The sequence below is a fragment of the Petromyzon marinus genome, chromosome 68 (assembly GCF_048934315.1).
Source record: "Petromyzon marinus isolate PM22_M1 ecotype Great Lakes invasive population chromosome 68, UKy_Petmar_22M1.pri1.0, whole genome shotgun sequence".
Taxonomy (NCBI): domain Eukaryota; kingdom Metazoa; phylum Chordata; class Hyperoartia; order Petromyzontiformes; family Petromyzontidae; genus Petromyzon; species Petromyzon marinus.
Window position 1 is genome coordinate 4,211,613 of NC_133734.1, and position 116,430 is coordinate 4,328,042.

Here is a 116,430-nt window from a genome sequence, read left to right on the forward strand (position 1 = left end):
GCGGTCATTGCCATCACTGTAGCGGTTCGTGATGGCGATGGACGTGGGGATGGACGGTGATGTTGGCTATTGGTGAATGAATGAAGCTGATAGTGGTGGTGGCGGTGGTGATGGCGTTGATGATGCTGGTGATGTTAACAATGCCGACGTCCTCATCGTCCTCATCATCCTCATCGTGCCCCTGGAGTTGGCGGTCCTTCGGCATCGCATCACGGTTCTTTTTTTAAAAAACCAACATTTGCGGTATCACCCACGTCCTCCCTCGATAAGTTGCATTGCAACATCGCTGACATGTTAATGGCATTACTCAGGGGGCAAAGACAATGATCCCCCTATAGCCTGTAACAGACTCTTGGGGTAAGTGGTGTTAGTTGGCGGTGTCTATGAAGGTGGCACACGAGGGGGTGTTTGGCCAGCACCACGCCCGGCCGCCTTTGTCTCCCTGAGTGGCGATGATTTTTACCCACCGTGCCAGCTACTAATTTGAGGACTACTCGACATAGAGGAGGCCCAGCAGGACCGGTTCATGATAATCGTTACTTCGGTTGTCTCGGTGGCCGTGAGCGGGAATCGAACTCGGGTCGCCAGGCTCGTCAGCGCAGCGTGGCGCTAAACTGCAACACTACCGCTCCCCAGGTGGGGGCCATCGATGGTACCAGGCACAGCGTACTCATCAGAGCAGAAGGTGGAGATAGGCAAGTGGAGGTAGGGTGGTGGAGGTGGTTGGCGAGGTCATTGCCATTCTGGGTTCAGACATTTAAGACCTTTTCTAAGGTTTTAGGAATGGACCCCCACCCGATCTACGTGCTGTGTCATTCTTCCTCGTCTCTAGAGCCTATAGCTTGGACACTCCTGCACTGAGATTACAGGGCCCTAATGCATACAGGACATTGAGTATGGGAGAGGTCGGGGAGGTTCGCGAATCTTCCACATGCTCGCTATGCTTCACCTGGCTGCTGCGTTGACGTCTCCTCTTAACCGAGATTCGTTCTGTTCTCGAGTCAGTCCCAGTTCTACTTAGGCCCCCACGGGGATAACTTTTTCTCACCCTTATGTTTTTTACAGATGTATCGTTAATCTTATTGAATACCCCCCCCCCTCCCCCATTATATGTGTAGTGACATGAATGGAGTCACTATGGCATTTAGCGCCAGCTAACATCACAAGAGTGGAGCTGTGTGTCTTGGGCATCTCTCTGGCACCAGAGTAGGAATGCCATGGAAGCGGGCCCTAGGGGGCATAGTCCTGGTGACAGTGAGAGAGAGGTCGAGTGAGGACGTGGCATTCTGGGTGCCCACGAGAGGGTGCGGGACCGGACGAGGTGGCAAGGGGGGGCCTAAAATGAGGGTACTAGGACACGTGATGTAGGGGCCAGAGTCTTCGGCAAGGATCTGAAAAGAGGCGTGGCCAAGAGCAGAGCCCGGGCCATGCCATGGCCCATGAAGGCCGAGTCCTGAGCCCGGATCCGGGCTGTTCTCTGGAATCAACCCTCGGCGCCAAGTCTCTCTTCGATCTTCGGTCTCTGCTCGGCATCGTTGGTCAGTCAGGATGTTACTGATTGACCCGGTTATGTAGTTACCCTGTTGGGGGTCTAGTTAACGTGTGTACGTTCATGTAGTTAGCCCTGTTGGGGCTGTGTAATTAACGTGTTGCCTCCAAGTCAAGTGTCTGCCTCCGTGAAGAACACTAAAAATTGTGTTGACGGCCAAAATAATGAAGCACACACCAGAAGCCAATGTGCAGCCAAAGGGACTTGCAGGCAGCAGGCCGAGACCTCCTATCGACGTAGAGTGGCCCTACAGAACGACTGGTTGGGGGTGAGGTAGCAGTTTGAAGGCATTGGAGGAGAGGTTCAAACGGGTGGAAAAGGGCGCCAAGTGAAAGCAGAACCCAGAGGCGACTGTGGAGAACCGTGGGGGGAGAACAGCGGGGATTGTCTGGAGGGAAGTCAGTGGCACACAGAGAAGGTTCGAGAGAGAAAGGGGTTTCAAGAGGTGGTAACAGGGGGAGAGCACAGTGGGTAGTGGTAGTGGCGGCGACGTTCGGGGGGAAGATTTGCGAGGCTTCAAGCGGCAAGACGACGAAGCCGTGCCACGAGTTGGTGCTGTCTGACGCGACAGAGACGACTCCCAAGGGCAACTCGTGTGGGTGTCGTTTCTGATGTTTGTAGAAGTCGGCCAATGGTCGGACGTGACCAGAAAGGATGTTCGTGATCGTGGACGACACCCGGAGGGGGGCGACGGGAATGGCACCTCGGGCAGTCTGGAGTTGAGGCAGCACCAAACTTGGCACTCCTCTGATTGGTCATGCAGGCCCCCATCGTGGAAACATTTCAATTGGTAACTACCTTGCGTGGTACGCAGAAGGTCGTGGGTTCGATCCCGACCCTGATGATGCCTGTTGCTGCTGTTTATTTGGAGTCTGCATCTCTCTCTCATCATCATCATGGTGGCTGAGAGATGTTAACTACCTCGCCTGGTGAGCAGGAGGTCGTGGGTTCGATCCCGTTACCCTGACGATGCTTGCTGCTGCTGTATATTTGGAGTCAGCGTCTCTCTCCCTCTCTCTCATCACCAGGGTGGCTATGTGTCCTGACTTTCGGGCGACCATCTATAACAACAACAACAACAACCCCTATGTGCCCTGACTTCCAAGCCACACTTGGCGGTCATTGCCATCACTGTAGCGGTTCGTGATGGCGATGGACGTGGGGATGGACGGTGATGTTGGCTATTGGTGAATGAATGAAGCTGATAGTGGTGGTGGCGGTGGTGATGGCGTTGATGATGCTGGTGATGTTAACAATGCCGACGTCCTCATCGTCCTCATCATCCTCATCGTGCCCCTGGAGTTGGCGGTCCTTCGGCATCGCATCACGGTTCTTTTTTTTAAAAACCAACATTTGCGGTATCACCCACGTCCTCCCTCGATAAGTTGCATTGCAACATCGCTGACATGTTAATGGCATTACTCAGGGGGCAAAGACAATGATCCCCCTATAGCCTGTAACAGACTCTTGGGGTAAGTGGTGTTAGTTGGCAGTGTCTATGAAGGTGGCACACGAGGGGGTGTTTGGCCAGCACCACGCCCGGCCGCCTTTGTCTCCCTGAGTGGCGATGATTTTTACCCACCGTGCCAGCTACTAATTTGAGGACTACTCGACATAGAGGAGGCCCAGCAGGACCGGTTCATGATAATCGTTACTTCGGTTGTCTCGGTGGCCGTGAGCGGGAATCGAACTCGGGTCACCAGGCTCGTCAGCGCAGCGTGACGCTAAACTGCAACACTACCGCTCCCCAGGTGGGGGCCATCGATGGTACCAGGCACAGCGTACTCATCAGAGCAGAAGGTGGAGATAGGCAAGTGGAGGTAGGGTGGTGGAGGTGGTTGGCGAGGTCATTGCCATTCTGGGTTCAGACATTTAAGACCTTTTCTAAGGTTTTAGGAATGGACCCCCACCCGATCTACGTGCTGTGTCATTCTTCCTCGTCTCTAGAGCCTATAGCTTGGACACTCCTGCACTGAGATTACAGGGCCCTAATGCATACAGGACATTGAGTATGGGAGAGGTCGGGGAGGTTCGCGAATCTTCCATGTGCTCGCTATGCTTCACCTGGCTGCTGCGTTGACGTCTCCTCTTAACCTAGATTCGTTCTGTTCTCGAGTCAGTCCCACTTCTACTTAGGCCCCCACGGGGATAGTTTTTCTCACCCTCATGTTTTTTTCCAGATGTATCGTTAATCTTATTGAATACCCCCCCCCCCCCCCCCCATTATATGTGTAGTGACATGAATGGAGTCACTATGGCATTTAGCGCCAGCTCCCATCACAAGAGTGGAGCTGTGTGTCTTGGGCATCTCTCTGACACCAGAGTGGGAATGCAATGGAAGCAGGCCCTAGGGGGCATAGTCCTGGTGACAGTGAGAGAGAGGTCGAGTGAGGACGTAGCATTCTGGGTGACCACGAGAGGGTGCGGGACCGGACGAGGTGGCAAGAGGGGGCCCAAAATGTGGGTACAGGGACACGTGATATAGGGGCCAGAGTCTTCGGGAAGGATCTGAAAAGAGGCGTGGCCAAGAGCAGAGCCCGGGCCATGCAGCAGCCCATGAAGGCCGAGTCCTGAGCCCCGATCCGGGCTGTTCTCTGGAATCAACCCTCGGCGCCAAGTCTCTCTCCGATCTTCGGTCTCCGCTCGGCATCGTTGGTCAGTCAGGATGTTACTGATTGACCCGGTTATGTAGTTACCCTGTTGGCGGTCTAGTTAACGTGTGTACGTTCATGTAGTTAGCCCTGTTGGGGCTGTGTAATTAACGTGTTGCCTCCAAGTCAAGTGTCTGCCTCTGTGAAGAACACTAAAAATTGTGTTGACGGCCAAAATAATGAAGCACACACCAGAAGCCAATGTGCAGCCAAAGGGACTTGCAGGCAGCAGGCCGAGACCTCCTATCGACGTAGAGTGGCCCTACAGAACGACTGGTTGGGGGTGAGGTAGCAGTTTGAAGGCATTGGAGGAGAGGTTCAAACGGGTGGAAAAGGGCGCCAAGTGAAAGCAGAACCCAGAGGCGACTGTGGAGAACCGTGGGGGGAGAACAGCGGGGATTGTCTGGAGGGAAGTCAGTGGCACACAGAGAAGGTTCGAGAGAGAAAGGGGTTTCAAGAGGTGGTAACAGGGGGAGAGCACAGTGGGTAGTGGTAGTGGCGGCGACGTTCGGGGGGAAGATTTGCGAGGCTTCAAGCGGCAAGACGACGAAGCCGTGCCACGAGTTGGTGCTGTCTGACGCGACAGAGAAGACTCCCAAGGGCAACTCGTGTGGGTGTCGTTTCTGATGTTTGTAGAAGTCGGCCAATGGTCGGACGTGACCAGAAAGGATGTTCGTGATCGTGGACGACACCCGGAGGGGGGCGACGGGAATGGCACCTCGGGCAGTCTGGAGTTGAGGCAGCACCAAACTTGGCACTCCTCTGATTGGTCATGCAGGCCCCCATCGTGGAAACATTTCAATTGGTAACTACCTTGCGTGGTACGCAGAAGGTCGTGGGTTCGATCCCGACCCTGATGATGCCTGTTGCTGCTGTTTATTTGGAGTCTGCATCTCTCTCTCATCATCATCATGGTGGCTGAGAGATGTTAACTACCTCGCCTGGTGAGCAGGAGGTCGTGGGTTCGATCCCGTTACCCTGACGATGCTTGCTGCTGCTGTATATTTGGAGTCAGCGTCTCTCTCCCTCTCTCTCATCACCAGGGTGGCTATGTGTCCTGACTTTCGGGCCACCATCTATAACAACAACAACAACAACCCCTATGTGCCCTGACTTTCAAGCCACACTTGGCGGTCATTGCCATCACTGTAGCGGTTCGTGATGGCGATGGACGTGGGGATGGACGGTGATGTTGGCTATTGGTGAATGAATGAAGCTGATAGTGGTGGTGGTGGCGGTGGTGATGGCGTTGATGATGCTGGTGATGTTAACAATGCCGACGTCCTCATCGTCCTCATCGTCCTCATCGTGCCCCTGGAGTTGGCGGTCCTTCGGCATCGCATCACGGTTCTTTTTTTAAAAACCAACATTTGCGGTATCACCCACGTCCTCCCTCGATAAGTTGCATTGCAACATCGCTGACATGTTAATGGCATTACTCAGGGGGCAAAGACAATGATCCCCCTATAGCCTGTAACAGACTCTTGGGGTAAGTGGTGTTAGTTGGCGGTGTCTATGAAGGTGGCACACGAGGGGGTGTTTGGCCAGCACCACGCCCGGCCGCCTTTGTCTCCCTGAGTGGCGATGATTTTTACCCACCGTGCCAGCTACTCATTTGAGGACTACTCGACATAGAGGAGGCCCAGCAGGACCGGTTCATGATAATCGTTACTTCGGTTGTCTCGGTGGCCGTGAGCGGGAATCGAACTCGGGTCGCCAGACTCGTCAGCACAGCGTGGCGCTAAACTGCAACACTACCGCTCCCCAGGTGGGGGCCATCGATGGTACCATGCACAGCGTACTCATCAGAGCAGAAGGTGGAGATAGGCAAGTGGATGTAGGGTGGTGGAGGTGGTTGGCGAGGTCATTGCCATTCTGGGTTCAGACATTTAAGACCTTTTCTAAGGTTTTAGGAATGGACCCCCACCCGATCTACGTGCTGTGTCATTCTTCTTCGTCTCTAGAGCCTATAGCTTGGACACTCCTGCACTGAGATTACAGGGCCCTAATGCATACAGGACATTGAGTATGGGAGAGGTCGGGGAGGTTCGCGAATCTTCCATGTGCTCGCTATGCTTCACCTGGCTGCTGCGTTGACGTCTCCTCTTAACCTAGATTCGTTCTGTTCTCGAGTCAGTCCCAGTTCTACTTAGGCCCCCACGGGGATAACTTTTTCTCACCCTTATGTTTTTTACAGATGTATCGTTAATCTTATTGAATACCCCCCCTCCCCCATTATATGTGTAGTGACATGAATAGAGTCACTATGGCATTTAGCGCCAGCTAACATCACAAGAGTGGAGCTGTGTGTCTTGGGCATCTCTCTGGCACCAGAGTAGGAATGCCATGGAAGCGGGCCCTAGGGGGCATAGTCCTGGTGACAGTGAGAGAGAGGTCGAGTGAGGACGTGGCATTCTGGGTGACCACGAGAGGGTGCGGGACCGGACGAGGTGGCAAGGGGGCGCTTAAAATGAGGGTACTAGGACACGTGATGTAGGGGCCAGAGTCTTCGGCAAGGATCTGAAAAGAGGCGTGGCCAAGAGCAGAGCCCGGGCCATGCCACGGCCCATGAAGGCCGAGTCCTGAGCCCCGATCCGGGCTGTTCTCTGGAATCAACCCTCGGCGCCAAGTCTCTCTCCGATCTTCGGTCTCCGCTCGGCATCGTTGGTCAGTCAGGATGTTACTGATTGACCCGGTTATGTAGTTACCCTGTTGGGGGTCTAGTTAACGTGTGTACATTCATGTAGTTAGCCCTGTTGGGGCTGTGTAATTAACGTGTTGCCTCCAAGTCAAGTGTCTGCTCCGTGAAGAACACTAAAAATTGTGTTGACGGCCAAAATAATGAAGCACACACCAGAAGCCAATGTGCAGCAAAAGGGACTTGCAGGCAGCAGGCCGAGACCTCCTATCGACGTAGAGTGGCCCTACAGAACGACTGGTTGGGGGTGAGGTAGCAGTTTGAAGGCATTGGAGGAGAGGTTCAAATGGGGGGAAAAGTGCGCCAAGTCAAAGCAGAACCCAGAGGCGACTGTGGAGAACCGTGGGGGGAGAATAGCGCGGATTGTCTGGAGGGAAGTCAGTGACACACAGAGAAGGTTCGAGAGAGAAAGGGGCTCAAGAGGTGGTAACAGGGGGAGAGCACAGTGGTTAGTGGTAGTGACGGTGACGTTCGGGGGGAAGATTTGCGAGGCTTCAAGCGGCAAGATGACGAAGCCGTGCCACGAGTTGGTGCTGTCTGACGTGACAGAGAAGACTCCCAAGGGCAACTCGTGTGGGTGTCGTTTCTGATGTTTGTAGAAGTCGGTCAATGGTCGGACGTGACCAGAAAGGATGTTCGTGATCGTGGACGACACCTGGAGGGGGGCGACGGGAATGGCACCTCGGGCAGTCTGGAGTTGAGGCAGCACCAAACTTGGCACTCCTCTGATTGGTCATCCAGTCCCCTGTCGTGGAAACATTTCAATTTTTAACTACCTTGCGTGGTACGCAGGAGGTCGTGGGTTCGATCCCGACCCTGATGATGCCTGCTGCTGCTGTTTATTTGGAGTCTGCATCCCTCTCTCATCATCATCATGGTGGCTGAGAGATGTTAACTACCTCGCCTTCTATGCAGGACGTCGTGGGTTCGATCCCGACCGTGACGATGCCTGCTGCTGCTGTATATTTGGAGTCTCCCTCTCTCTCTCGCTCATCATCATCATGGTGGCTAAGAGATGTTAACTACCTCGCCTTGTACGCAGAAGGTCGTTGGTTCGATCCCGTGACCCTGTCGAAGCCTGCTGCTGTTGTATATTTAATGGCAGGGTGACACCTGCTGGCCTGGAATGGTAATCACGGGTATGGGCAAGGTGATGTAACATCCATTCAGAAGGGGGGGGGCGTATCTGGGTTAAAGGTGGGAGCTAGTCAGGAACCTCTGGGAACCTGCTGGAAGGTTCTGGAAGGGGGCGTGGCCAGAGGTCAGAGCCCGGCCCCTCCTGGAGGGATACAAGGGGGAGCGGACCCAAGGTTCATGGTTGTTACGGTGGGGCCCCGGGTCCTCACTGCGTCGCTGCTCGGCGTCATCCCTCTCCGTCGTCCGGCCGCACGGAAAGATTCTTCCGCACGGCTCCCGGCGCCGTCATCGTCACGCCAGTCAGCCAGCTGTGTAGTTGTATGTAGGCAATGGGACTGTGTATGAGGTCGGCTGTGTGTAGCTAAGTATATATATGTTACCCAGTGTTGTGCCCAGTTGAGGAGACGTTGTATGTACGGCCTGTGGTGTGTGCCCAGTGTGAGAAGTAAATGAGAAGAAGCCCTCTACACGACGTGTCTCGGCAAGTCGCTCGTTACATTCGGAGTCAGACGTTTGCTGGAAAGAAAAGTAGATTTTTATTTTTTTACTAATCTTACGAAAGAGGAAGGATGTCAAAGTACCAGAAGAAGCGGAGCCCACCTGTGACGTCGCCTGACGACGATGAACACGAGACCCAGGACCTCCTGACAGCTGCGGGAACCGAGGAAGAGGGGCGGCGCATGGTGGCGGATCAACTTGAGCTCCTTGCGGGCGACGGTCCCGCAGTTGGCGGCGCTCCTTGCGGCGACAACGACGGCGTGGAGGACTGCGCGGACCTCGCCGGGGCGGAGCGACCAGGCGCAGGGGGCTCGGTGCCCTGGCGGGAACGTCCGCTGGCGTGACGACCGCCGTTACGCGTGGCGCGTAGTAGGCTTCCGTGACCAATACGCCTTTTGGTCCAACACCAGTGGAGACTAGGCTCTAAGAAAAGCTGTCTCGGGTGTGGACCAATCAAATTCAAGGAGAGTGCATATTATTATCAGAGTTGTCTCTTTTGTTTGCATTTTGACTGCTTGTGTTGTGGTTATTGCAAACATGATGCCTTGAATAAAGGTGTCAGTTTTTGTGCCAGTTAAAAGGGTAAAACTTATTACTATAGGTTTTTTTTAGTTAGATCGCGTGAATATATGAATGTTGTGTCGGTAAAACCCGCTACCGCCTGACAGCCAATTAGTAAGGGTTGTCACGTAAACAGAACGTGCCAATTGATCACTAAATGTTGTGACGTTAACAACATTTGGAAACTGAGTACGATGCTTCGCCAATTACCTCCTGTTAAAGAAATTGTCGCGGCAGGGGGGCAATTGGAGCGCCTTCACCTGGCCGTTTGAAGCGGCCTTCCGGTCAGTGAATCGGACCGAGGAGGAGGCGCTGAAAGCTCTGCCGGTGGCTTTGGATGACGACGCTCTCGCTGTCTTCAGGGCCATTCCCGTTGCAATGAAGACTACACTTCACGGTGCTTATGCTGAAATGGTGGAGGTGTACAAGCCACCTTCCGACTCGCGCAAAGAAGTTTCTGCAGCGGAGGCGAGGGGATGCCAAGACGCGTCTCGCCTACCACAGCGCGTTGTTGTGCTCCCTGAGAGTTGGCCAATCTTGTATATGGGCCTTTTTCCACAATTGATATTAATAATAATATTTACCAATATTTTTTTTAAATAATAATCGGTAAATAAATAAATTAACACCCTCACACCGACAAGAACTAACACCCAGAATGAGCAGCTGGAGGTCGTAAAAGGCCATTAAAAAAAAATTCCGGGCGAAGAGGGGGGAGATGGACAACCCCCTCCCCTCACACACCACAGGCCCAGCAGATGAACAATAAAGTAATAAAACCCCAAAATCAATGAGGGAAAGGGGAGGGGGAATTACTAATAAAGCCCGAGGGGGAATTCCAGGCTTCAGGGACCCCCCCCCCCCCTCCGGGAGCTCGCAGACAATGAGATGCCACGCACAGGAGAGGTTTAAACAATCTTACCCTTAGTTTGCTATTAATACAACGGTTAAAGTTCAGAACTTAGCGACAAATTAGTCGACATCATAAAGAATCCACACACTCACTAAGAAAAACCAAACCACAATCTACATAGCGGGTTATTACTTCACATACATAATATTAACACCAACGTTATTCACCTTAAATTACATTACAGCTTGCCATTACACGACCTTGCAAAAACCAAGGGATATGAATTCCAACAATCAAGAAACTGACCTCTTAAACTCAGGACATCAAAAATTAAATAAAATAAATAATAACTCAAGCATAACAGCACGGATCCCTGGATTCAGACGGAGGTAACGAAAATGAATGAAACCTAGGAAGTGCGTCGTGATGACGGTGTTAAATCACAAATCTTGGGAAACATAAAACCAAATAATATTTGTGCAGTGTTAAACCGAGGGCCAGCCAGAGAGGAAGAGAAACTCCTGGCCGCCTTTGTCTTCCCGCAGCACGTGATAAGAATTTGCATACACTCGAAAGAGCATCTCCTCTTGGAAATAAAAATCAAACACCACGATGGAAACACTACTACAACATACCTTGAGTCGCATGCAGAATCATAACTGCAGGTGGTACTGTGCCAAACTATGATAAAATAAATATTAACTTTAAAAGCCTCAACACACCCTTTGTGCGTCGGAAAAATGTCACACCGGGCGTGGAAGAGCAAGGGGGGGAGGGCTCGACCCGGAGGAGGCTCGCCCCTCCTTCCAGACTAATTAATGCAGAGAGTGAGACAGAGGACACACTCGGAGCATCTGTTTCCTTTTGATGGTTTATGGCTTGAGGAAGGCGACGGGAGACCAGGCCCTGATGAAACTAATATTACCTCAATAAATGACACACTCACACAAGGACACGCACACTCCAACCCCCACAACACAGAGTGAGATCAAAGGGAGATCCGCCCCTTGTAAGAAGGCGGAGCCAAAGGGATAAATTTTGACATAAAAGAGAGACGCGCCAGCATTGAATCATCAAGCATCAACGACCAGCGGCAGAAGACGGCGACCATCAGAAGATATCAGCCACCACCGACGCAGAAGAAGACTCAACAACTCGCCCAGAATGGCGGGGCTCGCTGTTTAGCGACATGCTACGCTGTGCTAATTCAGCACAGCGTAGCATGCGGGATGCTTTTCGAGTGAAGTATCGCTCGAAAAGCATTCCACTCTGAACCTCGACCCACAAGAGTCACTGCAGTTCTAGCCAAGCTGACGAGAATTCCAGCATCAGCCATCAGAGAGGGCGGAAAGAGTCAAACGTTGACCAAATCTGCCATCAACGAACGGAACCATCGTTCATCGCCAGAGAGCGCGCCGCCAAGCGCCACCAAGCGACACCAAACAAGCGCGCCAACTGCCAGCTGACGAGCTGCGAGCGCCATCTGCCGACGGATCATCGCGCCAACGGCGAACACGCGTCAACTCGTCAACCAGTTGTGGGCCGAACCCCGGCTGCCATGAAAGAAGGAATCCAGCTATACGTATGATACTCACACTGCCACCGCATCACCTGGCGTCTTCTTGACGCAAATAACTGATCCAGAACACACCCCCACTCAACCCAATTCACAACACTCAACACATACACGAATCATTAATAAGAAGCCTAATTCATATTCTTAGCTCTTTCGGTAAAGTCACGTTGAAGGGAAGCAATAAAATAATAAAATATATATAAAAACTATAAAAATCTCACGATATTTCGACCATAACACAAACGGTCATCATCAGGTGTGAAAACCAACGGCAAGAAACATTTGAAAGAAGTGGCCATTTGTATTTATTTATTTTTAAACGGTGGTTGTATTTATTTATTTTTTAGTAAACGTTAGCTCCACGGGCAGCGATTTGGCAGTTTGTTTAGAAGGACGAGTCCATCTATGTTCTGACAAGAGGAGGGGGGAGACGAAAAATGTATGTATGCTGTCGGAAAGCCACCATAAGCGTGAACAATCAATTAAGACCTGAAATGGTTTATCAAATTCTTCCAATGATTGCTAAGCCAGAATCCATCTTCTCAGTTGAAATTGTCTCTGTGCTTGTATATGTGGATAGCCTCATGAACGAATCTCTCATGGTAGCCAGATGGCGTACAAAAGACCTCTGTCTTGGAGAAGTCAATGTAATGTGAGCCTACTGAATTATAACAATGATCTGCCACAGCCGAGGTGTTGGTCCTACCGTGTTTAAGGTCTGCTTTGTGTTCACGAATGCGGTCCGAGACATGGCGTTTGGTTTCTCCAATGTAACTACTACCACAGAGGCAACTTAGTTTGTAGACACCAGGGTACTGTATGTTCGGAATCACATCCTTTACAGACAGAACCAGATCACGATTTTATGTAATGTGTTGAAACGGACCTGGATCTTGTGTTAATTCAAGATTTTGGAGATCTTTTTTGTGATTCCCGAAATGTAGGGTAAAGTGATGGTTTTGAAAGGCTCCTCAAGAGGGTCCTTCTTTATGGTTTGAGTGATAGCTTTGCGGATTGTATAGTAGGAGTAACCATTAGCTTTAAGAGCTTGGTCTACGTGCTTGAGTTCACTGCCTATGTGTTCCTGGTCGGATATGCATTGGCCTCTATGGTACAGAGTCTTGATGAGATAATTCTTCTGTGATAGATGGTGGTGGGAATCCGGTTTCAGATAAGCATCCGTATGGGTAGCTTTCCTGTAGACAGAGTGGCTCATTGAACCATCAGGTTTCTTTTTTATTAGGACATCCAAAAAAGGTAGCTTGCCATCTTTTTCGATGTCCATGATAAATCTGATGGCTGGGTGTATGGAATTGATGTGGTCGAAGAATTGGTCTAGAGCAAGCCGGCCATGTGGCCAGATGACAAAAGTGTCATCCACGTACCTCTTCCATAAGGTTGAGCGCATAGTGGCAGTCTGGATGGCGTCAGTCTCAAATTTCTCCATGAAAATGTTAGCTATAATCGGAGATAGGGGGGAACCCATTGGGGTACCCTCAGTTTGTTTGCAGAAAGTTCCATTCCAAGTGAAATATGTATTGGTTAAGCAGTGTCTCACCAGGGGGGGTACCTCAGTGTTTAGTCCTTGATGAACCAAGTCTTCAATGATTGCAATGGTGTCAGGTACAGGAACTTTGGTGAATAAGGAAACTACATCAAACCGACAAGCAGGTCGTCTGGGGACAGGGAAATACCCTTGATTGTCGATACCTGGTGAGTAGAATTTTTTACCGCAGAGGTAGTTTTTCCAGTGAAAGGACGCAGGATTTCAAACAAAAAACGAGCCAGTTTGTAGGTGGGGGAGTTGATACTAGAGACGATGGGACGAAGGGGTGTATCTACTTTATGTATTTTTGATAAGCCATATAATCTTGGTGGCCTGGCAGCAGAAGTTTCGACGAAAACTGTTTAGATTGATCAATTAATGCGGTTGAATCAGAAATTATTTTGTTGGTTCGTGTGACGAGGCTGTTGGTGGGATCTCTTTTTTATTTTTGTATAGCTACCATCGTTGAGTAATTCTTTAATTTTGTTGTTATATTCTATTTTATCCATGATGACAGTAGCATTGCCCTTGTCAGCTGAGAGGACTACAATGTCATCCCTCTTTTTTAATTTATATAATTCAAAACGCTCATCTTTGCTGAGGTTGCTAGCTGGCATCTTAGCGTTTTTGAGGGTTGCAGCGATTTCAGATCTTGCTACGTCTGCAGCGATGTGACCCAGGACCCTGAGAGCAACGTCTACTTGGGCAATTATATCATTAACTGGTATGTGTTTAGGTGTGACTTCAAAGTTTAGACCTTTAGCTAAAACGGATTTCAGACCATCGGAAATAGAACTGTTACTGCGATTAATTACGACGTTGTTAACGTCGAGCTTTTTGGTGTGTGGGTCTGGTCTTTTGTTGAAGAGGAGGTTAAATTTGGAAATCATGTTGTCCTTACATTTGGTCGACATAGTAGCAGCTGAAGAGGCAGTCATATTGTCTACATGTTCCCAATCCGATGTGGACATTGTTGCCGTCAATGATAAGTGTGATTTGTAGAGTGTCTTGTCTTACTGATCTAGTTCGGAGCGTATAAGTCTGATTTTCTCTGAGAAAAAAGCTAAGCTAGTTTTGAAAAGAATTCGTTTCGCATTAGAAGAAGTTACAGCATCAGAGGTCAGTGTAAATACGATTGGTATTACCCCAGAGTCGCGGCATCTCTTCAGAAAGGTGAGAGACTCGATGAGCTGAGCCTTCTTATCCCGGAGTTTGTTGAAGGATCTTAAAGTTATGTGGAAACCCTCCCCGTAGAGGCGGTTAAATTTTTATTTAAAGCTTTCGTGACTGCAGTATATCATATTCTTAGCTCTTTCGGTAAAGTCACGTTGAAGGGAAACAATAAAATAATAATATATAAAAAACAATAAAATTATCACGACGTTTCGACCATAACACAAACGGTCATCATCAGGTGTGAAAACCAACGGCAATAAACATTTGAAAGAAGTGGCGGTTTGTTTTTATTTATTTTTAAATGGTGGCAGTATAAATTTATTTATTTATTTAAAATTACAAAAACGTTAGCACCACGGGCAGCGATTTGGCAGTTTGTTTAGAAGGACGAGTCCATCTATGTTCCGAAAAGAGGAGGGGGGAGACGAAAAATTAATGTGTGCTGTCTTTAAGCCTCCGTAAGCATGAACAATCAATTAAGACCTGAAATGGTTTATCAAATTCTTCCAATGATTGCTCAGCCAGAATCCATCTTCTCGGTTGAAATTGTCTCTGTGCTTGTATATGTGGATAGCCTCATGAACGAATCTCTCATGGTAGCCAGATGGCTTACAAAGAACCTCTGTCTTGGAGAAGTGAATGTCATGTGAGCCTACTGAATAATAATAATGATCTGCCACGGCCGAGGTGTTGGTCCTACCGTGTTTAAGGTCTGCTTTGTGTTCACGAATGCGGTCCGAGACATGGCGTTTGGTTTCTCCAATGTAAGTACTACCACAGAGGCAACTTAGTTTGTAGACACCAGGGTGCTGTATGTCCGGAATCACATCTTTTACAGATGGAACCAGATCACGGATTTTATGTAATGTCTTGAAACGGACCTGGATCTTGTGTTTATTCAAGATTTTGGAGATCTTTTTTGTGATCCCCGCAATGTAGGGTAAAGTGATTGTTTTGAAAGGCTCCTAAACAGGGTCCTTCTTCATGGTTTGAGTGATAGCTTTGCGGATTGTATAGTCGGAGTAACCATTAACCTTAAGAGCTTGGTGTACGTGCTTGAGTTCACTGCCTATGTGTTCCTGGTCGGATGTGCATTGGGCTCTATGGTACAGAGTCTTGATGAGATAATTCTTCTGTGATGGAAGGTGGTGGGAATCCGGTTTCAGATAAGCATCCGTATGGGTAGCTTTCCTGTAGACAGAGTGGCTCATTGAACCATCAGGTCTCTTTTTTATTAGGACATCCAAAAAAGGTAGTTTGCCATCTTTTTCGACTTCCATGGTAAATCTGATGGCTGGGTGTATGGAATTGATGTGGTCGAAGAATTGGTTTAGAGCAAGCCGGCCATGTGGCCAGATGACAAAAGTGTCATCCACGTACCTCTTCCATAATGTTGGGCGCAGAGTGGCAGTCTGGATGGCGTCAGTTACAAATTTCTCCATGAAAATGTTAGCTATAACCGGAGATAGGGGGGAGCCCATTGGGGTGCCCTCAGTTTGTTTGTAGTAAGTTCCATTCCAAGTGAAGTATGTATTGGTTAAGCAGTGTCTCACCAGGGGGGTACCTCAGTGTTTAGTCCTTGATGAACCAAGTCTTCAATGATTGCGATGGTGTCAGGTACAGGAACTTTGGTGAATAAGGAAACTACATCAGAACTGACAAGCAGGTCGTCTGGGGACAGGGAAATACCCTTGATTGTCGATACCAGGTGAATAGAATTTTGTACCGCAGAGGTGGTTTTTCCAGTAAAAGGACGCAGGATTTCAGAAAACAAAAAAAAATATGGCGTTATCTGGTCGAGTACCGATTGGGTCGAGGCTCAAAAGAAAGCCGTCCCTTGGTGTGGACCAGTCAGTTTCAAGGACAATGCATATATTATCATAGTGTTTGTTTTGTTTGAATTTTGACTGCAGGTATTGTGGTTAATGCAGACATGAATCCTTGTTAAAAGGTTTCAGGTTTTTTTTGCTGGAAAAAAGGGGAAAAACCCTATTATTAAGCTCGTGTTCACGGTAGAATTAATCACATGTGCAGTGGTCAAAGTGAAACAACGCAATCCTTGATGGTTAAATGTGCTGCGACCTGAGGGAATTCCCCGATGATACTGTGTTGATAATTCCAAGTCTGAGAGTTCACATAGTACAGAGTTAAGGTTTCGTTTAGAATGAAGTTGCTGAACACAGAAGTGGTTGCGTGTTTCTTTCCTGAGTTCATGCATAATAATCTTACTTATAAGGACCGTATTCTGCGTTGAGATTTAAATTTGGAGACCTGACATAAAACACGAATACATAATCATTAAATGTTAAAGCGAGAATAAGAGTATTAGACCGATCGATAATACGAACCTAGGCAACGAAGCCGAGTTTAATCTGGCGTACTTACATCACACCTGCATAACTTCATACGATCAATTGTATTATCCCGATTGATGATACCCTTGTCAGCGAGGCAGGGCCGAATTATCATAACGGCTCACATTAGCACAATCGAACACACTCGCATAAATTAATATGATTATCTCCCAAATTAGCATAATTTATGTGGATAGTTTCGCCTTTTTCCAAATTTCATTTAATTTTTATTATTTTCATCATATTTTCATAACCAAAATATAAAACAGTAGTGTATAATGTAGTGTGTAGTAGTGTAGTGTATAGTAGTGTAGTACATAGTGTAGTGTATAGTAGTGTAGTGTATAGTAGTGTAGTGTATAGTAGTGTACTGTATAGTATGTAGTGTATAGTGTAGTGTATAGTAGTGTAGTATATCGTAGTGTAGTGTATAGTAGTGTAGTGTATAGTAGTGTAGTGTAGAGTAGTGTATAATAGTAAATAGTATATTATAGTGTGTAGTGTATAGTGTAGTTTATAGTGTGTAGTGTACAGTGTAGTTTATAGTGTGTAGTGTATAGTGTAGTGTAGTATAGTGTAGTGTATAGTGGTGTAGTGTATAGTGTAGTGTATAGCAGTGTAGTGTATAGTGTAGTGTATAGTGTAGTGTATAGTAGTGTAGTGTATAGTAGTGTAGTGTATAGTAGTGTAGTATATAGTAGTGTAGTGTATAGTAGTGTAGTGTATAGTGTATAGTAGTGTAGTGTATAGTGTAGTGTATGGTAGTGTAGTGTATACTGTAGTGTATGGTAGTGTAGTGTATAGTGTAGTGTATAGTAGTGTAGTGTATGGTAGTGTAGTGTATAGTGTAGTGTATGGTAGTGTAGTGTATAGTAGTGTAGTGTATAGTGTAGTGTATGTAGTGTAGTGTATAGTGTAGTGTATGGTAGTGTAGTGTACAGTGTAGTGTATAGTAGTGTAGTGTATGGTAGTGTTGTGTATAGTGTAGTGTATAGTAGTGTAGTGTATGGTAGTGTAGTGTATAGTAGTGTAGTGTATGGTAGTGTAGTGTATAGTAGTGGTAGTGTAGTGTATAGTGTAGTGTATGGTAGTGTAGTGTATAGTAGTGTAGTGTATAGTGTAGTGTATGTAGTGTAGTGTATAGTGTAGTGTATGGTAGTGTAGTGTACAGTGTAGTGTATAGTAGTGTAGTGTATGGTAGTGTTGTGTATAGTGTAGTGTATAGTAGTGTAGTGTATGGTAGTGTAGTGTATAGTAGTGTAGTGTATGGTAGTGTAGTGTATAGTAGTGTAGTGTATAGTAGGGTATAGTGTAGTGTATAGTCGTGTAGTGTATAGTGTAGTGTATAGTAGTGTAGTGTATAGTAGTGTAGTGTATAGTAGTGTAGTGTATAGTAGTGTAGTGTATAGTGTAGTGTATGGTAGTGTAGTGTATAGTGTAGTGTATGGTAGTGTAGTGTACAGTGTAGTGTATAGTAGTGTAGTGTATGGTAGTGTAGTGTTTAGTGTAGTGTATGGTAGTGTAGTGTATAGTGTAGTGTATAGTAGTGTAGTGTATGGTAGTGTAGAATAAGGGGCCGTCCATAAATTACGTCACGCACCTGGGGGGGGGGGGGTGGTCAGACATTTGTGACGATGTGTGACGAGAGGGGGGGGGTTGAGAAATGTGACGTCACATCAAAATGTGCAACTTTAAATAAATATAGACAACACGTTCTACTTAATTAAATAGACTTTTTAATAAATGTTTTCTCCTACAACATCAGAGTGCAGCGCTACATTAAACACGCACTACAATGACAATAGTTCAACTTATTTTTATACACTTTATTTTCATCCACATTTTTTTTAGTCACCTTATTTTTATTCATTTTATTTTTATTCACATTATTTTTATTCACTTTCTTTTTATTCACTTTACTTTTATTTGCTTTTTTATTAACTTTATTTTTATTCATTTAATTTTGATTCAATTTATTTTTTCCCTTTATTTTTTCACTTTATTTTTATTCACTTTTTTATTCACTTAATTTTTATTCACTTTATGATTCGTCTATCTACGTGTCTTAATTACCGAAAGAACCAAAGAAAACGTCCCAGTCACAAGCAAAACAACCAAGCTGCGTTTCCAACGCGGTGACGTCATACGACGGATGTGCGAGGGGGAGACGCGTGCGCGGTGACGTCGCCACACTGGGGGGAGGGGGATAAGCGTGCGCGGTGACGTCACCACACCGGGGGGGAGGGGGATAAGCCTGCGCGGTGACGTCACCACGCTGGGGGAAACACGTGCCCGATGACGTCGTCATGCAGTGACGTCATCGCGCGCGCTCGCGATCCCCACCCCCTTCTGGCGCGGTGACGTCACCACGTATTCTCACCGCTTCGTCTCGAAGGTTCGAAGTCGTGACGTCATAACCCCGTTGCGTTGTCGGCGCCTATGACGTCATCGCTCAACCCTCTCCCTTCATCCATGGTGGTGACGTCATTGTATGGCTGCAGGGTCGGCGCTGTTGACGTCATCGCGCAACCCTCCCTTCATCGATGGTGGTGACGTCATGGCATTACTGCGCAGTGCGTATATGACGTCACCGACTCTCCCCCTCCACTTTCTCCGCGGTGGTGACGTCACCGCTCACTGCGAACAACAAAAACAACGCGCAGTGCGCTCGTCCACCTTAGAGCTCCCGCTCCCTCCGTCTCTCTCAAGTCTCTACGTCAACCTCAGCGTCTCTCTCCGTCTCTCTCTCTCAAGTCTCTCTCTCTCAAGTCTCTACGTCAACCTCTCAGCGTCTCTCTCCGTCTCTCTCTCTCAAGTCTCTACGCCTCTCTCTCTCTCAGGTCTCTCTCAGCGTCTCTCTAGTCTCTGTCTCTCAGCGTCTCTCCCCACGTCTCTCTAGTCTCTGTCTCTCTCCACGTCTCTGTCTCCACGTCTCTCCCCACGTCTCTCTAGTCTCTGTCTCTCCCCACGTCTCTCTAGTCTCTGTCTCTCTCTCAGCGTCTCTCCACGTCTCTCCCCACGTCTCTCTAGTCTCTGTCTCTCTCTCTCTCAGCGTCTCTCCCCACGTCTCTGTCTCCACGTCTCTCTAGTCTCTGTCTCTCTCTCAGCGTCTCTCCCCACGTCTCTCCCCACGTCTCTCTAGTCTCTGTCTCTCTCTCTCCACGTCTCTGTCTCCACGTCTCTCTAGTCTCTGTCTCTCTCCACGTCTCTGTCTCCACGTCTCTGTCTCTCTCCACGTCTCTGTCTCCACGTCTCTCAACCATGGCCAGGATCCTGCTGCTGCTGCCCGTGCTGCTGCTGCTGTGCGTCTCGCTGCCTGGTGAGAGAGGCAGAGAACGGCACGCACACACGGGGAAGAGTGGGGGGGGAGGGGAAGAGTGGGGGGGGAGGGGAAGAGTGGGGGGGGAGGGGAAGAGTGGGGGGGGAGGGGAAGAGTGGGGGGGGGAGGGGAAGAGTGGGGGGGGAGGGGAAGAGTGGGGGGGGGAGGGGAAGAGTGGGGGGAGGGGAAGAGTGGGGGGGGGAGGGGAAGAGTGGGGGAAGAGTGGGGGGGGGAGGGGAAGAGTGGGGGGGGAGGGGAAGAGTGGGGGGGGGAGGGGAAGAGTGGGGGGGGGAGGGGAAGAGTGGGGGGGGGGAGGGGAAGAGTGGGGGGAGGGGAAGAGTGGGGGGGGGAGGGGAAGAGTGGGGGAAGAGTGGGGGGGGAGGGGAAGAGTGGGGGGGGAGGGGAAGAGTGGGGGAAGAGTGGGGGGGGGAGGGGAAGAGTGGGGGGGGGAGGGGAAGAGTGGGGGGGAGGGGAAGAGTGGGGGGAGAGTGGGGGGAAGAGTGGGGGGGAGGGGAAGAGTGCGGGGGGAGGGGAAGAGTGGGGAGAGAGTGGGGGTGGGGAGAGAGTGGGGGAGAGAGTGGGGGGGGGAGAGAGTGGGGGGGGGAGAGAGTGGGGGGGGGAGAGAGTGGGGGGGGGGAGAGTAGGGGGGGGGAGAGAGTGGGGGGGGGAGAGAGTAGGGGGGGAGTGATGGAGTGAGTGAGTCATTCCCTGTTCACCTTGGGGATTGTGTGAGGAGCTCACAAATCCTTGAAAGATCTGGGCAAGGTCCCATCGGTGAGCTCCTCCGGCAGGCAAGGCTGCGATGGCTGGGTCATGTAGTCCGCATGCCCAGCCACCGCATGCCGAAACAGCTTTTGTTCGGCCGGATCGAGGGGGCTAAGCGGGCGCGGCACGGGCTAGAGAAGAGATGGAGTGATGTGGTACAGGAGGACGTGGAGCTGAGTGGACTTGCCGATGACTGGTACCAGCGGTGTCAAGATCGGCCTCTGTGGTAGAGGCTCGTGAAGGATGCTACTGGGCAGTTGGAGGCAGTCGCCCTCCAACAACAACGGAGGGCGGAGGAGCGACGCTCACAACAACGAGCGGAGCGCCGGGTGGCTAAAGCACAGCAGGTTGGCACAGTAGGGGGCACAGGTGGTGCATCAGCCACTCATCTCAGTCAGTCGACCCGTGGCACCTGGGTCTGCCCCGTGACCACCTGCCAGCGGGCGTTCGACACTTCACGTGGCCTCAAGGTGCACATGGCCTGGCACAAGCGTCGTGATGACGTCACCGCCACTTAGTGGCGAATTGCGGTTGTTGTTGTACACACATGGGGAGCGGTAGTGTAGCGGTTAGCGCTCCGCTGCGCTATGAACCCGGCGACCCGGGTTCGATTCCCGCTCACGGCCAACACCAGTGACGATTATCTGAACCGGTCCCGGGCCTCCCCTAGGTCGACTCAGCCTCAAATTAGTACCTGGTGCGGTGTGTAAACATCGCCACTGGGGAGACAAAGGCGGTCGGGCGTGGTGCTGGCCACCCACCCCCTCGTGTACCGTTCCGGCCTTCATAGGTGCTCGCTAACAGCACTTGCCCCTACAGTCTGTTAAGGCTATATGGGGGATCTTTGTTTTTTTTTTGTACACCTCAACAAGGCACTCATTTGAGGACGAGTCGACCTAGGAGGTGCTAGGCCCAGGAACCTCCTTGAGTGAATCAGCACAGGGCCTCCTGTCGACACCACTATGTCAGTGCCTAGGAGATGTTGACTACCTCTCCTGGTACGCAGGAGGTCGTGGTTTCGATCCCGTTGCGCATGACGATGCCTGCTGCTGCTGTTTATTTGGAGTCTGCGTCTCTCTCTCTCTCTCTGATCATCGTCACGGTGGCTAGGGAGATGTTAACTACCTTGGTTGGTATGCAGGAGGTCGTGGGTTTGGGCCACCCTCTATAATAACAACGCCTGTGTCCTGACTTGTGGGCCACCCTCTATAACAACAAGAACAACCCCTATAGCAACAACCTCAAAACAACAACAACCCCTATAACAACAACAACCCCTATAACAACAACCTCTATAACAACAACAACCTCTATAACAACAACAGCCCCTTTGTGTCCTGACTTGTGGGCCACCCTCTATAACAACAACAACCCCTATAGCAACAACAACCTCTATAATAACATCAACAACGCCTATGTGTCCTGACTTGTGGGCCACCCTCTACAACAATAACAACCCCTATAACAACCCCTATAACAACAACGCCTATGTGTCCTGACTTGTGGGCCACCCTCTACAACAATAACAACCCCTATAACAACCCCTATAACAACCCCTATAACAACAACAACGCCTACGTGTCCTGACTTGTGGGCCACCCTCTACAACAATAACAACCCCTATAACAACCCCTATAACAACCCCTATAACAACAACAACGCCTACGTGTCCTGACTTGTGGGCCACCCTCTACAACAATAACAACCCCTATAACAACCCCTATAACAACCCCTATAACAACAGCCCCTTTGTGTCCTGATTTGTGGGCCACCCCACGAAGGTGAGGAATGAATGAGGAAGGAACTGTGAGGTGAGAATGAAACCCGCGAAGGAATGAGGAAGCGGGGGGATGGGGGAGTTCCCGTTGTGGTGGTGGTGATGATGATGGTGGATGGGTGGTGATGGTGGTGATGATGGTGGTGATGGTGGATGGGTGGTGATGATGGCGGTGGTGATGATGAGCCCTGTTAGAGACTCCACCATCATCCCTGCTAGAGACTCCACCATCAGCCCTGTTAGAGGCTTCACCATCATCCCTGCTAGAGACTCCACCATCAGCCCTGTTAGAGGCTCCACCATCATCCCTGTTAGAGACTCCACCATCAGCCCTGTTAGAGACTCCGCCATCAGCCCTGCTAGAGACTCCACCATCATCCCTGCTAGCGACTCCACCATCAGCTCTCTTAGAGACTCCACCATCAGCCCTGTTGAGTCTCCACCATCATCCCTGCTAGAGACTCCACCATCAGCCCTGTTAGAGGCTTCACCATCAGCCCTGTTAGAGGCTTCACCATTAGCCCTGTTAGAGGCTTCACCATCAGCCCTGATAGAGACTCCACCATCAGCCCTGCTAGAGACTCCACCATCAGCCCTGCTAGAGACTCCACCATCACCCCTGTTAGAGACTCCACCATCAGCCCTGCTAGAGACTCCACCATCAGCCCTGCTAGAGACTCCACCATCAACCCTGTTAGAGACTCCACCATCAGCCCTGTTAGAGACTCCACCATCAGCCCTGTTAGAGGCTCCACCATCAGCCTTGTTAGAGACTCCACCATCAGCCCTGTTAGAGACTCCACCATCAGCCTTGTTAGAGACTCCACCATCATCCCTGTTAGAGACTCCACCATCAGCCCTGTTAGAGGCTCCACCATCAGCCCTGCTAGAGACTCCACCATCAGCCCTGTTAGAGACTCCACCATCAGCCCTGTTAGAGACTCCACCATCAGCCCTGTTAGAGGCTCCACCATCAGCCCTGTTAGAGACTCCACCATCAGCCCTGTTAGAGACTCCACCATCAGCCCTGCTAGAGACTCCACCATCAGCCCTGTTAGTGACTCCACCATCAGCCCTGTTAGAGACTCCACCATCAGCCCTGTTAGAGACTCCACCATCAGCCCTGCTAGAGACTCCACCATCAGCCCTGCTAGAGACTCCACCATCATCCCTGCTAGAGACTCCGCCATCAGCCCTGCTAGAGACTCCACCATCATCCCTGCTAGCGACTCCACCATCAGCCCTCTTAGAGACTCCACCATCAGCCCTGTTGAGTCTCCACCATCATCCCTGCTAGAGACTCCACCATCAGCCCTGTTAGAGGCTTCACCATCAGCCCTGTTAGAGACTTCACCATTAGCCCTGTTAGAGGCTTCACCATCAGCCCTGATAGAGACTCCACCATCAGCCCTGCTAGAGACTCCACCATCAGCCTTGCTAGAGACTCCACCATCACCCCTGTTAGAGACTCCACCATCACCCCTGTTAGAGACTCCACCATCAGCCCTGTTAGAGACTCCACCATCAGCCCTGCTAGAGACTCCACCATCAGCCCTGCTAGAGACTCGACCATCAGCCCTGCTAGAGACTCCACCATCACCCCTGTTAGAGACTCCACCATCCCCCCTGTTAGAGACACCACCATCAGCCCTGTTAGAGACTCCACCATCAGCCCTGCTAGAGACTCCACCATCATTCCTGTTAGAGACTCCACCATCAGCCCTGCTAGAGACTCCACCATCAGCCCTGCTAGAGACTCCACCATCAGCCCTGCTAGAGACTCCACCATCAACCCTGTTAGAGACTCCACCATCAGCCCTGTTAGAGACTCCACCATCAGCCCTGTTAGAGGCTCCACCATCAGCCTTGTTAGAGACTCCACCATCAGCCCTGTTAGAGACTCCACCATCAGCCTTGTTAGAGACTCCACCATCATCCCTGTTAGAGACTCCACCATCAGCCCTGTTAGAGGCTCCACCATCAGCCCTGCTAGAGACTCCACCATCAGCCCTGTTAGAGACTCCACCATCAGCCCTGTTAGAGACTCCACCATCGGCCCTGCTAGAGACTCCACCATCAACCCTGCTAGAGACTCCACCATCATCCCTGCTAGAGACTCCACCATCAGCCCTGCTAGAGACTCCACCATCATCCCTGCTAGCGACTCCACCATCAGCCCTCTTAGAGACTCCACCATCAGCCCTGTTAGAGTCTCCACAATCATCCCTGCTAGAGACTCCACCATCAGCCCTGTTAGAGGCTTCACCATCAGCCCTGTTAGAGGCTCCACCATCAGCCCTGTTAGAGACTCCACCATCAGCCCTGCTAGAGACTCCACCATCAGCCCTGCTAGAGACTCCACCATCATCCCTGCTAGAGACTCCACCATCAGCCCTGCTAGAGACTCCATCATCATCCCTGCTAGCGACTCCACCATCAGCCCTCTTAGAGGCTTCACCATTAGCCCTGTTAGAGGCTTCACCATCAGCCCTGCTAGAGACTCCACCATCACCCCTGTTAGAGACTCCACCATCACCTCTGTTAGAGACTCCACCATCATCCCTGTTAGAGGCTTCACCATCAGCCCTGTTAGAGACTCCACCATCAGCCCTGCTAGAGACTCCACCATCATCCCTGTTAGAGACTCCACCATCAGCCCTGCTAGAGACTCCACCATCAGCCCTGCTAGAGACTCCACCATCAGCCCTGCTAGAGACTCCACCATCAACCCTGTTAGAGACTCCACCATCAGCCATGTTAGAGACTCCACCATCAGCCCTGTTAGAGGCTCCACCATCAGCCTTGTTAGAGACTCCACCATCAGCCCTGTTAGAGACTCCACCATCAGCCTTTTAGAGACTCCACCATCATCCCTGTTAGAGACTCCACCATCAGCCCTGTTAGAGGCTCCACCATCAGCCCTGCTAGAGACTCCACCATCAGCCCTGTTAGAGACTCCACCATAAGCCCTGTTAGAGACTCCACCATCAGCCCTGTTAGAGGCTCCACCATCAGCCCTGTTAGAGACTCCACCATCAGCCCTGTTAGAGACTCCACCATCAGCCCTGCTAGAGACTCCACCATCAGCCCTGTTAGAGACTCCACCATCAGCCCTGTTAGAGACTCCACTATCAGCCCTGTTAGAGACTCCACCATCAGCCCTGCTAGAGACTCCACCATCAGCCCTGCTAGAGACTCCACCATCATCCCTGCTAGAGACTCCGCCATCAGCCCTGCTAGAGACTCCACCATCATCCCTGCTAGCGACTCCACCATCAGCCCTCTTAGAGACTCCACCATCAGCCCTGTTGAGTCTCCACCATCATCCCTGCTAGAGACTCCACCATCAGCCCTGTTAGAGGCTTCACCATCAGCCCTGTTAGAGGCTTCACCATTAGCCCTGTTAGAGGCTTCACCATCACCCCTGATAGAGACTCCACCATCAGCCCTGCTAGAGACTCCACCATCAGCCCTGCTAGAGACTCCACCATCACCCCTGTTAGAGACTCCACCATCAGCCCTGCTAGAGACTCCACCATCAGCCCTGCTAGAGACTCCACCATCAACCCTGTTAGAGACTCCACCATCAGCCCTGTTAGAGACTCCACCATCAGCCCTGTTAGAGGCTCCACCATCAGCCTTGTTAGAGACTCCACCATCAGCCCTGTTAGAGACTCCACCATCAGCCTTGTTAGAGACTCCACCATCATCCCTGTTAGAGACTCCACCATCAGCCCTGTTAGAGGCTCCACCATCAGCCCTGCTAGAGACTCCACCATCAGCCCTGTTAGAGACTCCACCATCAGCCCTGTTAGAGACTCCACCATCAGCCCTGTTAGAGGCTCCACCATCAGCCCTGTTAGAGACTCCACCATCAGCCCTGTTAGAGACTCCACCATCAGCCCTGCTAGAGACTCCACCATCAGCCCTGTTAGAGACTCCACCATCAGCCCTGTTAGAGACTCCACCATCAGCCCTGTTAGAGACTCCACCATCAGCCCTGCTAGAGACTCCAACATCAGCCCTGCTAGAGACTCCACCATCAGCCCTGCTAGAGACTCCACCATCAGCCCTGTTAGAGACTCCACCATCAGCCCTGTTAGAGACTCCACCATCAGCCCTGCTAGAGACTCCACCATCAGCCCTGCTAGAGACTCCACCATCATCCCTGCTAGAGACTCCACCATCAGCCCTGCTAGAGACTCCATCATCATCCCTGCTAGCGACTCCACCATCAGCCCTCTTAGAGGCTTCACCATTAGCCCTGTTAGAGGCTTCACCATCAGCCCTGCTAGAGACTCCACCATCACCCCTGTTAGAGACTCCACCATCACCTCTGTTAGAGACTCCACCATCATCCCTGTTAGAGGCTTCACCATCAGCCCTGTTAGAGACTCCACCATCAGCCCTGCTAGAGACTCCACCATCATCCCTGTTAGAGACTCCACCATCAGCCCTGCTAGAGACTCCACCATCAGCCCTGCTAGAGACTCCACCATCAGCCCTGCTAGAGACTCCACCATCAACCCTGTTAGAGACTCCACCATCAGCCATGTTAGAGACTCCACCATCAGCCCTGTTAGAGGCTCCACCATCAGCCTTGTTAGAGACTCCACCATCAGCCCTGTTAGAGACTCCACCATCAGCCTTTTAGAGACTCCACCATCATCCCTGTTAGAGACTCCACCATCAGCCCTGTTAGAGGCTCCACCATCAGCCCTGCTAGAGACTCCACCATCAGCCCTGTTAGAGACTCCACCATAAGCCCTGTTAGAGACTCCACCATCAGCCCTGTTAGAGGCTCCACCATCAGCCCTGTTAGAGACTCCACCATCAGCCCTGTTAGAGACTCCACCATCAGCCCTGCTAGAGACTCCACCATCAGCCCTGTTAGAGACTCCACCATCAGCCCTGTTAGAGACTCCACTATCAGCCCTGTTAGAGACTCCACCATCAGCCCTGCTAGAGACTCCACCATCAGCCCTGCTAGAGACTCCACCATCATCCCTGCTAGAGACTCCGCCATCAGCCCTGCTAGAGACTCCACCATCATCCCTGCTAGCGACTCCACCATCAGCCCTCTTAGAGACTCCACCATCAGCCCTGTTGAGTCTCCACCATCATCCCTGCTAGAGACTCCACCATCAGCCCTGTTAGAGGCTTCACCATCAGCCCTGTTAGAGGCTTCACCATTAGCCCTGTTAGAGGCTTCACCATCACCCCTGATAGAGACTCCACCATCAGCCCTGCTAGAGACTCCACCATCAGCCCTGCTAGAGACTCCACCATCACCCCTGTTAGAGACTCCACCATCAGCCCTGCTAGAGACTCCACCATCAGCCCTGCTAGAGACTCCACCATCAACCCTGTTAGAGACTCCACCATCAGCCCTGTTAGAGACTCCACCATCAGCCCTGTTAGAGGCTCCACCATCAGCCTTGTTAGAGACTCCACCATCAGCCCTGTTAGAGACTCCACCATCAGCCTTGTTAGAGACTCCACCATCATCCCTGTTAGAGACTCCACCATCAGCCCTGTTAGAGGCTCCACCATCAGCCCTGCTAGAGACTCCACCATCAGCCCTGTTAGAGACTCCACCATCAGCCCTGTTAGAGACTCCACCATCAGCCCTGTTAGAGGCTCCACCATCAGCCCTGTTAGAGACTCCACCATCAGCCCTGTTAGAGACTCCACCATCAGCCCTGCTAGAGACTCCACCATCAGCCCTGTTAGAGACTCCACCATCAGCCCTGTTAGAGACTCCACCATCAGCCCTGTTAGAGACTCCACCATCAGCCCTGCTAGAGACTCCACCATCAGCCCTGCTAGAGACTCCACCATCATCCCTGCTAGAGACTCCGCCATCAGCCCTGCTAGAGACTCCACCATCATCCCTGCTAGCGACTCCACCATCAGCCCTCTTAGAGACTCCACCATCAGCCCTGTTGAGTCTCCACCATCATCCCTGCTAGAGACTCCACCATCAGCCCTGTTAGAGGCTTCACCATCAGCCCTGTTAGAGGCTTCACCATTAGCCCTGTTAGAGGCTTCACCATCAGCCCTGATAGAGACTCCACCATCAGCCCTGCTAGAGACTCCACCATCAGCCTTGCTAGAGATTCCACCATCACCCCTGTTAGAGACTCCACCATCACCCCTGTTAGAGACTCCACCATCAGCCCTGTTAGAGACTCCACCATCACCCCTGTTAGAGACTCCACCATCAGCCCTGTTAGAGGCTCCACCATCAGCCTTGTTAGAGACTCCACCATCAGCCCTGTTAGAGACTCCACCATCGGCCCTGCTAGAGACTCCACCATCAACCCTGCTAGAGACTCCACCATCATCCCTGCTAGAGACTCCACCATCAGCCCTGCTAGAGACTCCACCATCATCCCTGCTAGCGACTCCACCATCAGCCCTCTTAGAGACTCCACCATCAGCCCTGTTAGAGTCTCCACAATCATCCCTGCTAGAGACTCCACCATCAGCCCTGTTAGAGGCTTCACCATCAGCCCTGTTAGAGGCTCCACCATCAGCCCTGTTAGAGACTCCACCATCAGCCCTGCTAGAGACTCCACCATCAGCCCTGCTAGAGACTCCACCATCATCCCTGCTAGAGACTCCACCATCAGCCCTGCTAGAGACTCCATCATCATCCCTGCTAGCGACTCCACCATCAGCCCTCTTAGAGGCTTCACCATTAGCCCTGTTAGAGGCTTCACCATCAGCCCTGCTAGAGACTCCACCATCACCCCTGTTAGAGACTCCACCATCACCTCTGTTAGAGACTCCACCATCATCCCTGTTAGAGGCTTCACCATCAGCCCTGTTAGAGACTCCACCATCAGCCCTGCTAGAGACTCCACCATCATCCCTGTTAGAGACTCCACCATCAGCCCTGCTAGAGACTCCACCATCAGCCCTGCTAGAGACTCCACCATCAGCCCTGCTAGAGACTCCACCATCAACCCTGTTAGAGACTCCACCATCAGCCATGTTAGAGACTCCACCATCAGCCCTGTTAGAGGCTCCACCATCAGCCTTGTTAGAGACTCCACCATCAGCCCTGTTAGAGACTCCACCATCAGCCTTTTAGAGACTCCACCATCATCCCTGTTAGAGACTCCACCATCAGCCCTGTTAGAGGCTCCACCATCAGCCCTGCTAGAGACTCCACCATCAGCCCTGTTAGAGACTCCACCATAAGCCCTGTTAGAGACTCCACCATCAGCCCTGTTAGAGGCTCCACCATCAGCCCTGTTAGAGACTCCACCATCAGCCCTGTTAGAGACTCCACCATCAGCTCTGCTAGAGACTCCACCATCAGCCCTGTTAGAGACTCCACCATCAGCCCTGTTAGAGACTCCACTATCAGCCCTGTTAGAGACTCCACCATCAGCCCTGCTAGAGACTCCACCATCAGCCCTGCTAGAGACTCCACCATCATCCCTGCTAGAGACTCCGCCATCAGCCCTGCTAGAGACTCCACCATCATCCCTGCTAGCGACTCCACCATCAGCCCTCTTAGAGACTCCACCATCAGCCCTGTTGAGTCTCCACCATCATCCCTGCTAGAGACTCCACCATCAGCCCTGTTAGAGGCTTCACCATCAGCCCTGTTAGAGGCTTCACCATTAGCCCTGTTAGAGGCTTCACCATCACCCCTGATAGAGACTCCACCATCAGCCCTGCTAGAGACTCCACCATCAGCCCTGCTAGAGACTCCACCATCACCCCTGTTAGAGACTCCACCATCAGCCCTGCTAGAGACTCCACCATCAGCCCTGCTAGAGACTCCACCATCAACCCTGTTAGAGACTCCACCATCAGCCCTGTTAGAGACTCCACCATCAGCCCTGTTAGAGGCTCCACCATCAGCCTTGTTAGAGACTCCACCATCAGCCCTGTTAGAGACTCCACCATCAGCCTTGTTAGAGACTCCACCATCATCCCTGTTAGAGACTCCACCATCAGCCCTGTTAGAGGCTCCACCATCAGCCCTGCTAGAGACTCCACCATCAGCCCTGTTAGAGACTCCACCATCAGCCCTGTTAGAGACTCCACCATCAGCCCTGTTAGAGGCTCCACCATCAGCCCTGTTAGAGACTCCACCATCAGCCCTGTTAGAGACTCCACCATCAGCCCTGCTAGAGACTCCACCATCAGCCCTGTTAGAGACTCCACCATCAGCCCTGTTAGAGACTCCACCATCAGCCCTGTTAGAGACTCCACCATCAGCCCTGCTAGAGACTCCACCATCAGCCCTGCTAGAGACTCCACCATCATCCCTGCTAGAGACTCCGCCATCAGCCCTGCTAGAGACTCCACCATCATCCCTGCTAGCGACTCCACCATCAGCCCTCTTAGAGACTCCACCATCAGCCCTGTTGAGTCTCCACCATCATCCCTGCTAGAGACTCCACCATCAGCCCTGTTAGAGGCTTCACCATCAGCCCTGTTAGAGGCTTCACCATTAGCCCTGTTAGAGGCTTCACCATCAGCCCTGATAGAGACTCCACCATCAGCCCTGCTAGAGACTCCACCATCAGCCTTGCTAGAGATTCCACCATCACCCCTGTTAGAGACTCCACCATCACCCCTGTTAGAGACTCCACCATCAGCCCTGTTAGAGACTCCACCATCACCCCTGTTAGAGACTCCACCATCAGCCCTGTTAGAGGCTCCACCATCAGCCTTGTTAGAGACTCCACCATCAGCCCTGTTAGAGACTCCACCATCAGCCTTGTTAGAGACTCCACCATCATCCCTGTTAGAGACTCCACCATCAGCCCTGTTAGAGGCTCCACCATCAGCCCTGCTAGAGACTCCACCATCAGCCCTGTTAGAGACTCCACCATCAGCCCTGTTAGAGACTCCACCATCGGCCCTGCTAGAGACTCCACCATCAACCCTGCTAGAGACTCCACCATCATCCCTGCTAGAGACTCCACCATCAGCCCTGCTAGAGACTCCACCATCATCCCTGCTAGCGACTCCACCATCAGCCCTCTTAGAGACTCCACCATCAGCCCTGTTAGAGTCTCCACAATCATCCCTGCTAGAGACTCCACCATCAGCCCTGTTAGAGGCTTCACCATCAGCCCTGTTAGAGGCTCCACCATCAGCCCTGTTAGAGACTCCACCATCAGCCCTGCTAGAGACTCCACCATCAGCCCTGCTAGAGACTCCACCATCATCCCTGCTAGAGACTCCACCATCAGCCCTGCTAGAGACTCCATCATCATCCCTGCTAGCGACTCCACCATCAGCCCTCTTAGAGGCTTCACCATTAGCCCTGTTAGAGGCTTCACCATCAGCCCTGCTAGAGACTCCACCATCAGCCCTGCTAGAGACTCCACCATCAACCCTGTTAGAGGCTCCACCATCAGCCCTGCTAGAGACTCCACCATCATCCCTGCTAGAGACTCCACCCTCAGCCCTGTTAGAGACTCCACCATCAGCCCTGTTAGAGACTCCACCATCAGCCCTGCTAGAGGCTCCACCATCAGCCCTGTTAGAGGCTCCACCATCATCCCTGTTAGAGGCTCCACCATCAGCCCTGTTAGAGGCTTCACCATCAACCCTGTTAGAGACTCCACCATCAGCCCTGTTAGAGACTCCACCATCAGCCCTGTTAGAAACTCCACCATCACCCCTGTTAGAGACTCCACCATCATCCCTGTTAGAGACTCCACCATCAGCCCTGTTAGAGACTCCACCATCAGCCCTGCTAGAGGCTCCACCATCAGCCCTGTTAGAGGCTCCACCATCATCCCTGTTAGAGGCTCCACCATCAGCCCTGTTAGAGGCTTCACCATCAGCCCTGTTAGAGACTCCACCATCAGCCCTGTTAGAGACTCCACCATCATCCCTGCTAGAGACTCCACCATCAGCCCTGTTAGAGACTCCACCATCAGCCCTGTTAGAGACACCACCATCAGCCCTGTTCGAGACTTCACCATCAGCCCTGTTAGAGACTCCACCATCAGCCCTGCTAGAGACTCCACCATCAGCCCTGTTAGAGACTCCACCATCAGCCCTGCTAGAGACTCCACCATCAGCCCTGTTAGAGGCTCCACCATCAGCCCTGCTAGAGACTCCACCATCAGCCCTGTTAGAGACTCCACCATCAGCCCTGCTAGAGACTCCACCATCAGCCCTGTTAGAGACTCCACCATCAGCCCTGCTAGAGACTCCACCATCAGCCCTGCTAGAGACTCCACCATCAGCCCTGTTAGAGACTCCACCATTAGCCCTGTTAGAGACTCCACCATCAGCCCTGTTAGAGGCTCCACCATCAGCCCTGTTAGATTCTCCACCACCAGCCCTGCTAGAGACTCCACCATCATCCCTCTTAGAGGCTTCACCATTAGCCCTGTTAGAGGCTTCACCATCAGCCCTGCTAGAGACTCCACCATCACCCCTGTTAGAGACTCCACCATCACCTCTGTTAGAGACTCCACCATCATCCCTGTTAGAGGCTTCACCATCAGCCCTGTTAGAGACTCCACCATCAGCCCTGCTAGAGACTCCACCATCATCCCTGTTAGAGACTCCACCATCAGCCCTGCTAGAGACTCCACCATCAGCCCTGCTAGAGACTCCACCATCAGCCCTGCTAGAGACTCCACCATCAACCCTGTTAGAGACTCCACCATCAGCCATGTTAGAGACTCCACCATCAGCCCTGTTAGAGGCTCCACCATCAGCCTTGTTAGAGACTCCACCATCAGCCCTGTTAGAGACTCCACCATCAGCCTTTTAGAGACTCCACCATCATCCCTGTTAGAGACTCCACCATCAGCCCTGTTAGAGGCTCCACCATCAGCCCTGCTAGAGACTCCACCATCAGCCCTGTTAGAGACTCCACCATAAGCCCTGTTAGAGACTCCACCATCAGCCCTGTTAGAGGCTCCACCATCAGCCCTGTTAGAGACTCCACCATCAGCCCTGTTAGAGACTCCACCATCAGCCCTGCTAGAGACTCCACCATCAGCCCTGTTAGAGACTCCACCATCAGCCCTGTTAGAGACTCCACTATCAGCCCTGTTAGAGACTCCACCATCAGCCCTGCTAGAGACTCCACCATCAGCCCTGCTAGAGACTCCACCATCATCCCTGCTAGAGACTCCGCCATCAGCCCTGCTAGAGACTCCACCATCATCCCTGCTAGCGACTCCACCATCAGCCCTCTTAGAGACTCCACCATCAGCCCTGTTGAGTCTCCACCATCATCCCTGCTAGAGACTCCACCATCAGCCCTGTTAGAGGCTTCACCATCAGCCCTGTTAGAGGCTTCACCATTAGCCCTGTTAGAGGCTTCACCATCACCCCTGATAGAGACTCCACCATCAGCCCTGCTAGAGACTCCACCATCAGCCCTGCTAGAGACTCCACCATCACCCCTGTTAGAGACTCCACCATCAGCCCTGCTAGAGACTCCACCATCAGCCCTGCTAGAGACTCCACCATCAACCCTGTTAGAGACTCCACCATCAGCCCTGTTAGAGACTCCACCATCAGCCCTGTTAGAGGCTCCACCATCAGCCTTGTTAGAGACTCCACCATCAGCCCTGTTAGAGACTCCACCATCAGCCTTGTTAGAGACTCCACCATCATCCCTGTTAGAGACTCCACCATCAGCCCTGTTAGAGGCTCCACCATCAGCCCTGCTAGAGACTCCACCATCAGCCCTGTTAGAGACTCCATCATCAGCCCTGTTAGAGACTCCACCATCAGCCCTGTTAGAGGCTCCACCATCAGCCCTGTTAGAGACTCCACCATCAGCCCTGTTAGAGACTCCACCATCAGCCCTGCTAGAGACTCCACCATCAGCCCTGTTAGAGACTCCACCATCAGCCCTGTTAGAGACTCCACCATCAGCCCTGTTAGAGACTCCACCATCAGCCCTGCTAGAGACTCCACCATCAGCCCTGCTAGAGACTCCACCATCATCCCTGCTAGAGACTCCGCCATCAGCCCTGCTAGAGACTCCACCATCATCCCTGCTAGCGACTCCACCATCAGCCCTCTTAGAGACTCCACCATCAGCCCTGTTGAGTCTCCACCATCATCCCTGCTAGAGACTCCACCATCAGCCCTGTTAGAGGCTTCACCATCAGCCCTGTTAGAGGCTTCACCATTAGCCCTGTTAGAGGCTTCCCCATCAGCCCTGATAGAGACTCCACCATCAGCCCTGCTAGAGACTCCACCATCAGCCTTGCTAGAGATTCCACCATCACCCCTGTTAGAGACTCCACCATCACCCCTGTTAGAGACTCCACCATCAGCCCTGTTAGAGACTCCACCATCACCCCTGTTAGAGACTCCACCATCAGCCCTGTTAGAGGCTCCACCATCAGCCTTGTTAGAGACTCCACCATCAGCCCTGTTAGAGACTCCACCATCGGCCCTGCTAGAGACTCCACCATCAACCCTGCTAGAGACTCCACCATCATCCCTGCTAGAGACTCCACCATCAGCCCTGCTAGAGACTCCACCATCATCCCTGCTAGCGACTCCACCATCAGCCCTCTTAGAGACTCCACCATCAGCCCTGTTAGAGTCTCCACAATCATCCCTGCTAGAGACTCCACCATCAGCCCTGTTAGAGGCTTCACCATCAGCCCTGTTAGAGGCTCCACCATCAGCCCTGTTAGAGACTCCACCATCAGCCCTGCTAGAGACTCCACCATCAGCCCTGCTAGAGACTCCACCATCATCCCTGCTAGAGACTCCACCATCAGCCCTGCTAGAGACTCCATCATCATCCCTGCTAGCGACTCCACCATCAGCCCTCTTAGAGGCTTCACCATTAGCCCTGTTAGAGGCTTCACCATCAGCCCTGCTAGAGACTCCACCATCACCCCTGTTAGAGACTCCACCATCACCTCTGTTAGAGACTCCACCATCATCCCTGTTAGAGGCTTCACCATCAGCCCTGTTAGAGACTCCACCATCAGCCCTGCTAGAGACTCCACCATCATCCCTGTTAGAGACTCCACCATCAGCCCTGCTAGAGACTCCACCATCAGCCCTGCTAGAGACTCCACCATCAGCCCTGCTAGAGACTCCACCATCAACCCTGTTAGAGACTCCACCATCAGCCATGTTAGAGACTCCACCATCAGCCCTGTTAGAGGCTCCACCATCAGCCTTGTTAGAGACTCCACCATCAGCCCTGTTAGAGACTCCACCATCAGCCTTTTAGAGACTCCACCATCATCCCTGTTAGAGACTCCACCATCAGCCCTGTTAGAGGCTCCACCATCAGCCCTGCTAGAGACTCCACCATCAGCCCTGTTAGAGACTCCACCATAAGCCCTGTTAGAGACTCCACCATCAGCCCTGTTAGAGGCTCCACCATCAGCCCTGTTAGAGACTCCACCATCAGCCCTGTTAGAGACTCCACCATCAGCCCTGCTAGAGACTCCACCATCAGCCCTGTTAGAGACTCCACCATCAGCCCTGTTAGAGACTCCACTATCAGCCCTGTTAGAGACTCCACCATCAGCCCTGCTAGAGACTCCACCATCAGCCCTGCTAGAGACTCCACCATCATCCCTGCTAGAGACTCCGCCATCAGCCCTGCTAGAGACTCCACCATCATCCCTGCTAGCGACTCCACCATCAGCCCTCTTAGAGACTCCACCATCAGCCCTGTTGAGTCTCCACCATCATCCCTGCTAGAGACTCCACCATCAGCCCTGTTAGAGGCTTCACCATCAGCCCTGTTAGAGGCTTCACCATTAGCCCTGTTAGAGGCTTCACCATCACCCCTGATAGAGACTCCACCATCAGCCCTGCTAGAGACTCCACCATCAGCCCTGCTAGAGACTCCACCATCACCCCTGTTAGAGACTCCACCATCAGCCCTGCTAGAGACTCCACCATCAGCCCTGCTAGAGACTCCACCATCAACCCTGTTAGAGACTCCACCATCAGCCCTGTTAGAGACTCCACCATCAGCCCTGTTAGAGGCTCCACCATCAGCCTTGTTAGAGACTCCACCATCAGCCCTGTTAGAGACTCCACCATCAGCCTTGTTAGAGACTCCACCATCATCCCTGTTAGAGACTCCACCATCAGCCCTGTTAGAGGCTCCACCATCAGCCCTGCTAGAGACTCCACCATCAGCCCTGTTAGAGACTCCACCATCAGCCCTGTTAGAGACTCCACCATCAGCCCTGTTAGAGGCTCCACCATCAGCCCTGTTAGAGACTCCACCATCAGCCCTGTTAGAGACTCCACCATCAGCCCTGCTAGAGACTCCACCATCAGCCCTGTTAGAGACTCCACCATCAGCCCTGTTAGAGACTCCACCATCAGCCCTGTTAGAGACTCCACCATCAGCCCTGCTAGAGACTCCACCATCAGCCCTGCTAGAGACTCCACCATCATCCCTGCTAGAGACTCCGCCATCAGCCCTGCTAGAGACTCCACCATCATCCCTGCTAGCGACTCCACCATCAGCCCTCTTAGAGACTCCACCATCAGCCCTGTTGAGTCTCCACCATCATCCCTGCTAGAGACTCCACCATCAGCCCTGTTAGAGGCTTCACCATCAGCCCTGTTAGAGGCTTCACCATTAGCCCTGTTAGAGGCTTCACCATCAGCCCTGATAGAGACTCCACCATCAGCCCTGCTAGAGACTCCACCATCAGCCTTGCTAGAGATTCCACCATCACCCCTGTTAGAGACTCCACCATCACCCCTGTTAGAGACTCCACCATCAGCCCTGTTAGAGACTCCACCATCACCCCTGTTAGAGACTCCACCATCAGCCCTGTTAGAGGCTCCACCATCAGCCTTGTTAGAGACTCCACCATCAGCCCTGTTAGAGACTCCACCATCAGCCTTGTTAGAGACTCCACCATCATCCCTGTTAGAGACTCCACCATCAGCCCTGTTAGAGGCTCCACCATCAGCCCTGCTAGAGACTCCACCATCAGCCCTGTTAGAGACTCCACCATCAGCCCTGTTAGAGACTCCACCATCGGCCCTGCTAGAGACTCCACCATCAACCCTGCTAGAGACTCCACCATCATCCCTGCTAGAGACTCCACCATCAGCCCTGCTAGAGACTCCACCATCATCCCTGCTAGCGACTCCACCATCAGCCCTCTTAGAGACTCCACCATCAGCCCTGTTAGAGTCTCCACAATCATCCCTGCTAGAGACTCCACCATCAGCCCTGTTAGAGGCTTCACCATCAGCCCTGTTAGAGGCTCCACCATCAGCCCTGTTAGAGACTCCACCATCAGCCCTGCTAGAGACTCCACCATCAGCCCTGCTAGAGACTCCACCATCATCCCTGCTAGAGACTCCACCATCAGCCCTGCTAGAGACTCCATCATCATCCCTGCTAGCGACTCCACCATCAGCCCTCTTAGAGGCTTCACCATTAGCCCTGTTAGAGGCTTCACCATCAGCCCTGCTAGAGACTCCACCATCAGCCCTGCTAGAGACTCCACCATCAACCCTGTTAGAGGCTCCACCATCAGCCCTGCTAGAGACTCCACCATCATCCCTGCTAGAGACTCCACCCTCAGCCCTGTTAGAGACTCCACCATCAGCCCTGTTAGAGACTCCACCATCAGCCCTGCTAGAGGCTCCACCATCAGCCCTGTTAGAGGCTCCACCATCATCCCTGTTAGAGGCTCCACCATCAGCCCTGTTAGAGGCTTCACCATCAACCCTGTTAGAGACTCCACCATCAGCCCTGTTAGAGACTCCACCATCAGCCCTGTTAGAAACTCCACCATCACCCCTGTTAGAGACTCCACCATCATCCCTGTTAGAGACTCCACCATCAGCCCTGTTAGAGACTCCACCATCAGCCCTGCTAGAGGCTCCACCATCAGCCCTGTTAGAGGCTCCACCATCATCCCTGTTAGAGGCTCCACCATCAGCCCTGTTAGAGGCTTCACCATCAGCCCTGTTAGAGACTCCACCATCAGCCCTGTTAGAGACTCCACCATCATCCCTGCTAGAGACTCCACCATCAGCCCTGTTAGAGACTCCACCATCAGCCCTGTTAGAGACACCACCATCAGCCCTGTTCGAGACTTCACCATCAGCCCTGTTAGAGACTCCACCATCAGCCCTGCTAGAGACTCCACCATCAGCCCTGTTAGAGACTCCACCATCAGCCCTGCTAGAGACTCCACCATCAGCCCTGTTAGAGGCTCCACCATCAGCCCTGCTAGAGACTCCACCATCAGCCCTGTTAGAGACTCCACCATCAGCCCTGCTAGAGACTCCACCATCAGCCCTGTTAGAGACTCCACCATCAGCCCTGCTAGAGACTCCACCATCAGCCCTGCTAGAGACTCCACCATCAGCCCTGTTAGAGACTCCACCATTAGCCCTGTTAGAGACTCCACCATCAGCCCTGTTAGAGGCTCCACCATCAGCCCTGTTAGATTCTCCACCACCAGCCCTGCTAGAGACTCCACCATCAGCCCTGTTAGAGGCTCCACCATCAGCCCTGTTAAAGACTCCACCATCAGCCCTGCTAGAGGCTCCAACATCAGCCCTGCTAGAGACTCCACCATCAGCCCTGCTAGAGGCTCCAACATCAGCCCTGCTAGAGACTGCACCATCAGCCCTGTTAGAGGCTCCACCATCAGCCCTGTTAGATTCTCCACCACCAGCCCTGCTAGAGACTGCACCATCAGTCCTGTGAGAGACTCCACCATCAGCCCTGTTAGAGACTCCACCATCAGTCCTGTGAGAGACTTCACCATCAGCCCTGTTAGAGGCTCCACCATCAGCCCTGCTAGAGACTCCACCATCAGCCCTGCTAGAGACTCCACCATCAGCCCTGTTAGAGGCTTCACCATCAGCCCTGTTAGAGACTCCACCATCAGCCCTGCTAGAGACTCCACCATCAGCCCTGTTAGAGGCTTCACCATCAGCCCTGTTAGAGACTCCACCATCAGCCCTCTTAGAGACTCCACCATCAGCCCTGTTAGAGACTCCACCATCAGCCCTGTTAGAGACTCCACCATCAGCCCTGTTAGACCAATATCCCTGCTGCTGCTCGCTTACTGACAGCACTTGACCCCCGACCCCCCCGCCCTCCGAATGGTCGAGGCTACCACGCTTCGCTTTTTGTGACACGCGGGCGACCCCGCCTCTTCTTTGCGTCTTTCCAGCGAGCGGCAGCCCCCTGCTGGGCGCCGACGTCTGCTCGCGAGGGCCCGGATTCTGGTGCAAGAACGCCGGCACGGCCTCGCGGTGCCGGGCTCTCGAGCAGTGCTCGAGCGTCTACTGGGCCCAGCCCACAGCGGTGAGCTCCTCCCCCGACGCACAACCGCGCAACCACAGCCCAGAGTGCAGCGGCGTTAGACCGGAGGGCAACGTCAAAAACGGCGCGAACAGCGCAAAGGGGCGATGCCACCGTCAGGACATTGAGAGCTCGGCAGCTGGCAGCTACATGATGGTGACCTCCCTTGCCGCTCTCAATGTACGAGCGTCGGTGCTCGACACTTCCTGTGCAGCAGTGGCACAGGGCGGTTGCGTGTTAAGGCGTTTAGAAGCACCAAACGGAAACGTTTTGCGAGGCGTCCACCTCGCTGCATCAACCACATACGCTCGTGATGAACTTGCACGCAGGCAACAATTGCTGCGGTTGCCTACGGCGGCGTTGTCTCTCGCAATAATGACGCGACCGTTGTTTATATGGCGTCGTCTTTGAGTCCGATCGGTCCACACCACAGACGGCTTTCGTTGGGGCCCGGTCTAAAGGACAATGCACCGTGAGGGCATTTATGGGTCGGGGTTCGGCAGCTGCATCATGGTGACCGCCCTTGCCAGCATCCAAAACATGAGAATCGGTGTTTGAGCCGTTCTATGCAGCAGTGAAACAGAAGGTTGTTGCGTGCTAAGACGCTTAAAACACCAGACGGAAACTTGTTCTTTCTTGCGAGGATTAGCCCCCACTGCATTAACCACGTATACTTTGTGGTGAACACGCAAACAAGACAAGCATGCTCTGGTAGTATTTAATGGAATTGTCTTCATATGCAGAATGTAGAGATATCATCACCAGTTTACAGAGATGACATCATCACCAGTATACAGAGATGACATCATCACCAGTATACAGAGATGACATCATCACCAGTATACAGAGATGACATCATCACCAGTATACAGGGATGACATCTTCACCAGTTTACAGAGATGACATCATCACCAGTATAGAGATAACATCACCAGTATACAGAGATGACATCATCACCAGTTTACAGAGATGACATCATCACCAGTATAGAGATAACATCACCAGTATACAGAGATGACATCATCACCAGTTTACAGAGATGACATCATCACCAGTTTACAGAGATGACATCATCACCAGTATAGAGATAACATCATCACCAGTATACAGAGATGACATTATCACCAGTTTACAGAGATGATATCATCATCACCAGTTTACAGAGATGACATCATCACCAGTATAGAGATAACATCATCACCAGTACACACAGATGACATCATCAACAGTATACAGAGATGTCGTCTTCATCATGGTAACCATGGTCATCGTCATGGTAACCATCATCGTAACCATGGTAATCATCGTAACCACGGTAACTGTCGTGATAACCATGGTAACCGTCGCTGTAATCATGGTAACCGCCGCTCCGCCAGGGTGACCTGCCCTGTGACGTCTGCAAGGAGTCGGTGGGCGCCGTGGACGAGCTCCTGAAGAGCAACGCCACGGAGGTGAGGGCACCCACACACACCGGGTGTGTCACGGGGTGTGTCACGGGGGGGTGTGTCACGGGGTGTGTCAGGGGTGTGTCACGGGGGGGTGTGTCACGGGGGGGTGTGTCACGGGGGGGTGTGTCACGGGGGGGTGTGTCACGGGGGGGTGTGTCACGGGGTGTGTCACGGGGGTGTGTCACGGGGTGTGTCACGGGGTGTGTGTCACGGGGTGTGTGTCACGGGGTGTGTGTCAGGGGGTGTGTCAGGGGGTGTGTCACGGGGTGTGTCACGGGGTGTGTCAGGGGTGTGTCACGGGGTGTGTCACGGGGTGTGTCAGGGGGTGTGTCACGGGGTGTGTCACGGGGTGTGTGTCAGGGGGTGTGTCACGGGGTGTGTCACGGGGTGTCTGTCACGGGGTGTCTGTCACGGGGTGTGTCACGGGGTGTGTGTCACGGGGTGTGTGTCACGGGGTGTGTGTCACGGGGTGTGTCACGGGGTGTGTCAGGGGGTGTGTGTCAGGGGGTGTGTCACGGGGTGTGTCACGGGGTGTGTCAGGGGTGTGTCACGGGGTGTGTCACGGGGTGTGTCACGGGGTGTGTCACGGGGTGTGTCACGGGGTGTGTGTCAGGGGGTGTGTCACGGGGTGTGTCACGGGGTGTCTGTCACGGGGTGTGTCACGGGGTGTGTCACGGGGTGTGTGTCACGGGGTGTGTGTCACGGGGTGTGTCACGGGGTGTGTCAGGGGGTGTGTCACAGGGTGTGTCATGGGGTGTGTCACGGGGGGGGGTGTGTCACGGGGTGTGTCACGGGGTGTGTGTCACGGGGTGTGTCACGGGGTGTGTCAGGGGGTGTGTCACGGGGTGTGTCAGGGGGGTGTGTCAGGGGGGTGTGTCAGGGGTGTGTCAGGGGGGGTGTATCAGGGGGGGTGTGTCACGGTGTGTGTCACGGGGTGTGTCACGGGGTGTGTCAGGGGTGTGTCAGGGGGTGTGTCAGGGGGGGTGTGTCAGGGGGGGTGTGTCACGGGGGGTGTGTCACGGGGTGTGTTACGGGGTGTGTCGGGGGGGTGTGTCACGGGGTGTGTCAGAGGGGTGTGTCACAGGGGTGTGTCACGGGGGGTGTGTCAGGGGGGGTGTGTCAGGGGGGGTGTGTCAGGAGGGGTGTGTCAGGGGGGGTGTGTCAGGGGGGGTGTGTCACGGGGTGTGTCAGGGGTGTGTCAGGGGGGGTGTGTCACGGGGTGTGTCACGGGGTGTGTCACGGGGTGTGTCACGGGGGGTGTCACGGGGGGTGTGTCAGGGGTGTGTCAGGGGTGTGTCAGGGGTGTGTCACTGGGTGTGTCACGGGGTGTGTCACAGGGGGTGTGTCAGGGGTGTGTCAGGGGGGTGTGTCACGGGGGGTGTGGCAGAAGGTGAGGGCACCCACCACCATCAACAACAACCGCCATTCGCCACTAAGTGGCGGTGATGTCACCAAGACGCTTGTGCCAGGCTATGTGCACCTTGAGGCCACGTGAAGTGTCGAACGCCCGCTGGCAGGAGGTCACGGGGTAGACCCAGCAGGTGCCACGGGTCGACTGACTGAGAAGACAGAGATGACTGGCTGATGCACCACCTGTGCCCCCTACTGTGCCAACTTGCTGTGCTTTAGCCACCCGTTGCTCCGCTCCTTGTTGTGAGCGTTGCTCCTCCACCCTCTGTTGTTGTTGGAGGGTGACTGCCTCCAACTGTCCAGTAGCAGCGTCCTTCACGAGCCTCCTCCAAAGAGGCCGATCTTGACACCGCTGGTACCAGTCATCGGCAAGTCCACTCAGCTCCACATCCTCCTGTACCACATCACTCCATCTGTTCTCTAGCCCATGCCGCGCCCGTTTAACCCCCTCGATCCGGCCGAACAAAAGCTGTTTCGGCATGCGGTGACTGGGCATTCGGGCTACATGACCCAGCCAACGCAGCCTTGCCTCCCGGAGCTCACCGATAGGACTTTGTCCAGATCTTTCAAGGATTTGTGAGCTCTTCACACAATCCAGCCTGGTTAAACCGAGGATGGATCATAGGCAGGCCAGCCTAAATGTTTCTCACCGGTGAAGATCTTCCATTGGGGGGGGGGGTCCACGTTTCGCAAGGATAGAGAATGGAGGGAATGACCCTGGCCGAGAAGACCTGAAGCGTTACACAACCGATGAAAAGATAATGCCGCTCGACTGATTCGGAGTGAGACCTCTGCTGTTAAACCAGAGCCGGTCATGAGCACACTGCCCAGGTATGGGAAACTCTTCAATCTCTCCACAACTGCCCCATCACCAATTGGGAGTTGTGGGGGTGGATTGTTCAGTGGTACAAAATACCCAAGCAGGTGCTTAGTTTTGGTGGTTCTGATGGTAAGGCCCCACCTCTTAGTGGCATGCTCCAGGTTCAGCAGCAGCGCCTCCAACTCCTCCTCTGAGTGAGCGGCAATTACCAGATCATCGGTCAACATGGTTGACCAATAGGGAGCCATCCCTTGACCGCACTCGGGCATCGATCAGCCTCCCATTGTATCTGTGCCAGATGGAAATTCCACCGGCACAGCCATCAAAGGCTTCACGAACTACGTGGTCGAAAAAAATGTGAAATAATGTGGGAGCCAGAGGACATCCCTGTCGCACCCCAAGGTGAACAGGTAATGGCTCCGACTCCCGGCCACGTAGTTTTACCCGGGCCCGCTCACCATCATGAATGTCCTTAATGATCATGAGTAGAGGGTCAGAGACTCCGAAAGCACGAAGAATAACCCAGAGCCCAGGCCTACTGATGGTATCATAGGCCTTGACCAGGTCAATAAAGCAGAGATGTAGGTCTTGTTGGAATTCCCTACACCTCTGCTGTAGCAGACGGACAGAAAATATGGCATCTGTGCAGGATCGCCCTTTCCTAAAACCGCATTGGAGCTCCACAAGCCTCTCCTCAGCGTGCCTGGCAAGGCGATATTGAATAATCCTTGCCCAGGACCTTTCCCGGCAGACTGAGAAGTGAGATGCCCCTGTAGTTGTTACAGTCTGTGTGGCCCCCTTCTTAAAGAGGGCGACCACCAGGGCATCCTTCCAATCCTGCGGAACCCATCTGGTGGTCCAGATTGTTGTTATGATGTCATGTAGGACAGTTTGTGTACAAACGCCACCCTCCCTCAGCATTTCGCTTGGGAGCTCATCTCTGCCTGGTGCCTTTCCTGGTCTCAGACTCTGGATCACCTTTAGTACTTCCTCAACAAATGGCACCTCAGCCAGCCACTCACAGGGGGTGACTTTTTCTTCCAATATTTGAGACACCGCAGCCTCAGCAGGGTCATCCCCACTTTGCCCCACGATGTTTTCTATGCCGAGGGATTCCCCCTCCCCCACGACTTCACAGAAAAGCTCAGCAAATCTGCAAACCTGTTCCTGGGGGTCGGTGATTGGATCACTGTTTTTTCCCCTAATGATGGTAATAGGTGTGGTGCTGCAGGATGCTTTTTTGATGGAGTTAAAAAAGTGATTTGTGATCATGGGCCATTGAGGCAGACTCCATCTCCTCAGCAACTCGCGACCACCACCAATCCTTGCAGGGCCTCACGGCTCTCCGAACCTCCAAACGAAGGCTGCGGTAAGCCTCCTCATTCTCTGACATGGGATGCTGTATACGATGAGAGTGGGCCTGTCGCTTTTTCTCAGCCAGCCTGAACACCTCCTCCGTCAGCCAGGGTCTTAAACCTCGCCTATTTCCCCTCGACATCTGGAGGAGAGGGGGACGATGCCAACCCCAGCTGCAAGTGATGATTAAATTCTCGCTTGTAGCTTTCATCAGCTAGCTGAGACCAGGCCATCTTGGGTTTGAATGGGGTCCTTGGTGTACACCAACCACCGGAGTGGAAGAATGGCAGGCACATCTTACAGATGACAAGTCGATGGTCAGTGGGCAGATCAGCTCCACGGTAGGTCCTGATGTCAAGGACATGGGCCCACATCCGCTGTTCCGTCACTACGTAGTCCAGCAGATGTTCTTGCTTGGACCCAGCATGCATCCATGATGTTGTGTGGATGTGCCAATGGCGGAACAGCGTGTTGGTAATTACAAGCCCTATGGGCTGCACAAAAATCTAGCAGCCTCCTAGCATTGTTATTGAGCTGATCTGGCCCATGCCTTCCAATCACTCCAGACCAGGTGCCAGCATCATGACCAACTCGGGCATTGCAGTCTCCCAACAGGATGACTCTATCCCGAGGGGCCACTTTAGCCAGCACCTGTGACAGGAGGTCATAGAAGGCATCTGACTCATCGGCCTTGCCTGCATCTCTCCACGGATGTTCATTTTCGGTGGGGGCATAAGTAACCACGACCACCACTCCTCGCCTCTGGTTGATGGGAAGGCGTGCCCAAAGTAGTCTGCGGCTTACCGCTTCCTACACCTCACCGCCACGCTTCCACGCCCCCTTCATTCTTTTGTTCAGAAGAAGAGCCACTCCCTGTTGTTTGACAGTCTCCTGTCCTGAGTAGAGGACTGTCCACCCTTTATGGTGGCAGGAGCCAGAGCTAGTCCACCGGACCTCCTGAATGCCACAGAGATCCAGGCGGTACCGGTCCAGCTCCCAACAGAGGAGTGGCAGCCTCTCCTCCGCAGTGAGCGTTCGAACATTCCACGTGGCCATCCGAAGTGGCTTTATGTTGTTTCTGGAGGAGCCCCGAGGGTAAAGATTCAGTCTTCTGGCTCTGCCATATGGGGTTTGGCCAGGAGACGTTATAGATGCCTGTCCCCCCAGGGCCTCCGGCACAAACTCATGAAGTAGATATTTTATACTTAGTTTTGTGGTAATTAATTGAAGGTGTAGGGGTTACTGGCCCCTCGCACCCGTCCATAATCCCCCATTTGGCCGTTGTGGTGGTTGCAAACGCCCTGAAGGGAAAGGCCACTCGGAATTGGCCCTCCCCCCACGGCACTGCCCACCACAGCGTTGCCGTCCGGCGCCACGGGGAGGTTGTTTTTGCCGCTCACCACCATCATCACCATCATCACCATCACCACCATCACCACCATCACCACCACGACCATCACCACCATCACCACCACGACCATCACCACCACACCACCACTACCACACCACTCCACCACCACACCACCACTACCACCATCACCACCATCACCACCATCACCACCACGACCATCACCACCATCACCACCACCACCACACCACCACCACACCACCACTACCACACCACTCCACCACCACACCACCACCACACCACCACTACCACCATCGCAACCCCCCCCCCCTCCCCCCATGTGCCACTTCTACAGCAGGAGGTGGCCGCGCTGCTGCTCCGCTTGTGTGAGGCGGTGTCCGACGAGGCGCTCCGCACCCAGTGCCAGGAGATGGTGAAGACAGAGCTACCGGCACTGCTCGCCACGCTGGAGAGGGCCCTTGTGAGTCTCTGTGTGAGTGTGAGTCTGTGTGTGTGTGTGAATCTGTGTGTGTGAATCTGTGTGTGTGTGTGTGAGTCTGTATGTGTGTGTGAGTCTGTATGTATGTATGTGTGTGTCTGTCTGTATGTGTCTCTGTGTGAGTCTGTGTGTGTGTGTGAATCTCTGCGTGAGTCTCTGTGTGAGTCTCCCTGTAAGTTTGTATGTGTGAGTCTCTGTGTGAGTCTCCCTGTAAGTCTGTATGTGTGAGTCTCTGTGTGAGTCTCCCTGTAAGTTTGTATGTGTGAGTCTCTGTGTGAGTCTCCCTGTAAGTCTGTATGTGTGAGTCTCTGTGCGAGTCTCCCTGTAAGTCTGTATGTGTGAGTTTCTGTGTGAGTCTCCCTGTAAGTCTGTATTTGTGAGTCTCTGTGTGAGTCTCTGTGTGAGTCTCCCTGTAAGTCTGTATGTGTCAGTCTATGTGTGAGTCTGTGTGAGTCTCCCTGTAAGTCTGTATGTGTGAGTCTGTGTGAGTCTCTGTGTGAGTCTCCCTGTAAGTCTGTATGTGTGAGTCTCTGTGTGTCTGTGTGTGAGTTTCTATGTGAGTCTGTGTGTGTGTGTGGATCTCTGCGTGAATCTCTGTGTGAGTCTCTGTGTAAGTCTCCCTGTAAGTCTGTATGTGTGAGTCTCTGTGTGAGTCTGTGTGTGTGAATCTCTGCGTGAAATCTCTGCGTGAGTCTCTGTGTTCGTCTGTGTTTGTGTGAATCTCTGCGTGAATCTCTGTGTGTGAAGCTGGATGGGGGGAAGTGTGCGGGGCTGGAAGTGGGAGGCTGAGAGAGGTGGGGATGCGGGGGGGGGGAGGAGGCAAGAACAAAGCAGCAACAATGCCAATGAAACAAAAAATGCGAATGCAGCAGCAATGCCAAATGCTGGGGATGCAATTAACTTGGCAAAATAGACTAGTGCCGGGCACTATTCTATTTTGAGAGAGAGACAGAGAGTCGAAATATGGCTTCATGAAGCCATCCAGATATATAAACACAGACAACACAACTTCAACCGAGAGGATGGGTACACACTGAGCAGTCATTGAAAGGACATTATTAACCAGGTAAAGTCTTAACTGACTATGATATTTCCATCCAACCTGCATATGTCAGCTGTTATTTCTGACTCTCTGTGTCTCTCGCTCTATGCCTTTCTCTGCTCACATGTCCTTTGCATTGCACTCTCATGCCTTCGGATTGCACGCTCATGCTCACATGTCCTTTGGATTGCACTCTCATGCTCACATGTCTTTTGGATTGCACTCTCATGCTCACATGCCCTTTGGATTGTACTCTCTTGCTCAAATGAATACATTAACTAACAACAAAACTAAACTAACAAAAAAACTAAACTCAAAAAGAACAAGTTTACAAAAAATTCAACAAAACAAAAACTAAACTAACTAAAACTAATAAATTAATTCACAACAAAACTAAATTAACAAAAACTAACAAAAAATTTACAAAAACTATCAAAGAAACTAAACTTAAAATGAATACATTTCCGAAAAACTAAACTAACTAAAATGACGTAGAAGGGAAACAATAAATTAATAAAAAATATAAAACAATAATGATTGCTTGTGTTGCAATCGAAAAGGTCGTGAGAATTTTATTGTTTTATATTTTTATTATTTTATTGTTTCCCTTCTACGTGGTGGTGACTTTACCGAAAGAACCAAGAATATGAATCCCTGCAGTCACGAAAGCTTTAAATCAAAATTTAACTAAAATGAATACATTCATTAACAACTAAAATAAACTAACGTAAAAACTAAATGTCAGCAAACCCACTGTTGATTGCCAGTGGGTTTGCTGACATTTGGGCTACGCCCACTACAAACCTCTATAAACAGTTTGCCTTTAGAAGCTAAACCACCTCCCGTGATGTCTCTCCCCCCCCCCCCCCACTGCTACCTCCGTCAGAACCCCGGCGTGGTCTGCTCCTCGCTGGGTCTGTGCCGCTCCGCGCTGATGAGTCGTCACGGCTCTGACTCCGCCTCCTCTGACTCCGCCTCCTCTGACGCCGGTGACTCCGTCGTGCCGCGCGGCTCCCTGGTGGACGTCATGAGCCCCTTCATCAACAACGTCCCCCTGCTGCTCTACCCGCAGCAGGCGCGGCAGAACGAGGTGCCGCGACGTAGCGGTGTACATGCACAGTGGTGTACATACATAGTGTACATAGTGTACATACATACTGTAGAGTGTACATAGTGTACATACATAGTGGTGTACATACATAGTGGTGTACATACATAGTGTACATACATAGTGGTGTATACATAGTGTACATGCAACAGTAGTGTACATACATAGTAGTGTACCTACATAGTGTACATACATAGTGTACATACATAGTGGTGTACATACATAGTGTACATACATAGTGGTGTACATAGTGTACATGCAACAGAAGTGTACATACATAGTAGTGTACATAGTGTACATGCACAGTAGTGTACATACATAGTAGTGTACATAGTGTACATGCACAGTAGTGTACATAGTGTACATGCACAGTAGTGTACATACATAGTGGTGTACATAGTGTACATGCACAGTAGTGTACATACATACTGTAGAGTGTACATAGTGTACATGCACAGTAGTGTACATGCATAGTGGTGTACATAGTGTACATGCACAGTAGTGTACATACACAGTAGTGTACATAGTGTACATGCACAGTAGTGTACATAGTGTACATGCACAGTAGTGTACATACATAGTGTACATACATACTGTAGAGTGTGCATAGTGTACATACATAGTGGTGTACATACATAGTGGTGTACATAGTGTACATGCAACAGTAGTGTACATACATACTGTAGAGTGTACATAGTGTACATGCAACAGTAGTGTACATACATAGTAGTGTACATAGTGTACATGCACAGTAGTGTACATACATAGTAGTGTACATACATAGTGGTGTACATAGTGTACATGCACAGTAGTGTACATACATAGTGTACATACATAGTGTACATGCACAGTGGTGTACATACACAGTAGTGTACATACATAGTGGTGTACATACATAGTGGTGTACATAGTGTACATGCACAGTAGTGTACATACATAGTAGTGTACATACATAGTGTACATACATAGTGTACATGCGCAGTAGTGTACATACATAGTGTACATACATAGTGTACATACATACTGTAGAGCGTACATAGTGTACATACATAGTGTACATACATAGTAGTGTACATACATAGTGTACATACATAGTGGTGTACATACATAGTGTACATACATAGTGGTGTACATACATAGTGTACATACATAGTGGTGTACATACTTAGTGGTGTACATACATAGTGGTGTACATAGTGTACATGCACAGTAGTGTACATACATAGTAGTGTACATACATAGTGTACATACATAGTGTACATACATAGTGTACATGCACAGTAGTGTACATACATAGTGTACATACATAGTGTACATACATACTGTAGAGTGTACATACATAGTGTACATACATAGTAGTGTACATACATAGTGTACATACATAGTGGTGTACATACATAGTGTACATACATAGTGTACATACATAGTGGTGTACATACATAGTGGTGTACATACATAGTGGTGTACATACATAGTGGTGTACATACATTGTGTACATACATAGTGGTGTACATACATAGTGGTGTATATACATAGCTGTGTACATACATAGTGTACATACATAGTGGTGTACATACATAGTGGTGTACATACGTAGTGTACATACATAGTGGTGTACATACATAGTGGTGTACATACATAGTGTACATACATAGTGTGCATGCACAGTAGTGTACGTACATAGTGTACATACATAGTGTACATGCACAGTAGTGGACATACATAGTGGTGTACATACATAGCGGTGTACATACATAGTGTACAAACATAGTGTACATACATAGCGGTGTACATACATAGTGGTGTACATACATAGTGGTGTACATAGTGGTGTACATACGTAGTGGTGTACATACATAGTGGTGTACATAGTGTAGATACATAGTGGTGTACATACATAGTGGTGTACATACATAGTGGTGTACATACGTAGTGTACATACATAGTGGTGTACATACATAGTGGTGTACATACATAGTGGTGTACATACATAGTGTACATACATAGTGTGCATGCACAGTAGTGTACGTACATAGTGTACATACATAGTGTACATGCACAGTAGTGTACATACATAGTGTACATGCACAGTAGTGGACATACATAGTGGTGTACATACATAGCGGTGTACATACATAGTGTACAAACATAGTGTACATACATAGCAGTGTACATACATAGTGGTGTACATAGTGTACATACATAGTTGGTGTACATACATAGTGGTGTACATACATAGTGGTGGACATACATACTGTACATGCACAGTGTACATACATAGTGTACATACATAGTGTACATACATAGTGTACATGCACAGTAGTGTACATACATAGTGTACATACATAGTGTACAGGCATAGTGGTGTACATACATAGTAGTGTACATAGTGTACATACATTGGTGTATATAGTGTACATACATAGTGTATATAGTGTACATGCATAGTAGTGTACATGGTGTACATACATAGTGTATATAGTGTACATGCATAGTAGTGTACATAGTGAACATGCATAGTATAAGTATTTACACTAGGTCTCTCACCGTCCCTCTATCTCTGTCTCTCTATCTGTTACGCACCATAACTCTCTCTCTCCATCTCTCTCTCTCCATCTCTCTCTATCTCTCTGTCTCTGTCTCTCCGTCTCTATCTCGCTCTCCATCTGTCTCTCTCCAACTCTCTATCTCTCTCTCTCCATCTCTCTCTCTCCATCTCTATCTCTCTCCGTCTCTATCTCTCTCCGTCTCTATCTCTCTCTCCATCTCTCCGTCTCTATCTCTCTCTCTCCATCTCTATCTCTCTCCGTCTCTATCTCTCTCCGTCTCTATCTCTCTCTCTCCATCTCTCTCTCTCCATCTCTATCTCTCTCCGTCTTTCTCTCTCCATCTCTATCTCTCTCCGTCTCTCTCTCTCCATCTCTATCTCTCTCTCTCTCCATCTCTATCTCTCTCTCCATCTCTATCTCTCTCTCCATCTCTATCTCTATCCATCTCTATCTCTCTCCGTCTCTCTCTCTCTCCGTCTCTCTCTCTCTCTCTCCGTCTCTCTATCTCTCTCTCTCCGTCTATCTCTCTCTCTCTCCGTCTCTCTCTCTCTCCATCTCTCTCTCTCCGTCTCTGTCTCTCTCTCCGTCTCTATCTCTCTCTCCATCTCTCTCTCTCTCCGTCTCTATCTCTCTCTCTCTCCGTATCTCTATCTCTCTCTCTCTCCGTCTCTCTATCTCTCTCTCCGTCTCTCTGTCTCTCTCTCTCTCCGTCTCTCTCTCTCTCTCCACAGGGAGACTCCGCATCGTCTCGCGAGCCGTGCGAGGAGTGCGTGCGCTTCATGAGCTCCGCTCACGACCAGACCCCGCAGGGCGGCTACGACCCCTTCACACGACACCTGGTGCTGCAGTGCCAGCGCCTGCAGCCCGGAGCACGCGAATTGGTGGGCGGTGGTGGTGGGGGTGGGTCTGGAGGCTAGCAGCTCTGACCCTGAGACCCGGTCTCTACTCTAGACACTGAGACCCTGAGACCCGCTCTATACTCTAGACACTGAGACCCGGTCTCTACTCTAGACACTGACCCTGAGACCCGGTCTCAACTCTAGACACTGACCCTGAGACCCACTCTCTACTCTAGACACTGACCCTGAGACCCGGTCTCTACTCTAGACACTGAGACCCTGAGACCCGGTCTCTACTCTAGACACTGACCCTGAGACCTGGTCTCAACTCTAGACACTGAGACCCTGAGACCCGGTCTCTACTCTAGACACTGACCCTGAGACCCGGTCTCTACTCTAGACACTGAGACCCTGAGACCTGGTCTCTACTCTAGACACTGACCCTGAGACCCGCTCTCTACTCTAGACACTGAGACCCTAAGACCTGGTCTCTACTCTAGACTCTGACCCTGAGACCCGGTCTCAGCTCTAGACACTGACCCTGAGACCCGCTCTCTACTCTAGACACTGACCCTGAGACCCGGTATCTACTCTAGACACTGAGACCCTGAGAACCGGTCTCTACTCTAGACACTGACCCTGAGACCTGGTCTCAACTCTAGACACTGACACGCTGAGACCCGGTCTCTACTCTAGACACTGAGACCCTGAGACCCGGTCTCTACTCTAGACACTGACCCTGAGACCCGGTCTCTACTCTAGACACTGACCCTGAGACCCGCTCTCTACTCTAGACACTGAGACCCTGAGACCCGGTCCCTACCCTACTCTAGACACTGACCCTGAGACCCGGTCTCTACTATAGACTGACCCTGAGACCCGGTCTCTACTCTAGACACTGACCCTGAGACCCGGTCTCTACTCTAGACACTGACCCTGAGACCCGGTCTCTACTCTAGACACTGAGACCCTGAGACTCGCTCTCTACTCTAGACACTGACCCTGAGACCCGGTCTCTACTCTAGACACTGACCCTGAGACCCGGTCTCTACTCTAGACACTGAGACCCTAAGACCCGCTCTTTACTCTAGACTCTGACCCTGAGACCCGCTCTCTACTCTAGACACTGAGACCCTGAGACCCGGTCTCTACTCTAGACACTGAGACCCGCTCTCTACTCTAGACACTGAGACCCGGTCTCTACTCTAGACACTGACCCTGAGACCCAGTCTCTACTCTAGACACTGACCCTGAGACCCGCTCTCTTCTCTAGACACTGACCCTGAGACCTGGTCTTTACTCTAGACACTGAGACCCTGAGACCCCCTCTCTACTCTAGACACTGAGAGCCTGAGACCTGGTCTCTACTCTAGACACTGAGACCCTGAGACCCGGTCTCTACTCTAGACACTGACCCTGAGACCCGCTCTCTACTCTAGACACTGACCCTGAGACCCGGTCTTTACTCTAGACACTGAGACCCTGAGACCCGGTCTCTACTCTAGACACTGACCCTGAGACCCGCTCTCTACTCTAGACACTGACCCTGAGACCCGCTCTCTACTATAGACACTGAGACCCTGAGACCCGGTCTCTACTCTAGACACTGACCCTGAGACCCGCTCTTTACTCTAGACACTGACCCTGAGACCCGGTCTTTACTCTAGACACTGAGACCCTGAGACCCGCTCTCTACTCTAGACTCTGACCCTGAGACCCGCTCTCACCAAGCGGCGCTAGGTGATTCCTAGCGCCGCTTGGCCCCCCTTCCAAATCAACAACTTTACCGTTCATTCTCCTCCCCCCATCTCCCCCCCTCCCCCATCTCCTCCCCACCTCTCCCCCCGCGTCCCCTTGCCGTGCAGTGCAAGAGCTATGCTGTGGCCTATGCGGGGCAAGTGGCGGACACCGTGATGAACATGGTGAGATTCGAGCCCAGAACATGCGCGTGTGTATGTGTGTGTGCGTGTGTGTGTGGGTGTGTGTGCGTGTGTGTATGTGCGTGTGTGTATGTGCGTGTGTGTATGTTTGTGGATGTGTGTGTGTGGGTGTGTGTGGGTGGGTGTGTTTGTGTATGTGTGTGTGTAGATATTCAATCTCCAATTGGCGGAGCCAGGAGATTGAATATCTACCCTCGGGGCTCCTCCAGAAACAACGAAAAGCCACTACGGGTGGCCACGTGGAATGTTCGAACGCTCACTGCGGAGAAGAGGCTGCCACTCCTCTGTCGGGAGCTGGACCGGTACCGCCTGCATATGTGTGGCATTCAGGAGGTCCGGTGGACCGGCTCTGGCTTCTGCCACCATGAGGGGTGGACAGTCCTCTACTCGGGGCAGCAGACTGCCAAACAACAGGGTGTGGCTCTTCTTTTGAACAAAAGAATGAACGGGTTCCGCAGGATTGGAAGGATGCCCTGGTGGTCCCCCTCTTTAAGAAGGGGAACCGCACAGACTGTAACAACTACAGGGGCATCTCACTCCTCAGTGTGCCAGGAAAGGTCCTGGCAAGGATTATTCAACATCGCCTCACCAGGCACGCTGAGGAGAGGCTTGCAGAGCCCCAATGCGGTTTCAGGAAAGGGCGGTCCTGCACAGATGCCATATTTTCTGTCCGTCTGCTACAGCAGAGGTGTAGGGAATTTCAACAAGACCTACAGCTCTGCTTTATTGACCTGGTCAAGGCCTATGATACCATCAATAGGCCTGGGCTCTGGGTTGTTCTTCATGCTTTTGGAGTCCCTGACCCTCTGCTCACCATCATTAAGGACCTTAATGATGGTGAGCGGGCCCGGGTAAAACTACGTGGCCGGGAGTCAGAGCCATTCCCTGTACACCTTGGGGTGCGACAGGGATGTCCTCTGGCTATTTTGACCACGTAGTTCGTGAAGCATTCAATAGCTGTACCAGGGGAATGTCCATTTGGTACAGATATAATGGGAGGCTGATCGATGCCCAGGTGCAGTCAAGGGATGGCTCCCCATTGCTTAACCACGTTATGTATGCCGATGATTTGGTAATAGCTTCTCATTCAGAGGAGGAGTTGGAGACGCTGCTGCTGAGACTGGAGCGTGCCACTAAGAGATGGGGCCTTACCATCAGCCCCACCAAAACTAAGCACCTGCCTGGGTATTTTGTACCATCTGACACTCCACCCCCACAACTCCCAATCGGTGATGGGGCAGTTGTGGAGAGAGTGGAGAGTTTCCCATACCTGGGCAGTGTGCTTATGACCGGCTCCAGTTTAACAGCAGAGGCCTCACTCCGAATCAGTCGAGTGGCAATATCTTTTCATCGGTTGCGTAACGCTGTGTGGAAGCTACCTGGCCTGTCACTCCGCACTAAGCTTCAGGTCTTCTCGGCCACAGTCATTCCCTCCCTTCTCTCCGCTTGCGAAACGTGGACCCCCTTAATGGAGCATCTTCGCCGGTTGGAAACATTTAGGCTGGCCTGCCTACGATCCATCCTGTTTTTATCCAGGCTGGATTGTGTGAGGAGCTCAAAAATCCTTGAAAGATCTGGGCAAGGTCCAATCGGTGAGCTCCTCCAGCAGGCAAGGCTGCGTTGGCTAGGTCATGTAGCCCGCATGCCCAGCCACCGCATGCCGAAACAGCTTTTGTTTGACCGGATCGAGGGGGCTAAACGGGCGCGGCACGGGCTAGAGAAGAGATGGAATGATGTGATACAGGAGGACGTGGAGCTGAGTGGACTTGCCGATGACTGGTACCAGCGGTGTCAAGATCGGCCTCTGTGGAGGAGGCTCGTGAAGGACGCTATTGGGCAGTTAGAGGCAGTCGCCCTCCAACAACAACGCAGGGCGGAGGAGCGACGCTCACAAAAACGAGCGGAGCGCCGGGTGGCTAAAGCACAGCAGGTTGGCACAGTAGGGGGCACAGGTGGTGCATCAGCCAGTCATCTCAGTCTGTCGACCCGTGGCACCTGGGTCTGCCCCGTGACCTCCTGCCCACGGGCGTTCGACGCTTCACGTGACCTCAAGGTGCACATGGCCTGGCACAAGCGTCGTGGTGACTTCACCGCCACTTAGTGGCGAATGGCGGTTGTTATTGTTGTATGTGGAGGGGGACAGGCGTCCATGACGTCTCCTGGCACAAAACCCCATTTGGCGGAGCCAGGAGACTGAATCCCGGTACCCTCGGGGCTCCTCCAGAAGCAGCAAAATGCCACTGCGTGTGGCCACGTGGAATGTTCGAATGCTCGCTGCAGAGGAGGGGCTGCCACTCCTCTGTCGGGAGCTGGACCGGTACCGCCTGGACCTCTGCGGCATTCAGGAGGTCCGGTGGACCGGCTCTGACTCCTGCCACCATGCGGGGTGGACAGTCCTCTACTCGGGGCAGGAGACTTCCAAACAACAGAGTGTGGCTCTTCTTCTGAACAAAAAGAATGAAGGGGGCGTGGGAGCGTGGCAGTGAGGTGTGGGAAGCTGTAAGCCCCAGACTACTTTGGGCTCGCCTTCCCATCAACCGGAGGTGAGGAGTGGCTGTCGTAGTTACTCAGGAGGGTATTGGTATTGGTGTGGGTATGGGTACCTGTGTCTATGTGTGTGTCTGTATGTGGCGTGGTGCTGGCTACCCACCCCCTCGTGTGCCGTTCTGGCCTTCATAGGTGCTCGCTAACAGCACTTGCCCCAACAGTCTGTTCAGGCTATAGGGGGGGATCTTTGTCTTTTTTTTGTCTGTGTGTGTTCGTGGTGGGTGTATATGTATATATGGGTGAGTGCATGTGTGGGTGTATACGTGTGTCTGGGTGTGAATGTGTGTGTGGATGCGTGCTGTTGTGTGTGTCTTTGTGTGTGTGTGTCTCTGTGTGTGTCTGTGTGTGGGTGCGTGCATGCGCTTGTATGTGTTTTGTGTGTGTGTGTGTGTGCGCGCGCGCGTCTGTCGAGGCTGCACGGGGTGGGTGGGGTGGTGGGGGTGGGTTATGACCTGCGCCCGTGCGCTCTGCTAGACCCCCGAGGAGGCGTGTGCCCACAGCGGCTTTTGCCCCAAGGGCCCGACCCTCGGCACGTCCAAGGTGACCCGGCTACAGCTCAAGGCGCTCGGGGTAAGCGGAGGAGCGGGAAAAAGGTCGCGCCCAGCCACGCCCACAATTCCGCCCAGGAGCCACGCCCACAATTCTGCGCAGGAGCCACGCCCACAATTCTGCACGGGAGCCACGCCCACAATTCCACTCGGAAGCCACGCCCACAATTCCTTCACCTTCCCCCCCGGGTGTCGCCCATAGACTCAACACTACCCATAGACTCAACACTACCCATAGACTCAACATTGCCCATAGACTCAACGCTGCCCATAAACTCAACACTGCCCATAGACTCAACACTGCTCAGATAGACTCAACACTGCCCATAGACTCAACACTGCTCATAGACTCAACACTGCCCATAGACTCAACACTGCCCATAGACTCAACACTACCCATAGACTCAACACTGCCCATAGACTGAACACTGCCAATAGAGTCAACACTACCCATAGACTCAACACTGCCCATAGACTCAAGACTGCCCATATACTCAACATTGCTCATAGACTCAACACTGCCCATAGACTCAACACTACACCATAGACTCAACACTGCCCATAGACTCAACACTGCCCATAGACTCAACACTATCCATAGACTCAACACTGCCCATAGACTCAACACTGCACCATAGACTCAACACTACCCATAGACTCAACACTGCCCATATACTCAACACTACACCATAGACTCAACACTGCCCATAGACTCAACACTGCACCATAGACTCAACACTACACCATAGACTCAACACTGCCCATAGACTCAACACTGCCCATAGACTCAACACTACACCATAGACTCAACACTGCACCATAGACTCAGCATTACTCAGATAGACTCAACACTGTACCATCGACTCAATACTGCACCATAGACTCAACACTGCACCATAGACTCAACACTCCCCAGATAGACTCAACATTGCAGAATAGACCCAACACTACCCAGATAGACTCAGCACTACCCATAGACTCAACACTACACCATAGACTCAACACTGCCCATAGACTCAACACTACCCATAGACTCAACACTACCCGTAGACTCAACACTGCACCATAGACTCAACACTGCACTATAGACTCAACATTTCCAAGCATAGACTCATCACTGCCCATAGACTCAACACTGCACCATAGACTCAACACTGCACTATAGACTCAACATTTCCACGCATAGACTCATCACTGCCCATAGACTCAACACTGTACCATAGACTCAACACTGCACCATAGACTCAACACTGCACCATAGACTCAACACTGCACCATAGACTCAGCATTACTCAGATAGACTCAACACTGCACCATCGACTCAATACTGCACCATAGACTCAACACTGCACCATAGACTCAGCATTACCCAGATAGACTCAACACTGCACCATAGACTCAACACTGCACCATAGATTCAACACAACCCATACTGCCCATAGACTCAACACTGCACCATAGACTCAACACTACCCAGATAGACTCAACATTGCACCATAGACTCAACACTACCCATAGAATCAACACTACCCATAGACTCAACACTACCCATAGACTCAACACTGCCCATAGACTCAACACTACACCATAGACTCAACACTACACCATAGACTCAACACTGCACCATAGACTCAACACTACACCATAGACTCAACACTACACCATAGACTCAACACTACACCATAGACTCAACACTGCACCATAGACTCAACACTGCCCATAGACTCAACACTACCCATAGACTCAACACTGCACCATAGACTCAACACTACCCATAGACTCAACACTACCCATAGACTCAACACTGCCCATATACTCAACACTACACCATAGACTCAACACTGCCCATAGACTCAACACTGCACCATAGACTCAACACTCCCCAGATAGACTCAACATTGCAGAATAGACCCAACACTACCCAGATAGACTCAGCACTACCCATAGACTCAACACTACACCATAGACTCAACACTGCCCATAGACTCAACACTACCCATAGACTCAACACTACCCGTAGACTCAACACTACCCATAGACTCAACACTGCCCATAGACTCAACACTGCACCATATACTCAACACTACCCATAGACTCAACACTACCCATAGACTCAACACTGCCCATAGACTCAACACTACACCATAGACTCAACACTGCACCATAGACTCAGCATTACTCAGATAGACTCAACACTGTACCATCGACTCAATACTGCACCATAGACTCAACACTGCACCATAGACTCAACACTGCACCATAGACTCAGCATTACTCAGATAGACTCAACACTGCACCATCGACTCAATACTGCACCATAGACTCAACACTGCACCATAGACTCAGCATTACCCAGATAGACTCAACATTGCACCATAGACTCAACACTACCCATAGACTCAACACTACCCATAGACTCAACACTACCCATAGACTCAACACTGCCCATAGACTCAACACTACACCATAGACTCAACACTACACCATAGACTCAACACTGCACCATAGACTCAACACTACACCATAGACTCAACACTACACCATAGACTCAACACTACACCATAGACTCAACACTGCACCATAGACTCAACACTGCCCATAGACTCAACACTACCCATAGACTCAACACTGCACCATAGACTCAACACTACCCATAAAGGCAACACTACCCATAGACTCAACACTTCCCATAGACTCAACACTGCACCATAGACTCAACACTACCCATAGACTCAACACTGCCCATATACTCAACACTACACCATAGACTCAACACTGCCCATAGACTCAACACTGCACCATAGACTCAACACTCCCCAGATAGACTCAACATTGCAGAATAGACCCAACACTACCCAGATAGACTCAGCACTACCCATAGACTCAACACTACACCATAGACTCAACACTGCCCATAGACTCAACACTACCCATAGACTCAACACTACCCGTAGACTCAACACTACCCATAGACTCAACACTGCCCATAGACTCAACACTGCACCATAGACTCAACACTACCCATAGACTCAACACTACCCATAGACTCAACACTGCCCATAGACTCAACACTACACCATAGACTCAACACTGCACCATAGACTCAGCATTACTCAGATAGACTCAACACTGTACCATCGACTCAATACTGCACCATAGACTCAACACTGCACCATAGACTCAGCATTACCCAGATAGACTCAACATTGCACCATAGACTCAACACAACCCTAAGACTCAACACTGTGCATAGACTCAACATTTCCACGCATAGACTCATCACTGCCCATAGACTCAACACTGCACCATAGACTCAACACTGCACCATAGACTCAACATTTCCACGCATAGACTCAGCACTGCCCATAGACTCAACGCTGCACCATAGACTCAACACTGCACCATAGACTCAACACTGCACCATATACTCAACACTGCACCATAGACTCAACATTTCCAAGCATAGACTCAACACTGCACCATAGACTCAACACTGCACCATAGACTCAACACTGCACCATAGACTCAACATTTCCAAGCATAGACTCATCACTGCCCATAGACTCAACACTGCATCATAGACTCAACACTGCACTATAGACTCAACACTGCTCCATAGACTCAACACTGCACCATAGACTCAACACTGCACCATAGACTCAGCATTACTCAGATAGACTCAACACTGCACCATCGACTCAATACTGCACCATAGACTCAACACTGCACCATAGACTCAGCATTACCCAGATAGACTCAACACTGCACCATAGACTCAACACTGCACCATAGACTCAACACAACCCATACTGCCCATAGACTCAACACTGCACCATAGACTCAACACTACCCAGATAGACTCAACATTGCACCATAGACTCAACACTACCCATAGACTCAACACTACCCATAGACTCAACACTACCCATAGACTCAACACTGCCCATAGACTCAACACTACACCATAGACTCAACACTACACCATAGACTCAACACTGCACCATAGACTCAACACTACACCATAGACTCAACACTACACCATAGACTCAACACTACACCATAGACTCAACACTGCACCATAGACTCAACACTGCCCATAGACTCAACACTACCCATAGACTCAACACTGCACCATAGACTCAACACTACCCATAAACGCAACACTACCCATAGACTCAACACTTCCCATAGACTCAACACTGCACCATAGACTCAACACTACCCATAGACTCAACACTGCCCATATACTCAACACTACACCATAGACTCAACACTGCCCATAGACTCAACACTGCACCATAGACTCAACACTCCCCAGATAGACTCAACATTGCAGAATAGACCCAACACTACCCAGATAGACTCAGCACTACCCATAGACTCAACACTACACCATAGACTCAACACTGCCCATAGACTCAACACTACCCATAGACTCAACACTACCCGTAGACTCAACACTACCCATAGATTCAACACTGCCCATAGACTCAACACTGCACCATAGACTCAACACTACCCATAGACTCAACACTACCCAGATAGACTCAACACTGCCCATAGACTCAACACTACACCATAGACTCAACACTGCACCATAGACTCAGCATTACTCAGATAGACTCAACACTGTACCATCGACTCAATACTGCACCATAGACTCAACACAGCACCATAGACTCAGCATTACACAGATAGACTCAACATTGCACCATAGACTCAACACTACCCATAGACTCAACACTGCCCATAGACTCAACACTGCACCATAGACTCAACACTACCCATAGACTCAACACTACCCATAGACTCAACACTGCCCATAGACTCAACACTACACCATAGACTCAACACTACACCATAAACTCAACACTGCACCATAGACTCAACACTGCACCATAGACTCAAAACTGCACCATAGACTCAACACTGCCCATAGACTCAGCACTGCCCATAGACTCAACACTGCACCATAGACTCAACACTGCACCATAGACTCAGCATTACCCAGATAGACTCAACATTGCACCATAGACTCAACACAACCCTAAGACTCAACACTGTGCATAGACTCAACATTTCCACGCATAGACTCATCACTGCCCATAGACTCAACACTGCACCATAGACTCAACACTGCACCATAGACTCAACATTTCCACGCATAGACTCAGCACTGCCCATAGACTCAACGCTGCACCATAGACTCAACACTGCACCATAGACTCAACACTGCACCATATACTCAACACTGCACCATAGACTCAACATTTCCAAGCATAGACTCAACACTGCACCATAGACTCAACACTGCACCATAGACTCAACACTGCACCATAGACTCAACATTTCCAAGCATAGACTCATCACTGCCCATAGACTCAACACTGCACCATAGACTCAACACTGCACTATAGACTCAACATTTCCACGTATAGACTCATCACTGCCCATAGACTCAACACTGTACCATAGACTCAACACTGCACCATAGACTCAACACTGCACCATAGACTCAACACTGCACCATAGACTCAACACTACACCATAGACTCAACACTGCACCATAGACTCAACACTACACCATAGACTCAACACTACACCATAGACTCAACACTACACCATAGACTCAACACTGCACCATAGACTCAACACTGCCCATAGACTCAACACTACCCATAGACTCAACACTGCACCATAGACTCAACACTACCCATAAACGCAACACTACCCATAGACTCAACACTTCCCATAGACTCAACACTGCACCATAGACTCAACACTACCCATAGACTCAACACTGCCCATATACTCAACACTACACCATAGACTCAACACTGCCCATAGACTCAACACTGCACCATAGACTCAACACTCCCCAGATAGACTCAACATTGCAGAATAGACCCAACACTACCCAGATAGACTCAGCACTACCCATAGACTCAGCACTACCCATAGACTCAACACTACACCATAGACTCAACACTGCCCATAGACTCAACACTACCCATAGACTCAACACTACCCGTAGACTCAACACTACCCATAGATTCAACACTGCCCATAGACTCAACACTGCACCATAGACTCAACACTACCCATAGACTCAACACTACCCAGATAGACTCAACACTGCCCATAGACTCAACACTACACCATAGACTCAACACTGCACCATAGACTCAGCATTACTCAGATAGACTCAACACTGTACCATCGACTCAATACTGCACCATAGACTCAACACAGCACCATAGACTCAGCATTACACAGATAGACTCAACATTGCACCATAGACTCAACACTACCCATAGACTCAACACTGCCCATAGACTCAACACTGCACCATAGACTCAACACTACCCATAGACTCAACACTACCCATAGACTCAACACTGCCCATAGACTCAACACTACACCATAGACTCAACACTACACCATAAACTCAACACTGCACCATAGACTCAACACTGCACCATAGACTCAAAACTGCACCATAGACTCAACACTGCCCATAGACTCAGCACTGCCCATAGACTCAACACTGCACCATAGACTCAACACTGCACCATAGACTCAGCATTACCCAGATAGACTCAACATTGCACCATAGACTCAACACAACCCTAAGACTCAACACTGTGCATAGACTCAACATTTCCACGCATAGACTCATCACTGCCCATAGACTCAACACTGCACCATAGACTCAACACTGCACCATAGACTCAACATTTCCACGCATAGACTCAGCACTGCCCATAGACTCAACGCTGCACCATAGACTCAACACTGCACCATAGACTCAACACTGCACCATATACTCAACACTGCACCATAGACTCAACATTTCCAAGCATAGACTCAACACTGCACCATAGACTCAACACTGCACCATAGACTCAACACTGCACCATAGACTCAACATTTCCAAGCATAGACTCATCACTGCCCATAGACTCAACACTGCACCATAGACTCAACACTGCACTATAGACTCAACATTTCCACGTATAGACTCATCACTGCCCATAGACTCAACACTGTACCATAGACTCAACACTGCACCATAGACTCAACACTGCACCATAGACTCAACACTGCACCATAGACTCAACATTTCCACGCATAGACTCAGCACTGCCCATAGACTCAACGCTGCACCATAGACTCAACACTGCACCATAGACTCAACACTGCACCATATACTCAACACTGCACCATAGACTCAACATTTCCAAGCATAGACTCAACACTGCACCATAGACTCAACACTGCACCATAGACTCAACACTGCACCATAGACTCAACATTTCCAAGCATAGACTCATCACTGCCCATAGACTCAACACTGCACCATAGACTCAACACTGCACTATAGACTCAACATTTCCACGCATAGACTCATCACTGCCCATAGACTCAACACTGTACCATAGACTCAACACTGCACCATAGACTCAACACTGCACCATAGACTCAACACTACACCATAGACTCATCACTGCCCATAGACTCAACACTGCACCATAGACTCAACACTGCACCATATACTCAACATTTCCAAGCATAGACTCATCACTGCCCATAGACTCAACACTGCACCATAGACTCAACACTGCACCATAGACTCAACACTGCTCCATAGACTCAACACTGCCAATAGACTCAATACTGCCCATGGACTCAACACTGCCCATAGACTCAACACTGCACCATAGACTGAACACTCCACCATAGACTCAACACTGCACCATAGACTCAACACTGCCCATAGACTCAACACTGCACCATAGACTCAACACTGCACCATAGGCTCAACACTGCCCATAGACTCAACACTGCACCATAGACTCAACACTGCACCATAGACTCAACACTGCCACATAGACTCAGCATTACTCAGATCGACTCAACACTGCACCATCGACTCAACACAGCACCATAGACTCAACGCTGCCCATAGACTCAGCATTACCCAGATAGACTCAACACTGCACCGTAGGCTCAACACTGCACCGTAGACTCAACACTGCACCATAGACTCAGCACTGCACCATAGACTTAACACTGCACATAGACTCAACACTACACCATAGACTCAACACTACACCATAGACTCAACACTACACCATAGACTCAACACTGCACCATAGACTCAACACTGCCCATAGACTCAACACTACCCATAGACTCAACACTGCACCATAGACTCAACACTACCCATAAACGCAACACTACCCATAGACTCAACACTTCCCATAGACTCAACACTGCACCATAGACTCAACACTACCCATAGACTCAACACTGCCCATATACTCAACACTACACCATAGACTCAACACTGCCCATAGACTCAACACTGCACCATAGACTCAACACTCCCCAGATAGACTCAACATTGCAGAATAGACCCAACACTACCCAGATAGACTCAGCACTACCCATAGACTCAACACTACACCATAGACTCAACACTGCCCATAGACTCAACACTACCCATAGACTCAACACTACCCGTAGACTCAACACTACCCATAGATTCAACACTGCCCATAGACTCAACACTGCACCATAGACTCAACACTACCCATAGACTCAACACTACCCAGATAGACTCAACACTGCCCATAGACTCAACACTACACCATAGACTCAACACTGCACCATAGACTCAGCATTACTCAGATAGACTCAACACTGTACCATCGACTCAATACTGCACCATAGACTCAACACAGCACCATAGACTCAGCATTACACAGATAGACTCAACATTGCACCATAGACTCAACACTACCCATAGACTCAACACTGCCCATAGACTCAACACTGCACCATAGACTCAACACTACCCATAGACTCAACACTACCCATAGACTCAACACTGCCCATAGACTCAACACTACACCATAGACTCAACACTACACCATAAACTCAACACTGCACCATAGACTCAACACTGCACCATAGACTCAAAACTGCACCATAGACTCAACACTGCCCATAGACTCAGCACTGCCCATAGACTCAACACTGCACCATAGACTCAACACTGCACCATAGACTCAGCATTACCCAGATAGACTCAACATTGCACCATAGACTCAACACAACCCTAAGACTCAACACTGTGCATAGACTCAACATTTCCACGCATAGACTCATCACTGCCCATAGACTCAACACTGCACCATAGACTCAACACTGCACCATAGACTCAACATTTCCACGCATAGACTCAGCACTGCCCATAGACTCAACGCTGCACCATAGACTCAACACTGCACCATAGACTCAACACTGCACCATATACTCAACACTGCACCATAGACTCAACATTTCCAAGCATAGACTCAACACTGCACCATAGACTCAACACTGCACCATAGACTCAACACTGCACCATAGACTCAACATTTCCAAGCATAGACTCATCACTGCCCATAGACTCAACACTGCACCATAGACTCAACACTGCACTATAGACTCAACATTTCCACGTATAGACTCATCACTGCCCATAGACTCAACACTGTACCATAGACTCAACACTGCACCATAGACTCAACACTGCACCATAGACTCAACACTGCACCATAGACTCAACATTTCCACGCATAGACTCAGCACTGCCCATAGACTCAACGCTGCACCATAGACTCAACACTGCACCATAGACTCAACACTGCACCATATACTCAACACTGCACCATAGACTCAACATTTCCAAGCATAGACTCAACACTGCACCATAGACTCAACACTGCACCATAGACTCAACACTGCACCATAGACTCAACATTTCCAAGCATAGACTCATCACTGCCCATAGACTCAACACTGCACCATAGACTCAACACTGCACTATAGACTCAACATTTCCACGCATAGACTCATCACTGCCCATAGACTCAACACTGTACCATAGACTCAACACTGCACCATAGACTCAACACTGCACCATAGACTCAACACTACACCATAGACTCATCACTGCCCATAGACTCAACACTGCACCATAGACTCAACACTGCACCATATACTCAACATTTCCAAGCATAGACTCATCACTGCCCATAGACTCAACACTGCACCATAGACTCAACACTGCACCATAGACTCAACACTGCTCCATAGACTCAACACTGCCAATAGACTCAATACTGCCCATGGACTCAACACTGCCCATAGACTCAACACTGCACCATAGACTGAACACTCCACCATAGACTCAACACTGCACCATAGACTCAACACTGCCCATAGACTCAACACTGCACCATAGACTCAACACTGCACCATAGGCTCAACACTGCCCATAGACTCAACACTGCACCATAGACTCAACACTGCACCATAGACTCAACACTGCCACATAGACTCAGCATTACTCAGATCGACTCAACACTGCACCATCGACTCAACACAGCACCATAGACTCAACGCTGCCCATAGACTCAGCATTACCCAGATAGACTCAACACTGCACCGTAGGCTCAACACTGCACCGTAGACTCAACACTGCACCATAGACTCAGCACTGCACCATAGACTTAACACTGCACATAGACTCAACACTACACCATAGACTCAACACTACACCATAGACTCAACACTACACCATAGACTCAACACTGCACCATAGACTCAACACTGCCCATAGACTCAACACTACCCATAGACTCAACACTGCACCATAGACTCAACACTACCCATAAACGCAACACTACCCATAGACTCAACACTTCCCATAGACTCAACACTGCACCATAGACTCAACACTACCCATAGACTCAACACTGCCCATATACTCAACACTACACCATAGACTCAACACTGCCCATAGACTCAACACTGCACCATAGACTCAACACTCCCCAGATAGACTCAACATTGCAGAATAGACCCAACACTACCCAGATAGACTCAGCACTACCCATAGACTCAACACTACACCATAGACTCAACACTGCCCATAGACTCAACACTACCCATAGACTCAACACTACCCGTAGACTCAACACTACCCATAGATTCAACACTGCCCATAGACTCAACACTGCACCATAGACTCAACACTACCCATAGACTCAACACTACCCAGATAGACTCAACACTGCCCATAGACTCAACACTACACCATAGACTCAACACTGCACCATAGACTCAGCATTACTCAGATAGACTCAACACTGTACCATCGACTCAATACTGCACCATAGACTCAACACAGCACCATAGACTCAGCATTACACAGATAGACTCAACATTGCACCATAGACTCAACACTACCCATAGACTCAACACTGCCCATAGACTCAACACTGCACCATAGACTCAACACTACCCATAGACTCAACACTACCCATAGACTCAACACTGCCCATAGACTCAACACTACACCATAGACTCAACACTACACCATAAACTCAACACTGCACCATAGACTCAACACTGCACCATAGACTCAAAACTGCACCATAGACTCAACACTGCCCATAGACTCAGCACTGCCCATAGACTCAACACTGCACCATAGACTCAACACTGCACCATAGACTCAGCATTACCCAGATAGACTCAACATTGCACCATAGACTCAACACAACCCTAAGACTCAACACTGTGCATAGACTCAACATTTCCACGCATAGACTCATCACTGCCCATAGACTCAACACTGCACCATAGACTCAACACTGCACCATAGACTCAACATTTCCACGCATAGACTCAGCACTGCCCATAGACTCAACGCTGCACCATAGACTCAACACTGCACCATAGACTCAACACTGCACCATATACTCAACACTGCACCATAGACTCAACATTTCCAAGCATAGACTCAACACTGCACCATAGACTCAACACTGCACCATAGACTCAACACTGCACCATAGACTCAACATTTCCAAGCATAGACTCATCACTGCCCATAGACTCAACACTGCACCATAGACTCAACACTGCACTATAGACTCAACATTTCCACGTATAGACTCATCACTGCCCATAGACTCAACACTGTACCATAGACTCAACACTGCACCATAGACTCAACACTGCACCATAGACTCAACACTGCACCATAGACTCAACATTTCCACGCATAGACTCAGCACTGCCCATAGACTCAACGCTGCACCATAGACTCAACACTGCACCATAGACTCAACACTGCACCATATACTCAACACTGCACCATAGACTCAACATTTCCAAGCATAGACTCAACACTGCACCATAGACTCAACACTGCACCATAGACTCAACACTGCACCATAGACTCAACATTTCCAAGCATAGACTCATCACTGCCCATAGACTCAACACTGCACCATAGACTCAACACTGCACTATAGACTCAACATTTCCACGCATAGACTCATCACTGCCCATAGACTCAACACTGTACCATAGACTCAACACTGCACCATAGACTCAACACTGCACCATAGACTCAACACTACACCATAGACTCATCACTGCCCATAGACTCAACACTGCACCATAGACTCAACACTGCACCATATACTCAACATTTCCAAGCATAGACTCATCACTGCCCATAGACTCAACACTGCACCATAGACTCAACACTGCACCATAGACTCAACACTGCTCCATAGACTCAACACTGCCAATAGACTCAATACTGCCCATGGACTCAACACTGCCCATAGACTCAACACTGCACCATAGACTGAACACTCCACCATAGACTCAACACTGCACCATAGACTCAACACTCCCCAGATAGACTCAACATTGCAGAATAGACCCAACACTACCCAGATAGACTCAGCACTACCCATAGACTCAGCACTACCCATAGACTCAACACTACACCATAGACTCAACACTGCCCATAGACTCAACACTACCCATAGACTCAACACTACCCGTAGACTCAACACTACCCATAGATTCAACACTGCCCATAGACTCAACACTGCACCATAGACTCAACACTACCCATAGACTCAACACTACCCAGATAGACTCAACACTGCCCATAGACTCAACACTACACCATAGACTCAACACTGCACCATAGACTCAGCATTACTCAGATAGACTCAACACTGTACCATCGACTCAATACTGCACCATAGACTCAACACAGCACCATAGACTCAGCATTACACAGATAGACTCAACATTGCACCATAGACTCAACACTACCCATAGACTCAACACTGCCCATAGACTCAACACTGCACCATAGACTCAACACTACCCATAGACTCAACACTACCCATAGACTCAACACTGCCCATAGACTCAACACTACACCATAGACTCAACACTACACCATAAACTCAACACTGCACCATAGACTCAACACTGCACCATAGACTCAAAACTGCACCATAGACTCAACACTGCCCATAGACTCAGCACTGCCCATAGACTCAACACTGCACCATAGACTCAACACTGCACCATAGACTCAGCATTACCCAGATAGACTCAACATTGCACCATAGACTCAACACAACCCTAAGACTCAACACTGTGCATAGACTCAACATTTCCACGCATAGACTCATCACTGCCCATAGACTCAACACTGCACCATAGACTCAACACTGCACCATAGACTCAACATTTCCACGCATAGACTCAGCACTGCCCATAGACTCAACGCTGCACCATAGACTCAACACTGCACCATAGACTCAACACTGCACCATATACTCAACACTGCACCATAGACTCAACATTTCCAAGCATAGACTCAACACTGCACCATAGACTCAACACTGCACCATAGACTCAACACTGCACCATAGACTCAACATTTCCAAGCATAGACTCATCACTGCCCATAGACTCAACACTGCACCATAGACTCAACACTGCACTATAGACTCAACATTTCCACGTATAGACTCATCACTGCCCATAGACTCAACACTGTACCATAGACTCAACACTGCACCATAGACTCAACACTGCACCATAGACTCAACACTGCACCATAGACTCAACATTTCCACGCATAGACTCAGCACTGCCCATAGACTCAACGCTGCACCATAGACTCAACACTGCACCATAGACTCAACACTGCACCATATACTCAACACTGCACCATAGACTCAACATTTCCAAGCATAGACTCAACACTGCACCATAGACTCAACACTGCACCATAGACTCAACACTGCACCATAGACTCAACATTTCCAAGCATAGACTCATCACTGCCCATAGACTCAACACTGCACCATAGACTCAACACTGCACTATAGACTCAACATTTCCACGCATAGACTCATCACTGCCCATAGACTCAACACTGTACCATAGACTCAACACTGCACCATAGACTCAACACTGCACCATAGACTCAACACTACACCATAGACTCATCACTGCCCATAGACTCAACACTGCACCATAGACTCAACACTGCACCATATACTCAACATTTCCAAGCATAGACTCATCACTGCCCATAGACTCAACACTGCACCATAGACTCAACACTGCACCATAGACTCAACACTGCTCCATAGACTCAACACTGCCAATAGACTCAATACTGCCCATGGACTCAACACTGCCCATAGACTCAACACTGCACCATAGACTGAACACTCCACCATAGACTCAACACTGCACCATAGACTCAACACTGCCCATAGACTCAACACTGCACCATAGACTCAACACTGCACCATAGGCTCAACACTGCCCATAGACTCAACACTGCACCATAGACTCAACACTGCACCATAGACTCAACACTGCCACATAGACTCAGCATTACTCAGATCGACTCAACACTGCACCATCGACTCAACACAGCACCATAGACTCAACGCTGCCCATAGACTCAGCATTACCCAGATAGACTCAACACTGCACCGTAGGCTCAACACTGCACCGTAGACTCAACACTGCACCATAGACTCAGCACTGCACCATAGACTTAACACTGCACATAGACTCAACACTGCACCATAGACTCAACACTGCACCATAGACTCAACACTGCACATAGACTCAACACTGCACCATAGACTCAACACTGCCCATAACGATGACGATGATGACGATGTTGATGCTGCTGTTGCGACGTTGCTGATGCTGTGGACCGCAGGGCATGAAGTTTGGCCCCACGTGCGTCCTCTGCGAGTTCATCATGAGCAAGTTGGACGGCTACCTGGCTGACAACCGCACGGAGGTAGGCACTGGGGGGGATGCTGGGGGGGGGCCCTCCCTCCCCTCCCTCCCCTCCCCCCCTCTCTCCCCCCCTATCCCCCCTCTCATCCGCTGCTACGGGGCCAGTGAGTGTCAAGGCCCGTGCCGCGACAACTCGTTGGTGTTGGCACCACCACAGCCACCCTGCTTGTTGGCATTCTCCCTGTACTGCTCACGCTTTGCCATTTCTCATTGGTCTAACCCCCCCCCCCCCATTCCTCTCCTACCCACTCCCCCCCTCCTCCCTCTCCTCCCCCCCTCCTCCTCCCCTCCCACCCCCCCCCCCCACCCCCCGCCAGCGTGCGGCGGTGGAGGCGGTGGAGGCGGTGTGCTCCCTGCTGCCGGCCACCACGGCGGGGGAGTGCCGCGACTTTGTGGAGCGCTACGGCACGCGAGTCGTGGACCTCCTCGTCAAGGGGCTCAGCCCGGCCGTCGTCTGCACGCTGCTGGGCCTCTGCTTCGGCGACGCTGCGGCCACGGCGGCCGACGCGGGCGCCGTCCACGGTGACGATGGCGGCGACGCCGCCGGACGTTGATTCCCCCCCCCCCCCTCCCCCACCCCCCCCCCCCCCCCCCCCGTCGCATGGCCGGGGACCGAAATCTGAGAGTAAATTCTTTACCCTTTTTTTCCCCGGCGACGAAACGGCCGCGTTGAGATGTTAAAACACCAAACTGGAACCTTTGTACAAGGAATCACGTCACTGCGTGAACCGCATTGCTTGTGGTCAGAATGCAGAGAAAAAAACACGCTCTCATTAGTGTCTGTGGCATTGTTCTTGAGACTGATTAGTCCACACCAGAGCACCTGGGACAGGAGGGCAGTCGGCCTTTTGCCGGCATCCCTCCACAGATGTTCGTCTTCGGTTGTGGCTGTTAGCAAGCACCACAACCACCACCATCAACCACCACCATCAACCACCACTACCACCACAACCACCACCAGAACAAACTCACCGCAACCTCTGTGTCTCTGTCTCTCTGTCTGTGTGTCTGTGTCTCTGTGTCTGTGTCTCTGTGTCACTGTGTCTCTCTGTCTCTGTGTGTCTGTGTCTATGTGTCTGTGTCTCTGTGTCTCTGTGTCTCCGTGTCTCTGTGTCTATGTGTCTCTGTGTCTCTGTGTCTCTGTGTCTCCGTGTCTCTGTGTCTATCTCTCTGTGTCTATGTCTCCGTGTCTCTGTGTCTGTCTCTGTGTCTGTCTCTGTGTCTATCTCTTTGTGTCTATCTCTCTGTGTATATGTCTCTGTGTGTCTGTGTCTATGTGTCTGTGTCTCTGTGTCTCTGTCTCCGTGTCTGCATGTGTAGGGGACTGCGCTCTCTGCAAGCTGCTGCTGAGCGGCGTGGAGGTGCCGCTGGGCAGCAACGTCACGACGGAGCGTGCGGAGTCGGCGCTGCGGGCGGCGTGCGACCTCCTCCCCCTCGCCTACAGGGGCCAGGTGACTCACACAGATGCATCTCCCACGGTCAGCCTCCACACACTCACACAGACACATCTCCCACGGTCAGCCTCCACACACTCACACAGACACATCTCCCACGGTCAGCCTCCACACACTCACACAGACACAGCTCCCACGGTCAGACTCCACTCACGCACACAGACGCAGCTCCCACGGTCAGACTCCACACACTCACACAGACGCATCTCCCACGGTCAGCCTCCACACACTCACACAGACGCAGCTCCCACGGTCAGACTCCACACACTCACACAGACGCATCTCCCACGGTCAGACGCCACACACTCACACAGACGCGGCTCCCACGGTCAGCCTCCACACACTCACACAGACGCGACTCCCACGGTCAGACTCCACTCACACAGACGCAGCTCCCACGGTCAGCCTCCACACACTCACACAGACGTGGCTCCCACGGTCAGACTCCACACACACAGACGCAGCTCCCACGGTCAGACTCCACACACTCACACAGACGCAGCTCCCACGGTCAGCTTCCACACACTCAGACGCAGCTCCCACGGTCAGACTCCACACACTCGCACAGACGCATATCCCACCGTCAGCCTCCACACACTCACACAGACGCAGCTCCCACGGTCAGACTCCACTCACACAGACGCAGCTCCCACGGTCAGACTCCACACACTCACACAGACGCGGCTCCCATGGTCAGCCTCCACACACTCACACAGACGCAGCTCCCACGGTCAGCCTCTTCACACAGACGCAGCTCCCACGGTCAGACTCCAAACACTCACGCAGACGCAGCTCCCACGGTGGGACTCCTCACACTCACACAGACGGAGCTACCACGGTCAGACTCCACTCACACAGACGCAGCTCCCACGGTCAGACTCCACACACTCACACAGACGCAGCTCCCACGGTCAGACTCCACTCACGCAGACGCAGCTCCCACGGTCAGACTCCACTCACACAGACGCATCTCCCATGGTCAGACTCCACACACTCAGACGCAGCTCCCACGGTCAGACTCCACACACTCACAAAGACGCGGCTCCCACGGTCAGACTCCACACACTCACACAGACGCGGCTCCCACAGTCAGACTCCACTCACGCAGACGCAGCTCCCACGGTCAGACTCCACTCACACAGACGCATCTCCCACGGTCAGACTCCACACACTCACGCAGACGCAGCTACCACGGTCAGACTCCACTCACGCAGACGCAGCTCCCACGGTCAGACTCCACACACTCACGCAGACGCGGCTCCACAGGTCAGACTCCACACACTCACACAGACGCAGCTACCACGGTCAGACTCCACTCACACAGACGCAGCTCCCACTGTCAGACTCCACACACTCACACAGACGCAGCTCCCACGGTCAGCCTCCACACACTCACACAGACACAGCTCCCACGGTCAGCCTCCACACACTCACACAGACGCAGCTCCCACGGCCAGCCTCCACACACTCACACAGACACAGCTCCCACGGTCAGACTCCACACACTCACACAGACGCAGCTCCCACGGTTAGACTCCACACACTGACACAGACTCGGCTCCCACTGTCAGACTCCACACACTCACACAGACACGGCTCCCACGGTCAGACTCCACTCACTCACACAAACGCGGCTCCCACGGTCAGACTCCACACACTCACACAGACGCAGCTCCCACGGTCAGACTCCTCACACTCACACAGACGCAGCTCCCACGGTCAGCCTCCACACACTCGCACAGACGCAGCTACCACGGTCAGCCTCCACACACTAACACAGACGCAGCTCCCACGGTCAGACTCCACACACTCACACAGACGCAGCTCCCACGGTCAGCCTCCACACAGTCACACAGACGCGGCTCCCACGGTCAGACTCCACTCACTCACACAGATGCAGCTCCCACGGTCAGACTCCACACACTCACACAGACGCAGCTCCCACGGTCAGACTCCACACACTCACACAGACGCGGCTCCCACGGTCAGACTCCACACACTCACACAGACGCGGCTCCCACGGTCAGACTCCACTCACACAGACGCAGCTCCCACGGTCAGCCTCCACACACTCACACAGACGTGGCTCCCACGGTCAGACTCCACACACACAGACGCAGCTCCCACGGTCAGACTCCACACACTCACACAGACGCAGCTCCCACGGTCAGACTCCACACACTCACGCAGACGCAGCTCCCACGGTGGGACTCCTCACACTCACACAGACGGAGCTACCACGGTCAGACTCCACTCACACAGACGCATCTCCCACGGTCAGACTCCACACACTCACACAGACGCAGCTCCCACGGTCAGACTCCACTCACGCAGACGCAGCTCCCACGGTCAGACTCCACTCACACAGACGCATCTCCCATGGTCAGACTCCACACACTCAGACGCAGCTCCCACGGTCAGACTCCACACACTCACAAAGACGCGGCTCCCACGGTCAGACTCCACACACTCACACAGACGCATCTCCCACGGTCAGACTCCACACACTCACACAGACGCAGCTACCACGGTCAGACTCCACTCACGCAGACGCAGCTCCCACGGTCAGACTCCACACACTCACGCAGACGCGGCTCCACAGGTCAGACTCCACACACCCACACAGACGCAGCTACCACGGTCAGACTCCACTCACACAGACGCAGCTCCCACGGTCAGCCTCCACACACTCACACAGACACAGCTCCCACGGTCAGCCTCCACACACTCACACAGACGCAGCTCCCACGGTCAGCCTCCACACACTCACACAGACACAGCTCCCACGGTCAGACTCCACACACTCACACAGACGCAGCTCCCACGGTTAGACTCCACACACTGACACAGACTCGGCTCCCACTGTCAGACTCCACACACTCACACAGACACGGCTCCCACGGTCAGACTCCACTCACTCACACAAACGCGGCTCCCACGGTCAGACTCCACACACTCACACAGACGCAGCTCCCACGGTCAGCCTCCACACACTCGCACAGACGCAGCTACCACGGTCAGCCTCCACACACTAACACAGACGCAGCTCCCACGGTCAGACTCCACACACTCACACAGACGCAGCTCCCACGGTCAGCCTCCACACAGTCACACAGACGCGGCTCCCACGGTCAGACTCCACTCACTCACACAGATGCAGCTCCCACGGTCAGACTCCACACACTCACACAGACGCAGCTCCCACGGTCAGACTCCACACACTCACACAGACGCGGCTCCCACGGTCAGACTCCACACACTCACACAGACGCGGCTCCCACGGTCAGACTCCACTCACACAGACGCAGCTCCCACGGTCAGCCTCCACACACTCACACAGACGTGGCTCCCACGGTCAGACTCCACACACACAGACGCAGCTCCCACGGTCAGACTCCACACACTCACACAGACGCAGCTCCCACGGTCAGACTCCATTCACACAGACGCAGCTCCCACGGTCAGACTCCACACACTCACACAGACGCGGCTCCCACGGTCAGACTCCACACATAGACGCGACTCCCACGGTCAGACTCCACACACAGACGCGACTCCCACGGTCAGACTCCACACACAGACGCAGCTCCCACGGTCAGACTCCACTCACACAGACGCAGCTCCCACTGTCAGACTCCACACACTCACACAGACGCAGCTCCCACGGTCAGCCTCCACACACTCACACAGACGCGGCTCCCACGGTCAGACTCCACTCACTCACACAGACGCAGCTCCCACGGTCAGCCTCTTCACACAGACGCAGCTCCCACGGTCAGACTCCACACACTCACGCAGACGCAGCTCCCACGGTGGGACTCCTCACACTCACACAGACGGAGCTACCACGGTCAGACTCCACTCACACAGACGCATCTCCCACGGTCAGACTCCACACACTCAGACGCAGCTCCCACGGTCAGACTCCACACACTCACACAGACGCGGCTCCCACGGTCAGACTCCACACACTCACACAGACGCATCTCCCACGGTCAGACTCCACACACTCACACAGACGCATCTCCCACGGTCAGCCTCCACACACTCACACAGACGCAGCTCCCACGGTCAGACTCCACTCACGCAGACGCAGCTCCCACGGTCAGACTCCACTCACTCAGACGCAGCTCCCACGGTCAGACTCCACACACACAGACACAGCTCCCACGGTCAGCCTCCACACACTCACACAGACGCAGCTCCCACGGTCAGACTCCACTCACGCAGACGCAGCTCCCACGGTCAGGCTCCACACACTCACACAGACGCAGCTCCCACGGTCAGCCTCCACACACTCACCCAGACACAGCTCCCACGGTCAGCCTCCACACACTCACACAGACGCAGCTCCCACGGTCAGCCTCCACACACTCACACAGACACATCTCCCACGGTCAGCCTCCACACACTCACACAGACACAGCTCCCACGGTCAGACTCCACTCAGGCACACAGACGCAGCTCCCACGGTCAGACTCCACACACTCACACAGACGCATCTCCCACGGTCAGCCTCCACACACTCACACAGACGCAGCTCCCACGGTCAGACTCCACACACTCACACAGACGCATCTCCCACGGTCAGACGCCACACACTCACACAGACGCGGCTCCCACGGTCAGACTCCACACACTCACACAGACGCGGCTCCCACGGTCAGACTCCACTCACACAGACGCAGCTCCCACGGTCAGCCTCCACACACTCACACAGACGTGGCTCCCACGGTCAGACTCCACACACACAGACGCAGCTCCCACAGTCAGACTCCACACACTCACACAGACGCAGCTCCAACGGTCAGACTCCACACACTCGCACAGACGCATATCCCACCGTCAGCCTCCACACACTCACACAGACGCAGCTCCCACGGTCAGACTCCACTCACACAGACGCAGCTCCCACGGTCAGACTCCACTCACTCACACAAACGCGGCTCCCACGGTCAGACTCCACACACTCACACAGACGCATCTCCCACGGTCAGACTCCACACACTCACACAGACGCATCTCCCACGGTCAGCCTCCACACACTCACACAGACGCAGCTCCCACGGTCAGACTCCACTCACGCAGACGCAGCTCCCACGGTCAGACTCCACTCACTCAGACGCAGCTCCCACGGTCAGACTCCACACACACAGACACAGCTCCCACGGTCAGCCTCCACACACTCACACAGACGCAGCTCCCACGGTCAGGCTCCACACACTCACACAGACGCAGCTCCCACGGTCAGCCTCCACACACTCACACAGACACAGCTCCCACGGTCAGCCTCCACACACTCACACAGACGCAGCTCCCACGGTCAGCCTCCACACACTCACATAGACACATCTCCCACGGTCAGCCTCCACACACTCACACAGACACAGCTCCCACGGTCAGACTCCACTCACGCACACAGACGCAGCTCCCACGGTCAGACTCCACACACTCACACAGACGCATCTCCCACGGTCAGCCTCCACACACTCACACAGACGCAGCTCCCACGGTCAGACTCCACACACTCACACAGACGCATCTCCCACGGTCAGACGCCACACACTCACACAGACGCGGCTCCCACGGTCAGACTCCACACACTCACACAGACGCGGCTCCCACGGTCAGACTCCACTCACACAGACGCAGCTCCCACGGTCAGCCTCCACACACTCACACAGACGTGGCTCCCACGGTCAGACTCCACACACACAGACGCAGCTCCCACAGTCAGACTCCACACACTCACACAGACGCAGCTCCAACGGTCAGACTCCACACACTCGCACAGACGCATATCCCACCGTCAGCCTCCACACACTCACACAGACGCAGCTCCCACGGTCAGACTCCACTCACACAGACGCAGCTCCCACGGTCAGACTCCACACACTCACACAGACGCGGCTCCCATGGTCAGCCTCCACACACTCACACAGACACGGCTCCCACGGTCAGACTCCACTCACTCACACAAACGCGGCTCCCACGGTCAGACTCCACACACTCACACAGACGCAGCTCCCACGGTCAGACTCCTCACACTCACACAGACGCAGCTCCCACGGTCAGCCTCCACACACTCGCACAGACGCAGCTACCACGGTCAGCCTCCACACACTAACACAGACGCAGCTCCCACGGTCAGACTCCACACACTCACACAGACGCAGCTCCCACGGTCAGACTCCACTCACTCACACAGATGCAGCTCCCACGGTCAGACTCCACACACTCACACAGACGCAGCTCCCACGGTCAGACTCCACACACTCACACAGACGCGGCTCCCACGGTCAGACTCCACACACTCACACAGACGCGGCTCCCACGGTCAGACTCCACTCACACAGACGCAGCTCCCACGGTCAGCCTCCACACACTCACACAGACGTGGCTCCCACGGTCAGACTCCACACACACAGACGCAGCTCCCACGGTAAGACTCCACACACTCACACAGACGCAGCTCCCACGGTCAGACTCCATTCACACAGACGCAGCTCCCACGGTCAGACTCCACACACTCACACAGACGCGGCTCCCACGGTCAGACTCCACACATAGACGCGACTCCCACGGTCAGACTCCACACTCAGACGCGACTCCCACGGTCAGACTCCACACACAGACGCAGCTCCCACGGTCAGACTCCACTCACACAGACGCAGCTCCCACGGTCAGACTCCACACACTCACACAGACGCAGCTCCCACGGTCAGCCTCCACACACTCACACAGACGCGGCTCCCACGGTCAGACTCCACTCACTCACACAGACGCAGCTCCCATGGTCAGCCTCTTCACACAGACGCAGCTCCCAAGGTCAGACTCCACACACTCACGCAGACGCAGCTCCCACGGTGGGACTCCTCACACTCACACAGACGGAGCTACCACGGTCAGACTCCACTCACACAGACGCATCTCCCACGGTCAGACTCCACACACTCACACAGATGCAGCTCCCACGGTCAGACTCCACTCATGCAGACGCAGCTCCCACGGTCAGACTCCACTCACACAGACGCATCTCCCACGGTCAGACTCCACACACTCAGACGCAGCTCCCACGGTCAGACTCCACACACTCACACAGACGCGGCTCCCACGGTCAGACTCCACACACTCACACAGACGCATCTCCCACGGTCAGACTCCACACACTCACACAGACGCATCTCCCACGGTCAGCCTCCACACACTCATACAGACGCAGCTACCACGGTCAGACTCCACTCACGCAGACGCAGCTCCCACGGTCAGACTCCACACCCTCACACAGACGCGGCTGCACAGGTCAGACTCCACACACTCACACAGACGCAGCTCCCACGGTCAGCCTCCACACACTCACACAGACGCAGCTCCCACGGTCAGACTCCACTCACGCAGACGCAGCTCCCACGGTCAGACTCCACTCACTCAGACGCAGCTCCCACGGTCAGACTCCACACACACAGACACAGCTCCCACGGTCAGCCTCCACACACTCACACAGACGCAGCTCCCACGATTAGACTCCACACACTGACACAGACTCGGCTCCCACTGTCAGACTCCACACACTCACACAGACACGGCTCCCACGGTCAGACTCCACTCACTCACACAAACGCGGCTCCCACGGTCAGACTCCACACACTCACACAGACGCAGCTCCCACGGTCAGCCTCCACACACTAACACAGACGCAGCTCCCACGGTCAGACTCCACACACTCACACAGACGCAGCTCCCACGGTCAGACTCCTCACACTCGCACAGACGCAGCTACCACGGTCAGCCTCCACACACTAACACAGACGCAGCTCCCACGGTCAGACTCCACACACTCACACAGACGCAGCTCCCACGGTCAGCCTCCACACACACACACAGACGCGGCTCCCACGGTCAGACTCCACTCACTCACACAGACGCAGCTCCCATGGTCAGCCTCTTCACACAGACGCAGCTCCCAAGGTCAGACTCCACACACTCACGCAGACGCAGCTCCCACGGTGGGACTCCTCACACTCACACAGACGGAGCTACCACGGTCAGACTCCACTCACACAGACGCATCTCCCACGGTCAGACTCCACACACTCACACAGATGCAGCTCCCACGGTCAGACTCCACTCATGCAGACGCAGCTCCCACGGTCAGACTCCACTCACACAGACGCATCTCCCACGGTCAGACTCCACACACTCAGACGCAGCTCCCACGGTCAGACTCCACACACTCACACAGACGCGGCTCCCACGGTCAGACTCCACACACTCACACAGACGCATCTCCCACGGTCAGACTCCACACACTCACACAGACGCATCTCCCACGGTCAGCCTCCACACACTCATACAGACGCGGCTGCACAGGTCAGACTCCACACACTCACACAGACGCGGCTGCACAGGTCAGACTCCACACACTCACACAGACGCAGCTCCCACGGTCAGCCTCCACACACTCACACAGACGCAGCTCCCACGGTCAGACTCCACTCACGCAGACGCAGCTCCCACGGTCAGACTCCACTCACTCAGACGCAGCTCCCACGGTCAGACTCCACACACACAGACACAGCTCCCACGGTCAGCCTCCACACACTCACACAGACGCAGCTCCCACGGTCAGACTCCACTCACGCAGACGCAGCTCCCACGGTCAGCCTCCACACACTCACACAGACGCAGCTCCCACGGTCAGCCTCCACACACTCACACAGACACAGCTCCCACGGTCAGCCTCCACACACTCACACAGACGCAGCTCCCACGGTCAGCCTCCACACACTCACACAGACACAGCTCCCACGGTCAGACTCCACACACTCACACAGACGCAGCTCCCACGGTTAGACTCCACACACTGACACAGACTCGGCTCCCACTGTCAGACTCCACACACTCACACAGACACGGCTCCCACGGTCAGACTCCACTCACTCACACAAACGCGGCTCCCACGGTCAGACTCCACACACTCACACAGACGCAGCTCCCACGGTCAGACTCCTCACACTCACACAGACGCAGCTCCCACGGTCAGCCTCCACACACTAACACAGACGCAGCTCCCACGGTCAGACTCCACACACTCACACAGACGCAGCTCCCACGGTCAGACTCCACACACTCGCACAGACGCAGCTACCACGGTCAGCCTCCACACACTAACACAGACGCAGCTCCCACGGTCAGACTCCACACACTCACACAGACGCAGCTCCCACGGTCAGCCTCCACACAGTCACACAGACGCGGCTCCCACGGTCAGACTCCACTCACTCACACAGATGCAGCTCCCACGGTCAGACTCCACACACTCACACAGACGCAGCTCCCACGGTCAGACTCCACACACTCACACAGACGCGGCTCCCACGGTCAGACTCCACACACTCACACAGACGCGGCTCCCACAGTCAGACTCCACTCACACAGACGCAGCTCCCACGGTCAGCCTCCACACACTCACACAGACGTGGCTCCCACGGTCAGACTCCACACACACAGACGCAGCTCCCACGGTCAGACTCCACACACTCACACAGACGCAGCTCCCACGGTCAAACTCCATTCACACAGACGCAGCTCCCACGGTCAGCCTCCACACACTCACGCAGATGCAGCTCCCACGGTCAGACTCCACACATAGACGCGACTCCCACGGTCAAACTCCACACACAGACGCGACTCCCACCGTCAGACTCCACACACAGACGCAGCTCCCACGGTCAGACTCCACTCACACAGACGCAGCTCCCACTGTCAGACTCCACACACTCACCCAGACGCAGCTCCCACGGTCAGCCTCCACACACTCACACAGACGCGGCTCCCACGGTCAGACTCCACTCACTCACACAGACGCAGCTCCCACGGTCAGACTCCACTCACACAGACGCAGTTCCCACGGTCAGACGCCACTCACACAGACGCAGTTCCCACGGTCAGCCTCCACACACTCACACAGACGTGGCTCCCACGGTCAGACTCCACACACACAGACGCAGCTCCCACGGTCAGCCTCCACACACTCACACAGACAAAGATTCCCCAGGTAGCGTCTAGCAGGGCTTGCCCCTGCAGCCCTGCTAGAGGCGCTACCCGTGCGACGTTTGACTCTACCTGTGTGTGTGTGTGGTCAAGAGCTAGCTGGGTCTCCACTGCCTCTAGCTGTGTGTGTGTGTCCCGTTTCAGTGCCACGGCCTCCTGCAGGAGAACCGGGCAGTGCTCGTGGCTCAGCTCCTCAGGAAGTTCTCAGGCGCTGAGAGGACTTGCACGGTAACACAACCACCACCACCACAACCACAACTACCACAACCACAACTACCACCACAACCACCACCACCACAACCACAACTACCACCACCACAACCACCACCACAACTACCACCACCACAACCACCATAACCATCACCACAACCACCACCACAAACACCACAACCACCACCATAACCACCACCACAACTGCCACCACAACCACCACCACAAACACCACAACCACCACAACCACAACAACCACAACAACCACCACAACCACCACAACCACAACAACCACCACAACAACAACCACCACAACTACAACAACCACAACCACCACAACAACCACCACCACAACCACCACCACAACCACCACAACCACAACAACCACCACAACAACAACCACCACAACTACAACAACCACAGCCACCACAACCACCACAACCACCACCACAACCACCACAACCACCACCACAACCACCACAACCACCACCACAAACACCACAACCACCACAACAACCACAACCACCACCACAACCACCACAACCACAACAACCACAACAACAACCACCACAACTACAACAACCACAACCACCACAACAACCACCACCACAACCACCACCACAACCACAACAACCACCACAACAACCACCACAACAACAACCACCACAACTACAACAACCACAGCCACCACAGCCACCACAACCACCACCACAACCACCACCACAACCACCACAACCACCACAACCACAACAACCACCACAACCACCACAACCACAACAACCACCACAACAACAACCACCACAACTACAACAACCACAACCACCACAACCACCACAGCCACCACAACCACCACAACAACCACCACCAACAACCACCACAACCACAACCACCACCACAACAACCACTACAACAACCACCACCACAACCACCACAACAACAACCACCACCACAACCACCACAACAACAACCACCACCACAACCACCACCACTACCACAACCACCACAACAACAACCACCACAACCACAACCACCACGACCACCACAACCACCACAACAACAACCACCACCACAACCACCACCACAACCACCACAATCACCACAACTACTACAACAACCACAACCACCACAGCCACTACAACAACCACAACCACCACAACCACCACCACTACAACAACCACAACCACCACCACAACCACCACCACTACCACCACAACCACCACCATTACCACAACCACCACAACCACCACAACAACCACCACAACAACCACAACCACCACCACAACAACCACAACCACCACAACAACCACCACAACCACCACCACAACAACCACCACCATTACCACAGCAACCACCACCACAACCACCACCACAACCACCACAACCACCACCACAACCACCACCACCACAACAACCACAACCACCACCACAACCACCACCACCAATCCCCCCCCTCTCCCCCTCTCCCAGGCCGCGTCTCTCTGCTCCTCCCCCGTGGATGGGCGTGGCCCCGTGGGTGGGCGTGGCGCCGTGGGTGGGCGTGGCGCCGTGGGTGGGCGTGGCCCCGTGGGTGGGCGTCGCTGCACGTGGGGCCCCTCCTTCTGGTGCCGTGACGCTGACACCGCTCGCGCCTGCGGGGTGAGGCCACGCACAGACAAAGCTGCCCAGGTAGCCTCTAGCAGGGCTGCAGGGGCAAGTGCAGTTACACACGCACAGACAAAGCTGCCCCAGGTAGCCTCTAGCAGGGCTGTAGGGGCAAGTGCAGTTACACAAACACAGACAAAGCTGTTACAGGTAGCCTCTAGCAGGGCTGCAGGGGCAAGTGCAGTTACACAAACACAGACAAAGCTGTTACAGGTAGCCTCTAGCAGGGCTGCAGGGGCAAGTGCAGTTACACAGACACAGACAAAGCTGTCACAGGTAGCCTCTAGCAGGTCTGTAGGGGCAAGTGCAGTTACACAGACACAGACAAAGCTGTCACAGGTAGCCTCTAGCAGGGCTGTAGGGGCAAGTGCAGTTACACAGACGCAGACACAGATCCCCCAGGTAGCCTCTAGCAGGGCTGTAGGGGCATGTGCAGTTACACAGACACAGACAAAGATCCCCCAGATAGCCTCTAGCAGGGCTGTAGGGGCAAGTGCAGTTACACAGACACAGACAAAGCTGTCACAGGTAGCCTCTAGCAGGGCTGCAGGGGCAAGTGCTGTCACACTCACACAGACAAAGCTGCCCCAGGTAGCCTCTAACAGGGCTGTAGGGGCAAGTGCAGTTACACAGACACAGACAAAGATCCCCCAGATAGCCTCTAGCAGGGCTGTACGGGCAAGCTCAGTTACATAGACACAGACACATCGTTGCAGACATAGCAAGATCTGAAATCGCTGCAACCCTCAAAAACGCTAAGATGCCAGCTAGCAACCTCAGCAAAGATGCGCGTTTTGAATTATATAAATTAAAAAAGAGGGATGATATTGTAGTCCTCTCAGCTGACAAGGCAATGCTACTGTCATCATGGATAAAATAGAATACAACAACAAAATTAAATAATTACTCGACGATGGTAGTTATACAAAAATAAAAAGAGATCCCACCAACAGCCTCGTCACACAAACCAACAAATTAATTTCTGATTCAACCGCATTAATTGATCAATCTAAACAGTTTTCGTTGGAACCTTCTGCTGCCAGGCCACCAAGATTATACGGCTTACCAAAAATACATAAAGTAGATACACCCCTTCGTCCCATCGTCTCTACTATCAACTCCCCCACCTACAAACTGGCTCGTTTTTTGTCTGAAATCCTGTGTCCTTTCACTGGAAAAACCACCTCTACGGTACAAAATTCTACTCACCTGGTATCGACAATCAAGGGTATTTCCCTGTCCCCAGACGACATGCTTGTCAGTTTTGATGTAGTTTCCTTATTCACCAAGGTTCCTGTACCTGACACCATCGCAATCATTGAAGACTTGGTTCATCAAGGACTAAACACTGAGGTACCCCCCCTGGTGAGACACTGTTTAACCAATACATACTTCACTTGGAATGGAACTTTCTACAAACAAACTGAGGGCACCCCAATGGGCTCCCCCCTATTTCCAGTTATAGCTAACATTTTCATGGAGAAATTTGAGACTGACGCCATCCAGACTGCCACTCTGCGCCAACCTTATGGAAGAGGTACGTGGATGACACTTTTGTCATCTGGCCACATGGCCGGCCTGCTCTAGACCAATTCTTCGACCACATCAATTCCATACACCCAGCCATCAGATTTACCATGGAAGTCGAAAAAGATGGCAAGCTACCGTTTTTGGATGTCCTAATTAAAAAGAGACCTGATGGTTCAATGAGCCACTCTGTCTACAGGAAAGCTACCCATACGGATGCTTATCTGAAACCGGATTCCCACCTCCATCCATCACAGAAGAATTATCTCATCAAGACTCTGTATCATAGAGCCCAATGCATATCCGACCAGGAACACATAGGCAGTGAACTCAAGCACGTACACCAAGCTCTTAAGGCTAATGGTTACTCCGACTATACAATCCGCAAAGCTATCACTCAAACCATGAAGAAGGACCCTCTTGAGGAGCCTTTCAAAACCATCACTTTACCCTACATTGCGGGGATCACAAAAAAGATCTCCATAATCTTGAATAAACACAAAATCCAGGTCCGTTTCAACACATTACATAAAATCCGTGATCTGGTTCCGTCTGTAAAAGATGTGATTCCGGACATACAGTACCCTGGTGTCTACAAACTAAGTTGCCTCTGTGGTAGTAGTTACATTGGAGAAACCAAACGCCATGTCTCGGACCGCATTCGTGAACACAAAGCAGACCTTAAACACGGTAGGACCAACACCTCGGCCGTGGCAGATCATTGTTATAATTCAGTAGGCTCACATGACATTGACTTTTCCAAAACAGAGGTTCTTTGTAAGCCATCTGGCTACCATGAGAGATTCGTTCATGAGGCTATCCACATATACAAGCACAGAGACAATTTCAACCAAGAAGATGGATTCTGGCTTAGCAATCATTGGAAGGATTTGATAAACCATTTCAGGTCTTAATTGATTGTTCACGCTTACAGTGGCTTTCAGACAGCATACATTAATTTTTCGTCTCCCCCCTCCTCTTTTCAGAACATAGATGGACTAGTCCTTCTAAATACACTGCCAAATCGCTGCGCGTGGCGCTGACTTTTTTTTATAGATAAATACACCGTTTAAAAATAAATAAATTAATGCGAACCGACACACCTGATGACGACCGTTTGTGTTATGGTCGAAACGTCCTGAGAATTTTTTATTGTTTTATATATATTTTATTATTTTATTGTTTCCCTTCAACGTGACTTTACCGAAAGAGCTAAGAATACAGACAAGGCTGTCACAGGTAGCCTCTAGCAGGGCTGCAGGGGCAAGTGCAGTTACACACGCACAGACAAAGCTGTCCCAGGTAGCCTCTAGCAGGGCTGTAGGGGCAAGTGCAGTTACACAAACACAGACAAAGATCCCCCAGGTAGCCTCTAGCAGGGCTGTGTGATGACCTCCCCTCTTCTCTGCCCTCCCCCTGCCCTCCACAGGCCACTGAGTACTGCCGAGACAAGATGTGGAAGTCGCAGTCTTAAAGATGTGCAGTGATGGAGACGTTGGGTGTCTCCCAGGGCAGCCCGGCTACTAACACCACCACTAACACCACCACCACTTACACCACCACCACCACTAACACCACCACTAACACCACCACTAACACCACTACTACTAACACCACCACTAACACCACCACTAACACCACTACTACTAACACCACCACCACCACCACTCTCACCACCACCACTCACACCACTCACACCACTCACATCACCACTCACATCACCACTCACACCACCATCACCACCACCACCACCACTCACATCACCACCACTGCACAGCGCCTGTCCCATCGAGTGCGCTCTGTCCAACACGCTCGTCGCACTGGACAGCAGAAGTAGCCCTCCCTGCCTGCCCCTTCACCCCTTCACCCACCCACTCGCCCACCCATCTACTCACCCACCCACTAACTAAACCACTCACCCACTCACCCACCCACTCACCAACCCCCCAACTAAACCACTCACCCACTCACCCACCCACTCACCCACCCACCCACCAACTAAACCACTCACCCACCCACCAACTAAACCACTCACCCACCCACCCACTCACCCACCCACTCACTCACCCACCCACCCACTCACCCACCCACCCACCCACTCACCCTCCGAACGCGCATCCCAGCAGACGTCGCGGATGTCGTGTCTCCCCTCGTGTCTCCCCTCGTGTCTCCGCCCGTGTCTCCCCCGTGTCTCCCCCGTGTCTCCCCCCGTGTCTCCCCTCGTGTCTCCCCCGTGTCTCCGCCAGTGTCTCCCCTCGTGTCTCCCCCGTGTCTCCCCCGTGTCTCCCCCCGTGTGTCCGCCTGTGTCTCCCCCCCGTGTCTCCGCCCGTGTCTCCCCCCCGTGTCCCCTCCGTGTCCCACCCCCGTGTCTCCGCCGTGTCTCCCCCCGTGTCTCCGCCTGTGTCTCCGCCCATGTCTCCGCCGGTGTCTCCTCCCGTGTCTCCCCCGTGTCTCCCCCCGTGTCTCTCCCCGTGTCTCCGCCTGTGTCTCCGCCCGTGTCTCCGCCCGTGTCTCCTCCCGTGTCTCCGCCGTGTCTCCCCCCGTGTCTCCGCCTGTGTCTCCGCCCGTGTCTCCGCCCGTGTCTCCTCCCGTGTCTCCCCCGTGTCTCCCCCCGTGTCTCCCCCCGTGTCTCCGCCCGTGTCTCCGCCCGTGTCTCCTCCCGTGTCTCCCCCCGTGTCTCCCCCGTGTCTCCCCCCGTGTCTCCCCCCGTGTCTCCCCCCGTGTCTCCTCCCGTGTCTCCGCCCATGTCTCCGCCCGTGTCTCCCCCCCGTGTCCCCTCCGTGTCTCCCCCCCCGTGTCCCCTCCGTGTCCCACCCCCGTGTCTCCGCCCGTGTCTCCCCCGTGTCTCCCCCCGTGTCTCCCCCCATGTCTCCCCCCGTGTCTCCCCCCGTGTCTCCCCCCGTGTCTTCCCCCCGTGTCCCCTCCGTGTCTCACCCCCGTGTCTCCCCCCGTGTCTCCCCTCGTGTCTCCCCCCGTGGCTCCCCCGTGTCTCCCCCCGTGTCTCCCCCCCGTGTCCCCTCCGTGTCTCACCCCCGTGTCTCACCCCGTGTCTCCCCCATGTCTCCCCCGTGTCTCCCCCGTGTCTCCCCCCGTGTCTCCCCCCCGTGTCCCCTCCGTGTCTCACCCCCGTGTCTCACCCCGTGTCTCCCCCATGTCTCCCCCGTGTCTCCCCCCGTGTCCCCTCCGTGTCTCACCCCCGTGTCTCACCCCCGTGTCTCACCCCCGTGTCTCACCCCCGTGTCTCACCCCCGTGTCTCACCCCCGTGTCTTCCCCCCGTGTCCCCTCCGTGTCTCACCCCCGTGTCTCCCCCCGTGTCTCCCCTCGTGTCTCCCCCCGTGTCTCCCCCGTGTCTCCCCCCGTGTCTCCCCCGTGTCTCCCCCCGTGTCTCACCCCCGTGCCTCACCCCCGTGTCTCACTCCCGTGTCTCTGACGTCTGCAAATATAAAGGGAGAGCTTCAGATCAAAATAAAAAATGTTCACGCTTGCTGGGGGCAAAGTCTGTATGTGTAGTGTGTGTGTAGTGTGTGTGTAGTGTATAGTGCAGTGTGTAGTGTAGTGTATAGTGCAGTGTGTAGTGTATAGTGTAGTGTGTAATGTATAGTGTAGTGTTGTGTATAGTAGTGTAGTGTATAGTGTAGTGTATAGTGTAGTGTGTAGTAGTGTATAGTGTAATGTATAGTATAGTGTAGTGTGTAGTAGTGTATAGTGTAGTGTAGTGTTTGCAGTGTCAACCGCCTTTCGCCGAGATCAGCGACTGGCGCCGCTGCGCGAGCCTCTCGTCGACCAGAAACACGTCGGCCCGTCAAACACGTGCGCCGCCCCCCCTACCCCCGACGGCTCCACCATCCCATCATCGAGGCTGCGAGACCGATCGCGGTCGGCCCGATCGACAACCACCGTGGTGCGTCCCCAAATGTGACCCGGCGGAGAGACCCGACGCGCGGACTGCGAGCCCTCAGCGGGCGGCCAAACAAATTTGGGCCAATTCTGGGTGGCACCGCCGGGCTCGCGCGGAAGCTCCAAACCTCCGTTACAGAAACCGAAGCAGTTGGAGACGGAAGCAGTTGAAGATAACCAGTTGAAGAAAGAAGACGCTGCTAGAGTAGGACTCTGAACCCCCACTAGCTTCGCCGTCCTCTTAAGGGCCGAAGCTCTGTGAGGTGTCAGTGTTGGACCTGTACCTTGGCCGGGTCAGGTCAGGTAGTCTCACATAGTTATATTATAGCCGGAGGACCTGGAGCGTAGTCGGGGTTAGGCACGCTACACAGGAGGCGTATAATATACCAAGTGGAAGAGGTCCTCAAGATCAACTGTATGAAGAACTGATGTTTAGTGGTTAGGGTACGTGTGGATGATAAAGACGTGCCCCCTCCCCTACAAAGTGTCTCAGCTTTTCTAACCGGACGTGCCTTCACCGCGAGGCCCGAGGAGAATGCGGCGGCGTCCGGTGTGCGACGGACGGCAGCGGCAGAAAAAATATATTTGTATGGATCGCGACGTTTCAACCGATTATTAGTTGCCTCGTCCGCAGCAGTCTGATTCTCTCACCTGAAGACGGACGGTCGCTTGCTGTCGCGAGCGAAACGTCGTGATCTGTCGTGAGCCTTTCCTACCTCCGTGACTTCACCGAAAGAATTAAAGAGTATTGGATCCCTGCAGTCACGAACGCTTCAAGTCACAGATCGAACCGCCTCTGCGGTGAAGGATTTCCGAGCAACTCGGACGTCCCTTCAGCCGAGAAGATGGACGCGGAGCTTAGCAATCTTTGGAAGGACGTCGATCAATCAGGTGAAGTGTCAGCTGCTGTGTTGGCCGACTCTCTGAGTTGCATTACATTTCGAAGTTTTGTTAAGTTTGATATCCAAGATTTATTTTCCTTTTTTCCTCTCTCTCTCTCACCTCAGCCCTCTTTGAAGTTCACTGCCAAACCTCCCGCCCGTTACGGCCTCCCCTCTCGGATCGATATAATGTCCGGTGAAGACGTTCGCTTGCGTTGCGATCGAAGCGTCGTGATCGATTATTTTGTCTGCCTTACGTGACCCCAGCTACGTGGACTTTACCGAAAGACCCAAAGAATATGAATTCCTGCAGTCACGAAAGCTTCTTCCAGTCGAGACGTAACATGAACGTCGCGACGCTGTTTGTGCGAGGGCCCGGGGGGGGGGGGGGGCTTATGGGACCCCCCCTGGAGTCTCGCCACGAGGTTCACGTGAAGCGTCGTCTTTTGCAAGGTTAATGCAGTGGCATTGATTCCTTGCGAAAGGTTTCTGTTTCGTGTTTTAACCTCTTACCACACCTCCCGTTTAATCACTGCGGGAAAGGGTCAAACCTTATTCACGTACTAATAGGGTGTTTTTTCTCCCTTTTTTCTGGCAACAAAACTGAAACTTTTTTTTAACAAGGATTCATGTTTACTGCATGAACCACTAAACTTGCAGTCAAAATGCAAACAAAAAAACATACTATGATAATATATGTGGCATTGTCCTTGAAACTGATTGGTCCACACCAAGGGACGGCTTTCTTTTGAGCCTCGACCCAATTGGTGCTCGACCAGAGGACGCCAAAAGGCGTTACCCAGCTCAAAGATTATTATATTTTGGTACTCGCAAAGGAGGTCTAATGATGTAGATGCTCACCCCGAGCCCTCATTACTTTGATAGTGGCGTTGTCTTTGAGCTGTGTGACGCCTTTTGGCGTCATCTGGTCGAGCACCAATTGGTTCGAGGCTCAAAAGAAAGCCGTCCCTTGGTGTGGACCAATCAGTTTCAAGGACAATGCACCATATGTTATCACGGTGTGTTTTTTGTTTGCATTTTGACTGCAAGTTTAGTGGTTAATGCAGTAACATGAGCACTTATTCACATATTCTGATACCTGCAAGCAAGGGTCCCATGGTGTTGAATTATGTTTGTAGGTTGACAGCATGAACATTAGATTCCCCCAATGAAAGATGGTGGCCTTATTTACCTATTCCCAGGTAAGATGGTGACCATAATTAGACATCCCCAGGTAAGATGGTGACCATAATTACACATCCCCAGGTAAGATGGTGACCATAATTACACACCCCCAGGTAAGATGGTGACCATAATTACACACACCCAGGTAAGATGGTGACCATAATTACACATCCCCTAGTAAGATGGTGACCATAATTACACATCCCCTAGTAATACGGTGCCCACAATTACACATCCCCAGGTAAGATGGTGACCACAATTACACATCCCCAGGTAAGATGGTGACCATAATTACACACCCTCAGGTAAGATGGTGACCATAATTACACATCCCCTAGTAAGATGGTGACCATAATTACACATCCCCTAGTAATATGGTGCCCATAATTACATATCCCCACGTAAGATGGTAACCACAATTACACATCCCCTAGTAAGATGGTGACCATAATTACACATCCCCGAGTAAGATGGTGACCATAATTACACATCCCCTAGTAATATGGTGCCCATAATTACATATGCTCACGTAAGATGGTGACCACAATTACACATCCCCTAGTAAGATGGTGACCATAATTACACATCCCCTAGTAAGATGGTGACCATAATTACACATCCCCAGGTAAGATGGTGACAATAATTACACATCCCCAGGTAAGATGGTGACAATAATTACACATCCCCATGTAAGATGGTGACCATATTTACACATCCCCTAGTAAGATGGTGACCATAATTACACACCCCCAGGTAAGATGGTGACAATAATTACACATCCCCTAGTAAGATGGTGACCATAATTACACATCCCCAGGTAAGATGGTGACAATAATTACACATCCCCAGGTAAGATGGTGACAATAATTACACATCCCCATGTAAGATGGTGACCATATTTACACATCCCCTAGTAAGATGGTGACCATAATTACACACCCCCAGGTAAGATGGTGACCATAATTACACATCCCCTAGTAAGATGGTGACCATAATTACATATCCCCTAGGAAGATGGTGACCATAATTACACATCCCGACGTAAGATGGTAACCACAATTACACATCCCCTAGTAAGATGGTGACCATAATAACACACCCCCGGGTAAGATGGTGACCATAATTACACATCCCGTAGTAAGATGGTGACCATAATTACACATCCCGTAGTAATATGGTGCCCATAATTACTTATCCCCACATAAGATGGTGACCACAATTACACATCCCCTAGTAAGATGGTGACCGTAATTACACATCCCCGAGTAAGATGGTGACCATAATTACACATCCCCAGGTAAGATGGTGACCATAATTACACATCCCCAGGTAAGATGGTGACCATAATTACACATCCCCAGGTAAGATGGTGACCATATTTATACATCCCCAGGTAAGATGGTGACCATAATTACACATCCCCTAGTAAGATGGTGACCATAATTACACATCCCCTAGTAATATGGTGCCCATAATTACATATCCCCACGTAAGATGGTGACCACAATTACACATCCCCTAGTAAGATGGTGACCATAATTACACATCCCCGAGTAAGATGGTGACCATAATTACACATCCTCAGGTAAGATGGTGACCATAATAACACACCCCCAGGTAAGATGGTAACCATAATTACACATCCCCTAGTAAGATGGTGATCATAATTACACATCCCCTAGTAATATGGTGCACATAATTACATATCCCCACGTAAGATGGTGACCACAATTACACATCCCCTAGTAAGATGGTGACCATAATTACACATCCCCGAGTAAGATGGTGACCATAATTACACATCCCCAGGTAAGATGGTGACTATAATTACACATCCCCAGGTAAGATGGTGACAATAATTACACATCCCCATGTAAGATGGTGACCATATTTATATATCCCCAGGTAAGATGGTGACCATAATTACACCTCCCCAGGTAAGATGGTGACCATAATTACACATCCCCAGTAAGATGGTGACCATAATTACACATCCCCAGGTAAGATGGTGACCATAATTACACTTCCCAGGTAAGATGGTGACAATAATTACACATCCCCTAGTAAGATGGTGACCATAATTACACATCCCCAGGTAAGATGGTGACCATAATTACACATCCCCAGGTAAGATGGTGACCATAATTACACATCCCCAGGTAAGATGGTGACCATATTTATACATCCCCAGGTAAGATGGTGACAATAATTACACATCCCCTAGTAAGATGGTGACCATAATTACACATCCCCAGGTAAGATGGTGACCATATTTATACATCCCCAGGTAAGATGGTGACAATAATTACACATCCCCTAGTAAGATGGTGACCATAATTACACATCCCCAGGTAAGATGGTGACCATAATTAAACATCCCCAGGTAAGATGGTGGTCATATTCCCGCCCATTCCAAGTCTCGCGTGTCGCAGCTGAACTAGCGCGGGATTTCAGGTCAACGACCGCGAGACGCCGCTTCAGCATGCAGGCGAAAGTGTCGCGAGAACTCGTCTCCGCCGCCGTCGCCTCCACCACAAATTCGCGCAAGATCTCGCGCCCCTCCCCCCCCCCCCTTTTGTTTGGTGGAGGGGGGAGGTCCCGCTCGCCAACAAACTCTCGCGAGATCTCGTACTTCCCCCCCCCTCCCTTTTTTGTCTTGTGGAGTGCCGCTCGTCAACGAACTCTCGCGAGATCTCGCATCTCCCCACCCCCCCTTTTGTTTGGTGGAGGGGGAGGTGCCGCTCGCGAGATCTCGCACCCGTTCCCTCCCCCCTTTTTTTGTGGCGGTGGAGAGTTGCCCGCTCGTCATCAAACTCTCGCGAGATCTCATACCTCCCCCCCCCACCACCGCACCCGCATCCTTCACATTAGCCTTTCTCGCGAGACTTGGGCGGGGTTTGCCCCTCCCCCTCACCCCGTCATCGCCCCCCACCAGCCCCTCCCCTCGCTCCTTCTTTCGCGCGCTCGGCTCAGCGCAGGCCACCAGTGGTCTCTCCCTGTCCCAGGTTCGTGATCGCCTCATCATCCGTCGCCATCCGTCGCTAAAAGTCGCCCGCGCCGACGTCCGCCCGACGTGGCGGTGCCGCCTTTTAGTGTTTGCGTCGGAAAAAAACCTAAAAACTTGAAACTTTAATCGGCGTCGTGAGGGCACTTGGTTGGGAAGTCTTCACGGCGCGCCGCGGGCCTAGGTTAGGCCTTGGCTAGGCTTAGGCCTCAGGCTCTGTTCGCTTCGGTCGGTGTCTTTTCTATGTGTGTGTGTGAGTATCTATGTGTGTGTGGCTGCATATGTGTGTGTGTGGCTGTGTGTGACCGCGTGTGTCTGTGTCCACGTGTGTGTCTGTGTGTGAGTGTGTGGCTGTATGTGTGTGAGTGGCTGTGTGTGACCGCGTGTGTCTTGTGTCCATGTGTGAGTGTCTGTGTGTGAATGGCTGTGTATGTATCTATGTGTGTCTGTCTATGTGTGACCGTGAGTGTCTGTGTGTCTATGTGTGACCGTGAGTGTCTGTGTGTCTATGTGTGACCGTGAGTGTCTGTGTGTCTATGTGTGACCGTGAGTGTCTGTGTGTCTATGTGTGACCGTGAGTGTCTGTGTGCCTATGTGTGACCGTGAGTGTCTATGTGTGAGTGTTTATGTGTGTGGCTGTATGTGTGTGAGTAGCTGTGTGTGACCGCGTGTGTCTGTGTCCATGTGTGAGTGTATGTGTGTCTGTATCCATGTGCGAGTGTCTGTGTGTCTGTCTGTGTGACCGTGAGTGTGTGTCTGTCTGTGTGTGACCGTGAGTGTCTGTGTGTGACCGTGAGTGTCTGTGTGTCTGTCTGTGTGTGACCGTGAGTGTCTGTGTGTCTGTCTGTGTGTGACCGTGAGTGTCTGTGTGTATGTGTGACCGTGAGTGTCTGTGTGTCTGTCTATGTGTGACCGTGAGTGTCTGTGTGTCCACGTGTGTCTGAGTGGCTGTGTGTGTGTGTAGCGGTAGTGTAGTAATGGTTAGCTCTACGCTGCGCTATGATCCCGGCGACCCGAGTTCGATTCCCGCTCACGGCCAACACCACTCAGTGACGATTATCTGAACCGGTCCTGGGCCTCCCCAAGGTCGACTCAGCCTCAAATGAGCACCTGGTGTGGCGGTGTAGTGAACATCACTAGCACTAAGAGAGACAAAGGCGGCCGGGCGTGGTGCTGGGAGCCACCCACCCCCTCTGCGTGTGCCCACAGTGCCGGTAGCCTTCATAGGTGCTCGCTAACAGCATTTGCCTCTACAGCCTGTTAAGAGGCTACACGGGGGATCTTCGTCTTGTGTGTGTCTCTGTGCGAGTGTCTTATTTTGGTCTCCAGCAGTGGATAGACCACTGGTGATGGTGGTCACACTGAGACAGACACCAACACGTGGGCTGTTCGACACAGGGCAGAGACACCACCACCGTCACCACCACGTTGATCCCCGTCCAGCAGTGGATAGACCACTGGTGATGGTCACACTGAGACAGACACCAACACGTGGGCTGGTCGACACACAGGGTAGAGACACCACCATCACGTTGATCCCCATCCAGCAGTGGATAGACCACTGGTGATGGTGGTCACACTGAGACAGACACCAACACGTGGGCTAGTCGACACACAGGGTAGAGACACCACCATCACGTTGATCCCCATCCAGCAGTGGATAGACCACGGTGGTGATGTCGGTGGTGGTCACACTGAGACGGGAACACGTGGGCTCGACGACATGCAGGGTAGAGACACCATCACGTGAACACAACAGACACGCTCAAACAGACGTTGATACAGAGACAGATCCCCCGCGTAGCCCCTAATAGGCTGTAGGGGTAAGTGCTGTTAGCGAGTAGCAGCAGCTACCTGTGAAGGCTTACCGGCACTGTGGCACACACAGGGGGTGGGTGGCTACCAGCACCACGCCCGGCCGCCTTTATCTCCCCAAGTGCTAGCATTGTTCACTACACCACCACCGCTACACCCATCATTACCACCACCATCATTACCACCATCACCACAATCACCACCAACGCTACACCATCATTACCACCATCATCACAATCACCACCATCGCTACACCATCATTACCATCACAATCACCACCACCGCTACACCATCATTACCACCATCATCACAATCACCACCACCGCTACACCATTGCCACCACCACCGCTACACCATCATTACCATCATTACCACCACCGCTACACCAGGGTACTCGTTTTAAGCTGAGTCGACCTAGCGGAGGCCCAGGACCGGTTCAAATAATCGCTGTCAATGTCTCTTGTCTCACCGCTTGTGTCTCTGTCTGTTTGTCTCACCGCGTGTGTCTCTCTGTCTCTCTCTGTCCCACCGCGTGTATCTCTCCCAGCGTTTGCGCACAGGCAAACCACCACCCCCGCCCGTCCCACGGCGAGTGTCGTCAGCGATGGCTCTGTCTCAGTTTGTCTGTTTCTCTCTGTCTCACCGCCTGTCTCTCTGTCTCACCGCGTGTCTCTCGGGTCCACCGCGTGTCTCTCTGCCTCACCGCGTGTTTCTCTGTCTCACCGCGTGTTTCTCTGTCTCACCTCGTGTCTCCGTGCGTGTGCATGCAGACAAATCCTCACCGCCACCACCCCCACTTCAAGCGTCATCAGCGATGGCTCCTCGCAAGGGCAAGGAAAAGAAGGAGGAGCAGGTGATCAGCCTGGGCCCGCAGGTGGCCGAGGGCGAGAATGTCTTCGGAGTGGCTCACATCTTCGCCTCCTTCAATGACACGTTTGTGCACGTCACGGACCTCTCGGGGAAGTGAGTTGGCGGGCCTGGCGGGCGCTTACCCACACGCTCACCCACTCACCCACACGCTCAGACAGTCACCCACAGGCTCAGACAGTCACCCACAGGCTCAGACAGTCACCCACACGCTCAGACAGTCACCCACAGGCTCAGACAGTCACACGCTCAGACACTCACCCACTCAGACACTCACCCACTCGCTCACCCACTCACCCACACACTCCCTCACCCACACACTCCCTCACCCACTCACCCACTCAACCAGACACTCGCCTAACCAGACACTCAACCAGACACTCGCACACTCACCTGCAAATCCACTCAACAAGACACTCACCCAGTCTCACTCACCCAAACACTCACTCAGACTCATTCACCCAGACACTCACTCACCCAGACACTCACCCAGACACTCACCCAGGCACAGGCACTCACCCACACACTCACTCACCCGCACACTCACTCACCCAGACTCATTCACCCAGATACTCACTCACCCAGACACTCACCTAGACACCCAGGCACTCACCCAGACACCCAGGCACTCACCCAGACACTCACTCAGACACTCACCCCAACACTCACTCGCCCAGACACTCACCCGCACACTCACTCACCCGCACACTCACTCGCCCAGACACTCACCCGTACACTCACCCGCACACTCACTTGCACACTCACTCACCCAGACTCATTCACCCAGACACTCACTCACCCAGACACTCACCTAGAGACACCCAGGCACTCACCCAGACACTCATTCACCCAGACACTCACCCAGACACTCACCTAGACACCCAGGCACTCACTCACCCAGACACTTACCCAGACACTCGCCTAGACACCCAGGCACTCACCCAGACATTCACTCAGACACTCACCCCGACACTCACTCACCCAGACACTCACCCAGGCACTCACCCAGGCTCTCACCCACACACTCACTCACCCGCACACTCACTCACCCAGACTCATTCACCCAGACACTCACTCACCCAGACACTCACCCAGACACTCACTCACCCAGACACTCACCCAGACACTCACTCACCCAGACACTCACCCACCCAGACACTCACCCAGACACTCACTCACCCACCCAGACACTCACCCAGGCACTCACCTAGACACCCAGGCACTTACCTAGACACTCATTCACCCAGACACTTACCCAGACACTCACCTAGACACCCAGGTACTCACCCAGACACTCACCTAGACAACCAGGCACTCACCCAGACACTCACTCACTCGGACACTCACCCCGACACTCACCCAGGCACTCGCCTGCACACTCACTCACCCGCACACTCACTCGCCCGCACTCATTCGCCCAGACACTCGCCCAGACACTCACTCACCCGCACACTTACCCGCACACTCACCCGCACACTCATTCACCCAGACTCATTCACCCAGACTCATTCACCCAGACTCATTCACCCAGACACTCACTCACCCAGACACTCACCTAGACACCCAGGCACTCACCCAGACACTCACTCACCCAGGCACTCACCCAGACATTCATCCGCACACTCACTCACCCGCACACTCACTCACCCGCACACTCACTCACCCAGACACTCAATCACCCAGACATCACTCACACAAACACTCACCCAGACACTCGCTAGTACACTGAGCTGCTGTGTAGCTCTTTCAGACGTGGCCTGGCCATCACAAATGATAGCAGCTAGCTCGACCTTATCTCCAAATATATAGCAGCAGCAGCTGGCATCGTCAGGGTCACGGGATGGAACCCACGACCTCCTGTAGGCCAGGCGAGGTAGTCAACATTTCCTAGCCACCGTGATGATGATGAGAGAGAGACGCAGACTCCAAATATACAGCAGCAGCAGGCATCGTCTGGTTCACAGGATGGAACCCACAGCCTCCCGAATACCGGACGAGATGGTTAACATCCCCCAAGCCACCATGATGATGATGAGAGACGCAGACTCCAAATATACAGCAGACGTCAGTGTCTGGATAGAACCCATAACCTGTGTACTTGGCAAAGTTGTTAACATCTCACAGGGTCACGGGATATAACCCGCGACGTCCTGTGTACTAGGCGAGGTTGTTAACATCTCACACGGTCGGGATAGAACAAGCGACCTCCCGCGCACCTGGCGAGGTGGTCAACATCTCGCGAGCCACCGATAGAGCGTCGGAGTTTTTGACCGTTTGTGGAACCACGAAAACCTTGGGGTCTAGGCCGCTGCCGTGCCTGGGCCCCTTCCCAGCCGTGGGACAGACTCCGCCTCCCCACCCCGTGCCCGGGGTGACGTCACGGCGTTAACCCCACCCCCACCCCTTACCGCCGTGGGTGGGGGTCGGGCCGGGTGGGAGGGACAGTGGTGGGAGGGAGGGGGAGATGGGGGGAGACAGTGTCCAGCCGCTTGCTCGTCCAGTCACTCGCTCGGCCACTCAGTCGCTAGTTCAGTCACTCGCTCGACCACTCAGTCGCTAGTTCAGTCACTCAATCGCTAGTCCAGTCACTCGCTCGACCACTGTAGCTAGTTCAGTCACTCAGTCGCTAGTCCAGTCACTCGCTCGACCACTGTCGCTAGTTCAGTCACTCAGTCGCTAGTTCAGTCACTCGCTCGACCACTCAGTCGCTAGTCCAGTTACTCGCTCGACCACTCAGTCGCTAGTTCAGCCGCTAGTCCAGTCACTCCCTCGACCACTCAGTCGCTAGTTCAGTCACTCAGTCACTAGTCCAGTCACTTGCTCGACCACTCAGTCGCTAGTTCAGTCACTCGTTCAGTCACTCAGTCGCTAGTTCAGTCACTCGCTCGACCACTCAGTCGCTAGTCCAGTTACTCGCTCGACCACTCAGTCGCTATTCCAGTCACTCCCTCGACCACTCAGTCGCTAGTCCAGTCACTCCCTCGACCACTCAGTCGCTAGTCCAGTTACTAAGTCGCTAGTCCACTCCGTTGGTAGTCCACTAAGTGGCTAGTCCACTCGCTCGTCAATTCACCCAATAATTAAAATGAATGCTGATTCCTTAACCTTCCCCGTGTCTCACCTCTCCGCCCCCCCAGGGAGACGATCTGCCGTGTTACCGGCGGCATGAAGGTGAAGGCCGACAGAGATGAGTCCTCCCCGTACGCCGCCATGTTGGCCGCCCAGGACGTCGCCTCGCGCTGCAAGGAGCTGGGGATCACCGCGCTGCACATCAAGCTGCGCGCCACGGGGGGCAACCGGTAAGCTTGCTACACTGTACACTACACTGTTTACACTACGCTATACGCTACACTATACACTACACTGTTTACACTACACTGTACACTACACTGTTTACACTATGCTATATGCTACACTATACACTACGACACTATACACTACTTCGCTATACACTACTACACTATGCACTACTATACACTATGCTATACGCTACACTATACACTACTACACTATAGACTACTCTATACACTGTACACTACACACGACACTGTTTACACTACACTGTACACTACACTATACACTACACTATTTACACTACACTACGCTGTACGCTACACTATAAACTACACTATACACTACTACACTATAGATTACTACACTATACACTACTACACTATAGACTACTCTATACACTGTACACTACACTGTTTACACTACACTGTACACTACACTGTACACAACACTATACACTACTCACACAACGGCTACTTGACATTATGACGGTGTGTGTGGTGTCGTGATGGTGACGTTGTTGATGATGGTGTTGTTGATGTGTTGTTGTTGTTGATGTATTCACCAGAACTAAGACGCCAGGGCCAGGAGCTCAGTCTGCACTGAGGGCGTTGGCTCGCTCGGGCATGAAGATCGGACGCATCGGTACTTAGACACTCGCAGATAGACACAGATAGACAAAGATCCCCCGTATAGCCTTAACAGACTGTAGGGGCAAGTGCTGTTAGCGAGCACCTATGAAGGCCGGAATGGTACACGAGGGGGTGGGTGGCCAGCACCACGCCCGACCGCCTTTGTCTCCCTAGTGGCGATGTTTGCACACCGCACCAGGTACTCATTTGAGGCTGAGTCGACCTAGGGGAGGCCCGGGACCAATTCAGATAATCGTCACTGGTGTTGGCCGTGAGCGGGAATCGAACCTGGGTCGCCAGGTTCATAGCGCAGTGCGCTAACCGCTACACTACCGCTACCCACACAGATAGACACACAGACACACAGATAGACACACAGATAGACACACACCGACACAAACAGATAGACACACAGATAGACACAAACACACAGACACACACAGATACAAGCAGATAGACACACAGATAGACACGTGTGTGTTTGCACCAGGTTATCTATCCACTGTGTAAATGATTGCCCCCTGTAACAACTGACTTAGTGCGGTCTGTCTCTCTGTGTCTGTCTATCTCTCTGCCTCTAATTCTCTCTCTCTGTCTGTCTCTGTCTCTCTGCCTCTCTATCTCACTATGTCTGTCTCTCTGTATATCTCTGTCTGTCTCTGCCTCTCTATCTCTGTATCTCACTGTGTCTGCCTCTATCTCTGTATCTCACTGTGTCTGTCTCTGTATCTCTCCGTCTCTTCGTGTCTCTCTGTCTCTGTGTCTCTGTCTCTTTGTGTCTCTCTCTGTATCTGTCTGTCTCTGCCTCTCTATCTCTGTATCTCACTGTGTCTGTCTCTGTATCTCTCCGTCTCTTTGTGTCTCTCTCTGTCTCTTCGTGTCTCTCTCTCTGTCTCTCTGTCTCTTTTTGTCTCTGTCTCTGTGTCTTTGTGTCTCTCTCTCTATCTCTCTGTCTCTTTGTGTCTCTCTGTCTCATTGTGTCTCTCTGTCTCTTTGTGTCTCTCTGTCTCTGTGTCTTTGTGTCTCTCTCTCTGTCTCTCTGTGTCTCTGCCTGTCTCCCACAGAGGACGTCACTCCCATTCCCTCGGACAGCACGCGCAGGAAGGGAGGTCGCAGGGGCAGACGCCTGTAGAGACCGCGGCAGTCGCACCGTGCCCATCCACTCGGACATGCACACAGAGACACGCGTACACAGACACTCCCACAGATTCTCAGATACGCACTTGGAGGTGCGTGTGTGCGTGCGTGTGGTGCTGTGGGAGCCGTGTGGCTGTGTGCGTGATGCGTTTGGTGGCAGCAGCGGTGCCTCTGCAATAAAACGGAAAAAAAATCTCCCTTTGGGTGCCTCGCACGCTCTGTCCGTGTGGTGGTGGGGGGGGGGGGTGATGGGACACGGGGAGAGGGGGGAGGGAGACACGGGGGAGAGGGGGGAGGGAGACACGGGGGGAGGAGGGAGGGAGACACGGGGGAGGGGGGGAGGGAGACGGGGGAGTGGGGGAGGGAGACACGGGGAGTGGGGGGAGGGAGTGGGGGAGGGAGACACGGAGTGGGGGGAGGGAGACGGGGAGTGGGGGGAGGGAGTTGGGGAGGGAGACACGGGGAGTGGGGGGAGGGAGACACGGGGAGTGGGGGGAGGGAGACGGGGAGTGGGGGGAGGGAGACGCGGAGTGGGGGGAGAGAGACGCGGAGTGGGGGGAGGGAGATGGGGGGGGGAGACACGGAGTGGGGGGAGGGAGACGGGGAGACACGGGGGAGGGAGACACGGAGTGGGGGAGGGAGACACGGGGGGAGGGGGGAGGGAGACACGGGGAGTGGGGGGAGGGAGACATGGGGGGAGGGAGACACGGAGTGGGGGGAGACGCGGAGTGGGGGGAGGGAGACGCGGAGTGTGGGGAAGGAGACGGAGTGGGGGGAGGGAGACACGGGGAGTGGGGGAGGGAGACGGGGAGTGGGGGAGGGAGACACGGAGGGAGGGGGGAGGGAGACACGGAGGGGGGAGGGAGACGGGGAGTGGGGGAGGGGGAGGGAGACGCGGAGTGGGGTGAGGGAGAGGGGGGGGAGGGAGACACGGAGTGGGGGGAGGGAGACGGGGAGTGGGGGAGGGGAGTGGAGGAGGGAGACGGGGAGTGGGGGGAGGGAGACACGGGGGGAGGGGGAGGGAGACACGGAGTGGGGGGAGGGAGACGCGGGGAGTGGGGGGAGGGAGACGGGGGAGGGGGAGGGAGACGCGGAGTGGGGGAGGGAGACAGGGGTGGGGGGGAGGGAGACGGGGAGTGGGGGAGGGAGACACGGGGGGGAGGGAGACGGGGAGTGGGGGGAGGGAGACGTTGGGGAGGGAGACGGGAGTGGGGGAGGGAGACACGGGGGGAGGGGGGAGGGAGACACGGGGGGGAGGGAGACACGGGGAGTGGGGGGAGGGAGACGGGGAGTGGGGGAGGGAGACACGGGGGGAGGGAGACACGGGGAGTGGGGGGAGGGAGACACGGAGTGGGGGGAGGGAGACACGGGGAGTAGGGGAGGGAGACGCGGAGTGGGGGAGGGAGATGGGGGGGAGGGGGGGAGGGAGACACGGGGAGTGGGGGGAGGGAGACACGAAGTGGGGGGAGGGAGACACGGGGGGAGGGGGGGAGGGAGACACGGGGGGAGGGGGGAGGGAGACACGGGGAAGTGGGGGGAGGGAGACACGGGGAGAGGGAGACACGGAGTGGGGGGAGGGAGACGCGGAGTGGGGGGAGGGAGACGGGGGGAGGGAGACACGGAGTGGGGGAGGGAGACACGGAGGGAGGGGGGAGGGAGACACGGAGGGAGGGGGCAGGGAGACACGGAGGGAGGGGGGAGGGAGACGGGGAGTGGGGGGAGGAAGACGGGGAGTGGGGGAGGGGGGAGGGAGACGCGGAGTGGAGTGAGGGAGAGGGGGGGGAGGGAGACACGGAGTGGGGGGAGGGAGACGGGGAGTGGGGGAGTGGAGGGAGGGAGACGGGGAGTGGGGGAGGGAGACGGGGGGGAGGGGGGGAGGGAGACACGGAGTGGGGGGAGGGAGACGGGGAGTGGGGGGAGGGAGACGGGGAATGGGGGAGGGAGACACGGAGGGAGGGGGGAGGGAGACACGGAGGGAGGGGGGAGGGAGACGGGGAGTGGGGGGAGGGGGAGGGGGGAGGGAGACGCGGAGTGGGGTGAGGGAGAGGGGGGGAGGGAGACACGGAGTGGGGGGAGGGAGACGGGGAGTGGGCGGAGGGGGAGTGGAGGGAGGGAGACGGGGAGTGGGGGGAGGGAGACGCGGGGAGTGGGGGGAGGGAGACGGGGAGTGGGGGGAGGGGGAGGGGGGAGGGAGACGCGGACTGGGGGGAGGGAGACGGGGGGGAGGGGGGGGAGGAGACGGGGAGTGGGGGAGGGAGACGTTGGGGGAGGGAGACGGGGAGTGGGGGAGGGAGACACGGGGGGAGGGAGACACAGATTGGGGGGAGGGAGACGGGGAGTGGGGGGAGGGAGACGTTGGGGGAGGGAGACGGGGAGTGGGGGAGGGAGACACGGGGGGGAGGGGGGAGGGAGACACGGAGTGGGGGGAGGGAGACACGGGGGGAGGGGGGAGGGAGACACGGGGGGAGGGGGGAGGGAGACACGGGCAGTGGGGGAGGGAGACGGGGAGTGGGGGAGGGAGACACGGGGGGAGGGAGACACGGGGAGTGGGGGGAGGGAGACACGGAGTGGGGAGAGGGAGACGGGGGGGAGGGAGACGCGGAGTGGGGGGAGGGAGATGGGGGGGAGGGGGCGAGGGAGACACGGGGAGTGGGGGGAGGGAGACACGAAGTGGGGGAGGGAGACACGGAGGGAGGGGGGAGGGAGACAGGGAGTGAGGGAGGGAGACACGGGGGGAGGGAGACACGGGGAGTGGGGGGAGGGAGACACGGGGAGAGGGAGACACGGAGTGGGGGGAGGGGAGACGCGGAGTGGGGGGAGGGAGGCGGGGGGAGGGAGACACGGAGTGGGGGAGGGAGACACGGGGGGAGGGGGGAGGGAGACACGGGGGGAGGGGGAGGGAGACACGGGGAGTGGGGGAGGGAGACGGGGAGTGGGGGAGGGAGACACGGGGAGTGGGGGGAGGGAGACACGGAGTGGGGAGAGGGAGACGGGGGGAGGGAGACGCGGAGTGGGGGGAGGGAGATGGGGGGGAGGGGGGAGGGAGACACGGGGAGTGGGGGGAGGGAGACACGAAGTGGGGGGAGGGAGACACGGGGGGAAGGGGGGAGGGAGACACGGAGGAGGGGGGAGGGAGACACGGGGAGTGGGGGAGGGAGACGGGGAGTGAGGGAGGGAGACACGGGGGGAGGGGGGAGGGAGACACGGGGAGTGGGGGGAGGGAGACACGGGGAGAGGGAGACACGGAGTGGGGGGAGGGAGACGCGGAGTAGGGGGAGGGAGACGGGGGGAGGGAGACACGGAGTGGGGGAGGGAGACACGGAGGGAGGGGGGAGGGAGACACGGAGGGAGGGGGCAGGGAGACACGGAGGGAGGGGGGAGGGAGACGGGGAGTGGGGGGAGGGAGACGGGGAGTGGGGGAGGGGGAGGGAGACGCGGAGTGGGGTGAGGGAGAGGGGGGGAGGGAGACACGGAGTGGGGGGAGGGAGACGGGGAGTGGGGGAGGGAGACACGGGGGAGGGGGAGGGAGACACGGAGTGGGGGGAGGGAGACGCGGGGAGTGGGGGGAGGGAGACGGGGAAGTGGGGGGAGGGAGATGGGGAGTGGGGGGAGGGGGGAGGGAGACGCGGAGTGGGGGGGAGGGAGACGGGGGGGAGGGGGGAGGGAGACACGGAGTGGGGGGAGGGAGACGGGAGTGGGGGGAGGGAGACGGGGGGAGGGAGACACGGGGAGTGGGGAGGGGAGACGGGGAGTGGGGGAGGGAGACACGGAGGGAGGGGGGAGGGAGACACGGAGGGAGGGGGGAGGGAGACGGGGAGTGGGGGGAGGGGGAGGGGGGAGGGAGACGCGGAGTGGGGTGAGGGAGAGGGGGGGAGGGAGACACGGAGTGGGGGGAGGGAGACGGGGAGTGGGGGGAGGGGGAGTGGAGGGAGGGAGACGGGGAGTGGGGGAGGGAGACACGGGGGAGGGGGAGGGAGACACGGAGTGGGGGGAGGGAGACGCGGGGAGTGGGGGGAGGGAGACGGGGAGTGGGGGGAGGGAGACGCGGAGTGGGGGGAGGGAGACGGGGGGGAGGGGGGGGAGGGAGACACGGAGTGGGGGGAGGGAGACGGGGAGTGGGGGGAGGGAGACGTTGGGGGAGGGAGACGGGGAGTGGGGGGAGGGAGACACGGGGGGAGGGGAGACACAGATTGGGGGGAGGGAGACGGGGAGTGGGGGGAGGGAGACGTTGGGGGAGGGAGACGGGGAGTGGGGGAGGGAGACACGGGGGGAGGGGGGAGGGAGACACAGAGTGGGGGGAGGGAGACACGGGGGGAGGGGGAGGGAGACACGGGGGGAGGGGGAGGGAGACACGGGGAGTGGGGGAGGGAGACGGGGAGTGGGGGAGGGAGACACGGGGGGAGGGAGACACGGGGAGTGGGGGAGGGAGACACGGAGTGGGGAGAGGGAGACGGGGGGGAGGGAGACGCGGAGTGGGGGGAGGGAGATGGGGGGGAGGGGGGGAGGGAGACACGGGGAGTGGGGGGAGGGAGGACACGAAGTGGGGGGAGGGAGACACGGGGGGAGGGGGGGAGGGAGACACGGGGGGAGGGGGGAGGGAGACACGGAGTGGGGGGAGGGAAGACACGGGGGGAGGGGGGCAGGGAGACACGGGGGGAGGGAGACACGGGGAGTGGGGGAGGGAGACGGGGAGTGGGGGAGGGAGACACGGGGGGAGGGAGACACGGGGAGTGGGGGGAGGGAGACACGGAGTGGGGGGAGGGGAGACACGGGGAGTAGGGGGAGGGAGACGGGGGGGAGGGAGACGCGGAGTGGGGGGAGGGAGATGGGGGGGAGGGGGGGAGGGAGACACGGGGAGTGGGGGGAGGGAGACACGAAGTGGGGGGAGGGAGACACGGGGGGAGGGGGGGAGACACGAAGTGGGGGGAGGGAGACACGGGGGGAGGGGGGGAGGGAGACACGGGGGAGGGGGGAGGGGAGACACGGGGAGTGGGGGGAGGGAGACACGGGGAGAGGGAGACACGGAGTGGGGGGAGGGAGACGCGGAGTGGGGGGAGGGAGACGGGGGGAGGGAGACACGGAGTGGGGGAGGGAGACACGGAGGGAGGGGGGAGGGAGACACGGAGGGAGGGGGCAGGGAGACACGGAGGGAGGGGGGAGGGAGACGGGGAGTGGGGGGAGGGAGACGGGGAGTGGGGGGAGGGGGGAGGGAGACGCGGAGTGGGGTGAGGGAGAGGGGGGGGAGGGAGACACGGAGTGGGGGGAGGGAGACGGGGAGTGGGGGGAGTGGAGGGAGGGAGACGGGGAGTGGGGGGAGGGAGACACGGGGGGAGGGGGAGGGAGACACGGAGTGGGGGGAGGGAGACGCGGGGAGTGGGGGGAGGGAGACGGGGAGTGGGGGGAGGGAGATGGGGAGTGGGGGGAGGGGGGGAGGGAGACGCGGAGTGGGGGGAGGGAGACGGGGGGGAGGGGGGGAGGGAGACACGGAGTGGGGGGAGGGAGACGGGGAGTGGGGGGAGGGAGACGGGGAGTGCGGGAGGGAGACACGGAGGGAGGGGGAGGGAGACACGGAGGGAGGGGGGAGGGAGACGGGGAGTGGGGGGAGGGGGGAGGGAGACGCGGAGTGGGGTGAGGGAGAGGGGGTGGAGGGAGACACGGAGTGGGGGGAGGGAGACGGGGAGTGGGGGGAGGGGGAGTGGAGGGAGGGAGACGGGGAGTGGGGGAGGGAGACACGGGGGGAGGGGGGAGGGAGACACGGAGTGGGGGGAGGGAGACGCGGGGAGTGGGGGGAGGGAGACGGGGAGTCGGGGGAGGGGGAGGGGGGAGGGAGACGCGGACTGGGGGGAGGGAGACGGGGGGGAGGGGGGGAGGGAGACACGGAGTGGGGGGAGGGAGACGGGGAGTGGGGGAGGGAGACGTTGGGGGAGGGAGACGGGAGTGGGGGAGGGAGACACGGGGGGAGGGAGACACAGATTGGGGGGAGGGAGACGGGGAGTGGGGGGAGGGAGACGTTGGGGGAGGGAGACGGGGAGTGGGGGAGGGAGACACGGGGGGAGGGGGGAGGGAGACACGGAGTGGGGGGAGGGAGACACGGGGGGAGGGGGGAGGGAGACACGGGGGGAGGGGGGAGGGAGACACGGGGAGTGGGGGAGGGAGACGGGGAGTGGGGGAGGGAGACACGGGGGGAGGGAGACACGGGGAGTGGGGGAGGGAGACACGGAGTGGGGAGAGGGAGACGGGGGGAGGGAGACGCGGAGTGGGGGGAGGGAGATGGGGGGGAGGGGGGGAGGGAGACACGGGGAGTGGGGGGAGGGAGACACGAAGTGGGGGGAGGGAGACACGGGGGGAGGGGGGGAGGGAGACACGGAGGGAGGGGGGAGGGAGACACGGGGAGTGGGGGAGGGAGACGGGGAGTGAGGGAGGGAGACACGGGGGGAGGGGGGAGGGAGACACGGGGAGTGGGGGGAGGGAGACACGGGGAGAGGGAGACACGGAGTGGGGGGAGGGAGACGCGGAGTGGGGGGAGGGAGACGGGGGGAGGGAGACACGGAGTGGGGGAGGGAGACACGGGGGGAGGGGGGAGGGAGACACGGGGGGAGGGGGGAGGGAGACACGGGGAGTGGGGGAGGGAGACGGGGAGTGGGGGAGGGAGACACGGGGGGAGGGAGACACGGGGAGTGGGGGGAGGGAGACACGGAGTGGGGAGAGGGAGACGGGGGGGAGGGAGACGCGGAGTGGGGGGAGGGAGATGGGGGGAGGGGGGAGGGAGACACGGGGAGTGGGGGGAGGGAGACACGAAGTGGGGGGAGGGAGACACGGGGGGAGGGGGGAGGGAGACACGGAGGGAGGGGGAGGGAGACACGGGGAGTGGGGGAGGGAGACGGGGAGTGAGGGAGGGAGACACGGGGGGAGGGGGGAGGGAGACACGGGGGAGTGGGGGGAGGGAGACACGGGGAGAGGGAGACACGGAGTGGGGGGAGGGAGGACGCGGAGTGGGGGGAGGGAGACGGGGGGAGGGAGACACGGAGTGGGGAGGGAGACACGGAGGGAGGGGGGAGGAGACACGGAGGGAGGGGGCAGGGAGACACGGAGGGAGGGGGGAGGGAGACGGGGGAGTGGGGGGAGGGAGACGGGGAGTGGGGGGAGGGGGGAGGGAGACGCGGAGTGGGGTGAGGGAGAGGGGGGGAGGGAGACACGGAGTGGGGGGAGGGAGACGGGGAGTGGGGGGAGTGGAGGAGGGAGACGGGGAGTGGGGGGAGGAGACACGGGGGAGGGGGAGGGAGACACGGAGTGGGGGGAGGGAGACGCGGGGAGTGGGGGGAGGGAGACGGGGAGTGGGGGGAGGGAGATGGGGAGTGGGGGGAGGGGGGAGGGAGACGCGGAGTGGGGGGAGGGAGACGGGGGGGAGGGGGGGGAGGGAAACACGGAGTGGGGGGAGGGAGACGGGGAGTGGGGGGAGGGAGACGGGGGGAGGGAGACACGGGGAGTGGGGGAGGGAGACGGGGAGGGGGGAGGGAGACACGGAGGGGAGGGGGGAGGGAGACACGGAGGGAGGGGGGAGGGAGACACGGAGGGAGGGGGAGGGAGACGGGGAGTGGGGGGAGGGGGAGGGGGGAGGGAGACGCGGAGTGGGGTGAGGGAGAGGGGGGGAGGGAGACACGGAGTGGGGGAGGGAGACGGGAGTTGGGGGGAGGGGGAGTGGAGGGAGGGAGACGGGGAGTGGGGGGAGGGAGACACGGGGGAGGGGGAGGGAGACACGGAGTGGGGGGAGGGAGACGCGGGGAGTGGGGGGAGGGAGACGGGGAGTGGGGGGAGGGGGGAGGGAGACGCGGAGTGGGGGGAGGGAGACGGGGGGGGAGGGGGGGGAGGGAGACACGGAGTGGGGGGAGGGAGGACGGGGAGTGGGGGGAGGGAGACGTTGGGGGAGGGAGACGGGGAGTGGGGGAGGGAGACACGGGGGGAGGGAGACAACAGATTGGGGGGAGGGAGACGGGGAGTGGGGGGAGGGAGACGTTGGGGGAGGGAGACGGGGAGTGGGGGAGGAGACACGGGGGGGAGGGGGGAGGGAGACACGGAGTGGGGGGAGGGAGACACGGGGGGAGGGGGGAGGGAGACACGGGGGGAGGGGGGAGGGAGACACGGGGAGTGGGGGAGGGAGACGGGGAGTGGGGGAGGGAGACACGGGGGGAGGGAGACACGGGGAGTGGGGGGAGGAAGACACGGAGTGGGGAGAGGGAGACGGGGGGGAGGGAGACGCGGAGTGGGGGGAGGGAGATGGGGGGAGGGGGGAGGGAGACACGGGGAGTGGGGGGAGGGAGACACGAAGTGGGGGGAGGGAGACACGGGGGGAGGGGGGAGGGAGACACGGGGGGAGGGGGGAGGGAGACACGGGGAGTGGGGGAGGGGAGATGGGGGAGTGAGGGAGGGAGACACGGGGGGGAGGGGGGAGGGAGACACGGGGAGTGGGGGGAGGAGACACGGGGAGAGGGAGACACGGAGTGGGGGGAGGGAGACGCGGGTTGGGGGGAGGGAGACGGGGGGAGGGAGACGGGGGGAGGAGACACGGAGTGGGGGAGGGAGACACGGAGGGAGGGGGAGGGAGACACGGAGGGAGGGGGCAGGGAGACACGGAGGGAGGGGGAGGGAGACGGGGAGTGGGGGGAGGGAGACGGGGAGTGGGGGGAGGGGGGGAGGGAGACGCGGAGTGGGGTGAGGGAGAGGGGGGGAGGGAGACACGGAGTGGGGGGAGGGAGAGGAGGAGTGGGGGGAGGGGGAGTGGAGGGAGGGAGACGGGGAGTGGGGGAGGGAGACACGGGGGTAGGGGAGGGGAGACACGGATGTGGGGGGAGGGAGACGCGGGGAGTGGGGGAGAGGAGACGGGGAGTGGGGGGAGGGAGATGGGGAGTGGGGGAAAAGGGGAGGGGGGAGGGAGACGCGGAGTGGGGGAGGGAGAAGGGGGGGGGGGGGGAGGGAGACACGGAGGTGGGGGGAGGGAGACGGGAGTGGGGGGAGGGAGACGGGGAGTGGGGGGAGGGAGACACGGGGGGAGGGAGACACGGAGTGGGGGGAGGGAGACGAGAAGTGGGGGGAGGGAGACGTGGGGGGAGGGAGACGGGGAGTGGGGGAGGGAGACACGGGGGAGGGGGGAGGAGACACGGAGTGGGGGGAGGGAGACACGGGGAGTGGGGGAGGGAGACGGGGAGTGGGGGAGGGAGACACGGGGGGAGGGAGACACGGGGAGTGGGGGGAGGAAGACACGGAGTGGGGAGAGGGAGACGGGGGGGAGGGAGACGCGGAGTGGGGGGAGGGAGATGGGGGGAGGGGGGGAGGGAGAAACGGGATGGGGGGAGGGAGACACGAAGTGGGGGGAGGGAGACACGGGGGGAGGGGGGGAGGGAGACACGGGGGAGGGGGGAGGGAGACACGGGGAGTGGGGGAGGGAGATGGGGGAGTGAGGGAGGGAGACACGGGGGGAGGGGGGAGGAGACACGGGGAGTGGGGGGAGGGAGACACGGGGAGAGGGAGACAACGGAGTGGGGGGAGGGAACGCGGAGTGGGGGAGGGAGACGGGGGGGGGAGGAGGGGAGGGAGACACGGAGTGGGGGGAGGGAGACACGGAGGGAGGGGGGAGGGAGACACGGGAGGGAGGGGGCAGGGAGACACGGAGGGAGGGGGAGGAGACGGGGAGTGGGGGGAGGGAGACGGGGAGTGGGGGGGAGGGGGAGGGAGACGCGGAGTGGGGTGAGGGAGAGGGGGGGGAGGGAGACACGGAGTGGGGGGAGGGAGACGGGGAGTGGGGGAGGGGGAGTGGAGGGAGGGAGACGGGAGTGGGGGGAGGGTGACACGGGGGGAGGGGAGGGAGACACGGGTGGGGGGAGGGAGACGCGGGGAGTGGGGGAGGGAGACGGGGAGTGGGGGAGGGAGATGGGGAGTGGGGGGAAAGGGAGGGGGGGAGGGAGACGCGGAGTGGGGGGAGGGAGACGGGGGGGAGGGGGGAGGGAGACACGGAGTGGGGGGAGGGAGACGGGAGTGGGGGAGGGAGACGGGGAGGGGGGGAGGGAGACACGGGGGGAGGGAGACACGGAGTGGGGGGAGGGAGACGAGAAGTGGGGGGAGGGAGACGTGGGGGGAGGGAGACGGGGAGTGGGGGAGGGAGACACGGGGGGAGGGGGGAGGAAGACACGGAGTGGGGGGAGGGAGACACGGGGAGTGGGGAGGGAGACGGGGAGTGGGGAGGGAGACACCGGGGAGGGGGAGGGAGACACGGGAAGTGGGGGGAGGAAACGGGGGGGACGGGGGAGGGAGACGCGGAGTGGGGGGAGGGAGACGGGGGGGAGGGGGGGAGGGAGACACGGGGAGTGGGGGGAGGGAGACGGGGAGTGGGGGGAGGGAGACACGGGGGGAGGGGGGAGGGGAGAACGGAGTGGGGGGAGGGAGACACGGGGTGGGGGAGGGAGACACGGGGGAGGGGGAGGGAGACACGGGAATGGGGGGGAGGGAGACACGGGGTGGGGGGAGGGAGACGGGGGGAGGGGGAGGGAGACGTGGGGAGAGGGAGACATGGAGGGAGGGGGGAGGGAGACATGGAGTGGGGGGAGGGAGACACGGGGAGTGGGGGGAGGGAGACACGGGGGGAGGGAGGAGTGGGAGACGAGGGGGTTCCTGGTGCTTTATGAGCCTGGTTCCAATTCCCGCTCACAGCCAACGCCACTGATCCTCCCCTAGGTCGACTCGGCGTCAAACGAGTACCTGGTGTAGTGGTGGTGGTGATGATGATGGTGGTGGTGGTAATGATGGTGTAGGGATGGTGGTGATGGTGTAGTGGGGGTGATGGTGTAGTGGTGGTGATTGTGATGCTGATGGTATTGATGGTGTAGAGGTGGCGATGGTGGTGTAGTGAACATCGCTAGCACTCGGGGAGAGACAAAGGCGGCCGGGCGTGGTGGTTCTGGTAGCCACCCACCCCTCTGTGTGCCACAGTGTCGGTAGCCTTCATAGGTGGTCACTAACAGCACTTGCCCCTACAGCCCTGCTAGAGGCTACCTGGGGCAGCTTTGTCTGTATCTGAGTGCCGTGTTGGGAGTTGTGGTTTGACAGTTCAGCAAAAACATCGCTCTGTCCAGCCGTGCCTGTCAATCACACAGACACACACACATACAGACACGCACACACAGACACAACAACAACCGCCACTAAGTGGCGGTGACGTCACCACAATGCTTGTGCCAGGCCATGTGCACCTTCAGGCCACGTGAAGTGTCGAACGCCCGCTGGCAGGAGGTCACGGGGCAGACCCAGGTGCCACGGGTCGACTGACTGAGATGACTGAGATAACTGGCTGATGCACCACCTGTGCCCCCTACTGTGCCACCTTGCTGTGCTTTATCCACCCGGCGCTCCGCTCGTTTTTGTGAGCGTCGCTCCTCCCCCCGTTTAGCCCCCTCAATCCGGCTAAACAAAAGCTGTTTAAGGCATGCGGTGGCTGGGCATGCGGGGGCTATATGACCCAGCCAATGCAGCCTTGCCTGCCGGAGGAGCTCACCGATGGGACTTTGCCCAGATCATTAAAGGATATGTGAGCTCACACAATCCAGCCTGGTTAAACCTAGGATGGATCGTAGGCAGGCCAGCCTAAATGTTTCTAACCAGCGATGAAAAGATATTGCCGCTCGACTGATTCGGAGTGAGACCTCTGTTGAACTGGAGCCGGTCATAAGCACACTGCCCAGGTATGGGAAACTCCACTCTCTCCACAACTGCCCCATCACCGATTGTGAGTTGTGGGGGTGGAGTGTCCGATGGTACAAAATGCCCAGGCAGGTGCTTAGTTTTGGTGGGGCTGATGGTAAGGCCCCATCTCTTAGTAGCACGCTCCAGTCTTAACAGCAGCGTCTCCAACTCCTCCTCTGAGTGAGCAGCTATTACCAAATCATCGGCATACATAACGTGGTTGAGCAATAGGGAGCCATCCCTTGACCGCACCCGGGCATCGATCAGCCTTCCATTATATCTGTACCATATGGAGATTCCCCCGGTACAGCTATTGAAGGCTTCACGAACTACGTGGTCAAAATAGATGTTAAATAATGTGGGAGCCAGAGGACATCCCTGTCGCACCCCAAGGTTAACAGGGAATGGCTCTGACTCCCAGCCACGTAGTTTTACCCGGGCCCGCTCACCATCATGAAGGTCCTTAATGATCGTGAGCAGGGGGTCAGGGCCTCCAAAAGCACGAAGAACAACCCAGAGCGCAGGCCTACTGATGGTATCATAGGCCTTGCCCAGGTCAATAAAGCAGAGATGTAGGTCTTTTTGGAATTCCCTATACCTCTGCTGTAGCAGACGGACAGAATATATGGCATCCGTGCAGGACCGCCCTTTCCTGAAACCACATTGGGGCTCCGCAAGCCTCTCCTCAGCG

At 54.3% G+C, this 116,430-nt stretch overlaps 3 protein-coding genes across 4 annotated transcripts; all 3 read left to right on the forward strand.

The window, feature by feature from the left end:
• The first annotated feature begins 19,198 nt into the window (after nt 1-19,198).
• Nucleotides 19,199-90,784, forward strand: LOC116956959 (prosaposin-like). Its single transcript, XM_076054789.1, has 14 exons — nt 19,199-19,918; nt 39,623-39,756; nt 41,130-41,204; nt 46,491-46,616; nt 48,563-48,766; nt 52,065-52,214; nt 54,038-54,094; nt 57,134-57,229; nt 72,332-72,415; nt 72,732-72,936; nt 73,735-73,865; nt 84,066-84,149; nt 85,599-85,766; nt 88,729-90,784. The coding sequence occupies exons 1-14, from the start codon at nt 19,861-19,863 to the stop codon at nt 88,771-88,773; spliced, it is 1,617 nt and encodes a 538-aa protein (XP_075910904.1). The 5' UTR covers nt 19,199-19,860; the 3' UTR covers nt 88,774-90,784.
• On the forward strand, nt 89,435-90,784 carry LOC142906617 (uncharacterized). Its single transcript, XM_076054790.1, has 2 exons — nt 89,435-90,026; nt 90,114-90,784. The coding sequence occupies exons 1-2, from the start codon at nt 89,435-89,437 to the stop codon at nt 90,728-90,730; spliced, it is 1,209 nt and encodes a 402-aa protein (XP_075910905.1). The 3' UTR covers nt 90,731-90,784.
• Nucleotides 90,785-96,143: 5,359 nt separating this feature from the next.
• On the forward strand, nt 96,144-104,206 carry RPS14 (ribosomal protein S14). 2 transcript variants are annotated; one of them, XM_032945361.2, is made up of 5 exons: nt 96,144-96,268; nt 98,853-99,045; nt 102,087-102,248; nt 102,809-102,885; nt 103,937-104,206. In XM_032945361.2, exons 2-5 carry the CDS (start codon nt 98,897-98,899, stop codon nt 104,002-104,004), a joined length of 456 nt encoding a protein of 151 aa, XP_032801252.2. In that variant the 5' UTR covers nt 96,144-96,268; nt 98,853-98,896; the 3' UTR covers nt 104,005-104,206. The 2 variants fall into 2 exon arrangements, with proteins under 2 accessions (XP_032801252.2, XP_032801253.2); XM_032945362.2 differs by lacking the exon at nt 96,144-96,268 and adding an exon at nt 96,433-96,451.
• Nucleotides 104,207-116,430: the final 12,224 nt, after the last annotated feature.

Excerpts from the sequence above, each read along its gene's own strand:
- LOC116956959 (XM_076054789.1), top strand. The coding sequence starts at position 19,861 with ATGGCCAGGATCCTGCTGCTGCTGCCCGTGCTGCTGCTGCTGTGCGTC. Across the intron at positions 46,617-48,562 it reads CCACGCTGGAGAGGGCCCTT|AACCCCGGCGTGGTCTGCTC; the intron begins GTGAGTCTCTGT and ends TACCTCCGTCAG. Across the intron at positions 73,866-84,065 it reads CCCTCGCCTACAGGGGCCAG|TGCCACGGCCTCCTGCAGGA; the intron begins GTGACTCACACA and ends GTCCCGTTTCAG.
- RPS14 (XM_032945361.2), top strand. The coding sequence starts at position 98,897 with ATGGCTCCTCGCAAGGGCAAGGAAAAGAAGGAGGAGCAGGTGATCAGC. Across the intron at positions 99,046-102,086 it reads GTCACGGACCTCTCGGGGAA|GGAGACGATCTGCCGTGTTA; the intron begins GTGAGTTGGCGG and ends CCGCCCCCCCAG. Across the intron at positions 102,886-103,936 it reads CATGAAGATCGGACGCATCG|AGGACGTCACTCCCATTCCC; the intron begins GTACTTAGACAC and ends TGTCTCCCACAG.
- LOC142906617 (XM_076054790.1), top strand. The coding sequence starts at position 89,435 with ATGTCGTGTCTCCCCTCGTGTCTCCCCTCGTGTCTCCGCCCGTGTCTC. Across the intron at positions 90,027-90,113 it reads CGTGTCTCCCCCCGTGTCTC|CCCCGTGTCTCCGCCCGTGT; the intron begins CTCCCGTGTCTC and ends TCCGTGTCCCAC.